Source organism: Panthera onca, chromosome F1 (genome assembly GCF_046562875.1).
Source record: "Panthera onca isolate mPanOnc1 chromosome F1, mPanOnc1 haplotype 2, whole genome shotgun sequence".
Lineage (NCBI taxonomy): Eukaryota > Metazoa > Chordata > Mammalia > Carnivora > Felidae > Panthera > Panthera onca.
In genome coordinates this window covers 27,967,639-28,089,534 of record NC_138355.1, presented here as the reverse complement: position 1 = coordinate 28,089,534, position 121,896 = coordinate 27,967,639, and the positions used below count along the sequence as shown (strand labels likewise).

The window sequence follows — 121,896 nt, the reverse complement described above, 5'->3', positions numbered from 1 at the left end:
CATCTAATTTAATTATAAAGGTAGCACCTAAGATTCGAGGGAGACATCCACCTATCTTCTACCATTTATCTGTCATCTACTGAAGGTCCTATGATAGAGGCTATGAAACATTTTGCTACATCAAAATGCTACAGATCCCCAACTCTCAAAAACGTTAAAAGTGGGTAGCACAGTACGGGAACAATTGTGGCTGGGGCGCAGGAGGCCCAGCGCTGCAGGCCCAAAGCAGCAGATCAGATCTCCCTGGCGACGGGACGCTACCCGGGGCGAGGGAGCTGCAGCCCCGCCCCTCCCCCCGGGCGCCCTCGGTCCCAAGCTTGCTTCCTGCGCACGCGTACGCGCGCTGGCCCCGCCCCACTGGCGACGCTGTCGGAGCCATTTCGCCGCCGCCTCCGAGCGAGCTGCGGTGTTTGCCCCGGATCTCTCTGAGGAAGGCCGCGGTCGCGGACGGTCTTAAGAGGGCTGTGTTTTCTGGCACCAGGAAGAGAACGCGGTAGGGAAGAGATGTCCTTGCCACCCGTTGGGGGCGTGGGGCCCCGCGCTCCTGCAGCCGGGCTTTGTTGCGAAGCGCGGGCGGCTGTGGGGGATGGGGGAAGGGGCGAGGCGCCCGCCGGGTTCCCGGATTGCGGGTTGCACGCGGCTTGCCGCACCACGCCTGCGCTGTCCGGGTCCGCTTTGTGGACCCGTCTTTCCCCCAGCGATTGCCAGTCTGGTGTCCGTAGCGTTCAAACCCTTCTTCCTCCTCCGGTCTGCGCGTGGCGGTGGCGCTGTTGCAGCCTATTGAAAGGGGGGAGGGAATCACGGGGTGGTGAGCCCGCCATGATGCCGCCACACACACTTAGGGCCCTCCATTCATTGTGGCAGCAAATACCGGGCGCTGTCCTGCGGGCTGGGTGGTAGAGCCATAAACACGTGGGGCACAGTCCCTACCCCTCCCCCCGCAAGAAGGTTTCTGTCGTAGTGGGAGGCAACGGGGAAAAAAAGCGTCTGCGGGTTTCAGTAAAAAAGATCGAGGAAATGGGAGGTGGTGTCAAGGGAGCTACTTTCATTAGGGTGGTAAGAGAAAGCGTTTCGGAGGAGGTAGACTTTTGAGCTGGTATCTCGGCCCTTAGGTTGAGAATGCGTCAGCTATAAAGATGGGGAGGAAAAGAATCGCAGAGGTAGAAGGAATTAGCGCTTGAGAGCAGAGATTGGGAAGAAACAAAGACGGCCATGTTACTGGGGTATGGTGGGAAGGAATTAAGAATAGATTTTAGGGTGGCCAGAGTGGAAGCAGGAATCTAGAGCTATGAGATCTAAGACGTTGTTGCAGCACTCCAGGTGTGCGGTAGTGATGGCGGGCGACGGAGAGAATCGAATGGATTGCAAACATGTTTTGGAGGCAGAAATTGCGTAGTAGATCAGGAGGCAGACTACCTGGCTTGGAATTCTGGGTCTCCCGGTTAGGGGCTTTGTCTTCTCTGTGGCAAGGTATTCTTTGTCTCTGTTTATTCTTCCCTAAAGGAAGATAATAATAATAGTCTTATCTGTACAATTATCCTAAGGGTTAAGGAAGATAGTTCTTGTAGATGACCCTCTAAGGTTACTGCCTGGCGCATGCTGAGGTCTCTCAACGGATACCTATGGAGGATCTTAAAGGGAGTGTATGACTCCCAAGTTGTGAGAGGAGTAACTTGGTAGATAGCGGTGCCATTTTGGGACATGAAAACACTTGGACCTAGGGAAGGAGGAACAGATTTGGGGAGGAAACTTAAATTCTGATTTGACTGGGACGTCAAGTTAACATATGCACATTAGTGCGCCTGTTGGATGAACTTGATTTTGGAGCTTAAAAGAAAAGACTAAATTTTCAGTGTATATTTGGGCATCATTACAATACAGTTAATATTGACTATAATGGCGTCAGATGAGACTGCTGGGGAGGAAGGAATTTGATAGTGTAGTCCTTCATATTTCATGTTACTCATTCACCGTGAGGGCTTGTTTTTTTAAATTAATTATTCAGGGGTGGAATTTACAGATAGACCTCTTGAGCTTTCCACAGCTTTTCAGTCAATAGGATTTCCCCAGGGTTCGTTTGTGGCTACAGAATAAACAAGTTTATACTAGGGTCCAGTTTTATGACATTAGATTTAGGTGCTAATAAAATGCACTTAACGTTAACAGAAGACAGATGTGTAATGCTAGTAATAGGGTTTCTTCTCGCAGCAAACTAACTTTATTTGCATATTTTCTCTAGATCTAAATTTGGTCCCAGGTACTGTATCTTATTTTTAATTTAGAATCAGATTTTAGACTCACAGGCACGTATCTTTTGCTGTCTTTATAAACTGGACTTAGGGAGAGTGCCAACATGTATGGTATGTTGCACTTCAAGAAAACTTAATGTCCTCAAATTTTAATGAATAACAAGGCCTAAAGGAGAAATTTGGTGTTTAAGTTAATAGATTACTGTTTTCAGATCAAGTACTGAATTCTTGGTGTAATATATAGTGTACAACTTGGAGGATAGTCTGCTAGGAGACATACTTCAGAATGACAGTAAACTGATGTATACACAAACTGATGACCATTTCTTAATATAGTAGTTCGAGTTTGAATTTATGCCTCCACAGTGGGTGACTTGGAAAAGTTACCTAAACTTTCTATGCCCTCCCTGGTTTTCTTCCTCTGTAGAAAGTGTTTAGTATATAATTTTATCTGTCACTGAGGATTAAGTGAGTTAAAATGTAAAACATAGGCCTTTCATCAAATGTTTTTTAGGAAAAGGTCAAAATCACTTGTGGTCACCCAAAAATAACCATTTTGAGGGATATTTCTTTTTCAGACTTGATTTATGCATATATACTTTTATATAGTTCAAATCATGTAGTTTTGTATCCTGCTTTTTCACATAGCATGTCATAGACCTTCCACTTTTGTCGTTAAAAGTTTTGTCATGCAGTTTTAATAGTAGCATGCTAGAATATCCTGTATTTAACCTAGATTTTGAGTTAATTCCAGTTATTGGATATTTCTAATGTTTGCTCTTACAAATAATGCAATTTAATTTCTGTTTTCTTAGGTCTGAAGAAGACTCTTGAATCATGGGTGATGTTAAGAATTTTCTGTATGCCTGGTGTGGCAAAAGGAAGATGACCCCATCCTATGAAATTAGAGCAGTGGGGAACAAAAACAGGCAAAAATTCATGTGTGAGGTACTACAGAATACAGTTTACATTTACGTGAAGTTTTGTTTTTATTTTAGAGAGCACACGCGTAAGCCAGGGAGAGGGACAGAGGGGGAGGTAGGGAGAGAGAGAATCTTTTTTTTTTTTTTTTTAATGTTTATTTCAGAGACAGAGACGGGTGGGGAAGGGGAGAGAGAAAGGGAGACACAATCCAAAGCAGGCTCCGGGCTCTGAGCTGTCAGCACAGAGCCTGACATGGGGCTCAAACCCAGGAATCATGGGAACATGATCTGAGCTGAAGTCAGACGCTTAACTGACTGAGCCACCCAGGCATCCTGAGAGAGTTTTTTTTTTGTTTTGTTTTGTTTTTTTTTTTTTTGGTTTATTTATTTTTGAGACAATGTGAGAGACAGTGCAAGCAGCAGACAGAATCTGAAGTGGGCTCCAGGCTCTGAGCTGTTGGCCCAGAGCCCAGTGTGGGGCTCGAACTCACGAACTGTGAGATCATGACCTGAGCCAAAGTCGGGTGCTTAACCGACTGAGCCACTCAGGTGCCCGCCCCCCGGGAATCTTAAGCAGCTTCCACACTCAGCACAAAGCTGGATGCAGAGCTTGATCCCATGACCCTGGGTTTATGACCTGAACCAAAATCAAAAGTCAGACGCTCAATCAACTGAACCACCCAGGTGCCCCCATTATGTGTTTTTTTTCCGGCTTGTTGTTAAGAGAACATTGTTTTCTGTTTGGGAATGATAATGTGTTGCACATTCTTTATTGTCACTTGCCTGCTATTCTGTTTTATTATAAGTCATTTTCAAGGGAGCATTACTTTTAAAACAATCTGATAGGTAAATTCTAGTGAGAAGATGTGTCTTCCTTAACTTCCACAGTACCAGTAGTGCAGGTTAGAAAAGTCATATCAGCTGTTTGTGGTTTTACTAATTTCTGTAGAAAGTAGAGCAATTCTTGATTGCTTCAGGTCAAATCAGTTAAAATAAATGCAAATGGAGAACTTGTTCTTGGGTTTTAAAAATCAGATTTTAACGTGGAACATTCTGTTACATGAGAAGAGAATATCTGAGCCACATAAATTATAGTTTTTAGATTAGTTTATCACTGGAAAACACAAAGCTTTTTTATAAGTCAGCCTATGAATTCCCTGGATGTTATTTTCAGTGTTTTTATAGAGTATATCTTCAACATTTAACTGTTATCCCTTAATTCATAATTGAATTACGAGTTTTTTAAATCCCAGAATTACCCAGGTCAATCTCTTTTAATACATTTTTTTTTCTGACCATTAAAGGTTCGGGTGGAAGGTTATAATTACACTGGCATGGGCAATTCCACCAATAAAAAAGATGCACAAAGCAATGCTGCCAGAGATTTTGTTAACTATTTGGTTCGGATAAATGAAGTAAAGAGTGAAGAAGTCCCAGCTGTTGGGGTAAGTACTCATGGCCCAGCACTTGAAATGTATGTTACAAGGTCATGCCTTGTATATATTGTACGACTAGATAATTGCCAAATTTTTTATTACTTGCCATATGGAGACATGGGATGATGATTTTTCAGTGTTGTTTTCAAATGTATTAACGTGTTCCTTAGCGAACCTCAGAATCTTGTTCTCTTAGAGCACTTTCCTAAGATTGGGATTTCATTCTCATTATGTACCTGACTTGTGAGTTTGAAAAATTCCTTTAATCTTTGTATTTGTGGTTTTATATATTTCATTCATTCATAAACTAATTTTCAGAGCCTGTTGTGCTTTGTATACTTCTAAAGATAACATTTCAAACAGAATGTAAAAATCAGTAACACTTTAAGACACAGTGTTTACTCCCAGTGGCAGTTCCTTATTACAGCAGAGAGAAAATTTTGTTTCATGCAATGGCATAATCATTCATAATCATTTTGATACCATGATAATTTAAATTATATTATGTAAATATGCAACATAGACTCCTGTCTAGTACTGATTTTAAGAAATAAACTTTATCTAATTAAAAAATGGAAATTTGAATTTTTATATGATCTTAAATTTTAAATCTATATGATCTTAAATCTTACATGATTTAAGATAAATACCTAAGGTAATTTAAATGAAATACTCAGTTTTTATAAAACTTACAGGAATAATATCTACATCAATTTCAACAACTTATTGTCACTGTGTTTATATTTTGTGTTGTTGTAAAGGTTAATATACATGTTTTATTCCCTTTCATTGTTTTGACCCAGAAGTTAGGAGACTTACTTTCTAGTATATTGTACCACTAGATAATTGCAGAATTTTTTATTACATTGGTTGGTCAATCTGCAAAATGAAGGGATTAGAGGAGATTATCTTGAAGATTCTTTCCACCTATGAAAAGAATGTTGCAAATATCTTATAATTTGAAACACTGGCATCTGCTCTATCTGTTATGACCTATTCTGTATCTTTTAACCTCTTCCTCTCAAAGTGTAAGTCTGCTTGTGGTGGATTCTTAATTTTCTTTCTTTCTTTCTTTCTTTCTTTCTTTCTTTCTTTCTTTCTTTCTTTCTTTCCTTTTTAAATGTTTATTTATTTTTGAGAGAGAGGGAGACAGAGGATCTGAAGCAGCCTCCATGCTATCAACAGAGCCCAGTGCGGGGCTCAAACCCATGAACTGCGAGATCACTTAACCCACTGAGCCATCTAGGAACCCCTTAGTTTTCTTTTGTATGAAAATGTTTTTATTTTACAGTCTCTCACATATTTTCACTGAATGTATAATTCTGCAGTACCACTTTCAGCACTTTCAAGTTGCATTGTTTCCTTCCACTGTTTGATGATAAGTCAGTAATAATCAAATCATTTCTCCTTATATGTAATGTGTTATTTTCTTTGTATTTATTTATTTATTTGGTTCCCAGCAGTTTGACTATGATGTCATATATGACTACATATGGTTTTCTTTGTACTTAATCCTGCTTGGAATTTGCTGAGATTCTTAAATCTATAAATTTATCTTTTACCAAACTTGGGGAATCTGGCTATTATTTCTTCAAATTTTTTTTATGCCTCATTTTTTCTCTGCTCCTTTTGGGACTCCTGTGTTAAACTTTTTTTATATTATCCCATAGGTCCCTGAGGCTTTTTCTTTTCTTCCCTTTTTTCTGTTCTTCAGATTCAATGACTTTTAACCGATTATCTTCAAGTTCATGGATTGTTTTCTCTGTCAACTCCATTTTGCTGTTATCAGTCCATTCAGTGAGTTTTTATTTCATACATTGTCTTATTTCTAGAATTATCAGGTGGTTAATTTTTTTTAACAGATTTTATTTCTGTGGTGGCATTTCTTCCTGTTTCTTTGGTGATAGCATGTGTTCATAATATGAATGTAAATTTCCTTTATGTCATTGAGCATAGTTACAATAGCTGCTTTAAAATCTTGACTACAAATTTTAACATCTGGGCCTGGTTGGGCTCTGTTGATTTTATTTTCTCTTGAGATTGGTTCACCTTTTTCATTCTGTATGTCAAGTAATTTTGGATTTATCGTGGGCATTGTGATAATTATGTTGCAGATACTGTAAGTTATATTTTTTTAAATATTATTGATTTTGTTGTTGTGCTGTCAGTTTGGTTGGAACTCAAACTACAAACCCTGTCTTTTGGGTAACTGCTCACATCTATCTCCCTTGAGTTTTCTGATCTTTGGTAGGCAGCTTAGAGTCTGTCCTGCACATGTGTTGTTCAGGGGTTAGCCAGTGTTTTGGGCGAGTTTGTACAAAGAATTCCTTCTTTCCCTTTTAGGATTGTCTCCTCACTTTCTAGCAGTGTTTGTTTCCCCAGGCTCATATTCTCTGATTCTTCAGGCCAGAAAGACTGGGGAGTTTTAGCTGCTTCACATGGTCTTCCTCAGGCTAAAAGCCATAATAAACAGGAATTACAGCCTTTGCTTATCCTTGATTTCTCATTTCAAGTCACCTCCAGAATCTACCAGCTTTTGTTCACTTTTTAACACCTGCATATAATTGTTAGGGTCTTTGGGGTTTGAGGGCGGGGTTTCTTTCCGCCCTTGGATTTCTCGTTATCTGCAGGAAGGTCAGTCTAGTCTATGCATTTGCCACTTTCTCCCTGACTTCCTCTTTTCCAGCTACGCTGGCTTTCTTGCCATTCCTCAATCTTCCAGCACCTTTCTACCTCAAGACTTTTGTGTTTCTTATTCTCTTTCATTGTTTCATTTTTCTCAATAGCACTTAACTAATTTCAACCCATTGTTTGTCAGCTGAAGGCGATGTTGTCCCCTAGGGATATTTGGCAATGTGTGGAGTCATTTTAGTTGTTACAACTGGAAGGGGGTGTCAGCAATACTGACATATAGTAAATAGAGGCCAGGGATGCTACCAAACATCCTACAATACACAAGATAGCCTCCTACAACAAAGAATTTCCAGCATAAAATGTCAGTTGTACATAGTATAAGAAATTCTCTTCTAACCTAATTTTCCCCAGACCTTCATATGAGAACAAAAGGTCATACGAGCAGGATTTTTATCTGCTTTTTAGTTCATTACTGTGTCTGTAGCATTAGAATGGTTCTGGTCTGTACAGCAGGCACTTGAAGTTTTTTGATTGAATGAATGAATGATCAATGGGTGAATTTGAAAAAAGGTCATACAACAAGCCCAATTTCTACTTCTAGCTACCATCTTTATCTCACCTCTTCATCCTTGCCAAATCCTGTTCATGTCACTTCATCTAGCATTTGCCCTTTCATTGCACAAATTGCTCTTGCCAAAAGTGGCCTGTTTCTAAATGCAAAGGATATTTTTAAATTTTGAAGGAGGGGGAGAAATTTCAAATGTGTAGAGAAGTAAGAATAATATTACAAATCCACGTTGTCAAAATCCAATTGCAGTATTTCTCAAAAGGGCTTCTCTACTTTCAGATTATTTTAAAGCAAATTCCAGACATCCTATATTTTATCTGTTACTATTTCACTTTGTATCTCTAAAAGATAATCCTCTTAAAAACATAATAATTCCATCATTGTACCTTAAAATATTTGTTTATTTTTTTATTTATTTTCTATTTTCGGGAGAGAAAAACCTGTTTAGGGTAGAAGGGCGAAGTGGGGAGAGAGAATCCTGAGCAGGCTCCACGCTCTGTGAGGAGCCTGGTGCAAGGCTCCATCCCAGGACCCTGGGATCATGATCTGATCAAAATCAAGAGTCAGACACTTAACTGACTGAGACACCCAGGCACCCCCAAACCTAAAAAATTTTAAGAATTGTTTCTTAATGTCCTCAGACATCCAGTTATATTCAGATTTTCTTGATTGTTTCATAAATCCATTTTTTACAGTTTGTTTAAATCATGCTCCTAATGATGTCCTTATACAGCAAGTGATTGATACTTCTTTTAATCAGTAAATTCTCTCACCCTCTTTCTTACTTTTCTTTGCAATTTGTTGAAGAAAGCACATCATTTATTCTTTAGTCTCATAAAACATTTCTCTGCCCCTCTGTTTCCCATAATTGGTAGTTAGATCTAGAGACTTGATTAGACTGAGACTTGATTAGAGTGAAAGAGCAAGAACAAGAAAACTCCAAAAGTAATATTCTACACTTCTATCAGGAGGAGGTACATAATTGTGATATTAGCAGGGGTGAATTATAGCTGCGTAGATTTATTATTTCATTATCAATTTCCTTTGATTTTTAGCTGGAATACTTACATAAAAGGAAATTTCTCATCAATAATCACACCAAGTTAGAATTTAGACAGGGAAATGAGATAAATGTTTGATTCTTTTCCTTTATTTAAAAATATTTTGTAAATTTCTGTTAAGTCCTTCTGTTCTAACAAGTCATTTATTTAAATCCAATGTTTCCTTACTGATTTCTGTCTGGATGATTATCCACTGATGTAACTGGGGTATTAAAGTTCCTTACTATAATTGTAGTATTAACTCTTTTTGTCTTACATCTGTTAATACTTGCTTTATATATTTTGGTGCTTCTACGTTGGGTGCCGAAATATTTATAAATACTATATCCTCTTGCTGGATTGACTCTTTTATCATTTTGTAACACGCTTCTTTGTCTCTTATTACACTCTGTTTCAAAGTCTATTTTGTCAGTTTGATACCCCAGACAAATGAAAATGTTTGTTTCCAGTGCATGGGATATCTTTTTCTGCCCTTCACTTTCATTCTGTGTGTGTACTTAATCTAAAGTGTATCTCTTGGATCACTTCTGACCTTCCTCTAGCTGCCATCTTGCTTCTCCCCCGTGTGTGCCCCTAATCTCAGCTTATTCCCTGGAGACCCTCTGAGCACCAACCCTAGTCCCCCCACCGTGGTCCCATTTCTGCTCCAGCAAGATGAAAGAAGCTGTCATGAACCAGGAGAAACTCACCAGACTGCAAGCACAAGTGCACATTAGTGGGAAAGGAACTGCTTATCGAAAGAAAGTGGTTCATAGAACGTCTCCAGTAGATGATAAAAATACTTCAGTACTCCTTAAAGAAGTTAGGGGTAAACAACATCTCTGTTATTGAAGAAGTGAATATGTTCACAAACCAATGAACAGTCATTCATTTTAACAACCCTGAAGTTTAGGCATCCTTGGCAGTGAACACTGACCATTACAGGCCACGCTGAGACAAACTAGCTGACAAAAAATAAAGTTCCTTGCCTAGTCAAAAATTAAATAAAAATAACATAACACAAAATATTGTATCTCTTATAGACAACTATAAACAGTTCGTGCTCTTATATCCATTCAGCCACTCTTTTTTGATTGGAGAATTTAGTCCATTTACATTGAAAGTAATTATGGATAGGTGTGTGTTTATTGCCATTCTGTTAATTGTTTTCTAGCTGTTTCTCTAGTTTCTGTTCCTTCTCTTACTCTTTGTGGTTTGAAGATTTTCTTTAATGGTATGCTCCTATTCCTTTCTCTTTATCCTCTATTTCACATTTTTGCTTTGATCACCTTTATGCTTACATGTAACAACACATACCTACAATCTGTCTTAAGTCAGTAATTTAAGTTCTAAAGCTCAACATTTTTACTCCCTTCACCACATTTTAGATTTTTAAAAAAAAATTTTTTGTGTTTATTCATTTTTGAGAGACAGGACAGAGTGTGAGTGGGGGAGGGGCAGAGAGAGAGGGAGACAGAATCTGAAGCAGGCTCCAGGCTCTGAGCTGTCAGCACAGCCCAACGTGGGCCTCGAACCCACGAACTGTGAGATTATGACCTGAGCTGAAGTTGAAACTCAACTGACTGAGCCACCCAGGCGCCCTGCACATTTCATATTTTTGATGATAACATTTTATATCTCTTTATTTTGTGTATCATTTAACCAATTGTAATTATAGTTATTTTTACTACTTTTGTCGATAACCATCTTACTGGCTTTACGTATAAAAGATATTTATTCTTTCATAATTTGTTCTTACCAATAAGTGCCCTTTCTTTACAGCTTAAAGAAGTCCCTTTAACATTTCTTGTAAGGCCGGTTTAGTGGTCATGAACACTTCAAGCTTTTGTTTTCCTGGGAAACAATTTCTCTCTCCTTTAATTCTGAATGATGACTTTGGCAGGTAGTGTATTTTTGGTTGGAATTTTTTTTCCCCCCCAGCACTTTGAATATATCTTTGTCTTTCTCCAGGTTAGGAACATTTTCAACCATTATTTTTTCAAATAAGATTTCTGCCCCTTTCTCTCTCTCTCCTTGAAGCCCAATGATACAGCTCTTAGTCCATTTCATGTTTTCCTGAAGTCCCTTAGGCTATCTTTACATTTTTTCACTTTTTTTTCCTTTTTGCTGCTCTCATTGGGTGAATTCCACTGCCTTGGTTTTGAGTTCACTGATTCTTTCTTCTTTTTCATCTGGTCTGCTGTTAAACACCTCTCCTGTATTTTTCAGTTCAGTTATTGTATTTCTTAGTTCCGTGACTTACCTAATTCGTACTTTCATTTTCCATCTCTTAGTTGAAGTTTTGTGTTCATTCCTCTCCCTAGTTTGAAGAGTGTTTTTATAACCATTATTTTAAAGATTTTATCAGGTAAATTACATAGTTCCATTTCATTAAGGTTTCATCTTGTTCTTTTGGCAGGTATTACTGTTTCTTCATTTTGCCTCACTATGTTGGTTCCTATACAATAGATGAAACAACTTCTCCCAAGTCTTGAAGGAGTGGCCTTGTGTAGGAGATGAACTTTTTCATTCAGCCCTGCCCCAGCTCTTGGTTGTTTCTCAAACCTCTGTGCTTGACCAAGCAGCCTGTTATATTTTTAATAGCTCCTAGTAGTTAGGATATGCTGAGACCTCTCAGTGTCCAGAGGGTAGGATCTCAGCACCTAGATTCGCAGACTAGAAGCCAGACCCTTGGGCAGCAGCTTCTAAAAGTAATGCAGATATGTATAGTTCTGAGGTGCCCAAAAGCATAAGCCCTGCTGACCACCAGGGCCAGATAATCTGGAGGTGTTCCCTGGGCTGCATTTGCAAATTTGGGGGCTTCAGTCAAGTGTATAGTCTCCTTTCTGGGAGATACCAACAAGCTGAAGCAAGAAGAGGGAGAGCACGAAGATGGCTTCCATAGCATACATTCCTTCAGAGCAGCTCCATAGCCAGTGAGTGCCCAACCTGAAGCCTGCCCCTCTGTCTGGAGCTTCAGGACAAGCAAAGTGACCTTCACAGAAAGACGGGGGGTGTGCCTTAGTCCACTGTCTGTACAGTGCCTTGAGGATTGTAACCTGCCCAGAACCGCTGCTCTGATTGACACCCTCCTAGGGGACCCCAAGAATGCAAAGCTCCTCTGGTCACCAGAGCAGGGCAATCAGAAGGCATCCCTGGGTGTTAGCTGCAAAAAGCGCTCAATGTAAAGCTTCCCTTCAGTAGACACTGGCATTCTAGAACACAACAGAACATAAAGATAGCACCTTCTCTCAGAAGTCTCTGGAAAGGATTACAGTTAGCCCCTTTCATTTCTAATGAAAGAGATGCTTCTTTTATTAGAAGCCTCTTCCTTGGGCCACAGTCATGATTAGCTAGTAGGCCTCCTTTACAGACAGACTCAGCTCCTGGGTCTGTTGCCTCTTTTTGTGGTATGGGTGCAGTAGCTGTTCAAGAATTGTCTCCAGCAAGCTTATCTAGTCATTATGTTGTATACCTGAAACTAATACAACATTGTGTGTCAACTCTACTCAAAAAAAATTAGAACTTTTTCTATGGGTTACAGACTTGTGAGACGCAGGAGCATAAGCTGCACGGGGCACCTGAGTGAGTCAGGCAAAGTCGAGGTGTCCTCTGGCAGCAGTCATGAAATTTGGGGCCACAGGTTTTTGAGCTCCTTTCTGGGTAATGCTCATTATTACAGTCGTATGTGACCAGGAACACAAGCTTCCCTGGCCTCCAGAGCCAGGTGATCAAGAGGCATCCCCTGTGCAGCAGCAACAAAAATTAAGGCACCAGGCACGTGTAAAGGTTCTTTTCTGGGAGGTACTGGTGTTCTGAAGCATGCAAAGACAGCACCCACTGGTCTCCATTCCTGGGTACAGCTTTCTAGATGTGTGTGTTAAATTAGATACCTGCCCCTCGGGCCAAGGTTTTAATATAAGCAAGTGCCTTGCCTCCTTTCACTTTAACTCGGTGCAATTGGCTACTTCTGAGTTGAGCCTTGGGGCAGGTGAGTCCAAGCACACAAGCCCTTTAAGAGGCATTTTACAGATTGCTACCATCTTGTGGGTCTTGGAATGTGAGATCTGTCAGGGTTTGTCTTTTTGTTTGTTTAGAGAAAGCACGAGCAGGGGAGAGGGGTGTGGGTGGGGGAGAGAGAATCCTAATGCACATTTGGGCTGCTACCATAATTTGGCTATTGTAAATAATCCTGTGGTAAACAGAAGGGTACATATATTCTCTCAAATTAGTGTTTTCGAATTCTTTGGGTAAATACCTTGTACAATTACTGGATCACTAGTTGATATTTTTAATTTTTTGAGGAACCTCCATACAGGTCTTCCACAATGGCTACACCAGTTTGCATTCCTACAAACAGTGCAGGAGGGTAATCCTTTTTCTCCACATCCTCAACAACACTTGTTGTTTGTAGTGTTTTTGATTTTAGCCATTCTGATAGGTCCAAGGTGATATCTTATGGTTTTGATTTGTATTTCCTTGATGATGAGTGACGTTGAGCATCTTTTCATATGTCTGTTGGCCCTCTGGATGTCTTTAGAGAAATGTGTGTTCATGTCTTCTACCCATTTTTTAATTGGATTATTTATTTTTTGGGTGTTGAGTTGTAGCAGTTCTTTATATATTTTGGATACTAACCTTTATTGGGTATGTCATTTGCAAATATCTTCTCGCATTCCCTTGGTTGTCTTGTAGTTTGTTTCCTTTGCTGTGCAGAAGCTTTTTGTTTTTATTTATTTACTTAATTTTTAATTTGTTAAAAGTTGTTTTCGTTTTTGTTTTTTTTAGTTTATTTATTTATATTGAGAGAGTGTATGCCCGCAAGGTGGGGAGGGGCCAAGAGAGAGGGAGAGATCCCAGGCAGGCTCTGCACTGTCAGTGCCAAGCCCAATGCAGGGGTCAAAACTCACAAGCCGTGAGATCATGACCTGAGGTGAAGTCAGATTTCTTGACTGACTGAGCCACGGAGGCACCCCCAGAAGTTTTTTGTTCGGTTAGTTTATTTTTTTGAGGGGGGGGAGAGAGGGAGAGAGAGAATCCCAAGCAGCAACCCATCAACTTAATACAGACTGATATATGTGGAAGGTATCATATACAATCTAATGGCAACCACAAATTAAAACTACTAACAGATGTGCAAAGAATAAAGAGAAAACAATCCAAGTATATCACAGAAGTAACCCAGCAAACCATGAAAGAGAGAAAAACTACAAAAACAAGTTAAAAACCTATTCTTTACGCCTCTCCAACCCCCACATTTTATGTATATAGTGTCCTATTTTACATCCTTTTATTTTGTGAATCCCTTGACTGACTTTTTATAGAAATACTTATTTTTACTGGTTCTCTGTTTCCTACTTTTCATACTTAACGGTCTTTTCCTTTCCACTCTTTACAGTTCTCTTTGGTATTTCTTGTAGGGTTGGCTTAGTCATCTTGAACTCCTTTAGTTTTTATTTGTCTGAGGAGCTCTTTCTCTGTCCTTCTGTTCCAAATGATAGACTTCCTTGGTAGAATATTCTTGGCTGTAAATTTTTTCCCTTTCAGCACTTTGAATATATCATGCCAGTCCCTTCAAACTGCCAAAAATTCTGCTGGAAAATCCACTAATAGCCTCATGGGTTTTCTTTTGTATATGTACCTGTTTTCTTTTCTCTTGTTGCTTTTAATTTTTTTTTTCCTTTATCTCTACTTTTTGCCATTTTGATGGTTATGTCTTGGTGTGGACTTCCTTTGGTTGATTTTTGTTGGGGATCTCTGTGTCTCCCGGGTCTAGATATCTGTTTCCTTCCCCAGATTAGGGAAGTTTTTAGCTATTATTTCTTCAAATAAATTTCCTACCCTCCTTTCTCACTCTTCTTCTGGGATCCCTGTACTATGTATGTTATTGTGCGTGATGGAATCACTTGAGTTCCCTGAGTCTGTTCTCATTTTGCATAATTCTTTTTTTCTCTCATTTGTTCAGCTTGATTACTTTCCATTCCTCCATTTTCTGCTTAATTTTTTCCTCTACTTCCAGCCTGCCATTTATTCCATCTTCATCTCTGGTTCTATTTTATGTTTTCAGGCTCTTTCTTAAGGGTCTCACTGATGTCCTCAACTCTTTTCTCAAGTCCAGAGAATATCTTTATGATCATTATCAGGCATGTTACTTATACCTGTTTTGCTTAGGTCTCTTGCCGTGGTTTGTTCTTTCATTTGTGACATGTTCTTCTGTCTCATTTTGCCTAATTCTCTGTGTCTGTTTCTCTGTGTTAGGCAAGTCACATATGTCTCTTGATCTTGAAAGTAGTGAACAGGATGTGTACTTTTAACAAGGAGACACTGGTCATCCTCCATAGGGGACTCAAAACTGTCACAGACTGAGCTGGCCAGGGCCACTCCACAAAGTGTGGAGACAGGTGGTTAATACCCTCTTTCCCTCTACCTTCATCTTCATTGATCAAGAAATTTAAAGATTTAAAAAAAATCCTTCCTATTCGGTTCAGGCTGCTGTAACAAAGTACCATAGACTGGGTGGCTTATAAACAACAGGAACATATTTCTCACACTTCTGAAAGTTGGGAAGTGTAAGTCTTAGGTTCTGGCTGATTCAGTGTCTGGTGAGGCTCTCCTCTCACTATATCCTCACGTGGCAGAAAAAGCAAGAGAGCTCTCTCGTTTTCAATAAGGCACCAATCTCTTTCATGTGGGCCCCTCCCCTAAGACCTAATCACCTTCCAAAGGGCCTGCTTCCTAATATCACATTGGAGGTTAAATTTCAAAATACTAATTTTGGGGAGATAGAAGCATTCCATTTGTAACACTCTTCGTCACTGCAAAACAGGAAGTTATCCCACCCATACACCTCAAGTCTTGAGGAAGAGATTTTTTTTTTAAGTTTACATAGATACAGAATGAGGTAGAACAGCATTTTGGACATGGAGTGGGCAAGGTGGTGGAAAGAAAGACAAATCAGCACCAGTGTTGCCCACTGTTTTTCTTTTCCTGGAACTTGGCTGTTAGAGCTGTCCCTAGAATAAACTGTACTGTGCCTTCACAGCCCTAACCTTGGAAGAACACTGTGCCTCAAACTATGTGCTATCTTTATAAAATAAAGAAGTCTTCCAATTAGAAAGATTGAAAGTAAAGACCAGAGTAAAACTATACTAGGTAAATGCTTACTTACTATTAAAAATGCTTATGTGTATATTGGCAAAACTAAAATGGTAATGTGAGAAAGTAGCAAAGGGACCAAAACAATCCTAAACATTAGGAAATTTAAACACTTGGTTTTAAATGAAAATTGAAAATTACAGGCTGTTTAACAGTGTCAGAACTCTGGAAGGCCAGAGGAATTGTCATTTACTCAAAGAAACATCAAATACTTGTATTATTGCATAAGAAATAGTTTTTTTTTTAATGAGTAAACTAGTGATTTTTCAGCTCAGGAAAATAGAACAGACTTAGAGTAAGAAGAAATTAATAAAGATAAAATCAGAAATTTTGTAGAATTAGAAGTAAAAGTGATGAGTAAAAATTTTAAATAACCCTTTCAAAAGATAAATAATCCATCCCAAGGTTAATTAAGACAATAGTAAATAGATTCATATTCCTTTATCAAAAAACCACGTGCTTAGGTGGGTTTGAGAATTCAAACTTCATATTTTAGAAAAGTAGTATGGTGTACATACCATATCTTACATGACACCTCCAGTACATCTGAAGCAAAACCCTGTAGTCGAGCTTTCTAGCTACATCACATTGAGTTTTTTGAGAGAAAAATGCTAACTACTCAGTGGTTGAGTTAGTGGAGGTTTAAAAAAAAGCATTTGAGGGGCGCCTGGGTGGCTCAGTGGGTTAAGCATCCGACTTCGGCTCAGGTCATCATCTCGCGGTTCGTGAGTTCAAGCCCCGCGTTGGGCTCTGTGCTGATAGCTCAGAGCCTGGAGCCTGTTTCGGATTCTGTGTCTCCCTCTCTCTCTGACCCTCCCCCGTTCATGCTCTGTCTCTCTCTGTCTCAAAAATAAATAAATGTTAAAAAAAAATTTTTTTTTTGAAATAAAAAAAGCATTTGATAAAATAAAATGCTTATTACAAATAAAGTACTAAGGAAATGAAGTAGAAAAATACTTCTTGGCATGTTGAAAAGTGTCCTCTAAAAATAATAGTAGGGGTAGCTGGCTGGCTCAGACAGTGAAGCATGCAACTCTTAATCTCAGGATTGTGAGTTTGAGCCCCACGATGGTGTAGAGATTACTTAAAAATAAAATCTTTAGGGGCATCTGGGTGGCTCAGGTCGGTTAAGCATCTGACTCTGGCTCAGGTCATGATCTTATGAGTGCTGACAGCTCAGAGCCTGGAGCCTGCTTTCAGAGTCTCTTTACCCTACTCAATGCCCCTCCCCCACTCACAGTCCTCTGTCTCTCAAAAATGAATAAATGTTAAAACAATTAAAAATAAGTAAAATCTTTAAACAATAGTAAAAATAATAGTAAATACTAAAAACAGGTATAAAAACATGGAGCAGCGCTGCTGAAAATGTTTGTTATGGTGGTAAGTATAAAAGAGTGCACAATTAGAAATGCTAATAGAGTGACAGCAGTTTTACATTTGTTGACTATAATAATTAGAGAACTTGGGCTTTGTATTTTGTATGTCTGATTTATATTTGTAGCAGTTCATTTTCATTGTATTTACAAAAATTTTACTCCCAGTGGATTAGGGGGAAAAACTCAAAACCAGGTCTTCTTTGCAGATAGTTGTAAAGTTAAGACAAGACCCAACGTGTCCACTACCACTGCCATTACTCTCAATGTGACAGATTTTTACTGAAGGATAGTGTTAAGTCTTAAAGAGATTTTACCATACTTGCAGTCTAATGATTCAGCCTAATGGCAGAAGACACAAGACTTCTGAGTTAGAGACAAAGGATGTTTACTACTCATGGGATAGCAGGCAGCATGAGCTTCATGTTTGTATTGCCCCCCCCCCCCCCCGCCATATCCTTAAATCTTTTGGGGACAATGTGGAGCAGGTCCAGGTAGATCCTGAGGGCACAGTTAATTGGTATTACACTTGAGGTACTTGGAGTTTAGGAAACTGTCGGTCTTAAAAAAAAAAAAAAAAAAAAAAAGCTGCTGGCAAAATTGCAACCCTATCTTTTTTACTATCCTCATTAGGAAATAAATCTGCTCCCTACCCTGGAGTAAGATCTTACCTCTGCCTTCCAAGGTTATTATTTGCTATTCAAACCGCCTTGAAAAGATGTTTAAACAAGACTTGGAGAGCCACAGATATTCATGGAGAATTGTCTTAACAGATAGAAGACTTGATGAAATATAGAGCCATACCGTGTTTCTGGGTGGGAGGTTGCATTATCATGTCAATCAGTTCCTTGTTAGGAAGGCCATTCTCCTTGAGTAAATTGTATAAATTTAACATTATTTGATGAATTAGATTTAAAAAGTTAATTAGGGGTGCGCCTGGGTGGCTCAGTTGGTTGAGCGTCCGACTTTGGCTCAGGTCATGATCTCGCGGTTTGTGGGTTTGAGCCCCATGTTGGGCTCTGTGCTGACAGCTCAGAGCCTGGAGACTGCTTCAGATTCTCTCTCTGCCCTTCCCCTGTTCACATTCTGTCTCCTCTCTCTCAAGAATAAATAAACATTAAAAAAAAACATAAAAAAATAAATAAACATTAATTAGGAAAAATAATTGCTGAAAAATAGCCAAGAAGAATTTGAAAGTATACCAGCTGATCCTACCACATATTAATGAAGACTTTTAACTATTGTAAGATTACAGTAATTATATTTACATAATACTATTTCTAAATTAAAAAATATATAAAATAATGCAGAACAGGTTTTGGACAGGAGAGGCCATTTTATGGAGGCTAGCACAAGAAGAAACTAGATTTGATCAAGAAACAAAAACAAAATAACCTTTTTGGACAGTAAGCAGTAGTAACAAAATTAAAAAAGGAAAAGGACAGTAAAACTTACTTGCAACTTGTATGACAAGGAATTAATAGCACTGAAATGTTAAATTCTTAGAAATTAATGAGAACAATGGATATCCAGATAGAATAATAGGCAAAGGAAATGTAAATTAAAATAGGCTGTTATAGGGGCGCCTGGGTGGCGCAGTCGGTTGAGCGTCCGACTTCAGCCAGGTCACGATCTCGCGGTCCGTGAGTTCGAGCCCCGCGTCGGGCTCTGGGCTGATGGCTCGGAGCCTGGAGCCTGTTTCCGATTCTGTGTCTCCCTCTCTCTCTGCCCCTCCCCCGTTCATGCTCTGTCTCTCTCTGTCCCAAAAATAAATAAAAAACGTTGAAAAAATTTTTTTTAAATAGGCTGTTATAACAAAAAACTGAGCTAATATTGGTACAGGTATAAAACACTTGCTATAATTTCCAGAATTGAAGATGTAGAGAAATAGATTGTCGTATATATAGTGCTTGTGCACATATAGAATTGCAGTTTTTCTGTAATGCACCATGGTGCTTTTTAAAACATTGATGCCTTTTAGATTTAAAAAAAAATTATTTTTAAGTAATCCCTACACAACATGGGGCTTGAACCCACAACCCTGAGATCAAGAGTCTACGCTCCACCAACTGAGCCAGCCAGGCACCCCAGGTGTTGATGCCTTTTAACCCAGGAATTTCACTTTTTTTAAATGTTTATTTATATTAGACAGCAAGGGAGGGGCAGAGAGAGACTGATACAGAATCCAAAGCAGGCTCCAGGTTCTGAGCTGTCAGCACAGAGCCCAATGTGGGGCTTGAACACATGAGCCATGAGATCATGACTTGAGCTGAAGTTGAGGTTTAACTGACTGAGCCACCTAGGCACTCTCCAGGCATTTCACTTAAGTGAATCTTTCCTGAAAGAAGCCAAAGTACAAAGAGTCTGTGCAGTGTTGTTCTATAATTTAAGATTGGCTACAAGCTAAATGTTCATCAACGTGGTATTGCCTAAGTTATGCGTACTACTTCCATCCATTGGAGTAGTAAGTCATTAAAATTCATGTAGATTAATATTTAAAGAAGTAAAAGATATATCTAAAATATTTTACATTTTATATACAATGTATATAAGACAACTGGAAGTCTTTTCTACCCATACTCTTGGTTGTCTCCTCGGTTTCATCTCTCTCTTCAAGTCACTTAGGAGTATGACTTTCCTAGTTCACTTCATTTAAATAGTGGTCTCGCATAGTGTCCCTTTTATTTACTGCGTAATTTTTCTTGGCAGTATTGTATTGTCCTTGACCTATTATGTGTTGTTTAGCTTTGTAAGAATGTAGAATTATAATACAGCTATTTGAATATAGCTCTGTAAATACAGGACAGCTGTCTCCTTTGTTCATTTTTTCCTCAGTACCCAGAACTACATAGAAAGGGTCCTGACAGATGCTTCCTGAATGTGGAATGTATTTATAAAACTACTGAGTGGAAAAAGATTAACTATATACCATAAACTAATTGGACTTTTTTGGGAAAAACTGTTATTTGTTTACATATAAAATCTCCAGCTGGAGAATTACGAATAATTTTTACTACCCTTTTTTCTGCCTCAAGTGAGAACATAATAGTTTTTTAATCACTGAAAACAAAGATATTAATATTATGGAGATACGAAGGGGTGACGTGTGGACTTCCTTTGTGTGAAAGAATTTACTAGTCCCTGTGAGGGTGAAATTACTGACACCACCTTGTCTCTTCCTCTTGCAGGTAGCACCTCCCCCACCTCCACTTACTGATACACCTGATGCCACAGCAAATGCGGGTGAAAGTTTACCAGCAACCATGGGAGGACCTCTTCCTCCCCATTTGGCTCTTAAGGCAGGTAAGGGACTGGAAAGTGCATGGATGACAGTGGATAAGATACACATGATCCTGCTTAGTTACCATCTCTTTCTCATTTGGATAGAAAGAAATTACTATAGTAAACTCATAATGTTGAGAGAATGCAGGGGCTTCATAAGTTTACAAATACCACCAGTGATTTCTCTTATTAAGCATGGTATAGCTTGATTCCTTAGCTGTTGTTAGCTTTTACAAATTTTTTCTTAAAGTTGTAATTATTTTGAGAGCATGCATCTGAGAGAGTGAGGGCAGGGCAGAGAGAGAGGTAGAGCAAGAATGCCAGTCTGGCCCCACACTCTTCAGTGCAGAGCCCAGTGCGGGGCTCAGAACTCACCATGAGACCGTGAGCTCATGACCTGAGCCAAAATCAAGAGTTGGATGCTCAACCGACTGAGCCTCCCAGGAGCTCCAGCTTCTAATTTTTATCTTTGGCTAGATTTTGCACAGGCTAGAACATTTGATTAAAGGGTCTTGTTTATTGCCCTTTCTTTTTTATTTTTATTTTCATATTTTATTTTATTTATCTGTTCCAAGTTTAATTTTTGAGAGAGAGAGAGCGTGAGTGGGCAAGGGGCAGAGAGAGGGAGAGAGAGAATCCCAAGCAGGCTCCACACCACCCTCACAGAGCCTGATGTGGGGCTTGAACTCATGAAGCTGTGAGATCATGACCCGAGCTGAAACCAAGAGTTGGATGCCTAACCCACTGAGCCACCCAGACACCCCTGTTGCCCTTTCTTGTTTCTGACTAATTCCTCCCAGATATATTGTAGACTTGTTTACTTTATGGATCCAAAGTGTTGCTGAATTCTATATATTATTATCAAAGCTTTTATTGGTCTGCCCAGTATAGGAAAGATTTACTAGGATCTTGGTCAAGCTGCTTAAGTCTCAGATCCAACATTTATGAAATGAGAATAACAGTAGTATTTACTTTGTAAGAAGATTGTTGTGAGGAGTAAATTTTTTAAAAAGGATGTCATAATCTTTGTAGAGCTAATAGGCAATATTCACTATCTTTCTCTATTAACTATCTTTCTCTGCTTTCCTACCAAGATTCATCACTTTCTTACACCTTTTCAGCTTCTCCTAATCCCCATCACTAGTGCTAACAGTTTTCTCTTAAGGTCATAGTTAGCAAAGAAGCAGTTTTAACAGATTTAATCAGGTATCAAGTTTAATCAACTTGAAAATGTGTGCTAGATTGTCAGTAACTTATGATCATTGCCAGGAGCCCCCCTCTACATACAAGCCTTGAGATTATCAATTTAGACCTATACTCCAATCATGAAACACTTTTTAAGTAAGTCATGAAGATTTGGGGCCCATTTCCAAATAATTGAAACTTTGGCTTTCTATACAGAATGCCAAGCTCTAAGAATATTTTTTTGTAATGTTTTAGGATCTTCCTACAGTTTGATTCATTAAGAGAACACTAAATTTCTTTCCTTAATAGAAAATAATTCTGGAGTTGGGGCCTCTGGCTATGGTCCTCCTGGGCCCACATGGGATCGAGGAGCCAACTTGAAAGACTATTATTCAAGAAAGGAAGAACAAGAAGTACAAGCGGTAAGGCTGTCATCTTTTGTCACATATCCAGGATTGTGACTTAGTGCTTGATTCACTGCAAGGTTCAAGATAATTCAGTTTAATAATTTGGTGATTCTTTTAAGTTGTCGTTTGAGACTACTTGTTCACACAAGACAATATAAACCCAATCTACCCATTAACTCTGGTCACTAGGATCGCCTGTGAAATAACAGTATTTTTCAGGTGGTAAAGTGTGTCCTCATCTGCTTTACAGGAAATGTAGTTACCTCAGTAAACCTCATTTCACGAGCAATCAGAGTAAAAATGTCTTAATAGGACAGCTTATTTTTCCACTTTATATATTTGAAGTGTTAAAACCAACAAAAAAATTCGTCAGTGTTTCTTGGGAACAGTTTAAATACAGTACGTTTAGCTAACAATAGGACCACCAGATGCAGTAAAAACTAATTCTGGTTCAATTTTGACTAGGATTAGAAACTTTAAAAACCATTTTTGCATTATAAAGGATGGTACAAAGAAGATACTGTTAAAAGTTTTTATACCTTTTTTTTAATGTTTGAGAGAGTGGAGTGGGGGAGGGTCAGAGAGAGAATCCCAAGGAGACTCTGCACTGTCAGTGCAGAGCCTGATACAGGCTCAAACCCATGAACCATGAGCTCATGACCTGAGCTGATATCAAGAGTCAGATGCTTAACTGAGCCATGCAGGCACCCCTAAATTTCTTTACCTTAAATATGCATAACTAAACTAAAATTAATGGAGCCAAATTTAATTATCATTGATTCAACAGACTTTAGAGTCAGAAGAAGTGGATTTAAATGCTGGGCTTCATGGAAACTGGACATTGGAAAATGCTAAGGCTCGCCTGAACCAGTATTTCCAAAAAGAAAAGATCCAAGGAGAATATAAGTACACCCAAGTGGGTCCTGATCACAACAGGTTTGCTTGTTTCAGTCTTTTCCTTCTATAGTAAGTTAGGTTGTTTTGTATATTCATCGTTCTATTTTTGTACATGTTCTCTGATTCAGTTTGTGGATTAGAAGTGAATTGTGAAAACAAGTTGCGCAAGAAAAATTGTCCTTGATTTGTAATTAGTAGTTTACTAGGATTTTCACTTAGGTGTGTGATTTTTAGAAGTTCTGCAAAAATCTGTGTTGCTAGACTTTTGAGGTTCTCCTTTGTATCTGTGAGAGGCAAAAATCATAGCCACAAGTGGTGGTTTGTCTGTGTTTGGCTTAACAATTAGCCCAAGGTGGTGAGTTTATTTACTGTCGCTGTGGTATTGTTAAAGGTAGTAGTAAGGATTATTTAATGGATCAAGTTAGACACTCAAGTTTCAAAGTCTCGGGTGAACTGCATGCGTCTAGATCCAAATTTCCCTTTAGCTTTGAAAGTTGCCAGCTCTTGAGTCCTGTTGAAGTGTGTAAAGGCTTATTGTAAAGCTGAAGGATCGCTTCAGTCTTTGTACGTGAGTTAAATTAGCTTACTTTTATCCTGTTAAGTTTATAAAACTGAACATAAAGGGAGGTCATTGTAACAGTTGACAGTATGTTTCTCAGCCTGCTTGCTGTTCTTCCTGAGAGCATTCCAGGGTGTAGTAATTATTACTCCCAGGAAGGCTCATATGGATTAGACTCTTCTGGGGGCACTGTATTTTTATTGGAAGGTAAAGAAGGCTATGGATACCTTCTGGATGATTTAATTTGCTGTCCTTTATGTGAAATAAATTACTCAAAATGCATTAAAAGTATTTTCCTTGAAAATCAGAGTGTTCTCCCTTCATTACATCTGGTAATCCTAAAATAATTATTACCAAAATAAAATTTTGACACTATGATCAAAATGATGTTCAGAGCATGGTTCCCCCTGCTTCCTACTGTTTGTTCAATCCTGAATTCTCAAAATACTTAATTCTGACATCAGACTTTCTAAAACCCTTGGAGGTTATAAAGGAAGGATCCATTTATTGATTTTTCTTTAATATGTTGTCCTTCTGAACTGATTGAGCTTATTAGTATCACTTGGTGACTTTAAGAACAGATAAACCAAGCTTGTTGTAAAACATGTTTGATACCAGTATGACTCCTGATTCAAAGAATTGAAGAATTCAGGATATGACAATGAGGGAGGCAAAAGACCGTTGGGGGAGCTAGGACAGCATCTCCTTATGTCCTTTATTTAAAGGCATAACAGACAGCAACACCAGAGGTCTGTGTTCATAACACACATGTGCTGCTGCTTAGGCTGAACTAAGCAATCACATGGAAAACTATTGTAAACTGATTTCTGGTGTCGCTGTTCCCCCTAGGTGGAGGAGAATGAGATTGAGTGCTGACTTTAAGCCTGGCTGAGAAACATACTGGCATCGGTGTCATTAATGAAAGGGTGGATGTTGTTCCCCTGAAAGCCAGTGGCCTTTGACCCCTGAAGCCGCTGTGCCTGAAGGTCAGTTCACAAGAGGTATAGGAAGGAGTCTAACATTTATTTTTTTCTTAAGCCTTACCTAACCTTTTATTCAAAGCACAGAGTCAAGGCTAGAATGTACCTGAGCAGTGGAAGGATCAGATAGCATACAGTTTTCAAAGGACAGTTTTTGCTTTATTGAAACCTAAATTCATTCCCTAGAATCTGCTAGTGGTTTTAGCTCTAACTTCCAAAAAAAATATCTTGTTCTCTGATTTAATAAATAAGTGTGATATAAGTTTTTTGTTATCAAGGGCTGCTTCCAACTGCAGGCATATACCAGACCCCTGCCTCAGGAGCCACAGATGCATGCATAGTGTTTGTATGTTCACGTGTATGTGTGCAATGCATGCATATATTTAGTTTATCTTAACAGATTGAAGTCATTAGTGGGTGGCCCATGCAAAGCGATCTTAAAATAATCACAATTACAATTTCAAGAATTTGGGGCCTATTTCTTTGCCCCAGGCTAAATGGAAAATTCCTTTTCATTGAATGTGTTCTAGCTATTCAGACTGCAACCTTTGGAGTAAGTAAACATCATCTAAACCTTAACATTTTCTTTTTTGTGAACAGTTGGCTTGTCAACTTTGATTATGGTTGTCTTGTGCCATGTTGTACATTATTTGAAGTTTACATACACTTGATTTATTCTAGGATTGAACAGAAATAAGTGTTTACAATGGTTTTTTGCTGTGACTTGCCTAAGCAGTTGGAAAGCCTGCCTGATTTGGGAGTCCTGGATTTAGTCATTTCTAACAGTGAAATTCCTAACCTTGTTTGTATATGTTGTTACAGGAGCTTTATTGCAGAAATGACCATTTATATCAAGCAGCTGGGCAGAAGTAAGTATTACTGTTCTTGTGATATTCTGAGTCTTTCATAGTGGAGTAACAGTCTTCAGCCACATATATGTGAAGCTATATTAACTGAAAGAGTATTAATTGAAAGGTAGCATCTGGGGTATTTTAGAAAATTAGTAATTCTATGAATAAGAGGGCTCAGTTTCCCAGTTTGCATGTGAAAAAGAGATCATGTTAGTATATGTCAAAGGGTAAGAAGAGATGGTAGGTAGGCAATTTAGGAGTCTACCAGTGTTACAGAGCTTTAAAACTTTTTTTAATATCTTTCTACATGAGAATGTTTCCCAGTTTGTTCAGGTAAAACTAGCAAAGTGAAATTTAGAAAGTAAGTTAAATGATAGCATTTGAAGCCAAAGGTGGATGTGTAGCATTTCAGAGTCATAGAGTCAAGAAGAGGTGAGAAAGTTACCCAAAATAAACACAAAGAGGTTGGGGTTATTCATAAAGGAAGTAAAAAGACAAAGATCTGATCATGTATTCTCTATTCTAAGACCGTAAGTTTAAAGCAGGCAGTGTTATTATACTTGAAAGGAAGGAGCTAGTCCTGTGTACCTGGTTTTGTCACTAATGTTGCTGGGACTCCATTTACTTATCTGCAAATTGAGAGAACAGCCTAAGATTCTATCCAGCTTGAGAATTCTGGAACTAACATCAATGATTTAAAGTTATAGTATATGAAAGACTTCTCATAAAATCAGATCTTCAAATCATCAAGAGATGATGTTGAATTTTGTTATCCTAGACTTTAAAAATAAGTTAGACTTTGAGTGGATGAGATACTAAGGGAAGCGGATAAAGGCAGTCTAATTTGTGCCATTTTCTTGAAGAATTTGAGTAGCTGCTGGCTTCATTCTGGTGCCAGGAACAGCAAGCTGCAGGCCTCCGGCCAAATATAAGTTCACTACCTGTTTTATAAACAAAATTTTATTGGAACATAGCAACACTCGTTTGTTTATGTCAGGGGCTAGCAAGCTTTTGTAAAAGGCCAGATCATAAATATTTTAAGCTTTGCGGGTCACATCTATCACCTGTTGTTATTTTTATAACTCTTCTAAAAACAGATAAGCCATTTTTAGTTCTCGGGCCCATAGTTTGTCATACTCTAGTTTAAGTGTTGTCTGTGGATGCTTTCGTGCTTTCAAGGCAGAGTTGAGTGGCTATGACAGACACAATATGGCCTGCCAAGCCTAAACTATTTATTATCTTATTCTTTATAGACTATCAGCGATTCCTGGAATCAGTGACCACTTTCGACCCATTTTTATTCCTTATTCTGTTTTTCAAAAGTTAAACTATGTTTTCTTTCTCTGTTTTAATGCCAGATGATATACATAGTGACAACTTTGTTGAAATACGTTAACTGCTTTCATAATGATGATTTGTCTGTGTCTTTGTATCAGCCTGTAATCAAGATAATTGATATGCTGTTAATGGAATTGCTGTTGGTTAGCAGTTAGAATGAAAAAGAATTTACAACCTACTCTATTTTGGGGGGGGGGGGTACTTTTGTACCTAAGCCCCTTAGTTGATGGGGCTTATGATGAGATTTTTCTTTACTCAGATGACTTATCCTATTGTCTTTGGTAATCCTGACCTTAAATTATAGGGATTTTCGCACGTGAACATGGATCAAATAAAAAACTGGCAGCACAGTCCTGTGCCCTGTCACTTGTCAGACAACTCTACCATCTCGGAGTAATTGAAGCTTACTCTGGACTTACAAAGAAGAAAGAAGGAGAGACTGTGAGTCTTTAGACTTAGTAGTACGGAGAGATACTCTTAAGATTCAATTTAGCTTTTGATTTGTATTTGGTTAAAGAAGTTTAATTCCTAGTTTTAGAAATCTTACCTCAAGAAATGGAAATGGCCCTTCTAATCCTCTGTCTGGCGTGATGCTGTGTTCAGAGTGGGCAATGAGTAAATAATCATTAAAGTCATTTTTTCATGACAGGGAATTGACCTATTGTTGGTTTTAGGAATATTGTAGACCTAGTTAACTATATGCTCTTAACCCTGCTATAGTAGTTTTGAGTAGTGCTCATATGTGACATAATTTTTATTCATATGTATATTACATAATTTTCACGGCTTTCCTTTTTCGGTAGGTGGAGCCTTACAAAGTTAACCTCTCACCAGATTTAGAGCATCAGCTGCAAAACGTCATTCAGGAGCTAAATCTTGAGATCGTGCCCCCAGTAAGCATACAGTTATTTAATACACTTTTGTATTGAACATCTCTAGTCAGACAACTAACTGGTATTGCCTTTTTTGTTTTTCTTGTTTTTTAATAGCCTGAGGATCCTTTTCTGCCTGTTGTACTTAACCTTGGCAAATTGGCTCACTTTGAGCCATCTCAGCGACAAAACCAAATTGGTGTGGTTCCTTGGTCACCTCCACAATCCAACTGGAATCCTTGGACTAGTAGCAACATTGATGAGGGGCCCCTGGCTTATGTGAGTGCAACATTGTTTTTGAGCTCAGACTCTTATCTAAGCTTTTAAATACATTTCATTAAGATATCCAGATTATAAAAACTTTTCAATTTAAATATAAGTTATGTACTTTTGTTTGATTGTTGCGTTCCCATTTTACAGGCTACTCCAGAACAAATTAGCATGGACCTCAAGAATGAGTTAATGTACCAGCTGGAACAGGATCATGATTTGCAAGCAGTAAGTCATTGAAGTTTTTAGACATATGGTACCCAGAGCTTCAGAACTTTATAGGTAGAGTAAAAAAAAACAGTGGATGATACATTTTGCCCTTCTAGGAATATAGATCAAAGGTATTTATGAAACCAGTAATTGTAGTTACCTCTGAGGATAATGTTTTGAGTTAAGGGCCTGGGGTTGTTTGTTGTTTTTTGTTTTAAATGTTTGTTTATTTTTGAGAGAGAGACCACGTGTGAGCAGGGGAGGGTCAAGAGAGAGGGGGAGACACAGAAAACCGAAGCGGGCTCCAGGCTCTGAGCTGTCAGCACAGAGCCTGAGAAGCAAGATCATGCATGACAGCCAAAGTCTGACATTTAACTGACTGAGCCACCCAGGCACCCCAAGAGCCTGGGATTCTTATGTAAATGAAGACATTAGGCTAATCCCCCCCCCCCCTTTTTTTTGGCATTTTTAACTATTTCCTGAGTAAAAACAACATTAACACGTTACAAGAAAGGGAATGTGTATTGAATGTTCAGGGAGAAAGGAGGAAAATAAGGGTGTGGACAAGGCCACAGATAGATTCTTCAGAAACTTAGTGAAAAGAGATAGTTCTGTTAATGATATAAATATGTATATTGTTTTATGGAAAAAAAGTGTTTTTTTAAATTTATTTTGTTTAGAGAGAGTGCACAAGTGGGGAAGAGGGGACAAGGGAGAAAGAGAGAAACTTAAACAGGCTCTGCTCAGCTTGGCGCCTGAAGTGGAGCTCAATACCATGACCTGAGGCCAGAATCAAGAGTCGGACACTCAACCGACTGAGCACCCAGGCGCGCCCCCCCCCCCCCCAAAATGTATTTTGAGTATGGAGCTAGTGAAAAGGAGTGTTTTTATAGAGATGGGAAATTTTTTTAGGATTAAGACAGTTGCTTTTAATGTATATGTTGGTAGAAATTTGATATGTAACTTTTATAAAACAGATCTTACAGGAGAGAGAGTTGCTGCCTGTGAAGAAATTTGAAAGTGAAATCCTGGAAGCAATTAGTCAAAATTCAGTTATCATTATCCGAGGCGCTACTGGATGTGGTAAAACTACACAGGTTCCACAGTTTATTCTAGATGACTTCATCCAGAATGACCGAGCAGCAGAGTGTAATATTGTAGTAACTCAGGTAAGTAGTAAGCCAACTTAGAAGGTATGTGTCTGGTGTTGATCAAGTTTGAGAGTAGGAAAAACGTAGCGGCCAGGCTATTTCTAATTCTTTGATTAACTCCCCTTTGTAGCCACATAAGGTACTGAAATTGGTAGAACATTAGACCCTTTAAAAATTAAAAAAAAAAAAAAAAAAATAGGCATTTAAGTCTTGTTCTAATTTCTTACACTGATGGGCTGAACTGAGCCATGTGAGTGATTCTTTTTGTCCTGGCTAGGGGGAATCTTTTGGCCTAGAATCAGACAGGACTAAGAGTACTTTCTCCTTAAGTTCACGTGCAAATCTTGGTCCTCTCCATCTTACCACCTTAATACTGAGAGCAAGAGTAGGCAAGCTAATAGAACAGGTAATGGTTGACTCTAATGGAATGGTTACTCTCTGCCAGGTTCTGTTTTAAACAGTTGGTATTTTTTTTAACTCCTTTAAAGTTTATTATGACTGTAAGATGTACCTATTATTTTGTTTAATATTTCTCCTTCAGTAAATTAAGGTACAAAAAGATACTAAATAAATTGCTCAAGTTATTTTTTTTTTTTAATTTTTTTTTTTAACATTTATTTATTTTTGAGACAGAGACAGAGCATGAACGGGGGGGGGGGGGGGGGGGGGGGGGCAGAGAGAGAGGGAGACACAGAATCCGAAACAGGCTCCAGGCTCTGAGCTGTCAGCACAGAGCCTGACGCGGGGCTCGAACTCAGGGACCGCGAGATCATGACCTGAGCCGAAGTCGGCCGCTTAACCTACTGAGCCACCCAGGCGCCCCTGCTCAAGTTATTAACACAGGATATGGTGGAATCAGGATTCAAAACCAACCGACTTGCCTCCAGCATTCTTCCCTTTAACTACGACATTGTATTACCTTATTAGCAATAGGGAAGAGCTGATTAGCTCTTCCAAATCTTCTCCGGTTAAAGCAGTTCTCATCAGCTCTAACCCAGTACTTCTGGCACTTAGAAGGAGAGCATTACAATAAACTAGATACCACCTCTCAGGCTGGCTCAGACCTTGACTTAGGGATTCATAACCTGGGACACACAGTTGATATTTGGGAAGGAGTTGTGAACCTTGAAATAGCAAAACATGTTTGTGCCTGTGCGTTTATGTGTGTATGTACAAATCATATTTTTAAAAAATTTCTGAAATTGAGGTATATCTTTTAATTGGTTTCTGTGTTTGATATGACAGTTGGGTTTTTTTAGCCTAAAAAAGAATCACTGAAGGAATGAATGTTGCATTAAAAATCAATGCTGTCTTAGGCTTAAGAGATATGGTAGGTCTGCATTTTTTCTAGGAAAGGATCTTTAGCTTTCTTCTTTTTCTCAAAATGTTCTTTGATTACCCCTCCCACTCCCAACACTGGCTGTGAATCCTTTGCCTTACAGTGAAAGTTCTAACCCCAAGTACTGTGATCAATAAAATATCCTTGCTCTTAATGTTTACCTATCTTGTAGGAGGTGTATTGTTAGGAGTCTTAAGCTATCCTCTGCCCACCCTCCTTACTACCACTCTCCACTTTTAATCTCAAAAATAGTCATCTAGGAAGAAATGCAGAATTCAGCAGATGAGCTGAAAACCTGTGTTCTCACTCAGAAAGTGGTTCACGTCATGAGTAGAATAAAACCGCTTCTTAAGTAGGAAGGTGTGTTCACACTAGCCATCCAATAAATGTCAAAGCCAAGTTGATCCAGCCAAAAATGGCTTTATGTGTTCTAGACAAATTGGCTTTTGTGTTACAGTCTTCATCTTCGTATAACTTGCTTACTAGCATGTGTCCCTTCCCAAATAATTTGGACATTTCCAATGGCTTGATCTATAAAATGCACAGGTTTCCATAGATTATAACAAATGTAAGCAGTGAGCTACAGGATGGAAGGGTATGTCAAATGTTTTACTTCTTTGCATATGAAAACAGCTTTCATTTCTCAATTAGTCCTCTTGTTTTCCTTGATAAGGTGATAGAATCATGAAGTTGAAAGATACTTCAGAGAATTATTTCATCTTTGGATGGAATGTTCATAACAGGTGGTCACTTAACTTATGCTTTAAATTTTACATCAGTTGGGAATGTAGCTTGTGTTCTAATTTTGAACAAGTGACTCTGAACTGTTACATTGAATCTTTTTGTCCTAGTGCTTGTCCCAAAATCAGTCTCTGATGCCTTTTTCCTGTAATAAGTCTTTTTTTTTTTAACGTTTATTTATTTTTGAGACAGAGAGAGACAGAGCATGAATGGGGGAGGGTCAGAGAGGGAGGGAGACATAGAATCTGAAACAGGCTCCAGGCTCTAGCGGTCAGCACAGAGCTGACGCGGGGCTCGAACTCACGGACTGCGAGATCATGACCTGAGCCGAAGTTGGACGCCTAACCGAGTAAGCCACCCAGGCGCCCCTGTAATAAGTCTTTAAAAGCTTAAAAATTTGTATGATGTCCTAATATGTTTCCTTTGTTTTAATAAACTTTTATGCACTTTAGCATATTCTTAGGAAAAATTCCATCAAATCATTTATGAATAAAATCTTTCTTTCTTCAATATGTATTTTAAATGGATTTTTTTGTTTTAAAGTGAAGACTGTTGAGGAAACTGGAAGCTGAGAGGTCAGAGAAGGATACAAAAATTAAGGGAAGAAGATTACAGGGTCATTTGTCTTTCTGCTGTTTTGATGAATAGTCCTCTTGATACTGGTGATTTCTGTGCATATTCAAGAAAATGTGGCCCATAGTGCTTCTGAAGATGGTTGTTTTAGCACCTCTTATGTTAATTTGTAACCTTTTTCATTCATGGCTTTCTTGAGTCTCTTAAAACAGTTGTGTTTGGGGGCCATAGAGTTAAGAACTACAATAGGTACTGATTAAGGAATATGCCATCTCCTGTCTGTAGTCATTTTAGAAGGCTGGAAACTACAAAGATGATAGACCTGAAAGTGGCACCAGGGAGATAAAAATCAACCCTCAAGTATCCAGTAACCTATGAATATACCTCCAAAGAGTCAAATATCCTAATAGATTTGAAGTTCTTCTAAAGTCACCTAGTTAGTAGAAATGTTGAGAACTTCAGAAGAGACAAAAATAGAGCAAGGAGATAATAGCAGTGTCCGGAATTTACCTGTTTGTAGAATGCAGCAAACTTCTTGAAAGGTCCCAGAAAACATTGTATTTTGTGCTTACTAGTGGAATATCATTTTCACATTTCCTGATATAAGTATATAGCAGAACTCTTCTCTTGAAGGATAAATACAGAGCTCAGTTCTTCATGTGATGCTTGTTCACAGTTAGTGAGGTGCAGAGTACAGGTCAGTAGTGGTCAGTAAAAACTAGCATAGGTCAGCAAATCAAGGCACATAAAGCAGAGTATAAGCTCAGGAAAATTCAACACCATGTGTTCAAGAAGGCATCTTTTAATACCTATGTGGACAGGATAAATATGAACTAGGTAATTGCATACTTACCTATATTGGTTATTAGCCCCATTACCTAAGAGACTCTTAAATTAAGGATAGAAAAATCATAAATCATTTTTTTGTATTCAAAGGATATTGATAATTTTAGTGAAGTCATTGAATTTTTGTTACGGATTTTTTTCTTTTTAAGATTGTTATTCTCTGATTTCTTAAATAGTACTGTCATAACCTGGGATAACATACTGATATTTAAACATGAAACTCAGAAAAAGTTTTCCCAAGCAAGGAACCTGTACTTTATAACCCTACCATCAAGAATTTTTTGACAAAATCAAATTCAAGTCAACTTCGAAGCATTCAGTCTTTATAAATCTGCATGTACCTCCATACCTATACCTCCAGGATATCATAATAGCCATAGTATCCAGCATGTAAATATTGCGTGCCTACAAGAATATGGAATACTTCAGAAGATTTTGTTTTCAGAAAAATTAAGGTCCAACGCTTAAAACATTAGCCTATGGCATTCCCCCTGGGTTTAGTATATTTATTGCTGGAAATAGTAATATACACTCCAGTTTTCCTCGCCGTGTAAGCCACGAACAGGCGTGATTTCATTCAGTTTTCTATCTCTAGCACTGTCTATGGCTCCTGATACAAATATTCAAAGACTACTTTTATGAGTTAATAAAATGATCAAATGAAAGATGGTCATAGTACATAAGGCAAACAAGGAGCGTATTTACCTTCTAAAAGCTATACAGCTCAGTTAAATAATTTTTTAAACATGTGCCCTCGCTTTGGTACGAAGTTACAGGAACCATCTCCCACTGTGTGCCTACCCCCTTCCTTGCTGGAAAATTACTCTGAATATCATTAAGCATTTAGCCCAGTGGTGGAGAAATTTTATTTTCTATAAAAACCTGAGGATTCCTTTATATACAGAATGAAAAACGGCTTTTTTAAGAGTCTTGCCACAGAGTTAAATGGTAATTGTTTTTGTTATGATTTATCGTAATAAATTTTGGAGTTTGCTGAAAAGCTCATTACTATTAATTGTTTGTGTTGATTGTTGAGCTGGCAGTGATCTGGCAGTGGGACAGATTTACTACACTAACTTAGTCACCCTAATAAGTATAACTGTAGTTTTTTTAGCTTTTGAATGAGTTTCTTTTTTTCTTGTCTCAGCCCAGGAGAATAAGTGCAGTCTCCGTGGCTGAGCGAGTTGCATATGAGAGAGGAGAGGAGCCTGGGAAAAGCTGTGGCTACAGTGTTCGGTTTGAGTCCGTCCTTCCCCGCCCTCATGCCAGCATAATGTTTTGTACTGTCGGTCAGTAATGGGTTTTATTTTGGCCTTTCACTGGGGGTTTATATTGTGTCATTTATGAAGAAAACTTGGTACGGTGCAGAGTGGCTAGAAATGAGAACTCAGGAGCCAGTCTTAGAATTCCAGTTTAAATAGAACTTCTGGCACTTTTTTCCAAAATGGAGAGCATGAAGTTACCCTCTTGTTGTAGCTTAGGTCAGTAGAGTTGCATCTTTTAATACTCTTTTCATTAAACAAATATGTTTCAGAGTACACTGTTAACCTTTTTAGTAACTTAAGTATTCAGGTTGCTGTGTCATTCTTAAAATGATGGTGGGGTTATATTAACTAAAGCATAGTGATTGTCTAGAAGTTTGTTTTTTTTCACTTTTTATACTTCCCTACTGTAATCAACATAGAAACTTAACTCCAGGTGTTGCTCTCATTTCCTTTTCCAGGTGTGCTCCTAAGAAAATTAGAAGCAGGCATTCGAGGAATCAGTCATGTAATTGTAGATGAAATACACGAAAGAGACATAAATGTGAGTAATTTGAGGGTTAAAGTACTAATGCTAGGATTCTGAATTTAAAAAATTAAAAAAGTAGAATGTCTTTCCCTTTCCCCACTTTACATCTTCTATCAAAATCAGAAACTTCAGTCACTAATACAGTAGACAACTGTTTTTAGCACAGGCAGTAAACCTTTTTTTCTTGGTTAAATGCACTGAATTCTGAAAGTAAAGTTCTCTTGTTAAGTGTCATTGCAGTGATTAGTAAGAGCTAGCATAATTCAGCAACTGAACTATTTATGACTGAATCACTGATAGAATTTTAATCAATTTTTCTTTGAACTGGAGGTTTATCTATGGTAAATGTTATTTTTAAATTTTATGGAATTAGTAATGTCTTTTTGGATGTGTGCAGCTCTGATCTTTTCAGATGTTAATGATAATCATGCTCTAATTAGGAGGAAACTAGAATTTATTTCACACCCTTCCCTTTTTTGGTCTTCGGCAAAAATTGTATACAATTACTATATAATTGTATGATTTGAAGATTGATACCATAAAGCAACAATTTGTTTTTATGCCACTGTTTTCCATATCCAGAGGTGTCATTGAATAGACAATATGTCATTCAAACTGTTAGCAAGCCACTGTTGCTCAAAACATTCATTGGCCTTTTCTTCAGACAGGACTCTTACAGCTGTTGTTGCTAGCCATCTTTATTTTGAGAAAACTTTGACCTTTATGGTTGAGCTAAAATGACTAAGAAAGTTTGGTTTATCAGATAACTTTTAAAATCTGAAATTTAACTTTCCAGTAGGATAAAATTTTTGTGTTTTTTGTCATTCAGAATCTCTTGAAAACTGTAGTTCTTTTTCTAATGAACTTAATCAAAATGAAATGTTTCAAAACTGTCTTAACCAGCATGGGTACAATCCAGTGTTTTTAGTTTATTCCAAATCCTACTGGAAACATCATGGATCATCATTGCTATTTTCCTAAAAAAGATAAAATAAAAAAAAAAGTTTGGTCAACTTTCCTTCAAAGACTGTCAGGTCAATATGAAGGTACCATTCAATGAAAAAATGAAAAAGTACCTTTGCAGAAACTATATTCTCTTTCAGATGAACCTTATCCTGAATTATCCAACTTACAGATGAATTATTCTAAATAATAGAGGAATAGGAAAATTCAGCAGTGCTGCTGGATTAAAAGGTTAATTACCTGAGTCATTTGTATTTTGTATATTAAAAACAAACAGCTAGAAAACAAAAGATAACATTGCTGTAGTCAGAATGTCAAGTACTTAAAGAATAAATCAATCATATAGATGTCTATTCTTCCCAAGTTGATGCGGTTTGAATGCAGTTCTCATCAAATTCTCATCAGTGTTTTTCATAGAATTTAACAGGCTGATTATGAATATTTACAGGGAAAATTTATGGCCCAAAATAGCCAGGATTTCTGAAGAAGAGTAGAAAGGATAGTCTTGGCTTTCCAGATATCAGCACTTAACTTGGAAGTTCTAGCAATTGAGATAGTATAGTCCCTGGGTTGACCATTTGACCACTGAATTATTCAGAGTGTAGAAACAGATGGTGTGTTGAATGCACCTTTGGTAAAAGAGTGATGATGCGTTGGGTCACTGGGAAAGGGGAATAGGTTCTACAGCAAACAGAGCTGGAAACAGATGGTCATCCATAAGGAAATAGGTGCAGTTGGATCCTTGCCTCCTATCTAAATACAAAAATCAGTTTCCAGATAGATTAAGGATAAATGCCAAAGCAATTTAAAAACTCTTTAAGTAAAAAATATAAGTAAACATCTAGATAGCACTGACCAATAGAAGTATATATATGTCTGTAGGGTACCTGCATAGATGAGAGAGGAAAGGTATATGAAAAGGAATAAAAATTCAGGATCGTTTTCTGTAGTTGAGGGAGGCAGAAAGTGACGAGCAAGAGGGCTTTGCAGCCAGAGAAGAGTTTACAGCTACAGGGCTGTAGCTTTTGTGTTATTTGGTAGGTAGATGGATACGGTACCTTATTAAGTAATAACTATTTTGGCTATTATTTTGTTTGAATGAACCAAATACAACCTTTGTAACATTGTAAAACATATTAGCTTTGCAGGTGGTTGGATAACTGAGTTTGGGCTCTTGGCTTTCCCATTTTCTGTAGCTAAAGTTTGTTTGCCTACAAATAGAAATTGCACTGAAAATTTTGATGAATTCTTTGCGGTCGTTTTTTTTTTTTTCCTCTTCCCTTCTCCTGTCCAAATAGTACTCATTTCTAACCCCACAGCTATTAGTCTAAAAACTGTTGTTAAAAATTCTACTGAATTTCACAGTGGCCCTCTATGTTACACTTTTGGAAGCTACCAAAGAACCTGAATTTCACTGATGTCTGCATAACAAGCAATCTCTTAGGTGTCTCTCATTAGAATGAACTTACACGATTGTATTTTCATTTGTGTTTTAATAGACTGACTTCCTTTTGGTAGTGTTGCGTGATGTGGTTCAGGCTTATCCTGAAGTTCGCATTGTTCTCATGTCTGCTACTATTGACACCAGTATGTTCTGTGAATATTTCTTCAATTGCCCCATCATTGAAGTTTACGGAAGGACTTATCCAGTTCAAGGTAAATAGTTTGGAGGTGGGGTGGGAAGGTAAACTTCTTTTATGCATTAGTGTTTGGATTTTCTTAATCTTGGAGATTGGAATAATAGTTCTAAAGACATTTAAAATACAGGCTAATGTAGAATATCAAATGAATCATGGCATTCTTGGGCCTTTAGTAAAGCTATGGCAAGTGTAATCTGAGGAGCAAGAACAAGTTTCATTCATTTCTTGAGGAGTTGGCAAGTCCAGTAAATTTCCTGACTCTTCCTTATAGCCGAAGATAGCTTTCAGAATTATATACAGTCAGGTGTAAATCAGTATAGCCTATAGATGTTTATGGGAGATAACAGTATAAGCAGCCAGAGTCAAATTAACAAGAGAATCTTTCTTAGAGCCAGAGCAGGCATATTTTAAAATGACATTAAGGTGTGTGTTTCAAGATCAAGTATTTCTGATGGTTAGGACCTCCTTTTTCAGAAGATTTTATTATTACCGTTTTTTAGGACAGCCATCTAATAGCTTGGTTAGAAAAATAAATTCTAGCACAGTCAAATTCAGGGCATGAAAATCTAAAAATTTTGCTATGTGGGTATGAAATGATAAATGGCTATTTAGCATGCTATTTTTTTTTTTTGAAATTCCAAAGTAAGAGTAGGTCTAAAATAAAAGCCAGGGCAGTTGTATCTTGTGAGGGTAAGGGCGACAATTCTAAAACTGCTTTACATGTATATTAAGATTGAAAAAACAATTAAGTGGATGGCAGATGGGGGAGTCAGGTTTACTGTTGGAGTTTAGAGGGTACAGGTAAGTAGGAGGGAAGCTTTGAATAAACTGGGTGGTATTGGATTACAGTTAGAGACAATCAGTAAGATGTCATGTTCAGATACAAGTGAATAGATAAAGAAATCATTACAGATATGTATGGATACACAGATGAGTATACATGCATTTATTTCCTAGCTCTGTTGACCACAGTGGTGGAGACTGAGGGACACAGGAGCTAACCGGAAAGAGCTGGAATAATTTGACCAAAAAGAAAGGAACATAGTACAGAATTATAACCCTAAGGATAAAATAAATGCCCATGAATCTGTATGGTGGTTGAATAAATAAATGGGTAACAAAGGCAGATCTCATATGGAATAATTCCCAAAAAATTATGTACTCTCCTCCTTACCTCAAAAACATGACTTACTTCCCTGTCCCTTGAGTGTATTGTGCTTAATGACTTGCTTCCACAGAGTAGAGTGTAGAAAGGGAGAAACAAAAGTAACTTCACAGTAATTTGGAGTATACTTGTATATTCTTGTATATATACTGTTTGTAGTAACTTGGAGTAACTTAACAAACAGTACCTCAGGTGAACAAGTTTAACATCGTCAGTGATGAGTCATGTAGGTTGTGTGTACCCTTGGTATAATGTGATGATTTGCACTTGGGACTCTTAGCATATAGAGGGGAAGTGTTCATAGATTATGAGACATTTCTTGACCCAGCAGAGAACCTCAGGGATATAATTGGTCAGCAGATACTCCAACTTTGCTGATGTCCCTCTTTAGAGTAATAACCAAAGGGAGACCATTTTATATGTACGTCCTGATAGAGGAAGGATGGACTACAGTATATTACTGTATAGACCTCTCTTTCCATATCTAACTGCTGTACCATGGGAGTGTACAACACAGTGCGTGTGCCCTGCAGCCATACCACAAATGTTTGATTATTGTATATAGAGGATACCCTGTCTGGCTTAGTGGGAACATGAATGAGAGACACTTCACCCACCTGCAAGGCCCAAGCCTTAGTCCAAACACGAAGTTTGGAAAAAGAGGTTATTAACACTGGAATTTCTTGCCAATTGTGAAGAATCAGATTGAAGGTATTAAGGTAATTTTGAGTTATGAATTAGAAAATGAGTTTTGAAGACTGTTCCATTCTGAAAGTTGACTGTATTTACCTGACTGGATTGTCCTGGCAGAATATTTTTTGGAAGACTGTATTCAGATGACCCACTTTGTTCCTCCACCAAAGGACAAGAAAAAGAAGGAGAAGGATGATGATGGTTTTGAGGATGATGATGTAAGTGAATCTCATGGAGAATTTTCATTAGGGACAGGTGGTTAATGCAGTGAACGGAATGATTAAAGTAAAAAGTTGCAATGAGTTACCATTAAAGAAAACCTTTTTAAAAGCTATCATGTTTTTTAATTAATTGATGTATTTCACTCTAAAGAATTCCATGTAGTGACAAGCTCTTTTCATACCACAAGTTAAATCATCTCTGGAGAAGGAGGAGGAAATAGTAAGATGTTTAAAGGCCACATGTGTTTAGAAATAACTCCATTTTTAAAAAAAAAAAAAAAAAAAAAAAAAAAAAAAAAAACTAGAGTGGGAGAGAGCCAAAGCATAAGAGACTGTTAAAAACTGAGAACAAACTGAGGGTTGATGGGGGGTGGGAGGGAGGGCAGGGAGGGCAGGGTGGGTGATGGGTATTGAGGAGGGCACCTTTTGGGATGAGCACTGGGTGTTGTATGGAAACCAATTTGACAGTAAATTTCATATATTAAAAAATAAAAAAAAATAAATAAAAAAAATAAAAAAAAATAAAAAAGAAATAACTCCATTTTATAAGAGTTTGCTATTATATTTCCTATGGGCCAGAGTACCTGGGAAGCTGGTAGAGAGGCAGTCTTGTGCCCGACCCCAGCTCTACTAAATCAGAAGTTACATTTTAACAAAGTCTCCATGTGATCTATATATACAATAAAGTTTTCAAAGCAGCAGCTATCCTCCTAGATTAGAGAGATTGTATGGTGATGACATTATCAGATGGAGAGTATTAAATCAGGGAGTCAGGAGGGATTTCCTAAGAAGAAACAAGAAAGAAAACCGACATTTATTTTGAGAGCTCAATCAGTGGTAATATAAAAATTCATCTTGTATCTGGAAATTTGAACAGAATAAATACTAAAAGACAGTTTAGCAGTGCAGAATTCAATAATAATCTGGGATATTTTTAATCAGAAGACTTAATATAAATGAACAACAAATTAGTTTATCGGGGGAAAAAAAGACCAGTTGTAACAATTCTGTTTCTCATTACTAAAGGTTTGGTTTATCACTGATTCTCAGGCAGACTTTATAGAAAATTCAGACACTTTTTATTTTTTTATTTTGAGAGAGAGTGGAGGGGCGGTGGAGAGAGAGAATCCCAAGCAGGCTCCATGCTGTCAGGGCAGAGCACCACACAGGGCTTAAACCCCTGAACCATGAGATCATGACCTGAGCTGAAATCAAGAGGCAGATGCTTAATCGACTGAGCCACACAAGTGGCCCAGACACATTATAATAGAAATAGATGATCAAGTGAGCTGCCAGGAGGACATTTATTTAAAAATTAAAGGACTTCATATTTGGTATGAGATGAGCCTGGGAATTCTACAGGGAGATATTGTGTATAAGTAAAATAATTGTATGGTAATTGATACATAGGATCATAGAACTTAATTAGTAAGGAAAATATTTTTGAGAAGTCAACAGAGTATAGTCCTAAGAGAGATAAATACATTTGGTAGATGGAGCCATTCAGAGTTGCAGAACCGAATTTAAGAGATTGTGCTTGGATTTTGGCATTGCCAATGTATTTCCCATACATAGGTCGTGAGAAAAATTTGGTATCTCAACATGTAGCAGGTTCTACATTTTTAGAGCTTAAATTTCTATATGCAGATCTGATTAATCAGCTAGAATTAATAAGGACATTAGGTGTTATTTGAATGTGAAGAACACATACAAGAGACACCTCATGAGCTGTAGTAATTGAGACCATTCAGAATATGTCTCCTAATTTTTGCAGGCAAATTGCAACCTTATCTGTGGTGATGAGTATGGTCCAGAAACCAGGATGAGCATGGCGCAGTTGAATGAAAAGGAAACCCCTTTTGAACTCATCGAGGCTCTACTCAAGTACATTGAGACCCTCAATGTTCCCGGAGCAGTGTTGGTGTTTCTGCCTGGCTGGAATTTGATTTATACTATGCAGAAGCATTTGGAGATGAATCCTCATTTTGGTGGGTGTTCTTTGAATTCTTCGAATTCTCACCCAATATTTGACAGTGAAAGTTAATAGTTTTGCTTGTTCCCTAGCCAGTGTGAAAACAAAACGTAGTATTGTGTCAGTATTTGAATAAAAGTATGCATTACGTAGAGCAGTTTTAAAATACGCTATTATTTTTAAACTTTAACTTTTCCTTATTCTTATAGGAAGCCATAGGTATCAGATTCTACCTCTGCATTCTCAGATTCCTCGAGAGGAACAGCGCAAAGTATTTGATCCTGTACCAAGTGGAGTGACCAAGGTAAAAAAACAAGCATTTACACTTATGGGTTGGGAAGTTCCATAGATTCTAAGCAGATGTTATAGGCCTTCAAAGAGCTACCCCTAAAAAATTGTAATCCAGCTAAATTGAGGAGGGAAAGAAAGGGTCTTCTCATTGTGAGTTAAGTTTTTCATAAGTCAGGCTGCAGGTGGATGGTTTTTTTAAGGCTCCTGTAATTCTCTTGTCATTTGTTACATAAACAAATCCGTTCTTTTAAGTGCATAGTAGAATATTTTCTGAAGTATAATTTTTCTTAATATTTCATCACAGGTTATTTTGTCCACAAATATTGCGGAGACTAGCATTACCATAAATGATGTTGTTTATGTCATTGACTCCTGCAAGTAAGTTTCCAAGGCACCTATTTGCGTAGAGTAAATCTGAAGAATGTTCCATGTAGTATCTAGTATCGGAATCAAAAACACCTTTTTTTTTTTAATTGAAGTTTTGTGTTCTTGTACTGTCAGAATTGCTGTGCACTATACATACTGTGATACAGGCTAATTAGTAATTCTTGGTGTTGATTTGTCATAAGTGTTACAGTAGAAAGTGAAAAGCTTAACACTAACTTCTGAGCTTCCCACTGCTCTTGTCTGCTGATGTTTGCTCATTTCTCATTGGGTGTTTCCGTTGACCACTGCCACACAGTAGCAGGCTGGTTAGTGTATAAAGATGACCAGTATTTATCTCATGATAAGATATCCTACCTTTGAATCATTCACTTAAGAATTAAAAAGCTTCAAAAAAATTTTAAAAACTTCATATTTGGTACATGATGATCCTGAGAAATACACAGGGATGCGTTGTGTACAGATAAGTACACAAGACCCCCAGAGAGAAGAAAAAGTCAAAACTTTGTTATGTCTGGCCCATGTCTTCTCCACATAGTCCCACAGCCTGTCCCAGCAGTCGAGAAAGATCTGCCAGTGCCCGTTTTAGGGACTGGTGCAGAGCACGCAGCCCTCTGGGCCACTTCCAATCTCTTGGTGCCAGCTGCCTATGTGGATCGTTGAAGGAATCTGAGGTTGCTTAGGGGTTCAGAAAGACCATGCAGGCACCTGTTGGTGAGGTCGTCAGAAGTGCCACGTATTCTGGTTCAGCACATAACTTTTAGGTCATAGGTAGCCTGGAAGTTAAACTAAACATTGGAATAGAGTTGGTTTGAATCATTATCGTTTACTTACAAGTATGTACTAGATTCTGTTTGTATGCTTTACAGAGTTCATTAATTCACTTAATGTTTATAAGTAAAGATCCTGTGAGGTCAGTAAGAGTATTATAGTCATTTTCAAATGAGGAAAATGAGGCACAAAAAGATGAGTATTAGTAACTTGGCCAAGATGTCAAGCACATGTGGCACATATGTGTTATTTTTCCCTCTTAGAAGTTTGACAGATCAGAAGATGCCATCAGGTTCTTACTGGTGCTTTTCACAGATAGTTGGCATAGTTCACTGGAAAGCATCCACCCCTCAGTGGACATAACAATAGTTATGTGCTGGTCGTGCATAAGAGTCTTAGAATTAATCGCTGTTTCCTATTTAGGCAGAAAGTGAAGCTGTTCACTGCTCACAATAATATGACCAACTATGCTACAGTGTGGGCGTCCAAAACAAACCTTGAGCAGCGGAAAGGACGAGCTGGCCGCGTACGGCCTGGATTCTGCTTTCACCTGTGTAGCCGAGCTCGTTTTGAGAGGTGAGACCAATTTTTTTTTTTCTTTTTAATTTTTTAATGTTTATTTATTTTTGACACAGAGTATGTGAGCAGGGGAGGGTCAGAGAGGGAGGGGGGAGACACAGAATCCGAAGCAAGCTTCAGGCTCTGAACTGTCAGCACAGAGCCTGACATGGGGCTCGAACTCACTAACCTTGAGATCATGACCTGAGACGAAGTCAGATGCTTAACCCGACTGGGCCACCCAGGCGCTCCAAGAGACCAATTCTTGAATAAAGATTAAGGATTTTTTTTACCCCTTCATTCATCCCCTCCCCCCACCCTGCTATGAACCTAATGAACTCAGAGTACATACCCACCCTGCTATGAACCTAATGAACTCAGAGTACATAAATGCCTTCAGTTATGTATATTGGAGGATAGTTGTCTTTCATAACAAGGTTGTGGCAAGAATAAAATTGTCATTGATGGCATGTTTGATAGTGGTTACCTGATTACTACTAATCTTTTAAAGGGAGGCTGTATGGACATTATTTGGCAAGAGTGGGAGGGGCAGAGGGAGAGGGAGGGTGAGAATTCTAAGCAGGCTCCATACTCAGCATGGAGCCCAACATGAGGCTGGATCTCGTGACTGAGATCATGACCTGAACTGAAATCAGGAGTTAATAGATGCTTAACCGACTGAGCCAGCCAGGTGCCCATTTGTTTTTGAGTATAGTTGACATCTGATGTTAGGTTAGTTTCAGGTGTACAACACAGCGATTCAATAGCTCTGTATATTATACTGTGCTCTCCACAAGTGTAGCTACTGTCTGTCCCCATACAACACTGTCACAATACCATCGACTATATTCTCTGTGCTCTACCTCGGACCCTTGTGGCTTATTTATCCCATAACTGGAAGACTGTATCTCCCACTCTCTTTCACCCATTTTGCCTGTTCCTCCCCTTGTACCCTCCTCTGCCCCTCCACTCTGTCGAGCTAGTATTTTAACCATGTTTGTCAGCAGACAGGACCTGAAGAAGTCCTAGGTGTGATAATGACATTAAGGATTCAGGATAATTTTTCATTATTCTTCACTCAGATGAAAATAACATCAAGATATAAGTATAAAGTTACAAGTCACTGCTCAGTTAAGAGGGTCTTGTCCAGAGAGTCTTTTTGTAGTAAATATAAAACATGCTTTGGTAACTGTAAAAGCATGAGGGAAGGAGAGCTCTATAAATCTGATGATCTCTCTGCAAAGCATGAGGAAGGAGAACTCTATAAACCTGACTATCTCTCTGCAAAGATTTTATTAAACAAACATGTATATACAAGGGAAGATGGTTATTTTATGCTTTTTTTCTCTCAGACTGGAAACTCACATGACACCTGAGATGTTCCGAACACCATTGCATGAAATTGCTTTGAGCATAAAACTTCTGCGTCTGGGAGGAATTGGCCAATTTCTGGCCAAGGCAATTGAACCTCCGCCTTTGGATGCTGTGATCGAAGCAGAGCACACTCTTAGAGGTACCTGCAAATATAGACCTACCTAATACATGTAAATTATGCCATTTGTCTTGTCCTGCAACTAACATGTAACAAATGAATCAAGATACAGTCAGCAGGGCTGTGAGAAGACTTCCGATGTTGCCATATGTATTTAGTGTGGTCAGTTTTATAAAATGAGCAACATGAAGTAAGAAGGAAGTAACAGGAGTCTTTCTTAACCAATATTTAACGATCAGAACATGAGTTAGTCACAATACAATATTTTATGTAGCTCTCTTATTTTACGTAGATCTATTTGTGTTTTATAATCACATCATAAAAGTGGTAAAGTTTCGGAGAAAAAATAAGGGCATTGGAGCCAGGGGAATCTGGTTTTGAATTTTGAATATAGTACTCATCTGTTAATATGAACTTTAGACTTTAGATTCCATCTCTCTAAAAATTCGGTAGATGGTATTAGACTTGTTAGGACATGTGTATTTAATGCTGTTACTATCATTTTGACTGCATGTATAGAGTTCTCATGGACTGTATTCCACTTCACAACCTACAGCAGCCTAATTCTAGTACCCTCTTCTTATCAGGTACTCCCAAATTTGGTTTTGTTCTATTTTTGAGTGAGGAGAATTGCTGGCTGTGGGCATGGTGCTCGCGGTTGGCTTGACAGATACTGAAAACTAACCTTAACCTGTAAGGAAATGTTTCACCTTTGCCTCGGTTAAAGGGGCATTCATTACTGCGTCTGCTCATAAACAAATCTCTCCCCACAGAGCTTGATGCATTAGATGCCAATGATGAATTGACTCCTCTGGGACGAATCCTGGCTAAGCTCCCCATTGAGCCTCGTTTTGGCAAAATGATGATAATGGGATGTATTTTCTAGTAAGTGCTTTGTCTTATTGCTGATACTTAAGTGGCAGAACAATGTCAGAATCTTATTCCCTTCCCCATAAAAAACAGAAGACAAAACTAACTTCTGAAGTATAGAAGTGGCCTACTGTAGATACTGAGGAAAGTATGAAGTGCGGAGAATGAATCGTTTCAGTAGATGGACACCTGGGCCCAACTTGTTGGGGGAAAGAGTTTCTCACAAGAGAAGTGCAGTTACTCTCAGGGGCTTAAGTAGTTGTTTTTGAAAGAGAAATAGATGGAGAGATTTGAAAAGATGGGAGAAGAGAGAATAAGGAAAGAAAAAATGTAATACTTGGTCATAATTTATGATTAATATGCATCCATTAATCTCAGAGCTCCTTATTTATTTTTTCCCTTTCTGCTTCTGGAGAGAGCAGCTGTAGAAGTTCTTTGTTAAACCAACTCACTGCAAATAAAGCAGTATCATGGCCAAGAAAGGCTCTGACCCACAGTGACAGTACTGCTCGTGAACTGCTAGAACCAGACTGCGATCTGACTGTATTTCCTGTCTCTTTCAGTGTGGGAGATGCCGTCTGTACCATCTCTGCTGCCACCTGCTTTCCGGAGCCGTTCATTAGTGAAGGAAAGCGACTGGGTTATGTTCATCGAAATTTTGCCGGAAACAGATTTTCTGATCATGTGGCTCTTTTATCAGTATTCCAAGCTTGGGATGATGCTAGGTATGGGTTTGAAAGAGAAGAGTTGTAAGATGTGAGAACCGTCTCCAGCTTCTAATGTGATACTGGGCTTTGAGAATGACTCTTTGTCTATTTCAGAATGGGTGGAGAAGAAGCAGAGATACGTTTTTGTGAGCACAAAAGACTCAATATGGCTACACTAAGAATGACTTGGGAAGCCAAAGTTCAGCTCAAAGAGATTCTGATTAATTCTGGATTTCCAGAAGGTAATGACTCACATTCTTGAAACCTCCCTGAAGGATGTTTATGTAGCGTGCACACGTTGACAGTGCAGTATATTTTAGCTTCACTTTAGACCCTGTGCTTTTTCTGTGTTCCTAGCTATTTCTTAGTTATTGGAACCATAGTGATAATCCATTTTTCACCTTTATTCAGCCTTTTAAAAAAGGAAACAGAAGGTTGTGATGCTCAAATTGTAACACACTACAAAGATGATTAATAGGTGTTTTAAAAACTGTACTACTTTTTAGAGACTTTTTAAAGTCTCTTTTATCTTAAGAAGGGGCATAGCTTTTAGCAGTTTTAGAATGAGCGGTTTGTTGAATTACCTCAATTTGTGGTTTGTGAAGTTGACTGATCAGCCTGCCCACGTGTTCACGTGTAGATATGAAATTTACCATGTTAAATTTTAAGTGGCTTTAATTAAGGCTTTCGTGTGCTGGCAGGTAAGAGGGCTTGGATGTGTGCTGGAGAAACAATCCAGCTGTTTATTTCATATGTGAATTGAGCTATTGAACTCCATCTTCTCTAGAAAGAATGGCTATTTAAGAACACTAGATGGAATATTTTTATTGTCCTGTTGGTCTAGCTCTTATTCAGAGAGTAGATGATTAAACCAATGTATGCAGAGGGGTTTTGTTTTTTTGTCTTTAAGTAATCACTCCAGGCTTATGTTGTGGTCAAGTCTGTATTAGAAAATACAGGTATTTTAGTTTTTTTGTTGTGGAGACTCAGCAGAGTTTCTCCTTGAACTTAATGTGGGTGCAAGAGTTCAGAGAATAGAGGAAGTCAGGCAGGCAGGTTATCGGAAAAAAGACATGGGAAGGAGTCAGTTCGCCTAATTCTCTTAACTAGTTTACATGCAGTATGGGATCATTACCCAGATACCTGATATTTTTACCCCATTTCTCTTAACAGATTGCTTGCTGACACAAGTGTTTACTAACACCGGACCAGACAATAATTTGGATGTTGTTATCTCTCTCCTGGCTTTCGGGGTGTACCCTAATGTGTGCTATCATAAGGAAAAGAGAAAGATTCTCACCACTGAAGGGCGTAATGCACTTATCCACAAGTCGTCTGTTAATTGTCCTTTCAGTAGCCAAGACATGAAGTACCCATCTCCCTTCTTTGTATTTGGTGAAAAGGTAAGAAAAGATTCGCTTAGAAAAATTGGCATTGAAAATCTAGGTTGTCCTTACTTATTAAAGTGCAGTGGGAACATGAGTTTTCATTTTCTTTAAATTTTTTTTTTTTGACGTTCATTTATTTTTGAGACACAGAGAGACAGAGCATGGGGAGGGGCAGAGAGAGAGGGAGACACAGAATCTGAAGCAGGCTCCAGGCTCTGAGCTGTCAGCACAGAGCCCGACGCGGGGCTCGAACTCACGGACCGCGAGATCATGACCTGAGCTGAAGTCGGACACTTAACCGACTGAGCCACCCAGGCGCCCTGAGTTTTCATTTTCAAAGCATAAGTTCATTATCATTATTTGGGGATTAGAATGTCCTCTATTTCCTCTTGCCTCTTTTTCCATCTGCAGATTCGAACCCGAGCCATCTCTGCTAAAGGCATGACCTTAGTCACCCCCCTGCAGTTGCTTCTCTTTGCCTCCAAGAAAGTCCAGTCTGATGGGCAGATTGTGCTTGTGGATGACTGGTACGGAGTTTCAGATGTGAACTACAAACTGCATTCTTAAAGTTGTGGTGTAAGGGGATACAGCTGCCAATCTAACTTAATTTGTGAAACATGACAATTTCGTGACACAGGTGCTTTATAACATTGTCTTTTCTTGGAGAGTGGTATACTTTGGCGGTTCATACTCAGTAGTAAGTCTTACATGACCTATACCAATAGAAGCAGATGCATTAGGCATTGGAGCTATATCTGCCCCCATGAATACTACCCTAGGGAATCAGAATCCAATTGGAACTTGGGTACTTCTTTTGTGTACTCTGTTGGTTAGAGACGACTGGTAAGCATGTAGTAATTAGCACTTGACAAAAATGGAGATCTTAGTGACCAGTCAGTAGGCTCAGTCATATTCCTGAAAACTTGTAACACTCTAGCAGTGTGTAATTTTTTCCATTCTTTTATTGAAGCTAAGTGATCTGCATTGCTAACCTAACAGTATTTTGCTTGAAAAACTTCTTGGTTCTCAATACCTGCCAGTAGCTAGCAGTGAATTTTAAGAAATTAAGTGTAGACGGTTATCGTTCTTGATACCTGTAGTTGAAAGTATTGGTACTTAGTAAGAAGTTAAATTTATTCTTTCAGTTACCATGTATGAAATAGGGAGGTAGTAGTATTTTGCTATATGTACCCTTGTTGTACTTTGTCGTTTTTCTCTATTTTAGGATCAGATTGCAAATATCTCATGAAGCTGCTGCCTGTATCACTGCTCTCCGGGCAGCCATGGAGGCTCTGGTTGTTGAAGTAACCAAACAACCTAATATCATCAGCCAGCTGGACCCCGTTAATGAGCATATGCTGAACATGATCCGCCAAATCTCTAGGCCCTCAGCTGCTGGTATCAACCTCATGATTGGCAGTACACGGTGAGTACCCCAGTAACTTCTCTTTGAACCAAGCTAAGGACAGGAATCTTTTTTTTTTCTTTCCTGTCTTAAGCTATTTATTTATTTATTTATTTATTTTGAGAGGGAGAGAACACGAGAAGGGGAGGGACAGAGAGAGAGGGAGAGAATGAATTCCTAGCAGGCTCCAAGCTGCCAGCATGGAGCCTGGTATGGGGCTTGATCTCGAGAATCATGAGATCATTGACCTGAGCTGAAATCAGGAGTCAGACGCTTAACCAGCTGAGCCACCCAGGCGCCCCAGAGGACAGTGATCTTACACTGGCCTAAAATTGCCACAGTTAACTGATAGAAGCCTGGTTATTTAAGTTAAAATTCTAGACGTACACTCAATATGAAATATAATGCTGGTTAACACACTCAGAAGGATGTTACTAACTTTTGTCTCTGTTAATGATATATTATGTCAGTGCATATTGGGAGTTTGAAGGGGACCTTGAAAGTACATTCAAAGCCCAGGGTGGGTCACATGACAGGAAAATGACAGAGCCCAGACAGTTCTTTTTGCACAGTACTGTTTTGCTATCTCTAGCGAAAAAATGTTGGTGGGTGTTAAATTGCTGCTGCTTCAAATGAAAAGCCTCAAGGTTTATCTTAGGGAAGTGGAAGAATGTGAATATCTTAGAATGCCTGGGTGGCTCAATCGGTTAAGCTTCTGACTCTTGATTTCAGCTCAGGTCATGATCTCATGGTTCGTTGAGTGCCAGCGCCCCAACTCACGCTCTGCACTGACAGCATGGAGCCTGCCTGGCTCTTCTCTCCCTCTCTGCCCCTACCCAGTTTGCTTTCTTGCTCTCAAAATAAATAAACTTTTTAAAGAGAAGAGTGTGAGTATCTTGAAGGGTAAAGAGAAGAATGTGAAATATCTTAATTCTTAAATTTTTTTCTTTGGTTCACTTTTTTTCACCTTTTTATTTGCCCACAACCTTTTATATGGAAACATTTGATACCTGCAGAAATGGCAACCCCCGTATGGTATCATAACCTAAACTCCCTAATCACCAGCATCTTGTGCCACTTGCTTTCATATATCTGTTTGCACAAACACACCACTTTTTCTTAATCCTTTGTGATGGACTCTCAGCGGTTGTTATTTTACATTGGTATACTTAGTGTATCATTTAAGCACATAGTTGCAATACCATGATCACACTCCAAAAATTTAAGTGTTGTGATAACACTAATATACAAACATACTAAAATTTTTCTAATTACCCAAAAATATTCCTTAATCTCCCTCTTAAGGATCACTTACTGCATTTGGTTATAAACTACTGTAATTTTAACATATAGAACTGTTATGTGCTTTATGGATTCTGGGTCACATCTCGCTATAACTGATTTACTTCTTAAAACTTATTAATCATAGCACATAGTATTCATTGTATTCTTGGCACTGTGCTAAGTGCTTTTCTGATATTTGATCTGTGATGTAGGTAGATCTTGTTCCTTTAATATGAATGAGGGAACAAGCACAGAGAAGTTCAGACTGAAGGCCATAGAGCTAGTGAATGGTAGGACTGGATTCAGACTAAGACCATAGCGACTCCTAAAACAGTACTCTTATTTATTGTGTTAATACTTTGCCCTGCCCAGAGGGTCAAATATATGAAGAATTATTGAGAATAGTCTTCAAAAAGAAAGGTAGATAATAAGTGTCATAGGCAGATACAACTGTAGTGCTCATGGGTGTTTAGAAGAGGAAAGATTACTTTTGGCAGGAGGGATCATGATTAAGGAGGCTTCACATATAATCTGCTCTGTGAAGGACAAAAGTCCTGACCTAGAAAGGATGGGATAAATACAAGACAGAGTTCAAGTTGCGTAAATATAACGATGGCCTGAATTACAGTAGGGAGAATTGAAATGGAGAGAAGTGAGTGGATTAGACAGGTTTGCAAGAGAATTGGGAAGAACTGGTGATGGGTTGCAATGGGGGGAAATAGTGCATGGAAGGAGTGAAGACAAACCCCAGCCACATTTCTGACTTGGACAGCTGCTGAATTCAGAGTGCTAGTCTCTAAGGAAAGCTGCAGAGGAGGAGGAGTAAGCAGTGTGGGGTATGCTGAACTGGGGTTTTTGGTGAGACATCTTGATTTATGCAGTTTTTCATTACCCCTCATTTTCTTTGTACTTTTCCTAGGTATGGAGATGGTCCACGTCCTCCCAAGATGGCTCGATATGATAATGGAAGTGGATATAGATGGGGAACTTCTGGTTATGGTGGTGGAGGCTATGGCAGCGGAGGCTACGGAGGTGGCGGAGGCTATGGTGGTAGTGGAGGCTTCGGTGGCAGTGGCTATGGTGGTGGCCCCAACTCCTTTCGGGCAGGCTTTGGCGGAGGCTATAGAGGAGGTGCCCGAGGTGGCTTTAGAGGTGTCTCAGGAGGCGACTACAGAGGGGCTAGTGGAGGAAGCTTCAGAGGATCTGGGGGATTCCAGCAAGGGGGTATGAGAGGGGGCTTTGGGGGAGGTTACTTTGGACAAGGAAGAGGAGGTGGTGGCTATTAAAGCTTGGTTATGTCAGTTCCTACGCATAGACAGTAAAAAAAAAAAAAAAAAATTTTTTTTTTTTTGCATGCTACCTATTTCCCCCAAGTTGTTTATTTGATGCCAGTAAGTAAACCCATTTTCCATCCATTTTGTGGTTCATTGTAGTTTAAGGAAACCAAGCGTATAGCTACATTAGTGGTTTTGTTTATATTATGTAAAATATGATGACCTATTATAAAAGTACCACAGTTTGTATTTTTTCTTTAAGGAGTAAAGATTTGCCCTTAAAATTAACTTGATATTTTCTTGGCTTTAGTTTACTACAATAGAAAATAAAGTATTATACCAAATACTGGCCATGTAGTTCGTTGTTGACCTTACATGGTAGAGTAATTTTACAATGCCAGTTACATCTATTAGTTAGTTTTAAGCTTTACAGGAAAAATTGTACTTTCAGTTTTCCAAAGTATACCAAGTGATATTACTGCTTGTAGTAGTTAAAATAAATAGCCTTGAAATGGAATTGTTATTCTTACAGCAAATCCTGGCCAGTACACAATTTCACATGGACCTCTGCACTTGAATAAAACTTTTGACCTACGGCTGAATATTTTTACTTTTTCCCAAGCTTTGTCTTTGAAAAGTCTAAGACCAAGGTCAGCATTCTCTTTTCTAGTTAGTTTGTAGTGTAAAAATTAATTTTAATTAGAATTAAAAATTAACCTACAAAACTCTTTAATGATTATAAATCAAAGAATGAACCTTCACCAGTGCATCAAGTTTTAGTAGAGATGTTTATACATTTATAACACTATATGGTTTTCAATAAATTTTCACGTTTCTGACTTGAGAAATAGCACAGTATAGGAGAGATTACAAAGGCTTGGACTGAGTAGAATTGGGCTCATCTTAAAGCTGCAGATCTCAAGATTGTACTTCCAACTATGATTTCCTTTCTGAGCATCAGATCCTATTAACAACTGCTGCTTAGATATCCACAGAAATCAAGAACTCCACACTTTCCAGACTGAAGAGAACCACCTAATTCACCCGGTGCCCTATCCTATACTGTGTTCCCCTGTTCATCTGTGGTTTTTGGTGTGTGTGTGTGTGTGTGTTTTAATCACAGGAGTTTTAGCTGCTTCTGGCCAAAGCCTTAAACACTTTCTGGTTGTGCTTTCGTAAACCAGCTGCCTGTTCTCTTCAGGCTTGTGTTCACTTGGAAGTGCAGTGATGCTGCAGCGTAAACATTCCCATACAAATCTCATACCACCGCCACCCACTCCTGGCTTAAACCATTGATTCCCTAGAGCCTTCAGAGTAGAAACTGCTCTCCCTTCTCCTCCAGCCTCAGTCCTACTCCCCAGCCATACTGAACTTCTAGCCTCGTCAGTGCACCATGCTTTCTCTTGCCTTTTGCACATGTTATGACAACTCCCACAGAATATATACACTCAGTAATACCTCACTCACCTGGTACTCATTTCACCAACAGCTTTAACTACAAATGAGAAATCAAAAGATGACCAGAATGGCCAAGAGAGATGACAATTACATTCCCTAGAACTTGAAAGAACCAATTAGGCATAATCTTTTAGTCTTTTGCTAAGAACCTAAGGAAATGCCTAGGCAGATTTCTAGAGCTCTTCTCTTTGTGGCTCCCTGCTGCCTGTGTTTGCTCCACCAATTATAGCTATCCTCCCTAAAACAGCCTCTGTCTCTTGAGCTCCGTGAAACTGCTTGTGCTGTGCTTGGTTCTTTCTTCCTCTGCCATGATCTACCAGTTACATGTATGGAGATAACAGCTTTGTGGGTTTTTTTAAATAGGTCATTTGGTTTTCTAGTTGTTTGCATGGGAGTGGGGAGGAAAATCAGCCATCAGACTGTCCATAGCGGAAGTGGAAGTCAACTTAAGTTGATTTTAATTGTCAAAAGAACCCATTATAACCTCCAGAAACCATTCCTTTTTAAGAATTATCAGACACATGGAGCGGAAGGCCATGTGGAGGATTACTTTGTGGCATATTAATATACCTGGAGATATCGAGGCACCTGGGTGGCTCAGCTGGTTAAGTGTTCGACTTCGGCTCAGGTCATGATCTCATGGGTTCCTGATTTTGAGCCCGGATTGAGCTCCATGCTGGCAGCTCAGAGCCTGGAGCCTGTTTTGGATTCTGTGTCTCCCTCTCTCTGCCTGTCCCCTGCTCACACATTCTGTCTCTCAAAAATAAACATTAAAAAAAATACCTGGAGATATCAACCAATGTGCCGTGTTTCCTTTCTTTCTCAAACGTCCCTCTATATCTGCCTGGAACGAAAAGAATATTCAGTTTAAGGGATGTTGCAGGTGCGAGGTGACTGGAAAGCGTTTCCAAAACAAGAAAGCCGATTGTACCCCTTTCCCATTCAGGAGATGAAAAGGGCTAGACACAGTAGGGTGAAAGAATTGAGGAGAAAGATCTGTGGAAGGGTGTAAAGTTGCTGCTCACCGCACACGTTCATTGGGGTTTGGAAGTGTAGGGAAATTTGGCACTGACAAAACCGGGTCTCCCCTGCTAGAAATTTAGGCCGGGATAAGAATGGACCTGTCGTGTGATGGTATCTTCACTGTGTACTTCTCAGTTTGAAGATTGTAGCAGTGATGACTCAGTAGCTTTTTTTGAGGCTGAGGGTGATACAGAAGGGAATCGCAGAGATTCTTCTGGGCCCAGAGAGGGAATAAGCCGATGTGCCAGTTCTGGGAAACCGTGCTCTGTGTAGTCTTTGTGTCAAGAGGCTGTCAACGCTGTGTCCCTAAACAACAGCTACAGTTTGAGGGGATCTCCTCTATGTTGTGAGTGTGCACATAAAATCCTCTGGACCTCACCTCTGCCGGAGGAACAGACCAGGAGACCAAGAACAGTTGTGTCCGCTTAGGGTCAGCACAGACACCTAGAAAGAGGACCTCAACTGTGTGTGGCAAAGCACATATTTGAAAGCCAGTTTCCCTGCCTCTGATTTTAGAAGCAGAATTGGGATAAGAGAAACACCGCCAGAAATGGAAGTGTGAATTACCCTGAAACTGATGGATGGTTTTGGTTTTGACTGGAAAAAGTTCCTGAATCCACTGGATTTACCTGAAAGGCAAGTTAATTAGAAGTGTATTTGTGTCCTGTGATATTTGTAGACTGTCCTATTTGGTGTAGTGTAAATTCTGAATCATGTGAAGAAAATTTACTACTGAATCAGAGCTGATTACAGTTATTGAACTACTTAGTGATAATTTAGCTTTTAGTAAAGAATCTACTTGGGAACTAATTAGGGTGACCAACTGTCCCAGTTTACCCAGGACTGAAACATGGAAACTGCTAAAACTGGGAAAGTACTATGCAAAGTGGAACAAGTTGGTCCCCGTAGGATAATCTTAATGGGAGATCGTTCAGGAATTTCCAAACTTTGAAATCACATATTCCCTTCAAACCTAGAAATTAATTATAGAGATGTTAAAGGAAATTATATAATCCAGTGTTTAACACTTCTCACTTTGGTAAACCTATGTAGTATTTTCCATACTAACCTATAAAAATATGAACTATATATACTTAGTGGTTATTTTTAATACTTTAGTAATAATTGGAATGATTTTTAAAAAAATTTTATCTTTTTAAAATAATAGGAAGTACAATAGGATTTGATTAACCCTCTGATATAAATAAAATCTAAAGTTTTTTGGCATTAGTAATAGTTCTAAGCATTTCCAAATTAAATTAGTATGCTAATGACAGCTGTCAATGGCTTCAGAATTTTATTGGTAAGTAAAAGTGCACCTTATACAAATGCAAAATCTAAAAAATGATAAAAAATTTTGTGTTGTCATGTTTGGTATTAAAATAGTTACAAGTTGCCCTAGTTTTCTACAGAACAAATGAGTGTTCTGTAGAAAAAGCAACATAATTTTGTTACAAGACCACTTTAGGCTTCAGTTTGAATAGTAACGAATATGTGAAAAGAGACTTAAATATTATGCATATCAGTGGTCAGAATCTTCTGTGGGCTGAGAGGCTCCTTTGAGAATATGATGAAAGCTGTGACTCCCCACCAGAAGGCATGCACAAAATTTTTTACTTAAAAGTTTCACTAGATCACAGACCCTTCAAGCCCCTATGTACTTCACTTTAAGAACACCTGATTCAGTTCAATCCACTGAAGTGTACTACTATATTTGTATAGTCTTCTCGTCTTTCATTTTAATAGTTTGGAAAAATTATACCCCTGTCCTCAAATGTAATGTTTTCTGGGTGTAGCTGTTGAATCTAGAAGAGAACCCTTACTTCGGGGCAGTTGTCTTGCAAGGAATGGCAACTTTCTCCTATAATCAGAGCAACTTTTCTGTACCCCTTGCTGCCAGAGGAATGCCTTTCCGTCCTTTGATTTGTAGCCAGTTTCACTGCTGCTACTTTGTAAACTGACAGCAGGCTTTGGCATTGTGGGTCCCATTGTGCTGTTCAGTTGAGGTTCTACCCTTAGCTGCTACTGGCATAGTAATGAAATGGGAAGTTTCCACTCCCACTGCCAGTATTACAAAAAAGAAAAATGGGGTTCAAACTCATTCCTTTTCATTCCACACCACGGGCCGCTCATCTAACCTTGATTTGATCAGTCTTTGACCTCTAGAATCCTAACATTTTCATCCTCAGCAACTTTGATGAAATGTCCTTAAAAAGTCCTGGATTGTAAATCTCAGCCTTCAGCACAGGCAGAGACGCCCTAGTATCATTCTTTAAAACTATTGGGGCGCCTGGGTGGCTCAGTCGGTTAAGCGTCCGACTTCAGCTCAGGTCATGATCTCGCGGTCTGTGAGTTCGAGCCCCGCGTCAGGCTCTGTGCTGACCGCTCAGAGCCTGGAGCCTGTTTCAGATTCTGTGTCTCCCTCTCTCTCTCACCCTCCCCCATTCATGCTCTGTCTCTCTCTGTCTCAAAAATAAATAAATGTTAAAAAAATTATTTAAATAAAACTATTTAGCAGTTACTACTTAGGATGCATGGTACTGTATGGGATGCAATGTTCCTAAGACCTGAGGCCTATATTCTAAGAAATTTACAGTGGAGGGGCACCTAGGTGGCCCAGATGCTTAACCAACTGAACTACCTAGGCATGCCCCCCCTCCCAAAACAAATGTGGTTTTAACATTGTTTTTGATACTTAGTCCAATAAGAGCCTTAGGTGGTCTATGTAGATAGTAGGGAAAAATTAAGTTTATAGCCAATTCCTGATTCATTTCCATTTATCTGCTGGGAACTGGAATAAAGTAAGACAACACAATAGCACTATATTATATAGAATTAGGTTCAATTGTAGGAGACCAGGAAATCCAAAGTAAGAAGTAAACAATACAGAAACATTTCTTCCTCATTCAAGAAGTCCAGAGGTAGTCAGTATAGGGTCAACAGATGTTCCATGTTGGTTTTCATTGTAGGGCTGGTAGGTAGGTGTTCATGTTAGAAATTCATGTTTCTTCCATCTTGTTTTACCATTGTATGGTTTCCATTCAGAATCACCACATGGGCCAAGATAGCAGTTGTTTCTCAAGCCATTACGTTTGAATTCCAGCCAAGCAGAAGGGATAGGACCTTTCTACAAAGTTGTGCACATTATTCCAACTTGCATGTCTCCCTCCAGCTAGGATCTAATCACCTGGCTACACGTAACTAACTGAAGTTAGGCATTATGTCTAAATTTGATGGCTGGCTGGAGTGCCTGGGTGGCTTGGTGGTTTAAGCATCTGACTCTTGGTTTCAGTTCAGGTCATGATGTCGCGGTGGTGAGATCGAGCCCCCCGCCTCTGACGCTCCATACTCAGCATGGAGTCTGTTTGGTGTTCTCTTTCCTCTCTCTGCCCCTCCCCTGCTCATGCTTTCTCCCAAAATAAGCATTAAAAATAAATGAATTAGATGGCTTATGTTCCCTCTAAAATAGGGGTTTCATTTTCTAAGATACAAAAAATGGCCTTTTTCACAAAGCAGAACTATGGATTTTTGTTTATAAAAGGAAATAAGCACTCAGCCTCAAACACTTATCTTTCTTCCTTAATTTGACTTTTACTTTGCGTTGCCTGTAACTCAGCGAAGGTGACTCTGTTGCTGTAGAGGATCTCTTGAGGCTGAGAGTTGAATAAGGCAAGGTTATTCTTCAGTTTCATCAGTAGCCTTTTTTTATTCTTTTACACAAGGTCTTGTTAACTGGGTGACATAATTTAAGGTATTGTCCACGGAGGCTTTAACAAGAACAGTCTTTCTATAGTGAATTTAATGAGCTATAAGAGGAGGAATTTTCCTTTCTAATCCTCTTCCTCCACTTCCTTGTTTTTGGCTTTAGGAAGAGGTGATGGACAAAGACAGGATCTTTTGAGAGTGAGCAAAAAGCAATAGCTTTGCAAGAGCACGCTGCTCACTCACGGGTCATCTGACTTTTATCTGTTGCTGCCGTTGGTTTCCAGTCTATTTCTCTTTTTTCCTATGCTCACTTCAGAGTAGTTTTTTTTTGTGTGTGTGTGTGTGTTTGCTTTTTTTTTTTCTCCTATTCTCATGTCCCTAAAGCATGCGAAAGCATTTTTTAGATTTTCTAAGAAATTTGATTGTTCACAAAGTTTTCTCCCTCCTTCACCTTCCCATCTCTCCTTTCCAATGTAACAAATGACCACAACTTTAAAGGTTTAACACCAGTTTATTATCTTACACTTATATAGATAAAAGTCTGACATGCGTCGCCCTGGGCTAAAATCAAGATGGTGACAGGAACTTTCTGGAGGCTTCAGGGGAGGATTTATTTCCCTGCTCATTTGGGTGGCTGGCAGGATGCAGTTTTTTGCAGTTGTAGGATTGAGATTTGTTTCCTGGACGGTTGTCAGCCGAGGGCTGCTCCCAGCTTCTAGTGGCCAACTACGTTCCCTGGGTTATGACTTCCTTCCTCCACCTTCAGAGGAGGCAACAATGGATTGAGTCCCTCTCCTGTTTTCAGTTTCTCTCGCCTCTCCAGTTGCACCACCCTGACCCACCCTCTTGCTTCCCTCTCCCGCTTTTAAGGACAAATGTGACTAGATTGCACCCACCTGGATAATCAGGGACACTTTCCTCCTCTCAAGGTCCTCAACTTTAATCACATGTGCAGAGTCCCTTTTGCCATGTAAGGTATGTATTCACAGTTTCTGGGGATTAGGGTGTGGACATCCTTGGGAAGGTCATTATTCTGCTACCACTTATCTTAACCAACTTTCTGGGTCAAAGGCAGACAAATCCTAATTCTCCTCAAAAGAGATTTAAAAAGTTTCCTCCAGGGGCTCCTGGGTGGCTCTTTCAGTTAAGCATCCAACTCTCGATTTCGGATCAGGTCGTGATCTCAAGATCATGAGATGGAGCCCCGCGCCGTGGGCTCCGTGCTCCTGCACCGAGCAAGCATGCAGCCTGTGACTGTCTCTCCCTCTCCCTCTGCCCTTGCCCATCTCATGTGCACACGCATGCACGTGCTCTTGCTCTCTTAAGAAGGTGAAAACGCATTCGTTTTGGAATTAAATAGTGATGATAGTGGTACCTATCAAAAGTATACTAAATAGTGTGGAAGTATATACTTTAAAAGGGTGAATTTATGATGTGTGAATCATATCTCAAAGCTGTTATTTAAAAAAGTTAAAATGAATCATTCAATGAAAGCATTAGATGTTTAAATATTTTTTAATTAAATAGGTTTTGAATTTAATTAGAACTACCGTTTCTGTGGGATATGAGATTTACTAAACAAATATCCGAAATATAAACCGTTAACATAAATCCAGATGCTTTAACTTGTGACTATTCTGATATCCCCCTTCAAGTTTGCTTCTATTTTATTGTTACTCATCTCCAGGTTCAGATTCTGCATTACCCTGGACAGCATACTGTCGTCTTTTTTATCCCCTGAAGCTGCCCCTTTGTTGAAGGCTTCTGCTACGATAAAAAATTGTTCAGTTGGTTGAAGAATGCTTACACCATAGCCATTGTTATTGTAAATATGATTATTAGTCATCTTCAGTTTTGGTGTTGGAAGAACCTGTTAAATTATTCAAGGAAAGGAGTTTTTCAATAATTTCTATAAAAATAAAATATATGAACTCTAGAATTAATTCTTGGGTTTACACGTGTCTTTAAAACAACTGAATCTCAGTTTTGAGCAAGTGATATTTTCTTCAGACTAATTAATGTAACATTAACTACAAAAATATTTACTGCAGAATTACTAAATGAAGTTTTCAGTTTAGTTTATACAGTATCTCATGAAGCTTTTAATATAAATATGAAAATGATTTCAGGCATAGAAAATGATAAATTTTCAAGTAATATAAAAATAATTTGAAATATTATATGTAAACTAGAGTTCTAAGGAAAAGCTTCATTAACTACATAAGTCTAGAGAGGGACCTAGACAGGTAGAATTTGTGAAAGTAGAAAGGAATGGGAAGGCTTTTCACTTATAAATTACTGCTATTAATGTTTTAATTGGCTAGCTTAAATTATTTTTACAAACTCTGGAAGTAAGATTTAAGTATTTCTTAATATATTTATTATTTTTTTATTTTGCTTTACTTTCTAAAACATATTACAGATCTGCCCAATGAAAAATCTAAAACATTTTTATAAAAGCGTTCTATCTGCTTTATCAAAGTTATCTGCTAAGAATCTAAGTTGAAATTATTACATTATAAACTAAAATTGTTTTATATCAGCCATCATTTAAGCCATATTTTTAATTATCTCTATTCTTTTCCAAATCAATGATAACACTTAAACTAAACTTTGTCTAGAAGTAATATTTTGGTATCTTTGTGATAACTATAATTCTTACAACAATTCTATACTAAGAAATATGATAATACCTTCATATTAACTCCACCTAAGGTGCTTTTTGAATTATCACTGGTTCTGAGGTTATTACAGTGATGAATTTCATTCCTTTCCAAAATGGCTGTGCTCCCAGGATACAGTTCAACACCAGCACCCTGTAAATGAAAAGCAAATAAAACAATCTCAAAACACACATATACCTCTCCAAAATTATCTTCAGATTTGAAAATTGTAATTCTATGTCAGCACTCTCAACACACTAAGTTACAGAAAAGTATATGATAGTTTGTGTGTGTAATGATTTATTGTAGAGATAATGTTAGAAACGTTGAAAACTAGTACTGTTAGAAGATCATTGGGCCTAGAAGGAGGGTTGAGGTCACTAGTCTCATTGAGTCACATTGCTCTCCCACCCAAATGAAGCCTTGAGAAGGGAGCCAAAAATCTCTTCAAGCAATTCTTTCCAGTGTTATAAAATTTTATTTTTATATACTCTAAATCCCTCAATGCTGCTGAAAGTTAGTGAAAATTAAGTCATTCTATAAAAGGGTCCTATTATTTTTACCCTTCCTTTATTTAATCTTGTTCAAATTTCCAGTCCTTTAATGAGCTTTGTGATTGTTATTTGAAGACTTTTTAAGTAAACGGTTAAATAACTGACCCATGATCTGTTTTACAGCCACCAATTCCTAGATTTTTAAAGAATCACACTTAAAGCTAATAATTGCTTACTTTGGATTTAGGCAGTTTGCTTTTCCTATATGTACTATGATGCTCTGTACTTGTCCTGATTTTATCAGTTTCTAAGCTTGATTAGAACTCAATTCAGGGATGAAGTAATTACTATCCTTTGCACACTAAGACACTCAGTTATCTATTGTCAACATAAAGCTGTTTTTATAAAATGGACTACCTGGGCACCAGTTATTTCACTGTCTGTGATTGTCAAAGCAGCCCCTGTCAGAACACACACTCCTGTTCCTTCACATTTTAATACACAGTTTTCTAGAGTCATGTGACCAGACTCCACCACCACAATACCATCAACTGTGCCTTGTTGTATCAAAGATAGATGCATTAGCTTCACATTATCAGCTTTAGACACCACGAAACTGTCATGAGAAGGCTCAGATGTAATCATAATTTCCTCTCTCTTTCCAACTCCTGATTCATAGAGACAAAAACACATAGTTAAATCAGTGATCCCAAAGTTTAAAGTCTTTTAGTCATTCGGTAATACTTGCTATTACTAAGTTTTTCTTTTCATGCATTTTTAATAAACAATATGTATGTAAGTATCAGGTTGTTAACTAATAAGATACTTAACTATAATGTAATCTTTTTGTCCATATTTTGATGCCATGATGGGAGAATATTGGTTTATAATCAATAGAAATGTATCGATGGTATTTATTCAATATACACATTCCATAATATATTTTCCGAAATTTCCCATTACATAATCGGCAGTCATTTACAAAATATCTAAGATATAAAAGCTATCTTACCATAACCTGGTTTTAAAGCCATAATAAATTACCATAACTAAAAAAGACTGGCAGAGATTTGTGAATTAGGTTATAAGATTAATGCAGTCATGCCCACAATTTTGATCTAGGGTAGTCAAAGCAATCATCTACATTTAACATCAATCCAAAAAGAAGGGGTTGAATCTTCAAGAAGACTATAAGTTTTAAAAATTAAAAATATGTTCCTTATTACCCAAAATATTACTGGGTACAGTCATCAAGTTCTAGAGAAATTTTTGCTCAGATTTTTAAAAAGTTTATTTTGAGAGACAAGCAGGGGAGAGGGGCAAAGAGGGAGGGCGAGTCCCAAGCAGGCTTCATGAAGTTCAGTGCAGAGACTGATGCAGAGCTCAATCTCATGACCATGAGGTCATGACCTGAGCTGAAATTAAGAGTCACTTGCTCAACCATCTGAACCACCCAGGCACCCTTGCTCAATTTTTGAACTGATAGGCAAAGCTTAAGTCACCTCATTCTTTTCTTTTGGCCACACAGTGGGAATATCCTTACTTCAATGTTAAAGGGCAGAATTATAGTTACTAAATAGGTTCAGAACCTGAATGAAATTTAGTAAATTCTCTTCTTTTAAAATCTTGTTTTTCAATGTTTATTTTTTGAGAGAGAGAAAGAGAGATGGAGTGCAAGCAGGGGAGGAGCAGAGAGAGGGAGACACAGAATCCAAAGCAGGCTCCAGGCTCCAAGCTGATCTGTCAGCACAGAGCCTGATGCAGGCTCGAACTCACGGACTACAAGATCGTGACCTGAGCTGAAGTTGGACGCTTAAACAACTGAGCCACTCAGGTGCCGCAGTAAATTCTATTCTTCTGTTTTAGCAAGTCTGCATGTGAACTAACCTTTCTGAGAAAAATGCTGAATATATTTTAATATAGCCTTACATCGGGTTTTCCTACTAAAGTCATAAGAAGTGCAATACAGACAGAAAAACTAGTTTGAGTAAAAATATAGATGGAGCAAATAGAAAATATTACAAACAGGTTTTTTGGTTTTTTCTGGTTTTGATCTTTTTTAGACTCTGTGCGTGTAGTGCTACATTATCAGGGGAAGAAGTAGTCTCATTGTTTTGCTCTGGTACATTATGCCCAAATAATGTCATCTGTACAGGCAATATACTCATGAACAGGTGAGAAAATCTTAATTGTGAAAGGGCACATAAGGGATTTTTGTGTTACATAAACTCTTTAACAATTTCCAATAATTTGATTAACCCATGCTTATACAATTTTTCCAGTATACGTTGCTATAAAAAGACTGTAAAGGATGCCCTGCTAACCCTTTATAATGATGTCATCAGTCAATAAAGCAAGATTTACAGCTTGATATTCTCCTGGAAAAATAACTACTGTATCTCCACTGTAACAACTATCCAAAGCCAAATCCAAATCATCATGCTGTTGGAGAAGTGTGTCTGAAGATAAGTCCTTTACCTGAAAAGAAGAAAACAGTACACTCTAACAATGAATTAAATTGAAAACAGGTCATTTTATTAAAAAATTTTTTTTAATATTTTTTTTTTGAGAGACAGAGTGCTGGGGCAGAGAGGGGAGTGAGTGTGAAGGGCAAAGAGAGAGGGAGACAGAATCCGAAGCAGGCTCCAGGCTCTGCTGTCAGCACAGAGCCCAACACGGGGATCGAAGCCACGAACTGTGGGATCATGACCTGAGACGAAGTTGGATGCTCAACCGACTGCCCAGAAAGCAGGTCATTTTAATCAGTTAACTTATTGGTAATGTGCTTTTCTCAAAGACTTATTGTGTATATTACACTGTAATATACTGTAAATACTCTGTCTTTATGTTCATTAAATGTTCAAAGTATTAGTCCATCAATTAAGGGAATGATGAAATGAGATTTTCTTTACAATCACTAATAATTTTACAGCCTTTAAATACTGTGTGCCAGAAGTCATATTTTGAGCTTAACATGTTACCTCCTATGCCTCACAACAGTTATTTGAGGTAAAGTATTATTCTTCCCTTATCAGGTGAAGGAAATTGAAACTCAGTGAGATTAAATGATTTGCCCAAGGACACAGAGTGAGTGAGTGGTTAAACTAAGCTTTAGATTCAGGTCTTTATGACACCAGATCTCTTTCTAATATGCTACTTTATTTTCTTTAACTCAAACTAATCCTACAGTTTTGGAAAATCAACAAAACTTTATATATTAAATATTCTAAAACTAAAAATAAAAGGTTCCCAAGAATTTGCACTGATAGTAGAAAAAAGGAGAGACCTTCTTTATTAGTGCCATTAAGAGTGAGGTACTTTAGGGGCACCTGGGTGGCTCAGTTAGTTAAGCGTCTGACTTCAGCTCAGGTCATGATCTCACACTCTATGAGTTCAAGCCCCGCGTCAGGCTCTGTGCTGACAGCTCAGAGCCTGGAGCCTGCTTCAGATTCTGTGTCTCCCTCTCTCTCTGCCCCTCCCCTGCTCATGCTCTGTATCTCTCTATCTTAAAAATAAATAAAAACATTAAAAAAAAAAAAGTGAGGTACTTTAGAAATAAAATTTGAAAACTAAAAATATATTCTGAAAAAGCCTATTCTTTTTTTCCCAATATATTTTTTTTTAACGTTTATTCATTTTTTGAGACAGAGACAGAGCATGAATGGGGGAGGGGCAGAGAGAGAGGGAGACACAGAATCGGAAGCAGGCTCCAGGCTCCGAGCTGTCAGCACAGAGCCCGACGCGGGGCTGGAACTCACGGAGTGCGAGATCATGACCTGAGCCGAAGTCGGACGCTCAACCAACTGAGCCACCCAGGAGCCCCTTTTTTTCCCAATATTAATGGCATTACCATTCATATATCTTTTTTCTTATAAAAGTGGAACTTACAAAAAACAAGTGAAAGCATAACAAAAATTGAAATTTTAACCTAAATAAAATGTATTTCATAAATGTATTCGTTTATTCATAATACTAACATGCCATACCATACATGTACATGGCTTTGAATCCTGACTTTTCATTACAACGTATTTTCCCATGTCTTAAAATATTTTTTCAAAGCCTAATTTTTTTTATTTAAAGTAGGCTTCATGCCCAGTGTGGAGCCCAATGTGGTGCTTGAATTCACAACCCTGAGATCAAGGTCTGAGCTGAGATCAAGTCAGACGCTTAACCAACTGAACCACTCAGGTGCCCCTGAAAGCCAAATTTTTAATGATTACATAATAATGCATCATATGGGCATATCACAATTTATCATAATTTAATTATAAAAGATTTCAAGCATCTTGGATACATTTTGATAAATTGCCCTCCAGAAAGTTTAATTAATTAAAATTTGGTTTGAAAAAAATAAATAAAATTTGGTTTGAGAACTCATTTTGCTACAAACTCATCAGCATGGGGTATCTTTTACACTTATAAAATATTTGCCAGTTTAATAGGCAAAAATCCTCACTGCCTCATTTTAATTTCCATTCCTTTGGTAAGCATGAGTGAATATTTTTTCCAGATACATATGAAACTCATAATCTTTACTAAATCAACAAACCAGTATATTCATTTGTGCGTGTATTCTAAAAACTTTGGTGGCAGAGAGTACAAGGATTACCTCTGTAACTATTTTGGAAGAACTCTAGATTCCATCTCTTTAATTTATTTTTTTCATAAAAATAGGAAACACAAGAGAGAAAAGTTTGATGGGGAAGATAATTTAGTTTTGGTGCCAGTTAATTTGAAGTACTGGGAGTCACTAAGTAGAAGTATGCAGTAGACTATGCATATAAAAGTCTAGAATATAGGACTGAGATGTGACTAGGTAGAAAGATCTTGGAGTTATTTACATATAATTTGAGCATAGGAATGGCTAAGATTAGCTACAAGACTACATAAAGAAGAAAGATAGCACTCTAGGACAGAACACTGAGAAACGTTTAAAGAAAAGGCTAGCTCAGTCAGTAGAATATGTGGCTCTTGATCTTGGGGTTGTGAGTTTGAGCCCCACATTTGGCGTAGAGATTGCTTAAATGAACAAACTTTAAAAAAAAAAAATTAAAGAATAGGGAGAAACAAAAGAAGATCTCAAAACTGAGGAGTAGCCAAAGAGGTAGAGAGAAAATCGGGAGACCAAGATGTCATGAAAAGAGGTAGTTGATCATGTCAAATGCTGAAAGGTTAAATAAGGTGGTAATCCTTGAGTTGTGCTTACTGAATTTAGCCACAGCTTCATCCCACATTGACCACAAGAGCATATGCACTGATATCCTGGAGGCAGAAATAAGATCACACTGAGTAGAGGCATGAAGGTGAAAGAAGTAGAGACAAGTGCAGATAAGTACTTCAAGAAGTTTTGCTCTGCAAAAGAAGAGATAGAGATGTGGTATTTAGGATACATATTGTTTTGTTATTAAAAAAAACACAATTGAATATGCCTCAATGCATTTAGGAAGGAAATAGTAGAGAGAAAGATATAAAAGAGAGGTGATGTCATAGAAATGATGGAATAAAGAGCTCCAAAAACTGGATCTTACACTGAAGCAAATATTAAGTTGGGGGGAAAAAAAAAAGAATCAACATTTTTGCAATCCTGGAACCTAACCAAACACGGCAACCAAAGGAGTGCTTAATGAAGAGGCTGTTAAAATTTGGTAAAAAGGTGTTGTGTTTTTGCTTACCTGCCTACCATCTCCTATTCTTCAGCCTGGCAGTGGAGACAACAGCCTATGTTTCTGTGGCTTGCTGGAGCAGGCATGGGGTGAAGGCAGTATGGAGCTTTTTCTTAAAAAAAAATAGTGTGGCTGTGTATTTTGACCGTCAGTATCTCAGGAGGGACTGACAAAGCTGATTTTTGTTTCACACCCCCTTCAGGAATGAGCAGCTTTATAGGCATCATCTGATGAAAGCATTTAAGATGCACTCTACTTATAGCTGTCTGCAGCAAAGGACAGAGGAAGGGGCAAGGAAAAGTCTGCACAGGAGGATGTTGAGGAGGAAGATTTTTTGGGGGGGAAAGAGCTGCCTCATACACTAGGAAATCCAAAGTGAAATGCACATGCCCAGGGCTGGACATATGCTCAGAAGAGATCTGAAAGGACCTTGGGCTTTTCTTCTCACTGATCACTGGGCCTGTGCAAGCAAGAGGTGAAAGCCAAGGCAGAGTTGTAAGCAGTCTGGCTTAGCTTTGAAAGAGTCCCTTAGGGCGCCTGGGTGGCTCAGTCGGTTAAGCGTCCGACTTCAGCTCAGGTCACGATCTCACGGTCCGTGAGTTCGAGCCCCACGTCGGGCTCTGGGCCGATGGCTCAGAGCCTGGAGCCTGCTTCCGATTCTGTGTCTCCCTCTCTCTCTGCCCCTCCCCCGTTCATGCTCTGTCTCTCTCTGTCTCAAAAATAAAGAAATGTTAAAAACATTTTTTTAAAAAAAGAAAGAGTCCCTTAGCTCAGAGCTAATCTGCACACTGGGAGAGATTTTTGGTTTTGTTTTTGTGTTTTAGCTGTAGGTGTTTATGGAAATCTCAGGTCTTTGGCTACCTGAGTAGTCACTTCAGATGTAAATAGGTTAAGATTACCAATTAAAAGACAGAGACTGGTAGAATAGATAAAGAAATATGACCCAGGGGTGCCTGGGTAGCTCAGTTGGTTAAGAATCTGACTCTTGGGTGGCTCAGTCGGTTGAGCATCTGACTTCAGCTCTGGTCATATCTTACAGTTTGTGGGTTCGAACCCTGTGTCGGGCTCTGTGCTGACAAGCTCAGAGCCTGGAGCCTGCTTCGGATTCTGTCTCCCTCTCTCTGCCTCTTCCCCATTTGCACTCTGTCACTCTGGCAAAAATAAACATTAAAAAGGAAAAAAAAAATCTGACTCTTGGTTTTGGCTCAGGTCATGATCTCATGGTTTGTGACTTTGAGCCCTGTGTTGGGCTCTGTGTTGGTGGCACAGACCCTGCTTGAGATTCTCTCTCTCTCTCTCTCTCTCTCTGCCCCTCCCAGCTTGCATTCTCTCTTCCCCTCCCTCAAAATAAATAAATAGGCATTTAAAAAAATATATGATCCAACTATATTATCTCTACAAGGGAATTACTATATCCAAGGATACAAACAGATTAATACTGAGAGGATAGAAAAAGGTATTCCATACAAATAGTAAACAAAGGAGAACTATGGTGGTTATACTAATATTAAACAAAATAGACTTTAAACCAAAAACTGTTACCAAAGACTAAAAGGGACATTATTTATTGACAAAAAATTTTAATTCATCAAGCATATGTAATAAGCATATATACACCAAACAATGAAGACCCCAACATATATGAAGTAAACATTAACAGAATTAAAGGGAGCAATAGTTGGGAGACTTCCATACTCCTCTTATGATAATGATTAGAACATCTAGATAGGAGGTCAATAAGAAAGTAGAAGATTTAACACTGTAACCTAGGTAGACCTGACACACATATATATAGACCTAAACATATATACAGAACCCAACACAGAAGAATACATACTTTTCCTTAAGTGCACATATAACATTCTCCAGATACATCATACATTAAGCCACAAAGCAAGTCTCAATAACTATCTTCTCTGACCACATGAAATTAAGTGAGATATTGATAACATCAGGAAAACTGGAAAATTAACAAACATGTAGAAATAAAACAACACACCTTTAGACAACCAATGGGTCAGGGAAGAAAACCCAAGGTAAATTAGAGAATGCTTTGAGATGAATGAAAACAAAAACACAACATACCAAAATTTATGGGATGCTGAAAGCAGAGTTCAGAGTGAAATTTATGGCAATAAGTACCTACATTAAACAAATCTCAAATTAACAACCTAACTTAACATCTTAAGGAACTAGGAAAAGAACAATTTAAATTCAAAGCCAACAGAAGAAAGGAAATAAAGATTAGAGAAGAGGTAAATGAAATGGAGAACCAAAAAACAGTAGGATTAATAAAATCCAAAGTTGATTCTTTGAAAAGCTCAACAAAATTGACAAACCTTCAGCTAAACTGACTAAAAGAAGAGGGATAAAAACAGAAATACTCAAGCCAGAAATGAAAGTGGGGACATTATTACTGACTTTACAGAAATAAAAAGCATTATAAGAAAATATGAATAACTCTATACCAACAAATGCACCAAAGCCTCCTGCTTTGCTTTGCTTTTTCAATACTACTTTGGCTATTCGGGGTCTTGAAAAGACAATTTGGAATGGGATACCTCTCTTTCTCCTAGATCTGGAAGAATGGCTAATATTTAGTTTAGGCACTGGAACAAGTACTTATTTTTGCCAGGAATGATTGAAAAGCCAGAGTGTATGGAAAGAGCCCAAATGTCCATCGACTGACGAATGGATAAAGAAGATGTGGTATATATATATATATATATATATATATATATATATATATATATATACACACACACACACACACACACACACACACACAATGGATTATTACTCAGCAACAAAGAATGAAATCTTGCCATTTGCAACAATGTGGATGGAACTACATTGTATTATGCTAAGCGAAATAAGCCAGTCAGAGAAAGAGAAATATCATATGATTTCACTCATTGCATATGTGGAATTTAAGAAACACTATAGATGAACACAGGGGAAGGGAAGGAAAAATAAGATACAAACAGAGAGGGAGACAAACCATAAGAGACTCTTAAATAAGGAAAACAAACTGAGGGTGGCTGGAGGGGAGGTGGGTGGGGAGATGGGCTAAATGGGTGATGGGCAATAAGGAGGCCACTTGTTGGGATGAGCACTGGGTGTTATATGTAAGTGATGAATCACTGGGTTCTACTCCTGAAATCAATACTACACTGGACGTTAACTAACTTGAATTTAAATGTAAAAAAATAAATAAATAAATAAAAATAACATCTTAAAAAAAGAAAGAAAGAAAAGCCAGAGTGTTCTAAACCTAAAGACAGTCATCACAATTTGAGAACTTGGAACATAAGCGAAGAGGTAAGGACTCATATTTAATTTGGTTGACTAAAAGGATATTTATGACAGTAAGTGAATAAAGAATACAGAAGGACTAGGGATGGGCTGTGTTCAAAAGACAATAAGTTCAATAGAACTGCTGTATGTTGCCAAGACATCCAGGTAAAGATGCTTACAAAGACATGTAGAGATGTTGGTCAGCAGAGAATACAAGCAAGAAAGGAAAGAGAAAAAATAATAAAGTTACTGAGAAATCATTGTGTGCCAGGTACTACTAGGTTTATATGTAACATCTCATATCATCCTCAAGAACTCCTATAAGATAGTGGTGGTAGTTTACTACTAACATTTATTGAGTACTTACTATGTACTCGGCATATTCTAAACATATTACAGATATGAATTCATTTAATCTTCACATATAAAATATAAATAAGAAACACAAACACTTTATAAATGAGGAACTAAAGCACAGATGGGTAAGTAACTTGTTGAAAATCACATAACTAGTAAGTGGCAAAGCCAGAGTCTGAATCCACAAAGTCTGGCTTCAGAGCCCATGGTCTTCATCATCACAATATATAGTTTTGACCTCTCTCTCCCTAATTTCGGGGGCTTTTTAAGTTTTTATTTAAATTCAAGTTAGTTAACATAAAGTGTAATATTAGTTTTAGTTGCACAATATAATGATTCAACACTTCCATACAACACCCGGTGCTCATCACAAGTGCCCTCCTTTATCCCCATCACCTAGTTCACCCAACCCCTCACCCACTTCCCCCCTGGTAACCATCAGTTTGTTCTCTATAATTAAGAGTCTGTTTCTTGATTTGTCCTTCTCTTTTTTTACCCTTTGCTCATTTGTTTTGTTTCTTAAATTCCACATGAGTGAAATCATATGGTATTTGTCTTTGATTTATTTCATCTAGCATTAAACTATCTCCTTCCTATGTTTATAGCAGCATTGTTTACAACAACCACATTATGGAAGCAACTCAAGTGTTGGATTGGCTGTCTAAATGCTTGGTGTGTTCATATATATAATGGAGTATTATTCAGCCACAAAAAGAATGAAATCTTGCCATTTACCTCTCTTTTTAAAGCACTCTGCAAGTAAGGAAATTGAGGCTCAGAAGTTAGGCAGCTTGCCCAAGATTACATAGTTATTACGTGGTCTCAGAAAGGCCACTTAAACCCTGGGCTCTCTGACTACAAAGTCTATGTCTTTTTACTATAGTACTTGTGAAGATCACCAACATAGAAATGGTGAAGCATGGATAAAACTGTTTAAGAAGAGAACATAGAGCAGGAAGAACTTTGAGTAAAGAATCCTCAAAGTTAAGAAGGCTAAATTAAAGGTTATGTACATAGCTCTGATGACTATCAGATTAAAAGATGTCCACCTCAACAGTACATCTAAAACAAAAGATCTAAGCAAAGTGGAAGTTGACGATGCTGCCATCTCAGAGGAGTCTTCCTCACGATAATTACCCAGGTCTGCAAAATTCATGGATATTTACTTACACAAATGAAGACAGGGTTGCAAACCACAAGAATAAAAAAGAAATTTCTGACTCTCATATAGGAAAATAAAGCCAGAAACAGATTTAAAAACAAATAAAAGGGGGCGCCTGAGTGGCTCAGTCGGATAAGTGTCTGACTTTAGCTAAGGTCATGATCTTACCGTTTGTGAGTTCGAGCCCCACACTGGGCTCTCTGCTGTCAGCACAGAGACCACTTTGGTCCCCCTCTCTCTACCCCTCCCCCCAAAAATAAACAAACATTAACAAAAAAGATAAGTAAAAATAAATATGATAAAGCGAGGCTGGAGATAGAAGCAAAATCTATACCTTACTTTTTATAAAGATTTTTACAAAGATAGTTGGTAGAATAATTAATGTTATTGAATAATCTGATGTAATAAGCAATGAAAAGAAAATTAAATTTTGCTTAAAATAATAAAAATGGGTATGATAGTAGACAAGACCAGTATAATAAGCCAACTTTATCTCTCACTACTCTCCTCTTAGGTATTAAACACCATCCTTGCTGGACTTCTTTCCATTCTTCATATATACCACACTCTCTTGTCAAACATGCACTCATTTACTAATTCAACAAAACTGCTATGTACCTACCATGTGCTAAACACCATGCTAGGTGATCGGATGAATGGTAAACATAACACACCTTGCTCTCAAGAAGCTCATGTTCCCATAAAAGAGACATTTTATAGACAGCCACAAAAAAGTATTAAACACATAATGATAAGGGCAAGTGCAAGGTGCCATGGGAAAGGCAGTGTAATGTATTCTGGAAGGTTGAGAAAGCCTTTTTCTGTGGAAATGCTTAAATTGAGACCCGAAGGATTTGAGCAGCTCTGTGAAAAAACATGGTGTACACCAGGATGTTGAGTTAGTGAAGGAGAACAGAAGTGGGTATATGAAGGATATGATTAGGATAATTCTCAGAAAAGTGTGACTAGCAGCTGGATAGATGGTGGTGCCATTTATTGGACTAGAGAGCTCTAGAATACAAACAGGCCAATGGACAAGATCATGAATTTAATTGAGGACATTTAAGTAGATGTATTTATGAGATAATTAAGTGGTGATAAGCAATAGGCATTAGAACATATATGTCTGGGGCTAAGAACAAAAATCTGGGCTATGGATACACATCTTATATTATCAGTATATATAATCAAAGTCATGGGAAGAAATCAGATTAATCACTTTAGGGGTAATATACAGTGGAAAAAAAAAAGTAAGTACCAAGCATTTAGAGGACAGAAGAAGAAGAAAAAAAAAAAAACAAACTATGGAGACTGAAAACCAGGATAGTAACAGAAGACAACAAAAAAGAATATTTCAAAGAGAGAACTGTGAAATGCTAGGGAGCCATTAGGTAAGATGGAAATATTTACTCTTAGACTTAAAACATTTTTCCCTCTTGGGCTCATTAAATTTATGCTCATCTTTCAGGTTTCTGCTGAGTTATTTCTTCCAGCTAGCATTGCCAGAATTCCTAATTTTGACTTATATACCTATCATATGTACATCCTGTACATCCTCCTATCATAGCTTTTATCATTCTGTGTTTAACTGTAATTGCCTGCTTACGTGTCCATATCTCCACCATTCAAACTTCTCAAATGTATGAAGAAGCAAGACTGTGGATCTGGTTCAAAGTTGTATCTCCCTCAAATGCAGTCTTTCTCATATTTGTCCCCTATCCTTCCCATAGCTACTAAACATAGCACCCAGCAACAAGGTCTGTATTCAGTAAATAGTTGTTGACATTTATTTAATACCTATTATATGCCAATCACTGAAGTGGATGTAATGGGAGAAAACAAGACATTAATGTCAGACAAGAACCTTACCCTCAAAGAACTTCTTTTCTGATTATATGCAACTGCAACTTAAATGAACAAATAGAGATAAAGTGTATTTCTTACCATGTCAGTAGTTATCACTTTTGCCACAATATGTGTTATAGTCTTTCCAAAGTCTCTTTTTCCCTTCCTGCGCCTTAGGATTCTTGGGAAGAAAGGTCCATGAACTCTAGAGTTGAAAACATTTATTTATGATTAAATTAATCAGAAAAAAACTCAAGCTATACTTACTTAGAAAATAAAACGTGGCACCAAGCATCTTTGAGAAGTAGGCTTCGCTATTTTAAACTCTTTGAGAGCAATGAGCAACTTGAGAGCAATTACGATTTAACTCTTAGATAACTGAGTATTTATTTAAAAAAAAAAATTTTTTTAACGTTTTATTTATTTTTGAGACAAGGAGAGACACAGCATGAACAGGGGAGGGTCAGAGAGAGGGAGACACAGAATCTGAAACAGGCTCCAGGCTCTGAGTGGTCAGCACAGAGCCCGACGCGGGGCTCGAACTCACAGACCGCGAGATCATGACCTGAGCGAAGTCGGCCGCTCAACTGACTGAGCCACCCAGGCGCCCCGATAACTGAGTATTTAAACCCTTGATCTCTAAAATCTTTTCATTTTCATGGATTGTATGTATGTATGTAACCCATTACAATCAGTACCTGTCACCTCAACTCTTCAATACAGTAGAAAATTTTCCTGATTGCACTTTGATAGCCCACTGAATTGTGGACTCACAACAAAGCAAAGGTGGGTTATGTCTGCGATACTAAGGCATAAAAATGTGTAAGGACATGCCTAATTTTAGACACTGTGTTCAAGTAACAGAATGTTTTGTTTCAAAGGATATGGCCTCCATAGGTATGTTGGCTGTGGCCTCCCAGCACAACAATTCTAGCTTCTCTCTGAGTTGTGCGGTTTTGTTTGTTTGTTTGCTGTTTAGCACTTCTAATTCCACTCTTTCTCTTCTTTCTGCTCTTCTTTACAATTCCCGCTTCCTATCACTTAATCATGTTAAGTGTCATCAAAAGAAAGAAAGAAAGTTTGAGTATAATTTATCATTACTATCAGCCAAAAGGGACACCCCTTTTCCAATAGATGTAGACTTACTAATCTCCTTCGGTGTCATATTTTGGGTTCTCTGAAGCACATTATTGTTGGATACAAATGGGATGCAGCTTTCGTACCAATATTTTTCATCTTCAAAAGTTTCATTGAATATTTCAAAAGTAAACCTAGTCAGCATTTCTATACCTGTTTAAGCAAGTGGTTATGATCTTGAGAAAGAGAACCACTCGCACGTTTTTTCACCATATACCTGATCACCAGCTGCTCAAAGAGTACAGCACCCTATGTTCAAGAAATACAGTAGTTTATCATGTAAATCCTAGTTTTAAAATCAAAAGTATGTATCAGTGTTTTTTTTTTAAAGTCAAATCTATTAAGGTATAATTTACACAACAGACACTCATTTTAAGTGAACCATGACATGAGGTTTCACAAATCTGTACACCCACTTAACTCAATCAAAATAACACAGTATAGAACATTCCCATCACACTGACAGCTTCCTTCATGCATCGTTGCAGTCAATCCTCCACACCTATTCCCAGGCAACCACTGATCTACTTTCTGTTGTTAGATAAACCCTTTCTTGGGAGTTTTTAAATGATATTTTAAAGTGAAAACATATATGAGGTACTCTTTTGTGTCTAGCTTTTTTCATTCAGCCCATGTTGAGATCGATCCATCGTATTATTTTGTGTATCAGCATTTTGTTTATATTGCTGAGTGTTTCATTATTTGATTTTCTGTATAGAAGATCGTGTCATCTGCAAATAAGAGATAATTTTATTACTTCTTCCTTTCCAATCTGGATGGCTTTTCTTTTTCTTGCCTATTGCTCTGGCTGGAACCTCTAGTACAATTTGAACAGAGATAGTAAGAGCAAACATCCTTGTCCTCTTCCTTGTCATCTTTCCTTAAGATCTTCCTGATCTTAGGAGGGAAACATCCATTCTTTCACCACTAGCTATGATTAACTTTAAGGTTTTTCATAGATGGCCTTGAACAGGTTGAGAAAGATCCCTTCTCTTCCAAGATTTTTGAGAATTTTTATGATGAAAGTGTTGAATTTTGTCAAATTCTTTTTCCGTATTAAAAGGTGCGGCTTTTGTTTTTTATTCTATTAATATGGTGCGTTATATGGATTCCTATTCATTTGTTAAGCCAATCTTACAACCCTGGGATGAATCTCACTTAGTCTTAGTGTCTGATCTTTTTAATGTATTGCTAGACTCAGTTTGTTAGCATATTCCTGAGGATTTTTGCATCTATATTCATAAGGGATATTATTCCATAGGGCTTTTTTCTTTTTCTTGTGATGTCTTTGTAGTTTTTGTATCAGGCTAATAGTGGCCTCACTAAATGAGTTAGGTAAGTGTTCCCCCTTCTATTTTTGAAAGTTTGTAAATAATTGGGTGTTAATCTTTGAAATGTTTGGTAGAATTCACCAGTGAAGACATCTGGTCTCTGGTTTTTCTTTGTGGGTGGTTTTTAATTTGCTAATTTAATCTCCTTACTTGCTATAGGTCCACTCAGGTTTTCTTTTTTGGCTTGAGTCAGTTTTGGTAGATTTAATGTTTTCAGGAATTTGTCCATTTGGTCTGGTGATCCAGTTTGTTGGCATGTAATTGCTCAGAGTATTCCTTAGTAATCCTTTTTATTTCTGTGCAGGTTTTTATGTGGATGTAAGTTTTCAACTCAGTTGGGTAAATACCAACTAGGAGCACTATTGCTGGTTCATATGCTTAGACTACATTTAGCTTTTAAGAAACTGCCAAACTGTCGTCCAAAGAAGCTGTACTGTTTTTGCATTCTAATCAACAATAAAGGAGAGTTCTTGTTCCACATCCCTGCCAGCAGTTGATATGGTCAGGGTTTTTGTTTGTTTCTGATTTTGTTTTGTTTTTGGATATTAACCATTCTAATAGGTAAGTTATGGTATCCCATTCCTTTAATTTGCAATTCCATAATGATACTGATGTCAAGCATCTTTTTATAGGCTTTTTTTTTTTTTTTTAAACCAATCGTATATCTTCTTTGGTGAGGTGTTTGTTCAGAATGTTTGTCCCATTTTTAATTGGGCTGTTTGTTAGGATGAATTTTAAGAGATCTTTGTATATCTTAGATACAAGTCTTTTATCAGATATGTTTTACAAATGTTTTCTTCAAATTTTTGGCTTGTCTTTAATTCTCTTAACAGAGTCTTTCACACAGTGTTTTTAATTTTAATACAGTCCAATTTCTCAATTTTTTTCTCCCACAGATCATACTGTCAGTGTTTTATCTAAGAACTCATTGCGAACCCAAGTTCACCTACGTTTTCTTCTATGTTTTCTCCTAAAAGTCTTACAGTTTTATTTTACAGTTAGGTCTACGGGTCACTTTGAGTTAATTTTTGTGAAGATGTAAGGCCTGTGTTTAGGTTCATCTTTTTGTATATGGACGTTCAATTATTATACAGCATTATTTGTTGAAAATAATATTCTTCATTGAATTTTCTTTGCTCCTTTGTCAAAGATCAATCAACTATGTTTGTGTGGATCTATTTATGGACTCTATTCTGTTCCATTGATCTATATGTTTATTCTTTCACTAATACCAGGCTTTCTTGATTACTGTAGTTTTATAAGAACCTTAGAAGTGGGTAATATGAATACACCCTCTTTTTTCTTCCCCAGTACCGTGTTAGCTATTGTAGGCTTTATGCTGTTCCATATGAATTTTAGCAATAGTCAATACCTACAAAATGGCTTGCAAATTAGGATTGCATTGAATCTACACATCAATTTGGAAGGAATTGACATATAAACAATATTGACTCTTCCAATCCATAAACAGAGAATATTTCCCCATTTATTTATATTTTTTCTGTCATCATAAGTTTTGTAGTTTTTCCACATATAGATCCTATATATATTTTATTAGATCTGTGTCTGATCTGTACCTAAGTATTTCATTTTTGGGGCTCTATTATGATATTTTTAAAATTTCAAATCATTTGTTACTGGCATATAAGAAAACAATGGACTTTTGAATATTAACCTTGCTATACTCATTTATTAGTTCCAGGGTTTTGTTGTTGTTGATGATATGATGATGATGATTCTTTGAGATTTTTTATGTACACAATTATGTCACCTGCAAAGAGTTTTATTTCTTCCTTCCCAATCTGTGTATCTTGTTATTTCCGTTTCTTGTCCTGTTGCATTATCTAGGATTTTCAGCATAATATTAAACAGGAGTAATGAGAAAAAATATCCTTGTCTTATTCCTAATATTAGGGGAGAAGCATCCAGTTTCTCATCATTAAGTATTAATGTTATACGTTTTTTGTAGATGTTATTCATCAATTTGAGGAATTCTCCTCTATCGCTTGTAATGCTTGATATATCAATTATTGAAAAAGGGATGCTAAAGTTTCTCATGTATAATAGTGGATTTCTCTGTGTCCTTGCATTTCTTTCTTTCTTTTTTTTTTAATGTTTAGTTTTTTGAGAAATAAGAGAGGAGAGTGCAAGTGGGGGAGGGGCAGAGAAAGAGGGAGACCCAGAATCTGAAGCAGGCTACAGGCTCTGAGCTGTCAGCACAGAGCTCGATGTGGGGCTCGAACTCAAAGATCTCGAGATCATAACCTGAGCCAAAGTCAGATGCTCAAATAACTGAGCCACCCAGGCACCCCTCCATGTGTCCTTGCATTTCTATCAGTTTTTGCATTACATATTTTGATGCACTGTTGTTGGATACATACATATTAAGCATTGCTATGTCTTCTTCGAGAGCTGGACCCTTTATCATTATGCAATGCCCTTTTTTGTCCCTGGTAATTTAACTGGTTCTTTCCAAAGTCTGCTTTGTCTGAAAATAATATAGTAATCCAGCTTTTTAATGGTTGTGTTAGCATGAAGTTATCTTTCTCTGACCCTTTACTTTTAACATTTCTAAGCCTTTACATTTAAGGTTGGTTTCTTAGAGATGACAGATAGTTGAATCTGGTGTTTTTATGCACTTTGACAATCTCTATCTTTTATGTATTTAGACCATTTGCATTTAAAGTGATTACAGATACAAGGGAGGTGGGTGGGGAATGGGCTAAACAGGTGATGTGTACTGAGGAGGACACTTGTGATGATGAGCACTGGGTGTTTTCTGTAAGTGATGAATCACCAAATTCCACTCCTGAAACCAATAGTATATGTTAACTAACTAGAACTTAAATGCAAATTTAGAAAAACAAAAAACAAAAAAACCAAGTGATTACTGACATAATCAAATTAATACCTACCATACTTCTAATAGTTTTGTTTGTTGTATTTGTTCTTTGTTATTTTTCCCTCCTTTTCTGCTTCCTTTGGTTACAGTTAAGCATTTTGTGATTCCACTTTCATCTATTCTCATCAATTATTTAAAAAAAAATTTTAGTGTTTTCCTTATAGACTGCAATATATATTTTAAACTAATCTTAGTCTACCTTCAAATAACACTAAACTACTTCATATATAGTGCAGGTGCCTTTTACAGAATATTCCCATTTCTTCCCTTGGTATGATGTTACTGTCACTTATTTTACCAATCCATATGCTACTATCACCCAACTACTATTTATACCATCATAACTACTATTACTTTAAACAGGTATCTTTTCAATCAGTTGAGAGAAAGAAAAATAAAAGATTTTAATTTACCTTTATTTATTCTTTCTCCAAAGTTCTTCCTTTCTATACATAGATCTGAGTTTCTGACCCTTAACAATTTTCTCCTCTCTAAAGAACTTTTCATTTTTCTTGCAGAATGATAAACTCCCTCGGCTTTTTTTTTTCTTTTTGTTTACAAGAGCTATTACCCTTTCACTTTTGAAAAATAGTTTCACTGGATATAGAATTCTAGGTTTGTAGTTCTTTCTTTCAATGCTTTGAATATTTAACTCGTCTCTCATCTTATTTTCATGGTTTCTTATAAGAAGTCCATTGTAATTCTTACTCTTATTCATCTGTAGATAAGGTGATCTCTTCCCCCTCAGTTTTTTAATGTATGGTTTTCTTCAAATATGAAATGCCTATAATATAGATTTTTTGGTATTTATCCTGCTCAGTGTTCTCAGCTTCCTGGATCTATGATTTGGTGTCTGCATTTAATTTTGGGAAATTATTTAATTCAAACCATTCACCATTATTAATTCAAACATTTCTGCTGCTGCACTTGCTCTTTTTCACTTCTGGTATTCCAATTACACATATGCTGCACCCTTTGAAATGGTCTCACGCTACCTGGATGTTTTGTTTTTTCATTCTTTTTGCATTTGTATGAAAAAATTCTGTTGACATACCTTCAAGCTCACTGATTTCTTTCCTCAGTTTCATCCTATCTATTAGTAAACTCATCAAAGGTATTCTTCATTTTTATTTACGGCGTTTTTGATTTCTAGCATTTTCTTTTAATTCGTTCTTAAGAGTTTCTATTTCATGCTTACATTACTCATCTGTTCTTGCATGTTGTGTCCTTTTTTCATTAGAGACTAACATATTAATTACTTTTTTAAAATTCCATCTGATTAATTACAAAATCATTACTGAGTCTGGTTCTGATGCTTGCTTTCTCTCTTCAGGCTTAATTTTTTCTTGCCTTTTAGCATGTCTTATAATATTTTGTGGAAAGCCAAGCATGATATATTGACTAATAAAAACTGAAGTAAATAGGCTTTTAGTGTGAGGTTTTATATTAATCTGGCCAGGAGGTAAACTGCTTGCTGTAGCTGTAGGTATCACAAGCTTCAAAATCCTATGGTTTCCATATTTTTGCCTTTGAAAACTCCTCTTTAGACAAAGTTTGTGTCTTGTAACTTTTTTAGGTATAATTCTGTTATTTTACCGGAGCCTGGCCTAGTGTGTTGTAAAGTAAGGTGGAGAGGAAGTATTCTATAATCTTATGATTAAATATTAGTTTTTTAGTGGGTCTATGTCCCTGGGCTGTGACCTTCACAAGTGTGACGTTCACAAGTGTTTCTTAGTGCCCTCTTCCCAGAGAGGAAGGCTAGAGGGGACTGGAGTCAAGGAAATGCCCTTTCCCTAGGTAGGCAAAGGCTCTGGGAAAGTCTTTTCCCTGGTAAATAAGTCTTCGTCATGGAGGTGGTCTGGGTGTATTTCACAATGGTAACTTTTCCCATCCCCAACCAGGGGCATAATGGGATTTTTCTTGGCTCTTCATCTGAGAACTTAGTGAGATTCCTGGAGGCAAAACCACAAGAGAAGTAGGGTGTCTCCCTAAGAACTACAGCCCACCAGGAGTTTCTCACTTGTGTACTGGTCCACATTCAACCTCCAGCAGTTTATCAAAATTACCCATTTAAGTGTTCTTACAGTTTATGGCTCTAGAGAGTTATCTATTCCAGGTAAGCAGATCTTGGTTGTGACTCTGAATTTACTTCTCTCCCCAGATTTCACGGTAGCAATTTGTCCTGTGACCTCAGTTTTCTTATGGGTCCAAGAAAGTCATTTTCAGTTTCCTCAGCTTTTTTCTTGTTTTCTTGTTTCTTGTTTTTAACTCATAAGCTCTTAACATGTCAGAGCTGCATCTGAAAATATTTGGTTCTTTTTTAGTTTCCATTTATCTGTTGAGATTCTCTGTCTACTTATTAACACCAAGTTTTCCTATAATTCTTAGAACATATTTATAATAGCTGCTTTGAAGTCTTTGTCTGATAAATTCAATATCTGGCCCACTCAAAATCTGATTTTATTAACTATCTTTTTTCCTGGGTATGGATTCTATTTTCTGGTTTCTTTGCATGTCCATTAATTTTTGGTTGAACACTGGAGACTTTGGAAAATATATTCTCATAACTCTGGATTGTGGTATGTTCTTCTGAGGATTGTTAGTCTTGTACTCTAGCAGGCAATTAACTTGCCTGGGCTCAAAATCCAGCTGAAATATCTGTTCAGTTCTTTCAACCTCCATGATTCAACTACATACTTTTTTTGAAAGCATTGTTCTCAAATTTCTCTCCCCCACCAGTGCTAGCATAGTTTAGTGGTCAGTCAAGAATTTGGGCAGAGTTTGTGCTCAAATTCTGGATCTGACCCCTTTTGCAACTTTCTTCTCTCGGGATACTCCACCTAAATTTCTAGCTGCTTTGCCAGCCTTTAACTCTGTCCTTTGCCACCTTGTCATAGTAGGACTTCATTTTTTGCTGCCAGAGCTATGAGAACTGGCGATCACTCTGAGACTAAAAAGCAAATCCCCACTTCTTACCTATTCCAAGGATAAACTTTTCTGGCTGCTGCCTGCTTTGGTAATTTTACAGTGCCTTCAAATAGCTAGATATTTTAATATATTTTTGTCCAAATTTTATAATTGTTATCCATGAAAGGGTTTGACCAATTACCTCACTCCACCAGTCCCAGGCCTAGATTGTCTGTGATTATAACTTTTAAGATGAAAGAACCCCATGTGGCCCTATGCCATTAGAATCTAAAGTCTAGTGATGTTAATTTGTATTCAAATCCAACTTTTGTTGAATCTGGATTTCTAGATAAGTAGAATTAGATTTCAAAAATCTTACCTATATTGATTTCCCAAAGTAATCCCAAGGTTTTGTTACACAGGAATCCCAATAACAACATTAAAAATAGGGACTAAAATGGGATTCTTAGTGATTAAAAAAATAAGTCAAATTTGAAAGAAAATACAAAAAGAAAAGATTTAGGCTAACAGTTAGTTGCTAGACATGTAAAATGTGGCTCAAAATTCATAAGGCAAAGAATGCGTACAAGTGGAACACATTAAGAAGGGGTTTAACAATCTAGTATGAAATAGTCAGAAGTCCTTTGGCCCTGTTCAAAATTTTCCATTAATTTTGAAACCATAAGCAAGTATTCCTATTTCCCCTGTATCTAAAACAAAGACAGGAATATATACTTTACTGCATAGTAATGTAAAAATATTTTAATACATTTTGAAGTACTCTGGAGAATGATGCTAGTTAAATCTACATTGTTTTATTTATCATAAAAACAACTTATCAACTTAATGTTGGTTAGAAAAGAAGAAATTATGCGGCAGCCAAATTAACCAACCTTCTCCTTTACTTTGCATATTATATGTGGTGGAGATCTGCCTCCTCTTTTCTTAGGCTCTGGCCAAAATCAAGAAGGTAAAGATGAAAGATAAGGAAAAGAACTAGATTGATGACACTTTTTTAAATCTGAAATTCCAATGATTTCAGTGAATTCAGTTATATAAAAATAATTTTCCAATACTGGTAGTTGTACTTTGTTCTTATCTCAAAAATTGGACATCTAATTTTATAATCTACTTCAATCAGGGTAACATATGATATGATATGATAAAAGAATGACCATGTCATCTTTTTGTTTAAAATGGAACAAATTATTACCGGAGGCGTAAATCTTCCCACATTTTCAATAATCCACACAGCATTACTATCTCATAGTATTTTTTCCAGCATTCAACGGTCTCTGCTGCAGATGGATCTTCCTTAATATTGCTCTGATACTCGATGAGTTCAACACGTTTATTTTTATACTTCTCCAAAGTTTTTTTGAAACGTTGTGCAATAGGACCAGGTATGGTTCCATCTTGTATATCACACCACCTGTAAAGTAGCAACATAATTACAATGTTTATCTTATGTAATGTGCTGAGTAAGTTTTTTTTTTTTTAATTTTTTTTAACTTTTATTCATTTTTTGAGAGACAGAGAGAGACAGGGCTTGAGTGGGGGAGGGGCAGAGACAGAGGGAGACACAGAATCCAATGCAGGCTCCAGGCTCTGAACTGACAGCACAGAGCCTGACATGGGGCTTGAACTCAAGGACCATGAGATCTTGACCTGAGCTGAAGTCAGATGCTTAACTGACTGAGCCACCCAGGCGCCCCGTGAGTAAGTTTTTAACTATACTTACAAATTAATTCTTTCTTCAATCAAAGCAGTATAATTCTCACAACTTTCTTCATCATCCCAGTCTCTCCAAAGAAAGTCATAAAAAAACCTATGATGAATAAAATTAATAAAAAGTGATCAAAAAGAGCCAATACCATGTATAGAATTAAAAAGACATTCTCATGTCAGAATTCTTTATATGAATTCTAAAAAAATACACATATATTTACAATTTTTAAATGTTTTATTTATTTTTGAGAGAGAGACAGAGAGAGAGACAAACAGAGCATGAACAGGGGAAGGGCAGAAAGAGGAGACACAGAATCCAAAGCAGGTTCCAGGCTCTGAGCTCTAGGGCTTGAATTCACAAACCATGAGATCATGACCTGAGTCAAAGTTGGACACTTAACTGACTGAATCACCCAGATGTCCAGAAAAATATTTTTAAATAACTTTCAGTGAACTAATATTAAAATCAAACCTTTATTTTTATTTTATTTTTTTTAAGTTAATTTGAGAGAGAGAGAGAGAGCAAGTGGAGAAGGGGCAGAGAGAGGGAGAGAGAGAGAATCCCAAGCAGGCTCCGCACTGTCAGTGCAGGGCCCAATGTGGGGCTGGAACTCCCAAACCATGAGATCATGACCAGAGCCAAAATAAAGAGTTGGACATTGGGGGCCTGGGTGGCTCAGTCGGTTGAGCATCTGACTTTGGCTCAGGTCATGATCTTGCAGTTTGTGGGTTTTAGCCCTGTGTTGGGCTTGGTGCAGACAGCTCAGAGCCTGGAGCCTCTCAAAAATAAATAAACATTAAAAAAAAAATTTATTTTAAATGGACAGGGGCACCTGGCTGGCTCAGTCAGTGAGCACGTGACTCTTGATCTCAGGGTCATGAATTGGGTGTAGAGATTGCTTAAAAAATAAATAAACAAAAAAACAAACTTTAAAAAAAATGGACAAATTTAATTCAGCAGTGAGTAAAAATTAAATCAATAACTATTACAAAGTTCTTATACACTTACATATTAACTTTTTGAATATGATAATTTTAACGTTAAGAGGTAAAAAGGTCAAATACCTTACAACTTCCAAGGCCAAAGCAATATCATGATTATCAGAATCTTGTCCTTCAACAGGGTAGACTTCCAAGAGAGGCACACTGTGCTCCAGTTCTTCCAAAATCTCATTGACCAAACCCCTTGGAATATTTGCAATATTAGAAGAAAAGGGCTCAGCAACAGATACAGTAACTTTGAAACAAGATGATGAGCTTTGATGTGGCTTACAAATTACCTAAGATAAATATTATAAAATCTGTAGTTACAAATCAAAACAAACCACAAAGATTTTTTCCTCACACATGATGTACTTAAAAAATTTCTTCTTTTAAATTTTATGATTCCTTTAACCACACACACAAAGTCATTATAGATCAATATTAAATAAAATAACACAATTTTTCAAAGCCCACATTTTTTTAGTTCCAGTATAGTTATCAGTGTTCTATTAGTTTCTGGTGTACAATATAGTGATTCAATAATTCCATATACCACTCAGTGCTCATCAAGATAAGTGTTAATCCTCTCCACCTATTTCACCCATCCCTCCACCCACCTTCCCTCTGGTAACCATCTGTTTGTTCGGTTTGTTCTGTATAGTTGAGAGTTTTTTTGTTTGTCCCTTTTGTTTTCTTTGTTTGTTTTCTCTCTCTCTCTTTTAGTTTTTATTTATTTTGAGAGAGACAGAGGGAGAGTACATGAGAGCAGGGGAGGAGGGAGGGAAGGAGGGGGGAGAGAGAGAGAGAGAGAGAGAGAGAGAGAGAGAGAGAGAGAATCCTAAGCAGGCTCTGCACTGTCAGCGCAAAGCCTGACTGACGTGGGGCTCGATCTCATGAACCATGAGATCATGACCTGAGATGAAATCAAGAATCAGACACTTAACTGACTGAGCTACCCAGGCGCCCTTCTCTTATTTTCTTTATGAAATTCCACACGTGAGTGAAATCATACAGTATTTGTTTTTCTCTGGCTTATTTCACTTAGCATTATACTCTCTAGATCCATCCATGTTGTTGCAAATGGCAAGATTTCATTCTTTTTTTGTGTGTGTGTGGCTTCATAATATTCTATTACGCACACACACACCCACACATTGTCTTTATCCACTTATCTGTCACTGCACACTTGACCTGCTTACATAATTTGGCTATTGTGAACAATTCTGCAATAAACACAGGGGTGAATTTATCCTTTTGAAGTAGCGTTTTTGTATTCTTTGAATAAATACCCTGTAGTATGAATATTGGATAACTATTTCTATTTTTAGTTTTTTGAGGAACCTCCATACTGTCTTCCAATGGCTGTACCAGTTTGCATTCCCACCAACAGTGCAAAAGGATTCCTCTTTCTCCACATTTTCATCAACACTGTTGTTTCCTGTTTCTGATTTTAGCCATTCTCAAAGGTGTGAGGTAATATCTCATTGTATATCTCTGATGATGAGTGATGAATATCTTTTCATGTTTTCATGTCTGTTGGCCATCTGAATGTCTTCTTTGGAGAAATGTCTGTTCATGTCTTGTGCCCATTTTATAACTGCATTATTTGCTTTTTGAGTGGTGACTTTTATAAGTTCTTTATATATTTTAGATACTAACCCTTTAGCAGAAATGTCATTTGCAAATATCTTCTCCCATTCATTGGGTTATCTTTTAGTTTTTTTGCTTGTTTCTTTCACTGTACAGAAGCTTTTTATTTTGGTCAAGTCCCAATAGTTTATTTTTGCTATTGTTTCCCTTGGCTCAAGAGACCTATCTAGAAAAATGTTACTATGCCTGATGTCAGAGAAATTACTGCCTATGCTCTGTTCTAGGATTTTTATGGTTTCAGATCTAACATTTAGGTCTTTAATTCATTTTGAATTTATTTTTGTGTATGGTGTGAAAAGAGGTCCAGTTTCATCCTTTGGCATGTTGCTGTCCAGTTTTCCTAGCACAATTTGTTGAAGAGACAATCTTTTTCTCATTGCATATTCTTGCCTCCTTTGTCAAAGATTAATTGACCATATAGTTTATTTTGGGGTTTTCTATTATATTCCATTGATCTATGTGTCTGTTTTTGTGCCAATACCATACTGTTTTGATTACTACCACTTTATAAAGTATATTTTGAAATCTTGGATTATGATACCTACAGTTTCATTCTTCTTTTTCAAGATTTCTTTGGCTATCCAAAGCCAATGGAATTTATAGTTCTGTACAAATTTTTGGACGACTTATTCTAGTTCTGCGAAAAATGCTATTGGTATTTTGATAGAGATTGCACTAAATCTGTAGATTACTTTTGGGTAGTGTGGACATTTTAACAATATTTGTTCTCCCAATCGATAAACATGGAATATCTTTCCATTTTTTGTGTCATCTTCAATTTCTTTCATCATTGTTTTCTAATTTTCAGAGTACAGGTCTTTCACCTTCTTGGTTAAGTTTATTCCTGGGTATTTTATTATTTTTGGTGCAATTGTAAATGAAACTGTTTTCTTAATTTCTCTGCTACTTCAGTATTAGTGTATAGAAAAGCAACACATTTCTGTATACTGATTTTGTATCCTGAAACTTTGCTGAACAATCAGTTCTAGTATTTTGGTGGAATCTTCAGGATTTTCTATATATAGTATCAAGTCATAAATAGTGAAAGTTTTGCTTCTTTCTTACCAATCTGGATGTTTGTTATTTCTTTTTGTTGTCTGATTGCTGTGGCTAGGACTGCTAGTAATATGTTGAATAAAAGTGGTGAGAGTGGACACTCATGTCTTGTTCCTGACCTTAGGGGAAAAAGCTCTGTTTTTCACCAGTGAATATGATGTTAGCTCTGGATTTTTCATATATAGTTTTTATTGTGTTGAAGTATGTTCCCTCTAAACTTACTTTGTTGAGGGTTTTTATCATGAATGGATATCCTTTGTCTTACTGATGTTATATACCACATTAATTGATTTGTGAATACTCAATAACACATCCTAGGAATGAATCCCACTTGGTTGTGGTAATATTTTTAATGTATTGTTGGACTCAGTTTGCTAATATTTGGTGAGGATTTTTGCATCTATGTTCATCAGAGATATTGGCCTGTAGTGCTCTCTCTCTCTTTAAATTTTTTTAAAGTTTATTTATTTATTTTGAGAGAGACAGACAGCATGAGCAGGGAAGGGGCAGAGAGAGAGAGGGTGAGAGAGAGAATCACAAGTAGGCTCTGCACTGTTGGCATAGAGCCCGATGTGGGGCTTGAACTCATGAAATTGTGAGACCATGACTTGAGTCAAAACTGAGAGTCAGATACAGCTGACTGAGCCACCCAGGTGCCCCCCCCCCCTTTTTTTTGGTATTGTTTTGGTATCTGGTTTTGGTATCAGAGTAATGTTGGCCTCCTAGAATGAATTTGAAAGCTTTCCTTCCTCTTCTTCTTCTTTTTTTTTGGGGGGGGGGGATAGTTTGAGCAGAATATGTATTGTCTCTTTAAATGTTTAGTGGAATTCACCTTTGAAGCTGTCTGGTCTTGGACTTTTGTTTGTTGGGAGGTTTTTTTTGATTACCAATTCAATTTCATTGCTGATAATCGTTCTGTTTAAATTTTCTGTTTCTTCCTGCTTCAGCTTTGGTAGGTTATATATTTCTAGGAATTGATCTACTTCTTCTAGGTTGTTCAATTTTTTGGCATATAACTTTCCATAATATTCTTAGCATTTTTGTATTTGTGGTGTTAGTTGTTATTTCTCCTTTTCTATTTCTGATTTTGAGTTCTCTCTGTCTCTTTTGATGAGCTGGCTGAAGGTGTATCAATTTTGTTTACCTTTTCCAAGAACCAACTCCTGGTTTCATAGATCTCTTTTACTGTTTTTTTTTTTTTTTTTAGTTTCTGTTTCATTTATTCTGCTCTAATCTTTACCAACTCCTGCATTCTACTTGCTTAGGGTTTTGTTTGTTCTTTGTCTAGCTCATTTAGGTGTAAGGTTAGGTTGTTTGAGATTTTTCTTGCTTCTTGAGGTGGACTTGTATTGCTATAAACTTCTTAGAACAGCTTTTGCTTCATCCCAAAGATTTTGGATGCTGGTGTTTTCAGTTTCATTTGTCTCCATGTAATTTTTTATTTCCTCTTTGATTTCTTGGCTAACCCATCATTGTTTCGTAGCATGTTATTTAACTTTCAGGTATTTGTGGTCTTTTTAGATTCTTTCTTGTGGTTGATTTCTAGTTTCACAGCATTGTGGTTGGGAAAAGATGGTATGACTTCGGAATTTCTGAGACTTGTTTTGTGGCCTAACATGTGTGATCTATTCTGGATAATGTTCCATGTGCATTTGAAAAGAGTATGTATTCCACAGTTTTAGGTTGGAATGTTCTGAATATATCTGTTAGATCCACCTGGTCCAATGTATCATTCAAAGCTACAGTTTCTTTTTTGATTTTGTCTGGTAATGTATACATTAATGTAAGTGGAGTGTTAATTATAATATTACTATCAATTACTTCCTTTATTTTTGTTATTAGCTGTTTAATGTATTTGGATGCTCCCATTTTGAGTGCATAAATATTCATAATTCTTATATCTGCTTGGTGGATTGTTTCCTTTATGATTATGTAGTGTCCTTTGTCTCACTGCAGTCTTTGTTTTAAAGTCTATTTTGTCTGATATAAGTATTGCTACCTGATTTATTTTCACTTCCAGTTGCATGATAAATGCATTTATGTCCCTTCACTTTTATCTGCACGTGTCTTTAGGTCTGAAATGAGTCTCTTGTAGACAGCATACGGACGGGTCTTGCTTTTTATTCCATTTTGTCACCCTATGTATTTTTATTGGAGAATTTAGCTTTTTAACATTCAAAGTAATTATTGAAACTGGCCACTTTCTTATACCATACACCAAAATAAATTCAAAATGGATTAAAGACCTAAATGTGAGATCTAAAACTATAAAAATCCTAGAGGAGAATACAGGCAGTAATCTCTTTAACATCAGCCATAGCAACTTCTTTCTAGATATGTTTCCTAAGCCAAGGGAAACAAAGGCAAAAATAAACTATTGGGATTTCATCAAAATAAAAAGCTTCTGCACAGTGAAGGAAACAAGCAACAAAACTAAAAGGCAACATACTGAATGATAGAAGATAATTGCAAATGACATATCTAATAAAGGGTTAGTATCCAAAATATATAAAGAACTTACAAAACTCAACACCCCAAAACTGAATAATCCAATTAAAAAATAGGCAGAAGACATGAACAAACATTTCTCCAAAAAAGACATTCAGATGGCCAATCGATACATGAAAAGATGCTCAGCATCACTGATAATCAGGGAAATACAAATCAAAATTACAAGAAGATATCCCCTCACACCTGTCAGAATGGCTAAAATCAGCACTACAAAAAACAACAGGTGTTGGTAAAAGATGCAGAGAAAGGGGAACCCTCTTGCACTGCTGGTGGGAAAGCAAACTGGAGCAGCCACTCTGGAAAACAGTATGGAATTTCCTCAAAAAGTTAAAAATAGAACTACTCTATGAACTCTATGATCCAGAAATTGTACTACTAGATATTTACCCAAAAATACAAAAAATACTAATTCAAAGGGATACATGCACCCCAAAGTTTATAGCAGCATTATCTACAATAGCCAAATTATGGAAACAGTGTCCATCAATTGATGAATGGATAAAGAAGGCGTGGTATATATACACAATGGCCTGTTATTCATAAAAAAGAAAAAAATCTTGCCATTTGCAACGACATGGATAAAGCTAGAGAGTATTATGCTAAGTGAAATAAGTCAGTCAGAGAAAGACAAATACCATATGATTTCACTCATTTATGGAATTTAAGAAACAAAACAAATGAGCAAAGGGGGAAAAAAAGAGAGGGAGACAAACCAAGAAACAGACTCTTAACTAGAGAACAAATTGATGGTGACCAGAGGGGAGATTGGTGGGGGGATGGGTTAAATAGGTGATGGGGATTAAGTAGTGCACTTGTGATGAGCACTGTGTTGTATGGAAATGTTGAATCACTATATTGTATACCTGAAACTAATATTACACTGTATGTTAACTAACTGGAATTTAAATAAAAACTTTAGGGGCACCTGAGTGGTTTAGTTGGTTAAGCATCCGACTCTTAATTTCGATTCAGGTCATGATCTTGTGGTTCGTGAGTTTGGTCCTGTATTGGGCTCCGTGCTGACAGTGTGGAGCCTGCTTGGGATTCTCTCTCTCTCTCCCTCTCTCTCTGCTCCTTGCCTGCTTGCTCGCTCTCCCTCTCAGAATAAATAAATAAAACTTAAAAAAAAATGTTAAAGATTCTCTAAGCTTACTGATAGTGACTATACATGCTTTATATACAGATGTTTAAAAATCAACCATAATCCTATCAACAAAGGTAAACAACCACCATTAACCTTTTCCAGCTTCATTCTACATACTTATATAAGTTACACAATTGGATCGCACTGCATATCTAGTTCTATAATCTTTTATCTTACATACACATTGAGCACTTTCCTAAATCACTAAAAGTTTTTTGTTAATATAAGTTTTACAATTACATAATATCCTATCTTATATCATCCTTTATTTGACCAGCATCTTATTATTAAAGTTTTATGGTATTCCCAATTTTTAATTTTATAAATATCACTTTGATCCCTCAATATATAAATCTTTTTCTGCATTTCTGATTTCTGTAGAATAAATTTCTAGAAATGAACTTTTTCATTTTCATTTTTATTTATTTTTCTGTATGGGGAGGTCTATTTATTTATTTTTATTTTTTCTAGCTTTATTGAAGTAACTGAAATATAATGGGTGAAACTATTTTAAAATTCTTAATATATTTTGGCAAACTATTTTCTTTCTTTTCTTTTTTTTTTTTAATGTCTTTATTTATTTTTGAGACAGACAGAGACAGAGCATGAGCAGGGGAGGGGCAGAGAGAGAGGGAGACACAGAATCCAAAGCAGGCTCCAGGCTCCCAGCTGTCAGCACAGAGCCCGACACGGGACTCGAACTCACAGACTGTGAGATCATGACCTGAGCTGACGTCGGATGCTTAACCGACTGAGCCACCCAAACGCCCCTTGGCAAACTATTTTATACAAAGGTTATAAAACAGTTTCCTTAATTTGTGGAGCACTTTGTAACCAAGATTGAAGATATGCCAGATTTCCTTCCAATCATATGTTTCCAAATTTTTTCTTTGTTATTGTGTGAATCCGTAGCAGGCAGAATAATGGCCCTCAAAGATATCCATGCCTTTATCCTGGGAATCTGTGAATATATTACTTTACATGGTAAAAGGGACTTTGCAGATGTGATTAAGGTTAAGGAATTGAGATGGGAAAGTTATCCTAAATTACCAAGTTAGGCCCATTCTAATCACAAGTCTTAAAAGACATGCACCTTTCCAACCTGCAAAGAACCAGAGAGATACAGTCTGAGAAAGACTTTGAAGTTGGATGAAGGAGACAAGTCACGGAATGCAGGCAGCTCCTAGATGCTGGAAAAGGCAAGGAAACAGATTCTCCCCTAGAGCCTCCAGAAGGGAATGCAGCCTTGCCTACATCTTCATTTTAGCTTACTGGGCCCATGTTAGATTTTTTTCTACAGAATTGTGAGATAATAAATTTGTATTGCTTAAGCCACCAAACTTATGGTGAATTGTTGCAGCAGCAATAGAAAACTAATAGAGCATCTAAAGAAAAAGACTCAGAGAATGAGGTCCGTAGGAATAATTTATTGTGACTTCAGAACAAGGAGCATTTTATAGCACTGTTTGATACTTCAAGTAAGATTAAAGAAGCAAAGGCAGAAAAAACAACGTCTAAATTGTGCAGCACTACCTTAAAAAGGTCCCAAGAGCTAGCTTCACTGCCACATTATTCAAAGAATTAGAATTTGCCAATATACTATTCTGCTTTTCCCTGTGTTCTCCCCATTTTCTTCCTATCTTTCTAATGATTAAAGGTCTTTGGCAAACCCCTAGCAGATTCTAAAGCAACCTATCTGTGATCCTGCTTGGTACTTTTGGAGTGGGAAAGACAGCAAATAATCAATGGATTGCATGTAAAACCTTAGAACTTGATAGAATTTCTAGGTAATTTTAAGGATCTTTAAAGGTTTTATAGAGTACGGGGTCTATCATGAAGTGTTGTGAGAAAAGCCAAGCCAAGCATATGCTAGAATACCATCCTCTATTTCAGTCAGAAATGCCCTGCTTTAATGTGATGTGTGTATCAGGCTTCCACATAACTTGACTAAAAAAATCCCAAATTTACGCTACCAATATATATATATATATTTAAGATAATGATATAGTACTACCTCCTCTTATTTTATCCACATGAAAAAGTCAGAGAAGTAATGAAAGTTCCAGGGAAAAGCTACACAAAATCTGGAGATAAGCAAACCTCAAAGAACACTAAAAACAGAACATTATTGAAAAATAAATCCCACGTTTCTATTATTATTTTTTTTGTAGTCTCTATGATTGAAAATATGCCATTCTTTATCTGTAAAAATACCACTAACTTACTCTTCCACAGAACATAGAATTGAATTGTTTTCAGGTAGTGTGCAATGTAATGAATTTCAAACACAAATTTTTCTTGTGACCAAAACAGCAGATTTGAAATATCTGAGGCAAGGATACCATTTGTGATTATAGATATTAACGTCTATACAAGGATAATTAATCTCTAAGGGAATCAAACTTATGACATCAAATATGCCACAATATTTAACCTATAGAATAGACTTAAAAAAGCAAAATCTTACCAGATGTAGTGTTGGAAGTCGATGCATTATACTAAAAGGGTACCTTTTCATAGGAAGAAATTTCAAATTTTACCAAGTTTTCTGATCCACTGTTTCTGTCCTAATCTAATTAACCTCATAATTCAGATAAATGAAGATTAAAGGGAAATGATGGGAAAAGGGAGCCCAAGTCTGTTACAGCCTAAATTACTAGTTTTAAAGAAATGCACTTTTGAGGGGCACCTGGGTGGCTCAGTCAGTTAAGCATCTGATTTGGGATCAGGTCATGATCTCACGGTTCCTGAGTTCAAGCCCCACGTCAGGCTCTGTGCTGACAGCTCAGAGCCTGGAGTCTGCTTCAGATTCTGTGTCTCCCTCTATCTGCCCCTTCTCCACTTGCGCACTCTCTCTCCCCAAAATAAATAAACATTAAAAAAAAAAAGAAATTCACTTTTGTTATTTAAGCAACTGAAACTAAGCTAATAAATATTGTCTGATACAGTAGATTCCATTTAATGATTAACTGTGCACAGGTAAATGGATGCTAATATCCCCCTTTCTTTTTATTTATATTTTAATTTTTTTATGTTTATTTATTTTTTAGAAAGATAGAGTGTGAGCAGGGGAGGAGCAGAGAGAGGGAGACACAGAATCTGAAACAGGCTCCAGGCTCTGAGCTGTCAGCACAGAGCCCGATGCAGGGCTGGAACATACAAACTGTGAGGTCATGACCTGAGCTGAAGTTGGACGCTTAACCAACTGAGCCACCCAGGCACCCCAACTTCTTTTTATGCTATTAATTTGCTTAGAAACTTAAAATGGACACAATCTTTGTCAATCTCTGTTTAAGTATCAAAGCAACAAATTAGTAAGGTCATATTTTCGTCATAAAAAGAACTGATAATTTCACTCAAAAGAACAAAGATCAGGTAAAAATTATTTACCTCAACCAGTATACCAACAAAAGGGATAGAAGCTTCTTCATATTTCACAAAGAATAACTCAGGATTAGTCTTCCAGACTCCAAGCCATTTGTCTTTCAACTTTAATTTTTCTGACAGATATTTACTCATAGCCCCATCAGCATCTTCTGCCTAGCAAAAGAAAAAAATATTTATGTAGAAGGATATGTATAAATATTTTTACTGATTTCTATTTAAATATGGGACCAATATACCCTTAAATAACTTTAAAAACCTGGAAAGTCATAGATTTTAACTGAATTTATGTTTACTGGAAATATCATAAACATTAAAACCTTAAAAAGATCTATTCACTCAATAGAGTCATTCAGTGCTGAGACATCTACTTGTTCTTTATATTTAAGTAATTTGTTTTATTAATCCACTGAGGAGGAAGAACTGCAATTATACCCTTAAAAAGAGTAATTATCATATTAAAAATAGCAATTATTTTTTGAACTTTAGAGATATAATAACCTATTTAAAACATATTCATACATAAAAATTTAAGACAGCACTCCACTCTATAAACAAACAAGCATATTAAGCATTCAATAAATGCTTTTTTAATTAATTTTTTTTAATTAATTAAAAAATTTGATTTTTTAAATTTCAATTCAGCTACCTCAACTACTGTGAAACTCAGTCATTACACCTCTGATTAATGACACAATAATTTATATATATAAACGTTTTTCAACTGCCTTTCAGAGACTTCATCTTCTCCAACCCTCAGTATCAGATATAATTAGGCCATTAATAGTGTCCTAGTTTTCTCGTAATGGTGTTTTTATTTTTTTGTTTAAAATTTTTCTTAATGTTTATTTACTTTTGATAGACAGAGAGAGACAGAGCGCAAGTGGGGGCGGAACAGAGAAAAGAGGGAGACACAGAATCTGACAGAGCCCGACATGGGACTCGAACTCGTGAACTCGGACATCATGACCTGAGCCCAAGTCGGATGCTTAACCGACTGAGCCATCCAGGTGCCCCGCGGCCACCACAGGTTCTTTACTGCCCCATCCGTTGGAAATTAAGTTTCTATTTTTTAATTCTGATTATTATCGGTGCAATGAATATCTTTGTACACAAAATCCCCTGCTATAACTTAAAAAACAACAACAAAATAGGTTAGAATCATATTTGCTCTAGTCAGTGTTGCCAGGTACCGACGGATCTTGGATCCGAAACATCATTCCACATTGCAGACTCACGTCTGGGAACCGTGGAGTGTAGACCTGTTCAGTCCGGGAGCCACAAAGTGTCGACACGTTCAGTACTGTCCGGTGGAAGTCAAGGCTAAGTCATTGTATCTCAAATCGTCAAATGGGAAAACGTAAGCTGTAAACCTGGGCACCGATGAGGCCTATCGATCTCCGGGTGTTGGAAGCTCCCAGAAAGCTGGGAAGCGCTCCACCGCGCCGCCCCCCTAATCGATGATGGCCTTTGGGACGGAACTCCTAACGGTAACGCGCTGGGGTCGGGCCGGGCGCCGCGGGGAAGGCGGAGGCCCCGCCAACGCCGAGTCACCTGAACTCTGGGAACCGCAGGCTCTGTCGGTGCCCCGCGGGGAGGACCCCGCTTCCTCGCGCCGGCCTCTCACCTTACAGCCCTGCAGCACCTCGTCGCAGTAGAGCGCCACCTTCTCGTCGCGCCACATCCCCCTCATGGGGAACATGCAGACTGGGGGCAACGGCCGCGCCTCCTCTTCATCCTCCTCCGGCACCGACAGGAGGGGCTCCTCCTCCTCCTCCACCTCCGCCCCCTCCTCCTCCTCCTCCCCCACCTCGGCCCCCTCGGCCCGGCCCTGGGCGTGAGAGGCCGGCAGGAGCTGCAGCCGCCTCCGGGCCGCCTCCCGGCCCGCCTTCCCCTTCACCGGGCGCGGGGACGCCACCACCGACCGCACCCGGGATGCGGCGCTCTTCAGGGTCCCTACCGCCCCGGTGGGCGCGGACACCCCTTTCTCGCCTCGCCTGTCGGGGCTGGCGGTCCGGACGGAGTCCTCCGGCCCGGGAGCCCTGGCCCCCGACGCCATCTCCCCACACCGCAAGGGCCGGCTGCGGCCGTTGGCCGCTTTTCCCGCCCGGAGCCCGCTGGCCAATGGGCCGGCAGCACCTGCGGAGTCCGCAACGAGCGCAGGGACCTCGAGCGGCGGCGGGCAGGGGTGAGTGAGGTGGGGGATGGGGTGTTCGGGTGGGGGTGGGGGCTGGGGGGGCGCGGCTCGGGGCGGGAGCGGGGTGGGAGGGGCGCGGGGTGCTGCGGGGCGGGGCCGAGGTGGAGCGTGAGGCGCTCGTCGCGGCGCCCCCGGTTGATGGCGCCCCCACGCATAATGCTCCCCCTACTCCGCGTCGCCGTTCCCCCTGGAACCACCCGGTGACAGAATTCTCCCCGCAGGGCCCTCCTACGTCTTCAGGGTGCTTGTCAGTCACCCCCCCCCCCCCCCCCCCCCCCCCCCCCCCCCGGTCATCAGGACCTAACTAATACACCTCCTACCACCGCACACACGCGTGTTTGTGCAAACACAACCAGAAAGAAAATTTAGTTTTTACACTGGAGACCATAGTACCTGTGCTCATAACCAAAGAACACTCAAGTGACAAATCCAGAGACCTAGATTTTACCCTATCTAGTCACACGGGTCCCAAAAGAAAGCTTGCTTTACATTTTGAACAAGACACTCATTTTCTGTCGCAAAGGCTAGGTTAGTCTATTTTCATGTCTCTGCTGTGCTGCTCAAAATTCTCATAAACGATTATTTTATGTAACCGTTCAACTAGACTCAAATTTCCAGCTGGAAATTTTGCTGTGTGCAAACTACAAATACCCTCACAGTAGAGGTCTGCTCAAGATAACGCATTTTGGAGAAGAACAGAGATCACTGGTTTCTGTTACATTACTGTTAAAAGTACATGGATCCAGTTGGAATACCTTCTGTTTACACTCTAGCCCTGAAGTACTGTGCTAGGGCCAACAGCTCCCACAAAGACCAGCATTGGGAAAACACCTGCCTTCCTTCACACTTATCTGGAAGGACACTGTGTTAAGTTTGGAGTTTATTTTGAGGAAAATATTAGTATTCATGTTACTGTAGTTCAGGGAGTAATTACAACATTTATCATGTTTTGACTCTAAGTTTATTCCTTTTCTCAGGAGTCTTGGATTTTGTTTAAAATTGTACCTAGCCACAGATTTCACTCACCACAAGTAAAAACTAGATATGCTAGCATTTCTTCAAAAACTTCCAAAACAAAACTCCCCAAAAACAAAAACAAACCAAAAAAACCCAAAAAACAAAAACCACACACCACAAGCAAAGATTTGTAGAAACCTACTATGTGCCAGGCAATGCCTAGATGCCAAAGATATAGAAATAAAAGACAGAATTCCTATCCTCATAATCTTTTTTTTATTAAAAATTGTTTTTTAAATGTTTGTTTTTGAGAGAGAGACAGAGTGCGAGTAGGGGGAGGGGCAGAGAGAGAGGGAGACACAGAATTGGAAGCAGGCTCCAGGCTCTGAGCTGTCCGCACAGAGCCCAAAGGAGGGCTTGAGCTCATGAACCGTGAGACCATGACCTGAGCCAAAGTCCGAAGCTTAACCCACTGAGCCACCCAGGTGCCCCTCTCCTCCCCTTTAAGGCCTTTTCCTTGCCAATAAAATGGTGAGTAACAGTTTGTGGTGGAGTTTTGCTGCTGAGGTAGTGCCTGAGGCACACCCCATCAAGGTTGAATCAGCATCTGCCTTCCTACAGCAGTTAAAACAATTCTCACATTTTATTAGTGCTTCTCACTAGCAAGGCTTTGGGTGGTACCTGAGGCCTGCTCTATTCTCTGTCTTGGGGGGTAAAAACTCATTTCCCCTCTTTTTCTTTGGAGGCTTTTCCTTGAATTGGCTTTTCCTTCCCACTGAAGTGTTGGTTCTAGTTCGGGGCCCCAGGTGGAAAGGGCAGGCTGCTGCCAGGCGTGTGTGGGCTCAGGACTGTCTAAGAGGTACAAGAGAATCTGTGGTGCCTGCATACGTGGGCTAGTGTCCACACCGGGTTTCATGGCCAGAACCTCTGGTCTTGTTTCTTACAAAGACCTGGCTATGGCAGGGGGGTGCCTGGCTATGGCAAAATTGAACTTGAGAAGTCTAAGGTCCTGGACATCTTTCTTTATCTCTTGTTTCCAAGGATCTGACCTGTAGCCATTGTTCTATCTTGCTTCACTTCAAATGTCCTTCCTGCTTGTCTCAACCTGTCAAAATTCTCCTAGGCCAGATTCCAATACATATCTCTCTTCAGAACTAGCATTTTTCTCCTCTGTGCCTCTCAGAGTACTTTCTGCAGTATTAGACACACTGAAAACACTTCATGTACAGGGACAGATATTTTTTATCCCCGGTACTTAGCACAGTCCTTGCACATAACTAGTAAAAGTTTTAAGAAGTGTCCTACTACAGGAGTATAAGAAATATTTTTTTTCCAACATCTGAGTTGAAATGTGTATATGTTTTCTCCTCCCCTAAGATGTTACTTCCTTGATAGCCACTCAGGATCAGGTTCTACTTATCTTTACATCCGCTGCGGGACTTACATAGCATGTGGATTAAATTCTACAGATTAATGTGAATATTCACAGGCTGTTAACTGTCTTTGTGTTGGGCTGTGTGGGGGAGCTCTAGGTTAAATCCACAGGCTGTCTCCAATATACAAATGATCTAAATTACAAAAGCTTTGGGGCGCCAGGGTGGCTCAGTTGGTTAAGCGTCCCACTCTTGATTTGAGCTCAGGTCATGTTGGAGCCCAGCCTCAGGCTCAGCACTGACAGTGTGGAGCCTTCTTGGGATTCTCTGTCTCCCTTTCTCTCTGCCCCTCCCCAACTCACATGTTTGCATGCACATGCTTGCTCACTGGCTCTCTCTCAAAACAAACTTAAAAAGATAAATTACAAAAGCTTATTTTAAAATCAGAACTCATTATTGTCTATCAGAAAAATGTTTCTTATCAAACCTTCTTCTCTTCCTAGGTCACTATGAAGCAGAAAGTAGGCTTATAAATTCTTATAATCTTTCAGTCCCTGAACAGTAACCCTTTGAGATCTTTTTTTCTTTTTTGCTCGCAGTGGGAAAGAACAAAACACTGATAAATAATAATAACAGCTGGCCGTAGGCAAAACAAAAATAGATAAGACTCACTGACGTCTCAGAGATCCACCCAGGTTCAGAGTTCCCTTGATGTTTCATTATTATCTAGAGTAGGGACTTGGCGTCAGTAGAACAGATCTACTTGATAGAAGTACAGAGATGTAGTAGGGCCTGGAGTGTAATAAAACCAGCTCTGGGACTGGGGAGATGTACTGGAGAGACATGAGACCTGGTGGACTCACCTTCCTTTCCTCCTGGTGATGATCAACATGAATTCAGGGGATGGGCTGGGACCAGAATTAAGAGGGACTGGGGCAGCAAAGAGAAAAGAAAAGAACACTTGTTTTGGGTTTTTTTTGTTTTTTTTTTTCATGTTATAGTTATGTATTGCTCATCCACTTTGGGCTGGCATTAGGTGCTGGGGATATAGCAAAAAACATAAAAATCTCTGAGCTTGCATTCTGAATGGGGAGATAAAAAATAAACAATTTTTTAAAGTAAAATTCGCAAGAGAAACAAAAGATGTCCACACAAAAACTTGCACAAGAATGTTCAGAGCAGCATTATTACAATACTCAAAAACTGAACAGAACTCAAGTGTCCATCAGTTGATAAACAGAAAAAGGAAATGTGGTGTAATCCACACAATGAAATATTATTTGGCCATTAAAAGAGATGAAGTACTAAAAACAAAAAGAAGAAGAAGAAATGAAGAACTGATACACACAACGTGGAAGAACCTCGAAAACATGCTGAGTGAATGAAGTCAGTCACAAAAGCCCACAGAACATATGATTCCATTTGTATGAAATGTCCTGAATAGGTAAATCTGTAAGGACAGAAGCAGACTAGTGATTGCCTTGGACCAGGGGCAGTGGGATGGTTTGAGGGGAAATGGGAACTGATTGCTAATGGGTCCAGGAGTTCTTTTGGGGGTGATGAGAATGTACTACAATTGATTGTAGTGAAAATTGTACAACTTTGAGAATACCATTGAGTTGCATGTGTTAAATAGGTGAATTGTATGGTATGTGAATTAAAGGCAATTTGGAAAAGTAAAATGTATAGAGGTAAGTGCTATGAGAATGATAAAAAATATATGGCAGGGAGCAGAGATGCGGGAGTTTGTGAGGGTAGGGCTGGGGACACAATTTTCACAGAGTTGAGAGGGGAGGTCTCACTCGTAGGTGACATTTGAGTAAGGATCTAAAGAAGGTCAAGAGGAAAATCTTGGACTTTGGTAGTTGCAAGGGAAAGAAAGTTTTTTCCATCACCCAGTTATTTCCGGAGGGCAATTCAGGTATGTGGAACACAGGTAAATAAGGAGTAACTACAGTTTTTGAAAGTCCATAATACTACTAACGTATTATCTTCATGTTTACTTACACGATAAGCATCTAAATAGGGCTGACGTTGGTCAGAAAACACTAACTGGGTACATCGGGGGATTCAGGAATTTTCGAAGTTTTGTATGACGGAGATTGGTTTTTATCGTTTTGGATAGGATTCTGTGAAATGCTGTTGTATTTATTTGTTTTTCCATTTGTTTTTCTTGATGGAATAAACAAATAAATATTAATAAGCACTTCATTCAGCAATTTATTCCCAACTACTTTAAATTTTCCTCTCTTAGGACACTAACAGTTCCCTCTTCCTTGACTCTGTGACCTTAACTTTGAGAACAAATACTCTGATGGGACCCCCCCTACGTGAGCGCAGCTCTTTTGGAAGGCATGTAACTCCTCATTTTTGGCCAGAAGAGGGCACTAGAGAGCTTTTGGGTTGTTTGAGGGCCCCAATCCCAAAGGGCTAGGTGGAGCCTAAAGTGATCCTTTAGCCCAGCCAGCTCCAGTCCTGACTCAGAAGCAGACTGCACACCACTTTGCTGGAGGACAAGCTCAGACACATTTCTCTAATGTCTCACACTTCTTTAACCACACACGTGATGTTCTGCTACATCTTCAAACTTTGGCAGTGTGTACTAACTCCCTGATACTTGTTTTGTGCTCTTTTGTTTTTAGCTCTTTTTGAGGGAAATACAAGGTTGTAATTTAATTTTACACTAATCACACACACACAAAAGAATCACCAGACATGTTTCATGGCACATGGATTCCACTAAAGAGAGGCAATACAGGATATGGACAATGAATAGCCTGAAACCACTGACAATACCTTCCCTGGTACAAAGCTAATGGCCCAAACTTGCCTTAATAATGCTCAGAAGTCTTACATTTCAATCTAACAGTAAAGGACACTAAGAATGACAATGACAATAGCTAATTAGCCTGTATTTTGAAAAGTACATAGATATTTAATAGTAGGGCAAATATTTTAAATTGATGATGGCCAGTGTAAGATACTCATTCTCAACCACTGTTGACAGGAGTAGATATTGTTTTTTTTGTTTTTTTTAATTTTTTTTTTAACGTTTATTTATTTTTGAGACAGAGACAGAGCATGAACGGGGGAGGGTCAGAGAGAGGGAGACACAGAATCTGAAGCAGGCTCCAGGCTCTGAGCTGTCAGCACAGAGTCTGATGTGGGGCTTGAACTCACGGACCACGAGATCATGACCTGAGCAGAAGTCGGCCGCTTAACCGACTGAGCCACCCAGGCGCCCCAGGAGTAGATATTGTTAAAGACATTCAGGAAGACAATTTGACAAAATCTTTCAAAATGTTCAATGTGTCTAACTTCAGTCCAGCAATGCCATCTTTAGACATCAGTTGCCCAGAAATGCTGGTATATGTGCATAAAGGTATATGTAATAATTATAGTGATGATAATAACATTTAGCACTTAATAGGTGCCAGATAGGTTGAAGAACTCTACATATATTGACTAATGTCATTCTAAAAATAGCCCAGCGATCCTCACTTCATGATGAGGAAAAAGGGAGAGAGGTTAAGTAACAGCCATGAGTGGTGGAGCCAGGATTCAAATACAGGCAGTCTGACTGAAGAGTTTATGCTCTTAATCAAGACACTATGCAGTACAGGGTATTTACTGTAGCATTGCTTATAATAGTATAAAACTGGAAATGATCTACCTACATCTGGTGGAATGCCTAAATCACTGATGATACATCCATTTTATCCAAATGAGGCCAATCTAGATGTCCTGACTTAGAAAGAGCCCCAAAGGCATATGATAGGGAAAATGGGCAGGGAGGGAAGCAATTCTCAGACTAATGCATATAATATGATCCCATTTGTGGTTTTTTAAATTTCATATTTGTATTTGGACATATATACAAGCATAGAAAAAGGATGGAAAGATCTACAGACATCAAACTGTACTAACTGTAAGGAGGACAGTGGTTTTGAGGATGGGGGTCTTTGCAAATGGGAAATTTCACGTTTTACCCTGTGTAGTTCTGAATTACTTAAATGTTTAAAAATAAACTATATTTATACACTATAGGAATACCCTTTCAAAGAGGGAAAATGATGTGGTGTAACAATAAAAGGTAATCTTAGCAAGCTGTCCAATCCACCCCTTCACGTCACAAATGAGGAAGCTGAAGTCTTAAGAGGTACAATGGAGCGTGTGCTGTTATTATGTGCAGTGGCTGAACTAAGCTATCAAGGCTGCCAGCTTGACTCCTGCCCCAGGGTTCTTTGCGTTGCACCATTTTGCCTTTACCCTGATAAAACGTCTGAAAATGATATGCACTGTCTTTAAAAAAAAATTTTTTTTTAACGTTTATTTATTTTTGAGAGACAAGCATGAGCAGGAGAGGGGCAGAGAGAGGGAGACACAGAATCCAAAGCAGGCTTCGAGCTCTGAGCTGTCAGCACAGAGCCTGATGTGGGGCTGGAACCCACAAACCGTGAGATCGTGACCTGAGCCGAAGTCAGACGCTTAACCAACTGAGCCACTCAGGTGCCCCTGTTATACACTCTCTTAATGTGATTTTACAGTTACGTTTTATCTCAGAGATTTGTAATCATCTGGTCTTTAAAAAGTTTCAGAAGGTATATAATATCAGTCATTAGATCAATGAATATTTATTAAATCAAATAATTAGATATTACTAATTAGATTCTTTTTGTGACATGCCAGGCACTGCTGTGATGCCTGAAAATACAATGTTGATCAAGAAAAAAAAAAAATAGGTGTCGCCCTCAAGAATTATGGAAACATGTTCACCACATAACCATATATGAAAAACCCCCAAAACATGAAGCTGTATATGCTGGAAGAAAATGCACAAAATTGTTAAAGGCATTGTCTTAGGAGTGTTAGGGTGTTTTATGTGGTTCTTTACAGATTTCCATGTTTTATTTTTTCCAGAAGTTTCCAATTTGCATGTATTTCTTTCACAGTCAGAGAAATATATTTTAAAGAATCAAATAGTAGCTCTTTGTCTGAGCTTGAAGCATGTTGAACTATATGAAAAGGGAAGAAGGTCATTATACTGGAGGAAATGAAATGTTTCCGGTGGGGAAGAAGGCTTGGGCAAGCTGTTTTATCCCTGACACTAAACTGTGATTCTATGGAATTCTCAGAGAAAAGGCTTCTCAAAGGGCACTGCATGGAGGTAGGAGACATCTTTTGTCACACTGCCAGGGAGAATATTAAACAATATACTTCAGGGGAAAGAATACTAGAAGCCAGGTACACACTAGCAGTTTAGTCTTCAGGCTTTAGAGACTGACACCTAGGCTCAACCCCTTTCTCGCTGTGCAACCTTGAGAAATATACTTGCCTTTCTGAACTTCAGTTTCTCCATCTATAAATGGAAATAAGATAGATATCATATCATTGGGTGGTTATGAGAGTTAAATGAGATAATGTATATAAAAAGTTCAAAATTGAAAACAAAAATTAAAAAAACCAAAACTTAAAACCATGGTTGTCACATAGTTGTGCTTAGTTTATGTTACTAATTCTCACTTCCGTGAGAACCTAATTCTCACTTCCGTGACCATCCCCCTCACCCCCACACACAGTCCACACACATATTAGCACTTGCACACTAAAAACACAGGTTATGCCAGAGAGAACATGTCGTCAATGCTGTTTCAGGCAGTCATGCAAATTAGTTCATTTACCCTAAATTGGACTAGAAATAGAACAGCCCTACATATTAAAATATAATGATAGGGAATGAACCCCATGACCTTTCCTTTCACATTATTGCTCAGGTGTCCTCCCTGCCCATAGAAATAGGTCCTGGGATGCCTGGCTGGCTCAGTCAGAAGAGCATGCAAGTCTTGATCTCGGGGTCATGAGTTTGAGCCCCACATTGAGTGTGGAGATTACTTAAGACAATGAACTTAAAAAAAAAAAGAAATAGGTCTTAACATTTTACTATATCTATTACTTTATTTTTCAAACTCCTTAAAAGTAACCAGTAATGGAAGGACTCTGAAGAACAATGGCCACATAGTAATATAAGAGAGTTTAGCCCCAAATGCCAGAGGTCCCAAATAAGCAAAGCCTTGGCTGCTCCCCTGACATGTAACCAGCCCAGCTATCTAATTTGAAGAAACCACATGGGCTCAGCATGGAGGATACCCATGGCACCTGTGGTGACTTAACCCTTACTCACTGTCCAGCACCACAAGTTTGGGGCTTCAGCACTTTGATACTTTGAGGAACCATTTGCCAAAGACTGCCAAAGATAGGGGAACTATTATTTCCCCTATCATGTAGTTATAGTTATAGTTATAGTTATATAACTATATAACTATATAGTTATATAGTATATAGTTATAGTTCCCCTATAGTTCCCCTATCTTTGTGTAATAATGCAGCACGTGAGATTTTGAAGGAAAGGAAAACAGTTCATTAAACTACCAGTGAAATCATAAGATCACTTTCCAACAAGTAGTTTGACTGCTGAGAGCCATCTCGTAATCATGAAGGAAGCCAGACTGATGCAAAGCCAGCACAAACAAGAAACAGAAAGAAGGAAAGCCAGAGCCCTGATCCAACTATGCCTGAAGCTTGGAACCACTTCTGGACTCCTCAATTATATGGGCCAATAAACCCCAATGCTTTTTAAAAAATAATGGATAGTTTAAAAAACAATGGATAGTTCATATTGCATATATTAGTGAAGCAAACAGATATTCAGTAGAACAAGTGAGTTTCCTATTCTGGTTTTGAAAACTTAGGGAGCATGAACTTATGCAGAGTCGCACCAAAGTTTTTGCAGTAGTGTGTTTGTTCCCTATCACTAGCAATTCCAAATTCGATTTCTTTTGGAATATGTTTTGGAATCTTAACTCAGATTCATTTAATATATATTACAAATCTAAGCCATAGGTATGTTTTACTGGTGAACATATTTCACCAGTCAACTTATTGGTTGGAGGTTTGGAAGGCTCACCAAGTGAAGGAATTGCTGCTGGGTAAGAGGTGCCAGGGCACCGGCTGACCTGGGGCTCCTGCCAGATCAGAGCCGGCTGAGGGAACAAACACTGTTTCTAGGGTGTCACTCACCCATCTTTCTTCTGTGGATTTGTTGCTGGAGGGAACATACCAAGCACTAAGGAAAGGGGAAGTGAGCTACATTTTAGATAAGGAACTGTTTGACTTAAACAGGATTTCTCCATGCCCTTCTCTTTGATCTCAGAATAAGAGGAAAGAAACATTCCAGTGGAGAGGTAAATGAGAAGAGCGGCCATGTCTTTGCCTCATGAATGCCGAGAAACTTGAGACACTGAATACTTCTAACTGGCTCTTGCTTGTTTAGAGTTAAAAAGCCTCCTTCCCCAGTAGTAATGGAGAATTGGAAAACTCCAGGCAAGGCTAGTTCAAAGCAGAAACCAATTTGACTTATCAATGTAATTCATTTTATCTTGTAGCCTTGAAAAGTTAATGCCTTTTTAAAGAAGGTAGGATCAGAGGGTAAATAATGGAATGGCTTGAGGTATAATGATTGGGGATGGCTTGGGACATACACCCCCTCCTGGGTATAAAACAACCGGAGATTTCATTGCATTCGTAATCAAGTACATCTCCCCAGCCAAGAATTGAAAGCACTCCATGAATTGGTCCATGTTTCTTTTCTAGCCTCGACTCCTTATCCCATACCTTTCATGCCATTTATTACCTTTGGGCTTTTGTTCAAGCAGCTCCATTCCTGCTTGGAATTTCCTCATGTCTCCCTTCCCCTAGTATCTGCCCTGTATCACAGTTGTTTATGTGTTTATCTTCCATGCTTGGTTTCCTGCTCAGAATGCAAGACCCATGCCTCTTTCACCTTTGAGCCTCCATCTATGAACTTTGCACATATTTTATATAGATTGTAGACTCAGTGCCTTCCCATTTTCTTATAGTATTATGTACTGCCCATAATAATAGTTTCCCTTTATTCACTCAAACACTTTTTTTAATGTTTGTTTGTTTGTTTATTTTAGAAGCAATTCTTTTATTCTGATAAAAGGCATCTAAGAAAAACCTATAGCTAACATAATTCTTATTGGTGAAATACTGAATTTCCTCCTAAGATTGGGAATGTGTTCAGGATAATGTTTATTTATTTTTGAGAGAGAAAGAGATGGAGCACAAGCAGCGAGGGGCAGGGAGAGAGGGAGACATAGAATCTGAAGCAGGCTCCAGGCTCCGAGCTATCAGCACAGAGCCTGATGTGGGGCTTGAACTCACAAACTGCAAGATTATGACCTGAGCTGAAGTTGGACGCTTAACTGACTGAGCCATCCAAGAGCCCCATATTCACTCAAACACGGTTTTAAAAGCTCTACATATATCAACTCATTTAAAGCACACAACACTGCTATGAGGTTGGTTACCATTATTATTCACAGTTTATAGCTAATAAGTAGCAGACAGAGATTTGAATCTAGAAAGTCTGGTTCCAGAAGAGTCTCATCTTTTCTGAGTTTGGTATCTCCGTGATAAGAAGATTAAATCAGAAATAACAAGCTGCTGGGTTTTTCTACTGTCTTTTTTTTTTTTTTTTTTTTTTTTTTTTTTGAGTCTCAGGAGGTCTTAAATATTAAATCATTTTATCTGGAAATCTTGTGTAAAATTGGACCGGAATGAATTCAAGACAGTAAGATATGGATTGTGTTTTCAAATGGCATTTTTATGAAAAATCTACTTATGCCTTTTCAGCATCCAGAACTCAACCTAAGTCCCATCATCCACAGCTGTACCACTGTGAATAAAAATCCAGGGCCAAAGAGAGACTGAGAGAATAAATACTCCTGGAAAGTTGTTTCTGGCCAGAAAGTGAATATGGTCAAACAATGGAGCATGGTTGTGGTATTTTTCAGATATGAGCTGAATTCAGCATGGTGTGTTACCAAGCTCAATTTACTCAGCACGAAATGTTCCAATTCACAGGGAGATGTGGGGAAGAACCCCAGTTTCCTTTACTTGCAACTGGAGATTTTGGAGGAAGATTAAGTTCAAAAGTTATTTTCCTCAGTCTAAAGTTTACTTTTGGGTTTTAAGGACTTCGTGGCTTCTCAGGACATCAAGGCAAAGCAGGCTTGCCGTTTTCACTGTGAAGTTACACTAACTCCAGTGGTTTTTAGCAGCACACAGTATAAGGCTGCCTTTGTCAGCAAGCTGTCAGAAATAGACTTGATTAAACCCTACTCAAGGTCTGATGTTTAACTTCTTAAAGTAAACATTTGCAGATCATGGTGTAGGTTTCACATATGACTTCAGGTGAAGAGGTAAAAGTATTAATGGTAAACTACACATTTATGTGGTCAATGTATCAGTTCCCTACCTTACAGGGTTGAAAGTGAATTAAAACTATGAATGAAATCAGTCTCTCAGGTTCTCAACTATACATTTGTAATAATTTCAAGAAAAATGTAACGACATAATTTCAACATGACACTATGATTTTTGGAACCTTAAAGCTGCAGCAGAAAACTACAAAATCTTTAAAAAGTTATAAAAACATTTTAGGTTTGTTTTTTAAATTTCTAGGACTTAGTAGGAATCCAAACATTCTAGTAAGTTGCTAGATTTCTGGAAATAATTACCTGCAAGGAGATTAACACCTCTCAACTAGTCAATGGCCCAGCTGTATGCTATTGTTTGTTGGTAAAGGAGCTATTCATTCATAGAGCTGAACCCACTAAGCCAAACAAAGAGACTCTTGGTGGACGTTCAGGTAACCCCAAGCCAAGAAAAAAGGATTGCCTCATTTCCTCAAGGCTGAACTTCTGATCAGTGCTGTGTGGTCAAGCTAAAAAGCTTTTAATGGCATTTCGGAAGCCACCACCAAATATCCTCCACTAAGGAAGCAGGGTAACAAGATCAATGGAGTCAGGCAGGAATTTAAGGAAATTTGCCTCTATTACTACAATATGCATTGAACTCTTTTTGACATCAAGGCTGATGAATATTTTACAAATAATAAAAAAGTATCCACTTTGGCAAATCTGAGGGCGTGATATGGGTTTGTTCATAACAAGCTTTTTGTAACTAAAATGCGGTTGAGTTTGCAAGATGCTGGGGTACAAGAGAGAAAAGATTGACAAAGCTTGTGTTCCTAAGGACCTTATATTCTAGTGCTGGAGACTGACTGTAAACATCTTTTTAAAAATATATTTTAACTAATTGTGATTAGTGTTTTGAAAGAAACAGGGTACTTAGGAGAAGATAACAGAGGGAAGCTAATTAAATAGGGTGATCAGGGAAGTCCTTCCTGAGCTGGGGACTTTTAACCTGAGATCCAAAAGATGAAAAGCCATTCATGGGAAATCTTGTAGGAGGAACAATGCAGGCAGGGGCATTTTGCAATTGCAAAGGCCCTGCAAAGGAAAGGGCCTGGCATGTCATAAAAGAACTGACAGAATTCTCAGATGCCAGAAGCATCAGGACCAGGGAGGGTGGCATGAAATGAGGTTGGAACGATAGGTGGATACAGGTCTTAACAAAGAAACTTTTCTCAAAATATTTCACTATAGGAAATATATCTTATATCACATTCAGTAAACAAAACAAAATGCACAAAACAAAACCTACTCTTATAATGTATAATGCCTATCACATGTTCTATTCTGTTCTACAATTTTATTTTCAAATGCTGATCACTATTGGGGCACCTGGGTGGCTCAGTTGGTTAAGCGTCTGACTCTTGATCTCAGCTCAGATCATGATCTCACAGTTTGTGAGTTCAAGCCCCACATCAGGCTCTGCGCTGCCAGCATGGGGCCTACTTGGGAATTTGTCTCTTCCTCTCTCTGCCCCTCCCCTGCTCATGCTACCTCTCTCTGTCTCTCAAAACAAATAAATAAACTTAAAAAAAAAAAAAACCTCACACCAAAATAAAATAAAATGCTGACCTTTACCTACTAAATTGATTTCCTGACCAACTAATGGATTTTTGCAAAAATACAGATAAAGGTCCTTGTAGGCCAGGGTAAAGAGTTTGGAAAATTACTGGAAGTCTTTAAGGAAGGGGGAGCATGATTAATAAATAAAATCATTTTAGCTGCTGTAGGAGGAATGAATTGAAAGATTACAAAAACGGAAGTGTGAGGATCATACATGATATTATTGCAGAAGCCCAGGTGAAAGATAATAGTACCTTGGGCTAGGGTGGTGGCAATCAAGATGAAGAGATATGTTCAGATTCAGGACATATTTTAGAGGTAGAACCTACAGGACATAACGATGGATTGGGTGGGTGAAAATTAAGGAAAAAGAGGCATCCAGAGTTAGTCCCAGGCTTCTGGTTTTGGTAACTGAAGAATGGTAGCACTATTTATAAGGATGTGGGGGACTGGAGCAGAACAGGATGTATGGTGAAAAATAAAAAACCCTACTTGAAACATATTAAGTTAGAGGACTCTGAGTCATCTAAGCAGTGAATTATACAACTGGAGTTCAGAGAAGAAAGCTGAGGATCATTAAAATTAGGGTTTTAAACAAATAAGTGGTATTTAAAGTCACAGAAATGGATGGATTCATCTAGAGAAGGTATGGATTGAGGAGAAAAGGAAAGGCTCAGGAAGGACTTCCAAGGAGCTCCCCTGTGGAGAAGTGGGATAGAGGGGTTAGGAGAAGCTAGCAAAACTGATCAAAAAGGACCTACCTTGGAATATGAGCAATGTCAGCAGAGTGCACTCTCCTGAAAACCACAGGGCAGAGTGTTTCAAGGAGGGAAAAGCTGTGTTGAATACTATTGAAGAACCAAGCATAATGAGAACAGAAAGTTTTCCATGTGGCACTATGGAGGCCTTTGGTAACCTTGACAAGGGTGTTTGAGTATAGTTGAAGGAACAAAAGCTAGATTAAACCCTATAACCAAAAATTCCACCCCTCAGTTATTGGAAACAAGAAACTCTTGCATGAGTGTACCAAGAGACTCCTACACAAGATGGTCTTGTGACAGAGCTACCCAGGGGCCCCTCGTATTTAGATTTTTAATCTACCTAGAATTAATTTTGTGACCTGGTGAAATTCTTTTATTAATTGTTAAAGTTGATCTGTCATTTCTTTTGAATTTTTGCATACACAATCATGGCATCTCTGAATAATATGTGTCTTATTTCTTTCTTTCCAATCCTTTTACTTTTTCTTTCTTTTTCTTTCCTTATTGTACTGGTTATGTTCCCAGTTCTATGCTAAATAGAAGTTGTAAGAATGAGTTTCCTTGTTTACTACAAATCTCTGGGGAAAAGCATCAAAACTTTCACCATTAAGTTAGATGTTTAATGTATGTTTTGATAACTATCCTTTATCATATTAAGAAAATTCTAGTCTAGTTTGTAGAAGTTTTTCCTTGTTTAAAATCATGAGTGGGTATTGAATTTTATGATTTTTTTCTTTTGTATCTATTGTGATGAACATTTGGTTTTCTTCTATATTTTGTTAATTTTCAAATGTTAAACCATTCTTGCTTTCTTGAAATAACTCCAACTTGATCATAATGTATTATCTTTTTATATATCACTGGGTTTGTTTGCTAATATTTTGTTTAGGATTTTGTATATAGTTCATCACAGACATCTGTGATTCTTTCTTTCTTTCTTTCTTTCTTTCTTTCTTTCTTTCTTTCTTTCTTTCATTATATGTTCTCGGTCTGGATGTCAAAGTTTGCTGGCCTCATAAAACAAGTTGGGAAGCATATATACTTTTTTCATTGTCTGGAAGTGTTTGTAAGGTATGTTATTTCTTCTTTAAATGTTTCATAAAATTTACTGGTGAAGCCAAAGGGGCCTAGAATTTTCTTTGTGGAAAGGCTTAAAATTAAGAATTTTTTTTTAAGAACTTTTTTTTATTAGATATAAGACTGTCCGCTTGGCTAAATTGTGTTTTTCTAGGAATTTGTTCATTTCATCTACGTTTAAAATTTTATTGTCATAAAATTGTTCTTAATATTCTCTCATTGCTTTTTTTTAGTGTCCATAGTATCTGTACTGGTATCCTTTCTTTATTTTCTAATCTTGGTAATTTTGCCTTTTCTTTTCTTAATGAGTTTTCCTTAAATTTATCAATTTTGAGTTAAAGAAAATCAACTTTGGCCCTATCGATCCTTCTTTATTCTGTGCTATTTTTTATTTCTCTAAGTTTTGCTCTTATCTTTATTATTTCATTCCTGCTAATTTGGTGGAATTAAATTTGCTCGATTTAAAAAAATTCTGAGATGTGTACTCAAACAATTAACTCTGTTTTTTCTTCATTTCCTGTATATGCTTTTGCTCATATAAAAATTTTCTCTATGCATGGATTTAGCTATATCCTATAAGTTTTCATATATGGTACTTTTATTATTATTTGATTCAGATGTTTTCTCATTTTAACTGTGGTTTATATTTTTTAACCCATGGGTTAATTAGAAGCATTTTGCTCCATTTCTAAATATTTGGAAAATTTTTTAGTTATCTTATGGAATTATTTTTAGCTGTGTTTCACTATGATCAGAGAATATACTGTGTGGTTTCAGATTCTTTGAAATTTATTGAGATTTGCTTTATGCCTAGCATATGGTCTATTTTGGTAATGTTCCATGTGCACTGGAAAAGAAAGTCTGTTTTTCAGTCGTTGGGTAGAGTGGTCTCAAACATCAATTCTGTCAAGGTGCCTGGGTAGCTCATTTGGTTAAGCGTCCAACTCTTGATTTGGGCTTCGGTCATGACCTCACAGTCAAGATTGAGCCCTGTGCAGGGCTCTGTGCTGGGCATGGAACCTGCTTGGGATTCTCTCTCTCTCTGCTCCTTCCCCTCCCCTGTTTGTGCACGTGCTCGCTCTCTCTCAAAAAATAAAAAATAACATAAAATAAAATAAAATAAAATAAAATAAAATAAAATAAAATAAAACAAAATAAAATAATAAAATAAAGTAAAATAAGATATCAGTTCTGTCAAATGTATAGCTGTGTTGTTCACACTTTATTCTTATGGGTCTGTCTGTTCTACGAGTTGCTGAGAGAGCTGTGTTGAAATAGCCCAGTGTATTTGCAGATTTGCTATTCCTCTTTTTACTTATTTCAAATTTTGCTTTTTGTATGTTGAGGCTATGATATTAGTTACATACATATTTAGAATTGTAGTATCTTTTTGGTGGATTTCCTCTTTTATCTTTACAAAATATTCCTCTTTAGGTGTAGTAATATTTCTTGCCTTTGTGTCTGCTTTGTATAATACAAAAACAGCTACATTAGCCTTTTTTGATTAGTGTATGATTTATCTTTTAACATCTTTTTATTTTTAACCATTCCATATGTAGCTAAGTTGTGTCTATTATAAGCAGCATATACTTATATTTTTTTTAAAAACCCAGTGTGTGAATCTTTGTCATGTAATTTGATTATTTAGACGTATTTACATTTAACGTTCTCACATTTGGGTTTAAATATACCATGTTATTACTTGTTTTCAACTTTTCTTACCTATTCTTGTTTTTTTTTAAATTTTTTTTTTTTAACGTTTATTCATTTTTTTGAGACAGAGAGAGACAGAGCATGAACAGGGGAGGGTCAGAGAGAGGGAGACACAGAATCCGAAACAGGCTCCAGGCTCCGAGCCGTCAGCACAGAGCCCAACGCGGGGCTTGAACTCATGGACGGACCGTGAGATCATGACCCGAGCCGAAGTCGGCCGCTCAACCGACTGAGCCACCCAGGCGCCCCTTTTCTTACCTATTCTGTGTTCCTTTTTCTCTCTTATTTTCATTTGGATTAAGATTTTTTTTATTTCATTTTTTCCCCCTCAAATAACTTACTGATTATATATTCTTTTGCTGTTCTTCTAGTGGTTGCCCTGGAGACTACCATATGCACTTTTAGCTTTTCTTTTCATTTTTTAACTTGTGGTACAATATACGTAATACAAAATTTACCACGTTAGCCATTTTTAAGTGTACAGTTACTGGCATTAAGTACTCACACTGCTGTGCAACCATCAGCACCATCTCCAGAACTTTTTTCATCTTCCCAAACTGAACCTCTGTGCCCATTAAACAATAACCCTCCATTTCTCTCTCCCCTCAGGCCCTGAAAACCACCATTCTACTTCCTTATATATGAATTTTGACTACTCTAGGTAGCTCATATAAATGGAAGCACAGAGTGATTTGTCCTTTTGTGTCTGGCTTATTTCACTTAATAAAGCCAAAGTTCATCCATGTTGTAGCATGTGTCAGAATTTCCTTCCTTTTTTGGGCTGAATAATCTCATCATATGCATATATGACATTGTTTATTCATTCATCTGTTGATGGACGTTTGGGTTTTTTTCTTTTACATTTTATTTTTTCATTCTACTGCTGAAAAACACTTGGGTTTCTTCTATCTTTTCTTCTGCCTGTCTCTTCTTTCTTCTACCATCTGTCTTCTTCTGTGGCTATTGTGAATAATACCACTGTGAACACGAGTGTACAAACATCTTTCTGACTCTGCTTTCAGTTATTTTAGGTATATTCTCAGGAGTGGTATTGCTGGTTCAGATGGTAATTGTATTTTTAACTTTTTAAAGAAACTCCAGACTTTTCAAAGCAGCTGCACCATTTTACATTTCTACAACAATGCACAGGGTGCCAATTTCTCCACATCTTTACCAACATTTGTTATTTTCTGTTTGTTTTTTTGTTTGTTTGTTTGTTTGTTTGCTTGGTAGTAGCCATCCTAATGGTTATGAAGTGTGGTTTTTAATCTTTTGATGTTGTTGTTCATTTATTTATTTTTGGAGAGAAAAGGAGGGAGAATGTGAGTGGGGGAGAAGCAGAGAGACAGGGGAGAGAGAATCCAAAGCAAGCTCCTGTCAGCACAGAGCTGGATGTGGGGCTTGAACTCACAAACCACAAGTTCATGACCTGAGCTGAAGTCAAGAGCCAGACACTTAACCAACTGAGCCACCCAGGTGCCCCTGTAGTGTGGTTTTGATTTGCATTTCCATAATGATTAGTGATGTTGAACCACTGTTGACCCTTTAAAGTTTCAAATATGTAACTTTTACTTCTTCCCAGGTAATGGAAGGACCTTAGAACACTTGATTTCCTTTTTCTCTTTTACTGCCTATGTGCTACTATGTAATTTAATTCCAGATATATTTTTAAATTCCATGAGGCATTATTATTGCTTCATAAATTCACCATTGATGTATTTTCCTGAAAATAAAAGCCAAGAAACACGCTCTGTGCCACATTTGCTATCTGCTCTGCTCTCATGTCCATTTTTCTCCATTCCGCTGCTTTTCACCAGGATTGCATTTCCCAGGCTCCATTCCTGATTGATCCTGTTAGATTCATACAAATGGGAGGCACAGGCAAAACACTGGAAGGTAGCAGAAAGGGAGAAGTCAAGCAATTCTCCTTTTTCTCACTCTGCTTTAGGTAATATCTCCAGCAGTCACTCCCTGTGCCTTCTCTGTGGCTGTAGTTCCTACTGGGTGCCCCTCTTCTCTGGGATCCCAGCACCCACTGGGCACTTCTTACTGTGGTTCTAGCCCCGTGATGCATGGCCCTGGCCTCTAGGCTCCGATAGGAACTCCCCATCCCATTGCCCCTGCCAAACCCTGGGCTGCCACACTGTCCTTGTGAGGCTTCTCAGGGCCTTCATCATTTACATAACTCTCTGTATTAAAGTCCTTTTGTTCATAGTTCTTAGAGTAGTTTCCATTTCCTGACTCTACAAAATACATTTGCTCACCACAGTATCGCATTAAGAAGCTATTCAATAGTTATCCTGAACAGAGATCCAAAAAGAGGAATGCAATAAGGTGTGTGTTGATTTTAATTCTATTATAAACCTTGGAAGCCTCAAATCAATGTTTGCCAAATAGGAAAAAAATAAATACATTGGTATTTAGGGGAAGGAAATGTTATTTTTAAGAATCTAAGCTACATATTTAAAACAATAGAATGCTTAAAAAAAAACACCTTAAGAATATATAAAAATAAGCCAGTTTCCTCTGAAATACTGCATTATTTCCTTTATGGAAAAAAAAATAGGTTAATACCTACCTAGAAAATTAAAATATTCAATTGTGTTTTTAAAAACAAATTTAAATTTATTAAGTTTTAAAATTTTTATTTAAATTAGGTGATAAAAAATTATGGGGCACCCGTTATGTGCTAGGTAAGTATTATGCAGCATACAGAATGAATAAGACAAAAGTAATTCAAAAGACAAAGCAAAACACAGGAAGAAAAAAAGCACAAAAGAATGTCTGGAAAAGAAGTTCATGTATAAGATTACCCATCACTTAAATTAAATTTAACTAACATTTATATAATACCTATTCTATTTTATCATGGAATCAGAAGGAAGATTTAGTGTTAGGATACTAGTGATACAATGCTGATTTCATTGTTTACCACTTTCCCTTTTACTCCCCCATTTTTGTGACACTGGACTTACTGCTATTCTTTGAAGCATGCAGCAGAGACAATGCAAGATAATACATAAAAATAATAAATAAAATACAAGTATGATATATAAAAATAACAAAATATATTGATGATGGGTGCCAAGTTCCTTAATTTTTGGAGATGCAGATATGGAAAAGGACAAAACTAGAATGAACACTTTGGATTCAATTGGAATTAGAAGTATTGGTGTGAGGGGCATCAGTTGAGCTTCCGAGTTTGGCTCAGGTCATGATCTCGCAGTTCGTGACTTCGACCCCCTCATCAAGCTCTGTGCTGACAGCTCAGAGCCTGGAGCCTGCTTCAGATTCTGTGTCTCCATCTCTCTCTGCCCCTCCCCCTATCATGCTCTCTCAAGCTCTCTCTTTCAAAAATAAAATAAACATTAAAAAAGGGGGGGTTGCACCTGGGTGGCTCAGTTGGTTAGGCATCTCAGCTCAGGTCATAATCTCGTGGTTTGTGGGGCTCTGTGCTGACAGCTCAGAGCCCAGAGCCTGGTTTGGATTCTGTATCCCTTTCTCTCTGCCCCTCCCCCCGCTCATGCTCTGTCTCTGTCTCTCATAAATAAATAAACGTTACAAATTTTTTTTAAAAAGTATTGGTGTGAACTCATGGATTTCAATGTGTATAGACAGATATGAAAATACATATAAATATAAGATACATATATTCCCTAATTTTGGCCTAGAGCAGTAATGCCCCTCCCCCATCCAATACCAGTAAGCATACTAACTATCCAGAAGTTGACTTCCAAATACTTTTCCCCACTAAAAGGAATCAGGACTCTTTATAAAAATGGCTAATTCCAGAGTTGTTGCAGGGAAAGTAAAAGATGAGTCTGGGATATTTTATTATTCCAGACAAAAAAGAAATACTCAAGGAATGACAGGGACATGCCAAAAGGACACAGAAGTCAATTTGAACAGAGTTACCATTAGCCAAAATGGGGACCATAGGAACATCAGAATGATGCTTGTAACAGGTTATGAATCCATGAGTCCACACTGACATAAATTAACAAATAAATAAGTTGAAGATTTGGTGAAACTTCACATAGTCTCAAAGTACCACTTTATAAAATGCTTATTAATTATAAAGGGAAAAAGAGTAACTGTAAAGTGGAGAAGACTAGCAGATATCACCTTAATCAAGTGATCAGAGTTAAATGGAACAAATAAGAATTCTGTGTGCCTGGACTGGATGGGATGAGAACAGAGCATCACTCCTGGGATGTTCCTAACAAAGGTTCAAATACCTGAGACAATAATGAAATCTCAGACAAATCCAGACTCAAGGGAATTTTGCAAAATAACTTGCCAGTAATTCTCAAAAATATCAAGCGGTGCTTGGGTGGCTCAGTCGGTTAAACATCTGACTTTGGCTCAGGTCATGATTTCATAGTTCATGAGTTCAAACCCCACATTGGGCTCTGTGCTGACAGCTCAGAGCCTGGAGCCTGCTTTGGATTCTGTGTCTCCCTCTCTTTCTATTCCTCCCATGCTCATTCTTTGTTGCTCTCTGTCTCTCAAAAGTAGATAAACGTTAAAAAAATGAAAAAAAAAAAACCATCAAGGTCATGAAAGTGAAAGACTTAAGGAACTGTGGTACTGAAGGTGTCACCACACATCACTGGTAAATGTAATAGGTGATTCTGTATTGAATTTGTTTCCTATGAAGGAGATCATAAGTTAATTTCCTGATTTTGATTGTTATATTGTGGTTATGAATTCATAAAGTATTCCTACTGTTAGGACATCAAGTCAGAAATTTAACTCCGAATTGATTTAGGAAAAAGTTCTTTGTAGTGAATTTGCAACTTTTCTCTAAGTTTGAGATGATAGCAAGATAATATGATGTATTCAAAGAAAAAGAAGGCAACACTCTCAAATTCTCTGTGTCAGGAATTCAAGCAGGACTTGGGCAGTTTTTGTGTTCTGGGTAGCCAAAGCAGGGGTCACTCAGTCAGCTTCATTCAACTAGAAGCTGTGCTAGAAGTTCCAAGATAGCTTTACTCACTGGCTCCTCTGTGCTTCTCCATGTGTGTCCCCCTACCCACCCTCCACAGTGTTCCATCATTCAGGTGTCTAGCCCAATCTTTCAGTCTGATGGATTCCCACAACAACAGAAGAAACAACTCGGCCTTTTTTTTTTTTTAAACATTTTATTTATTTTTGAGACAGGGAGAGACAGAGCATGAACAGGGGAGGGTCAGAGAGAGGGAGACACAGAATCCGAAACAGGCTCCAGGCTCTGAGCTGTCAGCACAGAGCCTGATGCAGGGCTCGAACTCACAGACCGTGAGATCATGACCTGAGCCGAAGTCGGCCGCCCAACTGACTGAGCCACCCAGGTGCCCCCAACTCGGCCTTTTTAAAAAAAATATCTATCTATCTATTTATCTATTTATTTATTTATTTATTTATTTATGTATTTATTTATTGTGAGAGGGGAGGAGCAGAGAGAGGGAGAGAGAGAGGGAGGGAGGGGGGCAGAGAGAGAGAGAGAGAGAGAGAGAGAGAGAGAGAATCCCGTGCAGGTTCCTTGCTATCCGTGCAAAGACCCATGTGGGGCTTGAACCCATGATCCATGAGATCATGACCTGTGCCGAAACCAAGGGTCAGTGCTCAACTGAGACATCCAGGCACCGCACAGTGAGGCCTTTGAAATCTTCTTCACCTGGCTGGTGGTTGCATAGGTGTGTTCACTTTGTAAAACTTTCATCAGACTATGTACTTAAGATTTTTGTGTACCTTATAGTGTGTATGATATACTTCAACAAAAGAAGTAAAAATAACTTACAGTTATTGTTTGTACTGTTCTAATTGCACATCCTCCTTTTTTACCTTTCCAATTAACAACAGGTGATAGGCAAATTCTTCCTGGATTGAAGCTAAGAAAATAACATAGGCACATGTATTTGATGACCTTCCTTTCTAAATATCTACTAAAATAGTCTAGCAAATATAAAATGGATATGTTTTGCATAACCCTGGAAAATAAAGACCTATCCCACCTGCATATTTCAAAACTCTAGGAATTTTCACTGAGCTAACAGAAGCATGAAAAAGGAGCACCAACTTGTTGGCAGTTACCTTTAACCATTCTTTCTAGGGAGAACCAGAGAATGGCTTTGACTCATATCCTTTTTGCTTGCTAGGAGAACTGGCTGGTTCACAAATATTTATTAGCCTCCCACTCTGGAGGAAACCTCTTTACAGGTTTGCCCCCAGGGAAGGACGTGCCTGGTCCTGTACTCAAAACCACTCAACAAGAGGAAGCCTGCTTGGAAACTTGCTCCAGGGAGATTGCAATCTCTGTAGCCACAGGCTCTGCTCCTGCTCAAAAGAAGGAATCTGAGAATAAGAAAGAGAAATATATTTTAAACAAACCTAGTTAAGATAGATTGTAACTGAATGAGCACCAATTTATGGAAAATTAAATCTCATAATGGAGAACAAAAAGGCTGATGGAAATTATTAGATAAAAGGTAAAACATGGAATGCAGATGTAAGTAATCTAATGTTCTGTTCTGTATTGTTTTTTTAAATGCGTTGCCAGAAATAAAAATAAAACTACCAAAAGAAATTTATAAATAGATACTCAGACAGGATCACTGAAAAAGAGACATACAGCTATATGCATTCTGATAAAATTTACAGATTTCAAAGATAAGGCAATTTTATATTCTTCAGGAAAGAGAAATACTTATCCACAAAAGAAAGGTAATCAGACTGATAGTAGATTAGTCCAAATGTTCGCAAAGATGTACTAAGAAATATTAGAGCAAATTATGGGATGGCTGGGTGGCTCAGTCGGTTAAGCGTCTGACTTCAGCTCAGGTCATGATCTCACAGTCCGTGAGTTCAAGCCTGGGGTCCGGCTCTGTGCTGACAGCTTGGAACCTGGAGCCTGCTTCAGATTCTGTCTCCCTCTCTCTCTGCCCCTCCCCTACTCACACTCTGTGTGTGTGTGTGTGTGTGTGTGTGTGTGTGTGTGTGTGTCTCAAAAATAAATAGACATAAAAAAATAAGAATTAGAGCAAATTAAGTATCTTTTCATAGAATTTATAGGTTATGTCTTGGAGGAATGAAAAACTTCACAGTATTTAGTCTTCCTCTCCAGGAACATGATCTATCTCTCCACGTGTCAGATTGTCTTTTGTGTCTTTGAGTAAAATTTTATAGCTTTCTTCATTTTGGTCTTGCTCATGTCTTGATAGATTTAATCTTTGGTATTGTATGGATTTTTTTGGGTGTTTGTTTTGACATTGCTTGTTTATTTTTTTCATTATATTTTCTAAGTGATTATTACTAATACATATTGCAAAAAATAATGACCATTTTTCTATCCCATTTCAAAATTTATATTGCATTTTTCTTATCTTATTGCATTGCTTAGTGCCTCTAGTACAATGTTGATACTATTCATCTTTTTTTTTCTTTACTTGAATGGGATTGCATTTAATAATTTTGCCATTAAATATGAAATTCACCATAGAGTCTGGTAGCTGACTTTTATCAAGATGTATTCCTGGCTTACTAAGGATGTTTATAGATATGGAATTTTTATTAAATTCTTTTTTTGTCATCTTTTGAGATAATCACTTTTATTTAACTTTAATCTGTTAATGTAGTGAAACTTAGTATTAGATTCTGTAAAGCTGATGCATCTTTATATTCCTGTGATAAACCTAATTAGCCAAAAGGTATTCATCTCTTCATATACTGCAGAATCTAATTTGCTACTAATTGTTTAGCATTTTTGCATCTTTGTTCATTAGTGAGACTACCTATAATTTTATTTTTGGTGTGCTATAATTGTATTTTAGAGCTAAAACTATGGGTATGCTAGATTTATAGAATGGGATGGAAAGATTTTTTTAAGCACGTATTCCTGAACAGTTTGCACAACATAAAAATTATTGAAACTATGAAGAAATTGTATAAAACTCATTAAGTTTTTTAAATTTTTTTTTTTTAACGTTTATTTATTTTTGAGACAGGGAGAGACAGAGCATGAACGGGGGAGGGTCAGAGAGAGAGGGAGACACAGAATCTGAAACAGGCTCCAGGCTCTGAGCTGTCAGCACAGAGCCCGACGCGGGGCTCGAACTCACAGAGTGCGAGATCGTGACCTGAGCCGAAGTCAGCCGCTTAACCGACTGAGCCACCCAGGTGCCCCTCATTAAGTTTTTTAGAGTGATTCTTTGACAGATTCTAATTTCTTCTAAGGTTTTAATGTATTTATTGTTTCTACTTCTTCTTATCTCAAAAGTAACATTTCTATAGTCCTAGAAAATCATCCATTTCAAAATTTGTCAAATTACTTTTGTACAATAATTAACAATATTATCTGAGGGCATCTAATCTTTCTTTAAGCAGTTGTGTCCCTTTCTTGTTTTTAATGGTGTTTAATGTTTTGTGGTCATTATTTTCTTGATTGTTCTTACCAAAAGTTTTTCTATTTTATTGATATTTTCAATGAAGCAGCTTTTGTTTTTCTCAATTGAGATTACATTTTTATTTTTGGTTTTGGGTCTTATCAGTTCATTTCTTTGTTCTTTTCTTTTTGTTTTGATTAAAAAAATTTTTTTAACGTTTATTTATCTTTGAGAAAGAGAGAGAGACAGAGCATGAGTAGGAGAGGGACAGAGAAAGAGGGAAACACAGAATCCGAAGCAGGCTCCAGGCTCTGAGCTGCCAGCACAGAGCCTGACGCAGGGCTCGAACCCATGAACCGTGAGATCATGACCTGAGCCGAAGTCGGATGCTTAACCAACTGA

At 37.9% G+C, this 121,896-nt stretch overlaps 2 protein-coding genes across 3 annotated transcripts; one reads left to right on the top strand and one right to left on the bottom strand.

The window, feature by feature from the left end:
- The first annotated feature begins 354 nt into the window (after nt 1–354).
- On the top strand, nt 355–52,350 carry DHX9 (DExH-box helicase 9). Of its 2 annotated transcripts, XM_060643754.3 has the most exons (28): nt 355–493; nt 3,065–3,197; nt 4,477–4,617; nt 20,567–20,681; nt 22,155–22,267; nt 23,040–23,188; nt 25,511–25,557; nt 27,182–27,318; nt 27,681–27,770; nt 27,867–28,028; nt 28,170–28,247; nt 29,207–29,398; nt 34,027–34,168; nt 34,603–34,685; nt 37,133–37,289; nt 39,249–39,349; nt 41,127–41,340; nt 41,534–41,628; nt 41,920–41,993; nt 43,194–43,346; nt 44,681–44,841; nt 45,594–45,705; nt 46,254–46,415; nt 46,512–46,639; nt 47,571–47,800; nt 48,197–48,312; nt 49,011–49,211; nt 51,394–52,350. In XM_060643754.3, the coding sequence occupies exons 2-28, from the start codon at nt 3,087–3,089 to the stop codon at nt 51,758–51,760; spliced, it is 3,831 nt and encodes a 1,276-aa protein (XP_060499737.2). In that variant the 5' UTR covers nt 355–493; nt 3,065–3,086; the 3' UTR covers nt 51,761–52,350. The 2 variants fall into 2 exon arrangements, with proteins under 2 accessions (XP_060499737.2, XP_060499738.2); XM_060643755.3 differs by lacking the exons at nt 355–493; nt 3,065–3,197; nt 4,477–4,617; ... (1 more) ...; nt 22,155–22,267; nt 23,040–23,188 and adding an exon at nt 24,582–24,694.
- Nucleotides 52,351–59,430: 7,080 nt separating this feature from the next.
- Nucleotides 59,431–96,320, bottom strand: SHCBP1L (SHC binding and spindle associated 1 like). Its single transcript, XM_060643756.3, has 10 exons — nt 95,780–96,320; nt 94,159–94,308; nt 84,489–84,703; nt 83,437–83,523; nt 82,909–83,127; nt 73,518–73,623; nt 63,416–63,569; nt 61,509–61,759; nt 60,628–60,750; nt 59,431–59,804 (listed from the first exon to the last, which is right to left on the bottom strand). Exons 1-10 carry the CDS (start codon nt 96,209–96,211, stop codon nt 59,556–59,558), a joined length of 1,986 nt encoding a protein of 661 aa, XP_060499739.2. The 5' UTR covers nt 96,212–96,320; the 3' UTR covers nt 59,431–59,555.
- Nucleotides 96,321–121,896: the final 25,576 nt, after the last annotated feature.

Excerpts from the sequence above, each read along its gene's own strand:
- SHCBP1L (XM_060643756.3), bottom strand. The coding sequence starts at position 96,211 with ATGGCGTCGGGGGCCAGGGCTCCCGGGCCGGAGGACTCCGTCCGGACC. Across the intron at positions 84,704-94,158 it reads TTGTTGGTATACTGGTTGAG|GTAATTTGTAAGCCACATCA; the intron begins GTAAATAATTTT and ends TATTTATCTTAG. Across the intron at positions 60,751-61,508 it reads GTGAAATAACTGGTGCCCAG|GGTGCTGGTGTTGAACTGTA; the intron begins GTAGTCCATTTT and ends TTTCATTTACAG.
- DHX9 (XM_060643754.3), top strand. The coding sequence starts at position 3,087 with ATGGGTGATGTTAAGAATTTTCTGTATGCCTGGTGTGGCAAAAGGAAG. Across the intron at positions 22,268-23,039 it reads AAGAACAAGAAGTACAAGCG|ACTTTAGAGTCAGAAGAAGT; the intron begins GTAAGGCTGTCA and ends TTGATTCAACAG. Across the intron at positions 41,629-41,919 it reads TACCAAGTGGAGTGACCAAG|GTTATTTTGTCCACAAATAT; the intron begins GTAAAAAAACAA and ends ATTTCATCACAG.